General features: G+C 40.7%; 1 protein-coding gene across 3 annotated transcripts; it reads left to right on the top strand.

Annotated features, from left to right (window-relative positions):
- The first annotated feature begins 26,124 nt into the window (after window positions 1–26,124).
- DENND5A (DENN domain containing 5A) lies at window positions 26,125–134,413 on the top strand. 3 transcript variants are annotated; one of them, XM_082845234.1, is made up of 23 exons: window positions 26,125–26,436; window positions 65,855–65,926; window positions 66,688–66,797; window positions 68,504–69,161; window positions 79,335–79,522; window positions 89,035–89,352; window positions 90,536–90,751; window positions 91,251–91,485; window positions 106,835–106,985; window positions 108,580–108,673; window positions 110,892–111,023; window positions 115,484–115,636; window positions 120,411–120,495; window positions 122,052–122,136; window positions 122,929–123,057; window positions 126,689–126,810; window positions 127,978–128,123; window positions 128,702–128,820; window positions 129,213–129,394; window positions 130,007–130,089; window positions 130,587–130,710; window positions 131,689–131,823; window positions 133,356–134,413. In XM_082845234.1, the coding sequence occupies exons 1-23, from the start codon at window positions 26,325–26,327 to the stop codon at window positions 133,433–133,435; spliced, it is 3,729 nt and encodes a 1,242-aa protein (XP_082701360.1). In that variant the 5' UTR covers window positions 26,125–26,324; the 3' UTR covers window positions 133,436–134,413. The 3 variants fall into 3 exon arrangements, with proteins under 3 accessions (XP_082701360.1, XP_082701358.1, XP_082701359.1); XM_082845232.1 differs by having other exon boundaries at window positions 131,689–131,857; XM_082845233.1 differs by lacking the exons at window positions 106,835–106,985; window positions 108,580–108,673; window positions 110,892–111,023; ... (10 more) ...; window positions 131,689–131,823; window positions 133,356–134,413 and adding an exon at window positions 98,400–99,854.
- Window positions 134,414–144,179: the final 9,766 nt, after the last annotated feature.

The following is a 144,179-nucleotide window of genomic DNA, read 5'->3' as shown; positions in this document are numbered from 1 at the left end:
TGTACCACTAGGGAAGCCCTGTTTAGATGTTTTAAGGTGGATCTTATTGCAGTTTCAATACTCTACTGATTATTGCTCTTTCTCTTTTTTCTTCCTTACCTGGGGAAAACTTGCTAAGCTGGGTGACTTTGGAGGATGTTGTTTAAGCTCTAGGCCTCATTTTTCTCATCTGGACTAAGTGAGCTCTAAGGTTCAGGTTCCTTACAGCTCAGACATGATAGGATTCTCTGAAATTAATGAGATACATTAATAGACCCTTCTAACTAAAAATATTAAATTAAGCAGCCTTTACTTTGTCTAGCTTGTTTTTTTGTTTTAAAAATTTATTATTTTTGGCTGCGTTGGGTCTTCGTTGCTGTGTGAGGGCTTTCTCTAGTTGTGATTGGGGGCTACTCTTCATTGCAGTGTGCGGGCTTCTCATTGCAGTGACTTCTCTTGTGGAGCACGGGCTCTAGATGCGCAGGCTCAGTAGTTGTTGCTCGCGGGCTCTAGAGTGCAGGCTCAGTAGTTGCGGTGCACGGGCCCAGTTGCTCCGCGGCATGTGGGATCTTCCTGGACTAGGGCTCGAACCCATGTCACCTGCATTGGTGGGCAGATTCTTAACCACTGTGCCACCAGGGAAGTCCTGTCTAGCTTGTTTTGTAGCTTACAGTGCCAGATGTAGATTTCACATACACTATCTCATTTAAATAAATTAACCATTTTATTTGCAATGAAAGACTTGAGAAAACAGAACAAGGGCTAGTCCCATTTGGTTACTTTGCTAGTAATATGAGGTAGGGTAAAATGGAAATTATTTAGGGGGCTAAAAGGACTCTTCTGAAGAGACTTTTCATCCTAGAAATACTTGGTATGAAAAACAGAAGTCATAATATCAAGTCTGATGACCACTTCGAGTTATCAGGGATGGTACTTTGAGAATAGAAGGTGGGGGAACTCACTAACTCCTATATTATATTATGGGGGCCTGCCTGGGCTCCTTAATCTAAGGTTTACTATCATGTAACATCTGGAGCTGTGCCAAGTGGGTACTCTTGTCATGATGACTGAACTGTTAGATAAAGACTGCCAGGAAGGACTTCCCTGGTGGCGGTCCAGTGGTTAAGACTCCACGCTTCCACGGCAGGAGGTGCAGGTTCAATCCCTGGTTGGGAAATTAAGATCCTGCATGCTGCGTGGGCATGCTCAAAAAAAAAAAAGGAGTGATAGGGAGTAGAAATTGACCCAGTGTTAGCCACTGATAGTTCTGGAGTACCACTTGAAAGTCTAAGGGGACTTCTGAAAACCACTCTGAAATCGTAAAACTATGGAAGCTGAGAGATGGAATTACGCTGTTCAGGTCTGTGTATTTTAAATGGAAAACTAGTCACATTTTAGCATTGTCTTAACCCTGTAGAGTGAATCTATAAGAATCTTCATCCTGAAATTATAGTCTGGAAGATGGTCTTTTGTGCAGCATCACCTACACTTCCTTAAGAAAATGGATTCTTTCCTGGAAAGCTAACAGGCCCAAGGTAGACATAGTGTGCTGAGTCAAGACCCCTACCTCCTTTAACCTTTGAGACGGTTTCCTGGTGACTAGATCAGCACTCTGGGGCTTGCTTTGGAATTCATGTTAGAACACCAGTCAAGGTTTGTGATGGATAATCTAATGTGTCAACTTCACTGGGCCATGAGATGCCCCAATAGCTGGTTAAACATTATTTCTGAGTGTGTCTTTGAGGGTGTTTCCAGAAGAGATTAGCATTTGAATTGGTGGTCTGAGTAAAGCAGATTACCCTCCTGCATGTGGGTGGGCATCATCCACATGGAACAAAAAGGTAGAGGAAAGTTGAATTCACTCTGCCTGATGGTTGAACTGGAACATTGATCTGCCCATGGTAGTCCTAGTTCTCAGGCCTTCTGACCTGGACTAGAATCAACATCATTGGCTCTCAGGCCTTCGAACTATACCACCGACTCTCCTGGGTCTCCAGCTTGCAGACAGTAGATTGTGGGATTTCTCAGTCTCTGTAATCACATGAGCTGATACCTTAATAAGAAATCTCTTTATATAAATATATATAATATATATCAATGTTTCCTATTGACTCTGTTACTCTGGAGAGCCCTAAGGTCATAGGCTACTATTAACTAGAGAAATATTGAAAGGAAATAGTGATAGATATTGCAGAGGAAAATTGGAATTCCTGGTGAAGTCTGGAAATGATGAAGGGATAGTGATTGATACAAAAAAATTAGAATTATACGTCGTCATCAAGAATTATACGTGGTCTCAAAGGTGCAGATGTCCATGTCAGTGTAGTGGTAAGCATGAGTCCTTATATAAGGTATTTGGTAATGTGGATAACTGTCAGAATTTATAGTTTATGGCTACACAAAAAATAGGAAAAATAAAATAATCTCTACCTATATGAAGACTTGGGAGATTTCTCATCAAGTCATGTGATAAGGGTGCTATCAAATACATTTTGGAACATCAGGTCTAGCTGGAGTCAAACATTATAGAAGCAATTTTTAGTGATGTTTAAGTGTAGAAACTAAGATCCCACCTAAGGCCTGAGAGACTCTTGAATCATCTTTCTTAGGTCAAATTTGGGTGGAGAAGCAGGATGACACACTGGTTATCTTTAGATAACAATTCTAGCCAGGCTTGTTGGGAAGAGAGGCATCAGTTCAAACAAGCTGGAACTGAGTTCAGAGGCCCAATGAGTAAAGTTCTGGGCAATGGAAAGAAATACATTCCTTACCTTTTGATCGAAGTGCTGCCTAAAGCAGGCCCTAGACATCAATTTGCTTCAGCTGTGAATGTGTGGAAAGGCTTGGTTACAAACAAAACAAGCCTAGCAGGTTTTGGAATATTTGGGAGAGGTTCTGAGAAAACAAAGGGCTGCTTGATTCGGGGAGTGGAGGAGGAGAGTGGGTGGGGCTGAAACACTAACCCATTTGTTACTGTTGTAGAAGCTGGGCATTTGGGGAAGACTGCACTCATGTCCTGATTATTAGTTATTAGTTATTAGTCAGGGTTCATTGATGGCAAACAACAAAACTCAACTCTGGCTTGAGCAAAAGGATATTCATTGGTACCTTTGGAGGCTAGGAACCAGAAGCACTGGAATGGCCTCATAAAAGGATAGAGGTCGGGCTACTGCCAATGGAATGAATAAAGTACAACTGTCTGCGTCTTGTAGGCATTTGCTCAGCATTCACATTCCAGGGGTTACCACTGGAATGGTAACCATTCCACTCAGCCACCAGACTAAAGAAATTGGAATGCTGATAGGAAGGGGAAATGAATTTAAGTTAACCAAAAAGCCACAAATGGAAAACGGGAAATGAGAGGAGCTGGAATGATTGATCCCTGTGAGCAGAAAGCTTGAAGGTCATATATACACATCCTCTCCCTTAACAGTGATAGAGACCCTGAAATGAGACACTGAAGTAGTCAGGAAGCCCATCTGATGATGTACATTCTCAGGGCATGGGACAGAGACAAAAGAAACCCGATTCTGAGGGTGCGGAGAGTAGCAGAAGATCCTGCCTGGGAACTCGCCTAGTTTGGGGGTTTATGCTGTTTTATCCAATAAGAATGTGCTGAATGTCTAAAATTGAGAGCTCCCAGTTTTGCTCTTCTGTCGGTCTTCCTCCTAAAAATGGCTCCATTAAAAAAAAAAAAAAGTCTCCATTCATACATCTAGTTTTTTATGCCAAACACTTAGTAGCCAGTCTTTATTCTTCACCCTGAATTCGATTCATCAGCACAACTTATTAATTATGCCTCCAGCACTTAAAAAAAATATAAATTTATTTATTTATGGTTGCATTGGGTCTTCATTGCTGTGTATGGGCTTTCTCTGGTTGCGGTGAGCGGGGGCTACTCTTGGTTGTGGTGCACTGGTTCCTCATTGCAGTGGCCTCTCTTGTTGCAGAGCACGGGCTCTAGGCTTCAGTAGTTGTGGTTCGCAGGCTCAGTAGTTGTGGCTTGTGGGCCCTAGAGCGCAGGCTCAGTAGTTGTGGAGCCTGGGCTTAGTTGCTCTGCGGCATGTGGGTTCTTCCTGGACCAGGGCTCAAACCCGTGTCCCCTGCATTGGCAGGTGGACTCTTAACCACTGCATCACCAGGGAAGCCGTACTTCCAGAACTCTTGAATCCAACTACTTCTTCCATCTTTATTGCTAGCATTGTAGTTTGTCCAAGTCCATTTACCTTTGACCTGGAGTACTTCAATAACCTAATTTGTCTGCCTTTTGCCAGGCTTGCTCCTCTAAATTCCATTTTCTACACAGCAGCCAACATGATCTCTTAAAAACTTAAGTTACCTATCAAGATTGTGGACTACCATAGCCTGCTGGCTTCGTGTCCAAAATCAGCCCTAGAGGAACAAGGGAAGCAAGAGAGAAGCACAAACATCATGAGAAACCTCTGGGGAGAATGAAAGCTTTAGAGACTCTCTGTGGGTGTTTGCACATGTATGCTCACTACTGCTAGTAGCTAGAACCATGGGGGAGGACTGGAGACAAATGAAAGTATGGGTTGAATGTTTCGAAGTTACATTTTTTTCTCTTCCTGCATTAAATAATAGCCCAGACTCCCTGTATCACCGGGATAACAACAGGATAGTGCGAAAGTGCTGCTGGGGTGAAGAACTGATGAACACAGGGCCTAGCAGCCCTCAACATTCACTTCTCTCCACCCCTGCCCCTGACCCCACCCCAATCCAAGACTTAGGAATCATAAACTAAAGAGACTACGTCCTACATTGGGGTTTCTTTCCAAGAGTTTATAGGTAAATCCCTGACCTGAGGAGTGGCCTAATAAAGTGGCAGTCAAAGGAACCTAGTATCTGAGGCTTTCTGCCCTGGAACTTACTCCATCCTCTCTCTTTAAATTCACTGGGAGAGACACTGAGACTTGGCCTTCAGTCCCTGCTTGATAGATATTAACAGAAAGAGTAACTAATACCAGGAGAACATACGATCATTAACCAAGACAACTAGACACCTAAGAAGAACAATCACTATGAAAGAAAGACAGCAAATTGAACAACGTATAATACTTAAAGCAGAATTGGATGAGATAAATGTTAATAAATATATTCAAAATAATAAAGATATTAATATGCTATGAGAACAAGAAATCATAAAGAACTAGGTAAAATATTAAATATGATATGTATAATCATTGAAATAAAGAATATAATAGATGAATATTTAAACAAAAATTTTAAGTGAGAGGATTGAAAGGTATACCAGGTAATTCTAAATCAAAAGAAAGCTGGAGCACTTGACAAAATAGACTTAAAGACAAAAATATCATAGGTGATAAACATATACTGAGAAAAAAGTATAGAGTGGAAGATACAATGATTATAAGTATAAATGCATTAAAAACATAGCTTCAAAACGTAAAAAGCAACAACCTATAGAACTGTGGGGAAAATGGATAAATTGATTGCGGTTGGAGATTTTAACACATCCCTCTCAGAAACTAAGAAGCAGACAAAAATGAGCAAATACTGAATATATGAAAACTAAATTAATTAAAGCATATATATGTATGATATATATGTAGAATTATGCACCCAAAAAAGAATACATATTCCTTCTGAACACATGCAAAATCTTTACAAAAACAGATCACAGAGAAATCCTCAATAAATTGCAAAAGATTGATATCAGACAATTTTTTTTAATAAATCTATTTTATTTATTTATTTGTGGCTGCGTTGAGTCTTCGTTGCTGCATTCAGGCTTCCTCTAGTTGAGCCAAGCTAAGACTACTCTTCATTGCAGTGCGTGGGCTTCTCATTGCAGTGGCTTCTCTTGTTGTGGAGCACGGCTCCAGGCACATGGGCTTTAGTAGTTGTGGCACGTGGGCTCAGTAGTTGTGGCTCACGGGCTCTAGAGCACAGGCTCAGTAGTTGTGGCCCATGGACTTAGCTGCTCCATGGCATGTGGGATCTTCCCGGACCAGGGATCGAACCTGTGTTCCCTGCATTGGCAGGTGGATTCTTAACCACTGCGAAGGGAAGTGGTTAAGAATTCCCACACCAGGGAAGCCCCTAGACAATCTTTATACTGCAATGAAGTTAGAAATTAATAACAAAAAGGTAGCTTAAAAATCCAATTTGTGGGACTTCCCTGGTGTTCCAGTGGTAAAGAATCCGCCTTACAAAGCAGGGGATGCGGGTTCAAACTCTGGTCAGGTAACTAAGATCCCACATACTGTGGTGGACAACTGAGCTCGCGCACCTCAACTAGATCCTGAGTGCTGCAAACTACAGAGCCCACGCGCTCTGGAGACTGCACGCCACAACTGGAGAGAGAAAACCTGCCCGCCACAACTAGAGAGAAGGCTGTGTGCCACAACAAAGAGCCCGTGCCACAGTGGAAGATCCAGCATGCCTCAACGAAGATCCCACATACCACAACTAAGACCTGATGCAGGCAAAAAAATAAAAATAAATAATAAAAAAATTCCAATTTGTGTAGTAAAGGAAAACATAAAGGATATTATGAAATATTTGAAATTCAATGATAATGAATATCTTATATGTTAAAATTTATGGGACACAACTAGCACAGTAGTTAAAGTGAGATGGACTAAACACACTTAAAATATTTTAATTACATCAAAAAACAAAAAACATTAAAATTTGAAAATCAATCGATGTAATCCACTATATTAACACACTGAAGAAGAAAGTTCATTTATCATTTCAATAGATGCAGAAAAAGCATTTGGCAAAATTCAACAGCCACTCATGATAAAAACATTCAGAAAAAGGGATAGAGAGGAACTTCTTTAACTTGATAGAAAACAACAGCTAACTAAAGGAGAAATAGTTATTATTACACTTAATGGTGAAAGATTGAATGTTTTCCCTTAGATCAGGAACAAGGCAAGAATATCCACTCTCACCAATTTATATAACACAGTGTTGCAAGTTTTAGCTAGTAAAATGAGGCAGAAAAAGGGATAAACAGCATATAGGAACTTACCTAGTGGCACAGTGGTTAAGAATCTGCCTGCCAATGCAGGGTACACAGATTCTGGCCCTGGTCCTGGAAGATCCCACATGCCGTGGAGCAACTAAGCCCATGAACCACAACTACTAAGCCTGCGTGCCTAGAGTCTGTGTTCCACAACAAGAGAAGCCACAGCAATGAGAAACCCGTGCACTGCAGCAAAGAGCAGCCACCGCTGGTCACAACTAGAGAAAGCCCACGCACAGCAACAGAGACCCAACATAGCCAAAAATAAATAAATAAATTTATATGAAAAGAAGCATACAGATTAGAAAGGAAGAAATAAAATTGTCCCTATTTGCATATGACATGATAATTTCCATAGAAAATACCATGGAATTGACCAAAAAAATGCCTAGAACTAATAAGTGAGTTCAGTAAGGTTGAATTTCTATATACAACGATGAACACATAGAAATTGAAATTAAAAATATAATACCATTTATAGCCACTCAAAACAAAATGAAATACTTAAGTATAAATCTAACAAAGTATATATAGGACTTGTATGCTTAAAACTAGATGAGAAAGAAGAGACATACTGGACTTCCCTGGTGGCTCATTGGTTAAGAATCCACCTGCCAATGCAGGGGGACAAGGGTTCAAGCCCTGGTCCAGGAAGATCCCACATGCTGCAGAGCAACTAAGCCCGTGCACCACAACTACTGAGCCTGCGTGCCACAACTACTGAAGCTTGTGTGCCTAGAGCCTGTGCTCCACAACAAGAGAAGTCACCACAATGAGAAACCTGCGCACTGCAACGAAGAGTAGCCCCACGCACTGCAACAAAGAGTACCCCTTGCTCACTGCAAGTAGAGAAAGCCCGCATGCAGCAACGAAGACCCAACACAGCCAAAAATAAATAAATTAAATTAATTTATTAAAAAAAAAAAAAGAGAGAAGAGACCTACCATCTTCATGGACTGGGAGACTCAACATTGTAAAGATGTCAGGTCTCCCCAAATTGATCTATAGGTTTAATCAATATCTCAGCAAGATATTTTGTAGATATAGATAAGATTATTTTAAAATTTATATGGAAAGGCAAAGGAACCAGAATAGATAACACTAGAATAGGTAAAAAGTAGAATAAAGTAGGAGGAATCACTCTTCCCCATTTCAAAACTTATTATATAGCTACAGTAATCAAGACAGTGTGGTACTGGCAGAGGGACAGATATATAGATCAATGGAACAGAACAGAGAACACAGAAAGAGAACCACACAAATATGCCCAATTGATTTTTGACAAAGGTGCAAAATCAGTTCAATGGAAAAAATATAGCCTTTTTAACAAATAGTGCTGGAGCAATTTGGACATTCATGGGAAAAAAAATTTTACCTCTACAAAAACCTCAAAACATATATCAATTAACTCAAAATTAATAATAAAACTCAAATGTAAAATATAAAATTAAAACTTTTAGAAAGAAATATAAGAGAAAGTCTTTGTTATCTAGAGCTAGGTAGGGTTCTTAAGACTTGTCATCAGAAACATGATCCATAAAATGAAAAATTGATAATTGTGCTTCAGATTTTAAAATGTTTACAAAAGATCTTGTTAAGAGGATGACAAGACAAGCTACGGAATGCGAGAAAATATTTGCACACCACATATCCAATACAGGCCTGGTATCTAGAATGGATGAAGAGCTCTCAAAATTCAACAGTAAAAAAAACCCAACAATGCAATTAGAAAATGGGTGAAAGGTATGAACAAATATTTCACCAGAAACAATATACAGATGACAAACAAGCACATGAAAAGATGTTCAACATCATTAATCATTAGACAACTGCAAATTAAAACAACAAGATATTCCTACACACCTGAGTGGCTAAATAAAAAATAGAGACAATATTAAATGTTGATAAGGATGTGGAGAAACTAGACCATTCATTCATACATTGCTGGTGGAAATGTTAAATAGTATAGCTAATCTGGAAAACAATTTTGCAGTTTCTTAAAAAAAAGTAAACGTGCAGCTATCATATGACCCAGCAATTGCGCTACTGGGCATTTATCCCAGAGAAATGAAGACTGTTCACATAGAAACCTGCATATGAATGTTTATAACAGTTTCATTCATAATAGCCCCAAACTGGAAACAATACAGATGTCCTTCAATGGGTGAACCATTAAACTGTGGCACCTTCATACCAGGGAATACGGCTCAGCAATAAAAAAGAATGAATTATTTATTCATACAACAACTTGAATGAATCTCCAGAGAATTATACTAAGTGAGAAAAGCCAGTCATAATATGTTATATATGATTCATTTCTATAACATTCTAGAAGTGACAAAATTATAGACATGGAGTAGATATTAGAGGTTGCCAGAGACTAAAGAAAGGGTGGGTGTAGGACAGAAATGGGTGTGGCTATAAAAGGACCACTTTAGGGATCGTTGTATTAATAGAAGTGTTCTGTATCTTGACAGTAACAATGTCAATATCCTGGTTGTGGTATTGGACTATAGCTTTCCCAGATATTGCCTTTGGAGGAAATTGGGTAAAAAGTAAATGAGATCTTTCCATGTTATTTCTCAAGGCAACATATAAATCTACAATTATCTCAAAATAAAAAGAGTAATTTAAAAACAAATGAAATGATGGGACTTCCCTGGTGGTCCAGTGGTTAGGACTCCACACTTTCACTGCCAAGAGCATGGATTCAGTCCCTGTTCTGGGAACTAAGAACCCGCAAGCCGCTCAGTGTGGCCGAAAAAAAAAAAAAGAAGAAGAAGAAGAAGAAGAAGAAACAAATTACATAAATGTGTTGGAAATAGAGCAAAAAATCAAAGCCCCAAAACAAAAAAAAACAAGAAAGAATAAGATAACAGTAGAAATTAATGAACTAAAGAACAAAAAGCCAATAGAGAAGATTAGCAAAATAAAAGTTAGTACTTTGAAAAGATTGTCAGTCATGTTTGACAAGTCTGATCAAGGCAAAAAGGGAAAATGTGCAAATAAATAAAATACAAACAGAAGAAGAGGAAATGGCTATATGCACAATAGAAAATTTTTTATATTTCTGAAATAAATATATATTGGAAAATCTAGATGAAATGGATAAATTCTTAGAAAAACATTAAAAAAATACAATGCCACAATTGGCAGAAGAAAAAACAGAAAACTTATACAGACCAAAATGTATTAAAAGAAATTGCAAAGGTAATCAGGCACATCACTTTCAAAATCCAGGTGTTTCTCAGGTAAGTTCTAACAAACTTTCAAGGAACAGTTTATTCCTGTCTTATACAAGCTTTTCCAGAGAGTAGAAAAAGACAGAAAGCCTTCCAGTTCAAAGTGCAAGTATAGTGGTATAATTTTGATTCCAAAACCTGGTGAGAATAATTCAGTAAAAAAATTAGACTCATTTCTTTTATGAACACTGATGCAAAAATTCTAAATATTGTATATCTAAATCCAACTCTTATATTTAAAAAAAACATCAAGAATAAGTAAAATTTATTCCCAGACCATAGTGATAGTTCAACATAAGAAAAATTTATCAGTGTAATTTGCCACATGAAGAGGAGAAAAAAATACATTATCTTGGTAGATGCAGGAAAATTTCTGATAAAGTTCAATATCTATATAATATATAGTAAAAATTGTAATTATTACAAGTCAGTAATAAAAGGTTATTTCTTTAATCTGATAAATTGTTTACCAAACCTATAGCAAATGTCATTCTTTTTTTTAATATATAAATTTATTTATTTATTTATTTATTTATGGCTGCATTGGGTCTTCATTGCCGTGCGTGGGCTTTCTCTAGTTGCGGCGAGCGGGGGCTACTCTTCGTTGTGGTGCACAAGCTTCTCACTATGGTGGCTTCTCTTGTTGCGGAGCACGAGCTCTAGGAGCACGGGCTTCAGTAGTTGTGGCACAGGTTCAGTAGTTGTGGCTCACGGGCTCTAGAGCGCAGGCTCAGTAGTTGTGGCGCACAGGCCCAGTTGTTCCGCGGCATGTGGGATCTTCCTGGACCAGGGCTCGAACCCATGTCCCCTGCCCGGCAGGCGGATTCTTAACCACTGCACCACCAGGGAAGTCCCCCAAATGTCATTTTTTTTTTTTTTTTTTTTTGCAGTACGCGGGTCTCTCACTGTTGTGGCCTCTCCCGTTGTGGAGCACAGGCTCAGCGGCCATGGCTCACGGGCCCAGCTGCTCCGCGGCATGTGGGATCTTCCCGGACCGGGGCACGAACCCGTGTCCCCTGCATCAGCAGGCGGACTCTCAACCACTGCGCCACCAGGGAAGCCCCAAATGTCATTCTTAATGGAAAATTTTAGATGCAATCTCTTTAAGATTGGGAACCAAATAAAGATTCCCACTGCGATTGCTACAGTTTGACATGATACTGAAGGTCTTGGCCAAATGCTGTAAAGAAAGACAAAGAAATATTAGGTGTAAACATTGGAGGGGAAAGATATAACTGTCATTATTTGAAATTGCTACAATCATCTACTTAAAACAGCAGAATAAACAAACAAATTGAAACTAAAACAAGGCGTTAGCCCGGTTGCCGGACACAAATAAATGGCATACCGGTTAATAGGATCTACCATCTTAAAAGATAATCTTTTGGGGCTTCCCTGGTGGTGCAGTGGCTGAGTCCGCCTGCCGATGCAGGGGACATGGGTTCGTGCCCCGGTCTGGGAAGATCCAACATTCCGCGGAGCGGCTGGGTCTGTGAGCCATGGCCGCTGAGCCTGCGCGTCTGGAGCCTGTGCTCCGCAACGGGAGAGGACACAACAGTGAGAGGCCCGCATACCGCAAAGAAAAAAAGATAATCTTTTGGAATCTCAGCGGTAAACTACAAGGCAATCTCCTCCATGAGGAATTTTTGTACAGCTGTTAAAGGACTAAGTGTTCTCAAAGTAGTTAGATCTATTTGCTCTTAACTAACCATGAGCTCTTTGAGTACAGGACCTCTGTTGATGAGAGGGAAGGTTGATGCAGTCCCAACCAACTGGTATTACTTCAAGAATGGAGACATAAACTTCCAGTTACAAAATAAATGAGTCACGCACCCGGAGGAAATGTATAGCATGGGGAACACAGTCAACAAAAATGCATAGCCCTTTGTTCAAAAAGCAGAAAAAAAATTAGTGCCATTAAAAATACTTAAATGTGGGACTTCCCTGGTGGCGCAGTGGTTAAGAATCCGCCTGTCAATGAGGATTCCCACGTGCCTAGAGCCCATGCTCCACAACAAGAGAAGCCACCCCAATGAGAAGCCCGTGCACTGCAACCAAGAGTAGCCACTGCTTGTTGCAACTAGGGAAGGCCTGAGCGCAGCAACAAAGACCCAGTGCAGCCAAAAAAAAAAAAAAAAGTCCTTGAAAGTAAACATTTTTCTTTGTTTCCAGGGTCTTCTTGATTTGTCCTGGTGTTTGTGTTTACTGTTAGTCTAGGCAAAGAAAAATTAAAATTGTAAATTATTAGCTTGAATTTTATATTTATCTTTATATTGCGCAGTGGCAGTTTTAAATGCAAATAGAAGAACATTTAACTGAATATAGAATCACCGAAATTATACAGTTCTACTGTGACGCTCATACATGCATATTCACTTTATTCTTACACGAACATTGGAAATACTGCAAAAAGTAACTCAACCGTTTTTGTTTCACTTCGTGATGAGCACTCATTCTACCAGCATTCTTGGACTTACTGATGAATGAAAAAGACCTGAAAGGAAAAGGAACTATGGGTTGCCCTGTTTTTCCCCTTCCTTCTATGTCACCATTTTTAGCAAGTCATTGGCTACTACAAGGAAGTCACATAAATAAGAATGTGCTAGGGTTCCTCAGTCGTTTGCATTTCTCAGAGTGCCGATGCCTTCTTTCTGTGTTAGAAGCAAGTTCTGGTTTGAATAGAAAGCACACCCTGGCAGGGTAGTCAGCACCCCTACTTATGCAGTTGTAGACATAACATACTTGCCCTGTACTAGCTTTAAGTCTCGCTGAATTCCCAAGCATCACAGGTCCACCAGAATTCACCAGCCATGGAATATTGCAGACACTGTATGGGAATCAGGCAGCAAGGAACAGCGGACATGCATTTGCTCATACAACATCTGCTCATGGGCCTGTTCCTTCATTCCATCAGACTTCACTTATAAAACACAAGTTCAAAGATAAAGTTACTAAGAATTTTAAGGGAATTCTCTGGTGGTCCAGTGGTTAGGGCTTGGTGCTCTTACTTCTGAGGCCCCGGTTGGATCCCTGTCAGGGAATTAAGGCAAGCCCCTCCAGGCAACCAAAAGAAAAAAAAAAAAATTAAAGCCGCAACAGCCCAGAATTAAACCAAGTTCTGAATACAGAGTCCTGTGCATAGGTAGAAAGCCCATGGATGTCGCCCTGGGTGTAATAGAAGGAGGTAAGAATCGATGTTGACTCCAACTATTATTATATATCCAGTATAGACATTTGTAAACAGATGAGTGAGGAGTGAGGATGGAAAGGGAGGGAGAAGAAGGAGCAGAAGGACTAAAAGAAGCCATGGTGGGGGGGGGGGGGAGAGAGAGAGAACAACTAATGTTGACTTGACTTTCTAGTTCTGTGAGGTCCAGTTCTACTTCCTGTGTCTTGCTGTTGACCATCACCATGTTGGGCAATGCAGAGAAAATGCAGCCCCACTGGTAGTTCATACTGTGATTTGGGGTGAACTAGAAAAAGATGCCTCTTTCTTAAGATACTTTACTGCCATCTGTTGGAAAACTGTCGTAATAACTATGTGAATGAATAGTGACCACAATGAATGGTCTCTCTGGGGCAATGCTCTGTCTGTATAGTGAATGGCAGCCCTGCCTGTTACCCTCAGGGTCCCCAGAAGTCAGAGGCACAAATGGGGATAACTTACAACCTGAGCTTAGCAAACTTAGTGGGCGGCAGACAGGAGTTGAGGCAGCAGGCCAAGGGGTGGCCCAGGCACACCTCCGAATCATAGAGGCGTTCAGCTGAGAATCAAAACCAGTAGTTCCTCACTTTTAATATTTATTTATTACTTATTTATTTATTTTATTATTTATTTTATCGGGTCTTAGTTGCGGCACGCGGGATCTTCGTTGAGGCACTCGAGATCTTCTGTTACAGCATGAGGGCTTTTCCCTAGTTGTGGTGTGTGGGTGTGGGTTTTTTCTCCTCTAGTTGTGGCACACAGGCTCTCTAGTTGAGACGTGTGAGCTCCGTATTTGTGGCGCGCGGCATAGTTGCCCTTCGGCATGTGGGATCTTAGTTCCCTGACCAGGGATGGAACCTGGGTCCCCTGCATTGAAAGGCGGATTCTTTACCACTGGACCACCAGGGAAGTCCCCCAGGGATGTCTTTCTAATTATAGAGTCCCTGAGGTGGGAAAGCAGTAAAAGAACTCTCAATGATGCAGCTATTGGAAACTGTACTCAGGGCCAAGACCTTCTCTGTAGAACTGGGTAAGCGGAAGACTTGAGAGAATGAGGGACCTACCAAGGTCACATCATCTGAGTGCATTGCAGAGTTAGGATTTTAACTCGGGTTTCCTGGCTCCTGAGCCAGGCTCCTTTACAGTCCCTAGGAGTGGCATCTGCTTTTTTCTTCCTTCTCCTCCTTGTCTTGAAATTTCATGAACTTTTATTCAGACTCAGAAAAAACCCAAACCATTTCACATATATTGTGAGTATACTGCATTTAATAACAATCATTAATAATTCTTTTGCAAGCTCTACAGTTACCAGCAACCCAGTAATATCTCTTCCTTGCCCACAGAGTACATTAAACTGTACTCTTTTTTTTTTTTTTAAACTGTACTCTTAAAAGAACTTCTTGGGAATTCCCTGGTGGTCCAGTGGTTAGGACTTGGCACTTCCACTGCCAGGGCCTGGGTTCAATCCCGGGTTGGGGAACTAATACCCCGCAAGACGCAAGGCGCAGCTAAAAAAGAAAAAAAAAAGAACATTAAAAAAAAAGAGAACATCTCCCTATGTATGAATAAAGACAAAGTGTTCCCCAAATATAAACTAGGACATAATGCTCTGAACTTTTTTAGAAATTCAGTTTATTTTGATTATAGTTAATTCTTGATGTGTTAAAAGTCTTGTGCTGTTTTAATTCTGTCAATTCATTACTATAAATTTAATCATTTCAGTAATTAAATATTCTTAATTTTTCTATATGTAATTATTCTTACGTTTTTTGCCTATCATACTAAAGGCAAATTGATATAACCTAGAAAACTGATAGTGTGACACTATGTTTTTGTTTATAGTCAGCTGAAAAAAATACTAACATTCAATTGTCAATTGTATAGACTTTTCCATATTTTTTATTAAGGTATCATTTACAGAAGAATTCACTCTTTTTTTAAAAAATTAAGTTATTTATTTATTTATTTTTGGCTGTGTTGGGTCTTCACTGCTGTGCGAATACTTTCTCTAGTTGCGGTGAGCAGGGGCTACTCTTCGTTGCGATGCGCAGGCTTCTCATTGCGGTGGCTTCTCTTGTTGTAGAGCACGGGCTCTAGGCATACGGGTTTCAGTAGCTGTGGCATTTGGGCTCAGTAGTTGTAGCTCACGGGCTCTAGAGCGCAGGCTCTGTAGCTGCGGCGTGTGGGCTTAATTGCTCCACAGCATGTGGGATCTTCCTAGCCCATGGCTCGAACCCAGGTCCCCTGCATTGGCAGGCGGATTCTTAACCATTGCGCCACCAGGGAAGTCCTAGGAGTCACTCTTCCTAGTGTACAATTCTGTAAGTTTTGACAAACATATACAATTATGGAACCACCATCACAATTAAGATATATAACGATTCCATCACTCCTCCAAAAACTTTTGAGAGCCCAGCCACAGTTAAATATATCTTCCTTTTGGGATCTGGTCCAAGGGCCTTTCACTTCCCCTCAGGAGACCATCTGGCCTTTCCTAGAAAGCTCTTGCTCTCAAGTTGATGGGAATAGCAAGGGTCTGTGTTCACAGTCTAAGGCAGAGGGCCGGATGCAACACATATAAGGCCATCCACCCAGACTCTCAAAATGCTCTCAACCCAGGAGGACAGAAGGGAGGAGGGGACAGAGGGACCACAAGTGAGTCACTCCTAGGTTTGTCAAGAGCCAAAGGTACCCCTTTGCTTATCTGGTCTAGCAACTCTGCCCTGTCTCAGCCTCCTCAGATACATACAACACACACAAACATACACACAGTACCCACAACACAATTGTTTACACATGCAAGTACACAGACACACATCTAATATATGTGAGTGCCTACATATACATTATCGACTCTATACAAATGTTCATTCACATACAAATAAACAGACATGTATATAGATAAACACATGCACATGCTCATGCACAACTTTTGGGAAAGTTGCATCACACGTGAACATTATCAGCAATTTGCTCTTCCTGTTGCTCCACTTCATACTTCCCCAGGCCATGGGGCAGCAGATGCTGCTTGATTGCTGACTCTTCTTTGGGGCTTCTTTGTTGCTGTGAGTTATGGTGGCTGAAGGTGATGTCTGATTTTCAACTGATCTAGGGAGCTTGTGTGGTTGAGAGACATGAGGAGCCTGATACTGGTTATGAATGAGGTATTGGGGGCTGGTGGGACAGCAGGACATGGATCAGTGTGCAGAGAGAGCTGACTGCCAGAGATGGCTGTGGGTGTGTCACTCTACTCAGATGTATTTGTGTTTCTTGTCTTAAGAAAGCCCATACTGTGAAGCTTATGTTTTTCTGTATGATCAGTGGGATTCATTTCAGTTTGCACATGGTGAACTCTTCACTGAGCATTGGAGAGGAAGGGTTTTGAGAACCTCTGGGTTCACCAGCTGGCCTTTCTTGAATGCTATGCTGTGAGCTGGGAGTGGGCAGGGTCTCGCTGGGTGGGGTCAGCCCTGTTAGTACAGATATGGACTGTCTCTGAAAGGATAAACAAGGCATTGCTGACATAGACTGCTTTGGGGGAGGGAAACTGAGTGGTGGTATCAAGACCCTGTGTGGTGAGATGCAGAGGGCTCTAGGAGTCCCCAGTTGTGGACTCTTAGAAGAGGTGCTGCATTAGCTGGGCCCCGAGGGAGGTCAGCAGGTGAAGGAGGGCAATTAATCTAATGTTAGCTTGGAGTCCAGCCTTGGCCCTATCTTCTCTTCAGAGGCTCTACCTGAGGCCAAGGCAAGAATGTACAGGTGGGAGGGTAAGGGGGGCTGTCCCAGCCTCCTCGCCTATATGGTGTGTCAGGCCAAGGTCCTCCCATCTGCCTAACCACTTTTCCCTTTCACCTCAGAGCAGGCTTAGTTTGGAAGGAGGAGGTAGGGAAGTTCCTGCTCCTGAGGTTTTCTTAGTGGAAGAGGCCATTGGCCCAGGGACTTTGGGATCCAAAAAGTTCTTTCTCCCTTTCAGAGGTACAGGTCTAAATTGGGTTAGCAGGGTCCCAATCTAAGGCCTGAACTTCTAGGTCGTTATCAGGCTCAGGTAGGGGCAGGGAGGTTTTGTATGTGTTTACTGACACAAATCAGAGAAAACGGGTGAGATGGGAGGTGTGGAGGTGAGACGGGCTAGGACCTGGGGCCTTGGACCCTTTGCTGCAGTGGTTGCACAAGGGACTAAAAATAACTGCATACATGGGCAGTTGGGGCAAATTATGTACAACAGGATACAAAAAACCCAAAAGCCCAACTGTCACTTCTGAGGTGTCAGGAGCAAAAGCAGGGTATGGCACATGATCCCTGCACACAGCACCACCAAGGGGGTGGGCAGATCATCCAAGCCACCCCTCCAGCTTGACCCCTGGACCCGCCCCTACCCTCAACCCATTTAAGGGATCAACTCATTCCCCTCAGGGAGTGAGCAAGGGCACTTGTTACTTGTTTTCACTCCCTTGTGCTGCAGCACGAGTCCCAATAAAGATTTGCCTGAATTTCTCATCTGGCTTCTTATCAATTTCTATTGATGAAAGAGTCCAAGAACCCGGTTGGGTAACAGAGGAGGAGCCACAAATAAGTGATTAACTTTGGGCTTTCCAAATGCCAAGGTGAGGATGGGTTATGCGTACTATGGTCCCAAACAGGGTGACTGCTGGGAAAGTAGTTGAGTGAGTAGTAAGGCTTGACTGGAGACAGACTGTGTGAAGGGGGATGTTGGAAGAATAATAGGATGGGTGCGTTGAGCCTGGATCATATAAAGCCTTAGCAGTCACACTAGGAAAAGTTTGTGCCCTACTGAGGATTCTGACTGGCAGGGTGTAGCATGACCAGAGCTGTGTGTCTGGCAGATTAATCTTGCTGTGTGAGTAGGGGAGACTAAAGGAAGGGGATGGCATTTCAAAAAGTTTTAATAATACTTATTTTTTGAGTAGATAATACATTCTTATGGTTCAAAACCCAAAAAGTACAAAACAATGTAAAATGAAACACTTCCCTTCTGTTCCCAATCCCTGTCATTCAGTTTCTGTCCCTAGAAGCAGTAAAGTTTAACAGAATAATTTATTCTTCCAAAAATAGTATATACATATACAAGAAAGAATAAAGTACATATTTCTTTTATCTTTTTTACACAGATGACAGCATATTACACACACCTGTTTTTTACATGTATCACTTTAATTCACACAACAAACATATGAGGCAAGTAATATCATTATCTCCATTTTACAGATGAAAAAATTAAGGCACAGAGAGGTTAAGAAATTTACCTAAAATTACAGATTTTGTAAATGGTAAAGTTGAGATTTGAACCTTGGGTGTCTGACTTCAGAGATCCATTCAGAGTTCCACTCAGAGCTGTTCTTTAATAAGTGACTTTGTTTCTTCTACATTTAATTTATTTATTTTTAATTTTATTTTTTTGAAGTATAGTTGATGTACAACATTATATAAATTACAGGTGTACGATGTAGTGATTCACAGTTTTTAAAGGTTATAGTTCACTTATACTTAGTATAAAATATTGGCTATATTCCTTGTGTTGTACACTATATCCTTGTAGCTTATTTTCTACCTAATATTTTGTATCTCTTAATCCCCTACCCCTATATTGCTTTCTCCTACATTTTACTTGTATTTTCAGCTCAGATCTACTTTTTCATTTTTAAAAGCCAGCGTCCAAGAAGTAAATTCAGAACAAACAAAGAATGATGACTTACCTTGAAACTTTATTTTATTTTTACTGTGGATTTTTTTCTCAATTTGAAAAGTTGTGGTAAAATACACATAACATAAAAGTTACCATTTTCATCACGTTTATGTGTACATTCAGAGGCGTTAGGTACATTCATAATGTTCTGCAGCCACCACCACCATCCATCTCCAGAACTCTTTTTATTTTGCAAAATAGACACTCTATACCAATTAAACAATAACTCCTCATTCCTCTCCTCCCATCCCCAGCTCCTGGCAACCGCTTTTCTCTTTCTGTCTCTATGACTTTGACTATTCTAGGTACCATATGTAAGTAGAATCACACAGTATTAGTCTTTTTGTGACTGGCTTGTGTCACAAAAAGACGTCGCATGATGTCCTCAAGCCTCATCCATGTTGTAGCATATGTCAAAATTTCCTTCCTTTTTCAGGCTGAATACTATCCCATTGTATCTATATACTACGTTTTACTTATTCATTCACCTATCGATGGACACTTGGGTTACTTCCATGTTTGAACTGTTACACACACAGTTTTGCACTTGCTTTTTATATTAGCGATATATCTTGGATTTTTTTCTGTATCAGTACCTAATGAGTCTCTTTTATTTTTTTCCTTGTCTTTTCTTCTTTCCTTGTCTTCCTGTTTTGTTTTGCAGATGCATAATATTTCAATATTTACAAGCTGTAGTTTCTTTAACCCGTTCCCTAAAGCTGGATATTTAGATTGTTTCCAGTTTTTTTTTGGGGGGGGGGGAGAAGGGGGTTTCTCTTACAAACAACACTGCAATACAAATATATATAATTTTGCAGTTAGTGTTGATTGAAGATACGCCATGACCTCATTCCAGCTTTCAAAGCAAGGTTTGGCTCTGTGAGTAGATCTGTGTGGACCTTTCCTAGGGGCTCATTTGCTCTGCTCTTGGGCTGATCTATTGTGATCATAACCTCCCTCCCTTTACTTTGGTGTTGCTTTTGTAAGGTACAGACTTGCAAGGTTAGCCCTGCTGTTCCTGCATTTCTCCAGGGAAGAACTAACACCCAAGGGAGTAATAAGGCAGGTAATCTGGTATCTTTCAAAATGATATTTTAAAAATATTTGTTGAATATATATTAAGCAAAGGGAAAGAAACTGATTTATTAATAAAAATTATATACTTTTTCTTTTATATTAAAAATAAAGGATTATTACATGCACTGTATATATCATTGTATTTTATATAATATGAATTTGTCTTTTTTCCCAGTTTTTCCATTATTAATATCATTATCCAGCAACACTCACTAAAGGTAGGGGTAACTTATAAGATACAGTTACAAAGTATTTTTCAAAACATGCTTAGTGATTTTCTGGATTTCGTGTAACCAGGATGTTTCACACTTTCAGTAACCTGTTCTTTTTCCAGCTTCCTTTTATAACTTTCTGAACCAAACAAGGGTTAAAAGTAGACAGAACTGTGCTATGCTTTACTCATTGTTAAAATTTTCAGAACCAATAGAATTTTCTAATGGATATTACGTGGACTGTGTGTGTGTTTGTGTGTGTGTGTGTGTGTGTGTGTGTGTGGTGTAGGTGTGGGGAGGGAGGGAAAGAGAGAGAGAGAGAGAAGAATGAGTGTAAGGTTTTTGGCATGAACTGAAAGCATGAAGTGCTTTCACTTACTGAGATGGGGAAAGCATGTGGAAGTGGCAGCATATTACGGGTGTAAATTAGAAATTTGATTTGGAATATGTTAACTTTGAGATGCCTCTTAGACCTCCAGATTGAGATGATAAGAAGTCAGTTGGATATACAAATCTGAGTTCAGGACAAGTTCAAGGCAGAGTTAATATATATGAAGTGCTTAAAATGGTACCTTACATATCCTTTTAAACAAGGCAGATCATGACACTCCTTTGTTCAAAATTCTACAGTGACTTTTCCTTTTATTCAGAGACAAAGACAAAATCTTTACAGTGCGGCTACAAGGCTCTCCGTGATCTGCTTCCCCTACCCCAACATATTCTACTTGGGTGATGGTAATGCTAGCTGCTATAACAAATAAACCCCACAGTACCAGTGGCTTCACACAATTGAAGTCTGTTTCTTGTTCACCAAAGAGCCCAGTGCGGGTATTCTTGGTCAGCTGGAGACTTTCCTCCATGTAGTTGATTCAAAGATCCAGGCTCCTCTGTCTTCTGTTTTGCCATTCCTTAGAACCTCATAATTCTCTACTTTTAGCTGGTGGAAGGCAAAAAAGAGAGAGGGAAGAAGCCTCATTTGTTTCTTAAAATTTTAATTAATTAATTAATCTCATTTGCTTATTTTTTAATTTTTTTTTTTTAAATTGAAGTATAGTTGATTTACAATGCTGTGCCAATCTCTGCTGTACGGCAAAGTGACTCAGTTATACACATACGGACATTCTTTTCTTAATATTCTTTTACGTTATGGTTTATCACAGGATATTGAATACAGTTCCCTGGGCTATACAGTAGGAACTTGTTGTTTATCCATCCTATATATAATAGTTTACATCTGCTAATCCCCAACTCCTGGTCCTTCTCTCCCCCAATCCCCTCCCCCTTGGCAGCCACAAGTTTGTTCTCTATGTCTGTGAGTCTGTTTCTGTTTTTTTTTTTTTTTAAAACCCACATTTGTTTATTTATTTATTTTTGGCTGTGTTGGGTCTTCGTTTCTGTGCGAGGGCTTTCTCTAGTTGTGGCAAGTGGGGGGCCACTCTTCATCGCGGTGCGCGGGCCTCTCACTATCGCGGCCTCTCTTGTTGTGGAGCACAGGCTCCAGACGCGCAGGCTCAGTAGTTGTGGCTCACAGGCCTAGTTGCTCCGCGGCATGTGGGATCTTCCCAGACGAGGGCTCGAACCCGTGTCCCCTGCATTACCAAGCAGACGCTCAACCACTGCGCCACCAGGGAAGCCCTTCCTGTTTCTGTTTTATAGATAGGTTCATTTGTTCCATATTTTAGATTCCACATGTAAGTGATATCATATGGTATTTGTCTTTCTCTTTATGACTTACTTCACTTAGTATGATAATCTCTAGTTGCATCCATGTTGCTGCAAATGGCAATAGTTCTTTCTTTTTTTATGGCTGTGTAGTATTCCACTGTATATATATCACATGTTCTTTATGCATGCATCTCTTGATGGACATTTAGGTTGTTTCCATGTCTTGGCTATTGTGAATAGTGCTGCTATGAACATAAGGGTGCATGTATCTTTTTGAATTATAGTTTTGTCTGGGTATATGCCCAGGAGTGGGATTACTGGATCACATGGTAATTCTATTTTTAGTTTTCTGAGGAAGCTCTATACTGTTTTTCATAGTGGCTACACCAACTTACATTCCCACCAACAGTGTAGAAAGGGTTCCCTTTTCTCTCATTTGCTTCTTCTTTTATTTATTTTTTAAAATTTTGGCTGCACTGGGTCTTCGTTGTGGTGCGTGGGCTTCTCTCTAGTTGTGGTGCGCTGGCTGCAGAGCTCGTGGGCTCCAGAGCACAGGCTCAGTAGTTGCAGTGTGTGGGCTTAGTTGCCCTGCAGCATGTGGGATCTTAGTTCCCTGACCAGGGATCGAACCCACGTCCCCTGCATTGGAAGGTGGATTCTTAAGCACTGGACCACCAGGGAAGTCCCTTCACTTGCTTCTTCTTTTTTTTTAATCATTTATTTGGTTTTGCTGGGTCTTAGTTGCGGCCGGCAGACTCCTTAGTTGCAGCTCGCAGCCTCCTTAGTTGTGGCATGTGAACTTTTAGTTGCAGCATGCACGTGGGATCTAGTTCCCTGACCAGGAATCAAACCTGGCCCCCTGCATTGGGAGCACGGAAGTCCACTGAGCCACCAGGAAGTCCCCCCTCATTTGCTTCTTAAATACACTAATCTAGCAATGACACACATAAAGTCCTTCACATATTCTATTGGTGAGAACCAGTCACATGACCAACATGTGAATGCAAGTGGGGTGGGAAACGTTGTCCCTGACCAGGCAGCTGCTTCCTAGGGACAACTCCACACACTGTGGAAGGGGAAACATGATTATTTGGTGAACTACAAGCCAACATCATCACACCTACCATCTTCTCCCACTCCTCCCACCCCCAACACTTCCCAGCCATCCTAACCTTCTTATTGCTCCTTGACCACTCCAGGCACACTTTTGCCTCATGCCCTTTCCTGGATTTATCTTCCCTCAGATGTCGACTTGCTCTCTCTCAGATCCTTCATTCTGAAGTGGGTGCCCCAGGTTGCCGCTTATTAAGAGTATATTATGTTCCAGATATTTAAAATTCCTTTCTTCATTCATTAAAAAAATTAATTTATGAATCTTAAAAGCAATCTTGTGGGGGGAAAGGTTGATTATTCTCATTCCAGAGAAGTTAACTGATGTGCCTCAGCTCATACAGCTAGTAGGAGTGGGAGTGAGGATTTAAACTGAAACTTAAAAGCATTCAGCTCTTTTTTTTTTCTCTGACTCTGGCAGAAGCAATCACTCTGCCAAACATATTTCCTACTGGGAAGGAGATCACTTTACAGTTGAGTATTCTGGGTCTCTGAGCAGTTACATTTCCCAGGGCAAATTAATACAGTCTTTCGTTTCTAACTTGTTTTATGAGTTGAGTTAGTGTGAGAGGTCTCCTAGCACCTGATCACCCTGGACACATTGGATAAAAAGTTTCTCGGCTTCAAACTGAGGATAATTAAGACTTTTTGAAGCCTCTTCTTCCACATGACTCCCAGAGTGATCATTCTAAGATGTGAGTCAGATCTTGTCACTCCTCAGCTTTATTTTGTTTATTTTTTAAAAAATTAAGTCTCTATTTTTTAAAAAAATTTATTTATTTTTAAATTCTTGGCTGTGTTGGGTCTTCATTGTTGTGCGTGGGCTTTCTCTAGTTGCAGAGTGCAGGGGCTACTCTTCTTTGCGGTGTGTGGGCTTCTCATTGCAGTGCCTTGCACAGGCTTCAGTAGTTGTGGCACGCGGGCTTAGTTGCTCCACAGCATTTCGGATTTTCCTGGACCAGGGCTTGAACCCGTGTAGCCTGCATTGGCAGGCGGATTCTTAACCACTGTGTCACCAGGGAAGTCCCTCCTCAGCTTTAATTCCTGCAGTTTACCATTCCTCTAACACAGGGTAAATTTACAGGGTAAATTCTTTAGCCTGGCATTGGAAGCCTTTCCTGCTCTGTCCCCCTCCTCTCTCCCTGGTTTTATCTCCTTTTAATTCTCTGTCTCCCAGAGAAATGAATTACTTGTTGTTGCCTGTATGTAACCATTTTAATCTGTCACTCCCTGTTGTTGCACACGCTGCCTGAAACATCCTTTCCTCCCCCTTTTACTTGAGAAATTCTTTTTGATCCTTTGGAACTCAGGTCAGATTATATCTCCTTCTGGAAGCTTTCCCTGACCATCCCCCAACCTGGAAAGATGCCCCTCTTCTGTGCCTTGTAACCATTTAGCTCTCTAAACCTCCTCTACTGTCTCTGCAACCCCAGCATGCAAGATAGGGTGACGCATCACCCTAAATGCACTTTGTGAAGCTACCTTTTCTACACTTTTCTCTTACTAGTTCAGGCAGGTTACATACAAAGAGGAGCAGGTACTATGGTTCCAAGTGACATTGGCTGTGACCTCCAAGCCACCTCCCCCCCAACCAATACTTAAGAGAGGTACCCAGGAGAAAACGCAGGAGATAGCCCAGGGTCAGCCCTTGGGGAAGCCAGCTGCCTTCTAGGGCCTTTAGCAGCAGCCTGCTAGAGCAAACCCTAGGCACACCTCTTGCTGGAATAATAATATAATCTCTAATATTTATTGAGTGCCTTTTACTTCCAGGCACTATTCTGACTACTTAACCTGTATGCGTATTTATCTCATGTAATCTTCACAGAAAACATGACTGCTGGCTCCTGGAGATTGCCCAAGGTCACACAGTAAATGATAAAGTCCAGATTCAAATCTAAGCATTGTTTCTAGAGCCCATTTTAGTAACCACTCTACATATTACCTTCTTGTTTTCTGATCTCCAGTTTCCTGCTTAGCTTCTGTAGGAAACCAAATCGCGGGGTCCCAACACAAGTAACAGGAGGCAAGTTTTTCTCCTCCTCATCCCCCACTTCTCTCAGGAGGACCGACTCAAGGATGGAACTGAGAATTCTCAGAAGCAGAAGGGGAGCTCCCAAGTGGCATGGGTCTCTGGAGACTCTAGGAGAGAAAAAGGGACAGCCTGGTGCATGGGAAAAGGCCTGGCTGGACTGGGGGGGAGGGAGCGGGGACTAAGCACGAGCCCAAGATTCTGGTCCAGGCTTTGTCTCTTAGACTCTATGTAACCTTGGGGAAAGCCCTTGCTTCTTTCTGAGCCTTAGTTTCCCCATTTGTAAGCCAAGGGTAAATATAGGGCGGGCAGATCCACCTCGGGCAAAAGAGGGGGAATCCTCAGCTCTACTCGGGAAAGGGCTGGGCGTGGACGTTAGGGGGCGGGGTCAGGGAGAAGGCGCTATCTGGGATCTAGGCTGGTGGGCTTCCTGCAGTTAGGATGAGGTGAGCTTCCGAGCTCAATCCTGCGACCCTATTGCTGTGACAGGGCCGGTCTAAACAGGAGATCGCCGGACCTCCAGTGGGAGGCGGAGCGTGGGCCAGGGTCCCGGCTCTGCGGGATGCGTCCATCCATCCCGCACCTCCTCTGCCTTCCCTAAAGGAGTCGCAGCCCCGAGGGGGTGGAGGTTGCGGGCGGCCCAGTAGTTGCCCGCCGCGCTGCGGAGACTGCCTGGGAAGCTGCGGCCAGCCTGCCCGAAGAGCATCACGTCATCTTTTCCGCGAGGCGCCCGCCCCCTCCCCGAAGGCGCCTGCGCAGGCGCGGCGGGAGGGGGCCGCGGTGGGGGTTCTCCTCAGCGCTTTACGCCCTTTTCCAGGCTAGCTCCGTCCGCGGCGCTCTCGTCTGGCGGCGGCGGCGGCGGCGGCGCGGAGGGGAAGGCGTCCAGGATGCGGCGCGGGGCGGCCCGGTGCCCCCCTGCCCCGTCACGGCAGCCGCGGCGGCCGCGGGGACCGGGCCAAGGCCGGGGGCGGCGGCCGGAGCCGCGGTAGCGTCGGCGCCGGCGGGAGGGGCGGCCTGAGGGCGGGCGGGCGCCCGGTGCGGGGGCTCCGCGCTCCGCACGGCCCGGCCCGGCTCGGCCCCGGCGCCATGAGCGGCGGCGGCGGCGGTGGAGGGGGCTCGGCGCCCAGTCGCTTCGCCGACTACTTTGTCATCTGCGGGCTGGACACTGAGACCGGGCTGGAGCCGGACGAGCTGTCGGGTGAGTGCTTGCTGAGCCCGGGGCTTCTTCCCCGCGGCCGCCGGGGACCCCTGAGGAAACCACCCCACCTCCGCTTTGTCCCGGGAGCAGGGCGAGGGTCGGTCGGAAGGACCCAGGGCGGGCGCGGGGTAGGGGGCGTCACTCTGGAGGAGGGGAAACGGGCGAGGGGCTCTGAGCCTTGAGGGTTCCGAACGGCCCCTGCTCCCCGCTGAGCTGTGGCCAGGTCCTCCCGGATGAGGAGAGAAGGGTTGTCTTCACAGTCTGGTGAAGGTTGAGTGACTTAGTATAAAATAAAGGGAAGCTTGTCCTCGAACACCCATTAGGGAGGGAAGAAGATATCCCACGTCCTGGTGAAAGTAAGTTCCACCCAGACTTTAAAAAAAAAACAAAAAACCAAAAACTTGGTGAGTTTATCTGGCCTCTTCCCAAGAAGCCTGTGATTGCAGTTCCTCAAAACCGTTCTAACCCAGCGCTGGGCTGGGCCCCCTGGGTTGATGGGACGTGAAGTAATAAAGTGAACTTGGGCCACACCAAGGAGGGTGAGAACTCCCTTACATCTAGAAAGGGCTTGTACTCCGGGGCCGTGCCATATTTTATTGAAAATAATTTATGTCCTTTATGAGGCCAGCGTCATTTCTGAATAAAAGGGCAGCAGCCTAGTTGGAGAGCCTGGGTTGCGTAGTGATGCTTCTCAAGTCATCTTTCAAAGGGAAGTGGTGGAGAAGTGAAGATAGGGCCCAGATCAGATTTGGCACTAATTGCCCAAGAGTGTCAGAATTGTAAAATCCCATGAATTCCACTGCACCGGTGTCAGAGTTGTAAAATCCCCGCGAACTCCACTGCACCGTCATTGGAGCCTTTGAATCTCAAGGTTTGGAAAAGTTTTTGTCTGGAGTGTCCAGTTTGCACGTTTCATGTGGGTGGCGGTTTGTTGTGTCATCCTGATTTGATGAGAGATACTCCTTTCTACTGTTGTGTCATGATGTGTTTACTGTAAAGTTTCTCTCCTGAAGGTGATTATCCTGTTGACTAATTTTACTTTGCTTCGGAGGTGACAGGACAGGTTTTGTGTGGTTTTTTTTCCCCCCATCAGAAAAATTTCAGTGTTTCTTATGAAAAAAAAAAAAAAAGGTGCATACTTCGAAATGGACTTTTTTTTTTTAAGTGTGTTGTATCACATTTATTGATTTGCATATGTTGAACCTTTCTTAAATCCCAGGGATAAATCCTACTTGGTCATGGTGTATGATCCTTTTAATGTGTTATCGAATTTGGTTTGTTAATATTTTACTGAGAATTTTTACACCTATATTCATCAGGGATACTGGCCTATAGTTTTTTTTCCTTGTAGTGTCCTTACCTGGCTTTGGTATCAGAGTGGCCTCGTAAAATGAGTTTGGAAGTGTTCTGACCTCTTCAGTTTTTTGGAAGAGTTTGACAAAGATTGATGTTAATTCTTCTTTAAATGTTTGGTAGAATTCACTAGGGATACCATCTGGTCCTTGGTTTTTCTTTGTTGGGAGGTTTTTGATTACTGATTCAATTTCCTTACTTATTATTGGTTTGCTCAGATTTTCTATTTTCTCATGATTCCGTCTGGTAGGTTGTACGTTTCTAGAAATTTATCCATTTCTTTTAGATTGTCCTATTTGTCAAAATGGACTTCTAAAAAAGTGATAAATTGATGACCTTTAGCAAGGTCAGAGCAAATACACTATTTCCTCAAATCAATAGCAGAACAGGTGGAGAAAAAATCATGAATCAGTAATACAGTTAATACTAGGCCTCTTGTTGGAGTAGTTTTTCACTTTTTCAGGTCTTCAAATTTTATAATACTGATGTTAATTTTTCATCTGTGTTTCCTATTTGTTAAATTTGTGACTTTGCGATGTGTCAATAGTTGTTGGAATTCAGTTCATGGTACTGGAACTAGAAGGGACCTCAGAGAGGAAAATGAGGCCCAGGAAGGACAGTAGGGCCTATGTCCTGCTAGTTAATTACTTGACTTTGATCCAGTGCTCCTCTCGTGACACTAAACTGCATCTCATTGCTTGGCTGGGTCTTTAGAAAACACTAACATGTTGAGAAAGACTAAAAATGACACAGTTCTCCCCAGTAAAAGAAACTTTATAAACTGGTGGAATAAACCAGTGTGATTTTTATGTTGTGCTTTTAAGTGTCTATTAAATTTTATAGACATTCGATTTTCAAAAATAAAGAGAATGTTTTGCAAATGATAAAGCTTAGGAGTGGAGCTGGGAAGTGATTTGTCAGTGAGAGCATGGGTTTTGGGGTTAAACATTCTTGCTCTGCTGTTGACTAATTCTGTGACTGGGGGCCAAGTTAGATAACTCTGCTGGGATCCTCATCTATGAAAAAGAGAATGTAAATAAAAAGTGTCTCATCAAGTAGATTCTCAAAAGGTTAATTCTCTTTTAGTGAATATCTGTTAATTATGTGGCTTTTCAGCAAGCTCAGATTGTATACCTGTGAAAGCTTATTGAGAGAATAAAGAAGGGGGGGGATGAGCTGTATAAAATGTGTAAGGAAGGGTATTTTTCTATCTTTTTAAGTGTGGTTGCAGTAGTGGAATGCCAAGACTATTTATTCAATAGGTGGCCTTTGTTAGAATAAGCACTGATCAAAGGATTTCTTCTTTTCCTTCATTTCATTTCTGGTGGGTTGATAGGGGAATCTGGACTACCCAGAGGGAATCTTTGAGGAAAACAAAACAGAATACAAATAGCTCTTTGCGGGTCAGTCTTGAGACTCTCCAGGGTGCATTTTCTCTCTGCCTTATAGCTCCTAAACTGATGATGTCATAGTAAATGAAACTACAGGAAATTGTGAATTGCACCCAGGTTCTCTAGGGAGGTACCAAGGAGTCTATGTTCTCTCCAAGCAAATTAAGTTATATACATCAGATAGCTTCTATACTCTAGGAGTGAATCCAGAACAAGCAGATCAGAGATGCTCAGTGTTCCTTCTGGCTTTATGGAGAAAGTTTAAGATTCATTTTTTTCTGTTTGCAGCAATAAACATAGAGCTTGCTGTGTTGAATATAGACTCTGATCATTGAATTTATAGGAGTCTCTCCATGTCACCTCTCCCCTTTCCTCTAGACTTAAGCATTTAGGCAAGTCATGTAGTTATTTGTTGTGCAAGGAACAGAGGAAGATATGAAAATTAATTTTGTTTTCTCTTCTGGTTAGTTGAGGGAGTACTTTGGGTTGAAGGAGAGAAAGGTAATCTATTGGTGAAGCAGAAGTCTAGCCAACTTTAAGAAATGGTATCTGCTTGTTAGCTTTGTGAGTTTGTCAAGGAGATAAGCAAATCTGGAAGAAACATTTTTGATTTTGTTTTTTCATTATTGTTGGCCCATTCTAAGTGGGGCAGATGGTAGTAGAGTCCAGTCCCTTTTTCTGCCTCTTTGATGGATGGGTGTTTTGGGCATCTTCATTTTCCATTTTTCTTCTTATGGTCACCACCAGGTAACTGCAGGAGAAGGTTTACCATGACATGGGACTCCTGAGTTTACGTTCCCTATCTCTGCCTGAGAGTTAAGTTTCCAGAATGCTAGTAACCTATTTCTTACTATGGAATCTTTACGTTCCTCTGCACTGACCTGCACCCAGCATTGAGATATAAGTATCCTAGGTTTATGCATCCACTACTGCAGTTTCCCAGGCTCTGAGTGGTGGGTCTTACCAAGAATTGAAGAGAGGGCTTAGGAATGTAGATAGTTGGGAAACTGGCCAGTGTCCTGTATGAACCTGCTTAGAACATTGACATACCCTGAAATCATCTCTTAATGTCACCATTAGAAGAGAGAAAAAATGCTCCCTGTCCAGGAAAGCCAGAGGACTGGTCAGATCATACTTCTCCTTAACTATATTGGGCAATGAAATTAGAACAACAGAATCATGGAATGTCAAACATGGAAGCTCTCTTAGAGACTATATAACCTTCTGACTTTACAGATGAGGAAACTGAGGCTCTGAGAAAGTTGGAGAATATTTGTCTCCCTTGCCACGTTTTATCCTTCTTTTCTGCTACTGGAGTGCTGCTTTGCATGCTTTGCAGTAGTTTGATGAGTGTGGGGGAGACAAGTAAAATACTTGTCTGGCAGGGGTGGGAGCAGACATGGCAGTTTTGTCTAGTGCAGGTTTCCGTTTCATGTTAAGCAAGAATACTGTGCATGATTATCAAGAGAGAGATCTTAATTTTTTTTTTTTTTGCGGTATGCGGTCCTCTCACTGTTGGGGCCTCTCCTGTTGCGGAGCACAGACTCCGGACGTGCAGGCTCAGTGGCCATGGCTCATGGGCCCAGCTGCTCCACGCCATTTGGGATCTTCCCGGACCGGGGCACGAACCCATGTCCCCTGCATCGGCAGGTGGACTCTCAACCACTGCGGCACCAGGGAAGCCCGAGATCTTAATTTTTTTTAGCTTTTTCTTTTTTAATATATTTTTTAAAAATAGTTTTATTTATTTTTGGCTGCTTTGGGTCTTTGTTGCTGCACGCAGGCTCTTCTCTTGTTGCAGTGAGTGGGGGTTACTCTTCGTTGCGGTGCGCGGGCTTCTCATTGTGGTGGCTTCTCTTGTTGAGGAGCACGGGCTCTAGGTGCATGGGCTTCAGTAGTTGTGGCGCACTGGCTCAGTAGTTGTGGCTCACGGGCCTATTTGCTCCGTGGCATGTGGGATCTTCCCAGACCAGGGTTCGAACCTGTGTCCCCTGCGTTGACAGGCGGATTCCCAACCACTGCGCCACCAGGGAAGCCTAGCTTTTTCTTTTAATGTAATTTCACACCAAACATTGACATGAATGGTACAAAGAACTTCAGTACATCCTTTTTCCAGATTCACTGTTAACATTTTGCTCCAGTTGCTTTATCACTTATATATGTGTCTTATCTTTCTCTCTCTAATATATAAAAAATCTTTATTGAGATTTAATTCTATTTAAAGTACACAATTCAGTGTTTTTTAGTATATTCACAGAGTTGCGAAATCATGACTAAAGTCAATTTTAGAATATTTTCATCACTCTCCCCCCAAAACCTATACCGTTTAGCAGTTACTTCCCATATCCTTCCAACTCCCTAACATCCCAACTTTAAGCCACCACTAATCTACTTTTTTTTTTCCTCCTTGGGTGAAAAAACTTTTATTTTCTTATCACCAAATCAGTACTAGTTCACATCATTATTCTTCACATCCATGATAATAAGAAAAACTTAATCTCTTCATAGTAGTTAACATTTTAATATAGATCCTTCTAGACCTTTTATTAAAATGAAAGTTATTTTTGTTATTGTACTTATAATTTCGTAAAAACAGGTGCTGATGAGTTGGAGAAAGAAGAGAGTTTGAGGGCAGTAGGTTGATTGGGAACCACTAATCTACCTTTGATCTTTATGGATTTGTCTATTCTGGACATTACATATAAATGGAATCACAATATATGGTCTTTTGTGATTGGCTTCTTTCACCTAGCATGTTTTCAAGGTTCATCTATGTTGTAGCATGTATCAGTATATCATTTCTTTTTATGGCTGAATGATATGGTATAAATATACCACATTTTACTTATCGTAAGTTGATGGACATTGGGTTATTTATATACTTTTTGGTTATTATAAATAATGCTACTGTAAACATTTGTGTACATATTTTTGTGTGGACATATGTTTTCATATCTCTTAGGTATATACCTAGGAGTGGAATAGCTGAGTCATGTGGCAATTGTATGTTTAACCTTTTGAGAAATTGCAGACTCTTTTCCAAAACAGCTGCACTGGTTTACATTTCCACTAGCAGTGTTTGAGGGTTCCACACTCTATATCCTCACCAACACTTATTATCTTTTTGATCATGGGCATCCTAGTGGGTGTAAAGTGGGTATCTCAGTGTGATTTTGATTTGCATATTCTTGGTGACTAAGAAGGATATCTTATTTAAAAGAAAAAAAAAGTTATCTCTTCTCAGAGATGAAATGGGTATAAAAAGTTTGATGAGCCAGTTTCAAACAGGGAGTCAATTTGAAATAACCTTAATTTTTATTTTCCTCTACCAGTCTGGTCAATTCAGCACAGATTCTCTCATGATCATTTTATAAAGGCATCCCTGCTCTGAAGCTCAGACTCCTAGCTGAAGCAAAACTCAAATCCTGGTAGCTTACCTCAGGCATCTGTGGATACTTCCAGAGTTCAGGGTAGAAGGGGGAGATTTCCTAAGTTAGGTCATGTGTTTCCTTTTATAAGGTAGAGCAAATAAGAAGTCAAGAGGAGACACTACTAGCACACAGAAAACAATTGCAGAGCAGCCCCAAGGTGATTTAAAACTATATGCTAAATTTAGTTGGAGAGGCTATTTTTTAACATAAGAGCACCCTACTTCACACTCTCTCAGGTAGGGAGGATCACATTGAAGGTAAGTGGATTTTACTTTAATAACAATGGGGCTCTGCTCCTCTCTTCTTATGAGGAAATCCCGAGTCACAGTGTTTCATGCTTAAACCAAATTCTTAGACTCTGTTCCGCCCTTCCTTCCTTCTGTACTAGATTATAAATAGTTTTCTTTGCCTAGGGCCTCCTTCGGCAATACCCATTTCCAGTCCTATATCCTTTTATAAGCTTGTTGTTTTTTGCTAACTCTGGTGGAAGGTGTACTTGTACTTGGCTTGGCTTCTCAATTCCTGTTGGCATCTCAATTCCTGTTGCCAAATTCTGGATTTGAATTACTGTCAGGTGGTCTTAGAGGTCTCTTAGGAACCTAGGTACACATGAGGGAACCTATGTTGATATGTTTTAGGTTACTGCTGATACGGCATAGGACCTAGTAAAAGAGAGAAAGCCTTGCCCTTTAGAAGCTGGTGACTTCTTATGGAATTCAGTGATTACACAGAGACTATCGTTGCCAGATTTTTAGGTTTAGTTCTCAAAAGTTATTAGGTGAGGCAGTTACTGGTCAAATGTCTATGTTCCAGATGTTTTGTAATGACTGATTTTAGTTTAGAGTATACAGAACCCTGGACTGGGTTTGTGAGTGTCAGAGTCCTGTCGTGGTGGAAAACGAGGGCATGTGCTAGCTTTCAAGCTGTTTTCTTCCAAGTGTGCTTCCAAGGGGTCGGGTATGGCTCCAGGAAGTTAGATGGGAACAGCTATGGTTTAGACCATCAAGTTTCTCAAATGTTATACTTAGGATATTTGCTTGATGGTCATCCACGGGATCTATCATAGTTTCTTGTTAAAGAGAACCAGGTTAGTAATTCTTGTTTGTTTCTTTTGTTCATTAGTGTGATGGGCAATTCAGGTCAAAATTTTGCTAGGCCATCTGTGGTCTACTGAATGGGCTGAACTAGCTGCGTTAGTCTAAAATGTTTTCATGGAGTGCTGAGAGGCTGTGAGCAGGGAGAAGATGTGTGGAGGTTCCTCTTATTAAGCTTCATCTGTCTGTGAGTGTGGGATTTCTTGTTTTCTAAACTACTTCTAGGTGGCAAAACATAATATAAGTGTGCGTTTATTTATATTGGTCACAGAATCAAAAACTGTCAGAGCTAGGTCTGAGATAGTCCAGCCACCACTTTTGTCAGATGGTAATGATTAATATTTGTAAATGATTTAATAGTTTTTGGGCTTCCCTGGTGGCGCAGTGGTTGAGAATCTGCCTGCCAGTGCAGCAGACACGGGTTCAAGCCCTGGTCTGGGAAGATCCCACATGCCGCGGAGCAACTAAGCCCTTGAGCCACAACTATTGAGCCTGCGCGTCTGGAGCTTGTGCTCCGCAACAAGAGAGGCCGCGACAGTGAGAGGTCCGTGCACCGCGATGAAGACTGGCCCCTGCTCGCCACAACTAGAGAAAGCCCACACACAGAAGCGAAGACCCAACACAGCCAAAATTAAATAAATAAATAAATAAAATTAAAAAAAAAATAAGATGTAATAGTTTTAAAACAGTTTTTAATATTTTCAGTCCCATTTGAAAATATAATTTTTTGTCCACTGTTACCCAGAAAGTTAGAAAGAACTGTTAGAATCCAGGTCTTCTGTCTGCTGTCTCACCAGTGATGAGATTATTCTTTTTTTTTTTTTTTGGCTGCGTCATATGGCTTTTGGGATCTTAGTTCCCTGACCAGGGATTGAACCTGAGCCCTCGACAATGAAAGCCCAGAGTCCTAACCACTGGACTGCCAGGGAATTCCCGAGATTATTCTTTTAAAATGATAGATTTGGGTATATTGAAGCAATGGCTTAATCATTGAGTGGCAGAGCTGTGGCCTGGCCTCTTTGATCAGTCCCCAACCCACAATGCAGTAGAGGAACTCTGTCAGGGGAGGAGTCAGGTCACTCGTTTTTTGAATTGTAGTTAAGGCTGGTTGTTATTTTTTATATATATATTTTCCTGTCTCCCCATTCTTATCAGTTCTGGAAATGTTTTTCTTAGACCAAATAGTTACTGGGGCTTTGTTTCTAAGAAGTTCTGTTTTTTGTGTGGCTGTTTCAGGATGTTTTATGCTGTTTGTCTGAGGTCTGTTTTCTTTGAAAAGAAAAAAAAGAGGTTTGCACCTACTAACCTCAGAAATCCCTCAGTGTAACCTGCAGGTTGCATCTTTTTGTGGTTATTGTTGGGTGCTGGCTATGACTTCTGATTTACCATATTCTTTATAATGAAAGGTAATGAGAAGCAACTAAGAAACTTTCAGGATTTTTTGTATTTTATTTAATTTATTTTTTTATACAGCAGGTTCTTATTACTTATCTATTTTATACATATTAGTGTATACATGTCAATCCCAATCTCCCAATCCATCCCACCACCACCACCTCCCCTGCCACTTTCTTCCCTTGGTGTCCATACGTTTGTTCTCTACATCTGTGTCTCTATTTCTACCCTGCAAACCGGTTCATCTGTACCATTTTTCTAGGTTCCACATATATGCATTAATATACGATATTTGTTTTTCTCTTTCTGACTTACTTCACTCTGTATGACAGTCTCTAGATCCATCCACGTCTCTACAAGTGACCCAATTTCGTTCCTTTTTATGGCTGAGTAATATTCCATTGCATATACATACTACATCTTCTTTATCCATTCGTCTGTCAATGGGCATTTAGGTTGCTTCCATGACCTGGCTATTGTAAAGAAACTTTCAGGATTTTTAAAGTCAGGAAGACAGAGAAGGAAATGATTTAGAAATAATAATCATAAGCTATGATTTATAAGTGGATAAACCCAATTTATAACAAATTACATTCATTAAAAGCAGTAATACATTAGAATTACTCTCCAGGAATGTCAAAAGAATTGGTTCCTTTCTCAGTTGTGTCATCTCTGGTGTCCTTTTTTTCTTTATTTTTGTAGTTTTAGAATAATGGCTTTCTAACAATGTCATGAAGATAGGTATTAATTATTGTTATATTGTTGAAGAAAACCAGAGGTTTTATTTTGAGTAAGTTAAATGTCTCTTTTCTAGTTTTCCCCATAGTCTTTTTTTTTTTAATTTAAAAAAGTTTTATTTATTTAGTTTTTGGCTGCATCAGGTCTTAGTTGTGGCACGCGGGATCTTTTGTTGCAGCGCGTGGGCCCTTTGTTGCAGTGTGTGGGCTTCTCTCTAGTTGTGGCACACAGGTTCATTAGTTGTGGTGTGCGAGCTCATTAGTTGTGGAGCATGGGCTTAGTTGCCCCATGGCATGTGGGATCTTAGTTCCCTGACCAGGGATCAAACAGACGTCCCCTGCATTGCAAGATGGATTCTTAACCACTGGACCACTAGGGAAGTCCCTTCCCTGGAGTCTTTATTTGACAATGACCATTACATTAAAATTTTTTTTCCTGATTATAAAAACCGTAGGTCATTATACAAATTAAAAAATTACAGAACTATGTTATAACTTCTCTTGTCCCAGAGTCAGGTAGACAAATTTCTGAGCTTTGCTAGAAGAAATGCTTTACATAGTAGGTATTTGATAAAGATTTGTATTAATTATGAAAAGGTAAAGGCTGCTTATTCAGATTTTCAAAGAATTGTATGTAATCATATATATATATTTTTCTGATATAAGGCATAGTACTTAACTTTTTAGAACTTAAAGAAGCCAGACTTCCACAACTTTTCTAAGTGCTGAGTAATAAAGAAGGTGGGGTCTGTAGAGGAGGAGAGTAGCAATGATTGTTTACCCATACTCAAAAAGCTGAGGGCCAACGTCAGATTTAGAGGTAAGATGGTGATGTGAGAGGCATTTTGTATTGCACTGTGATTATTTTGTAATTTTTAATGTATAAAGCTAAATTTTATAATAGTTCAGATGAACCTTTTTTTTTTTTTTAAATGACTCTAGTTTTAGTTTATTTAACCAGTCCCATGGACTTAGGATCACAATCTCTTATTGGGAAAAATAAAACGAATACGTAGACGTATCACCTGCTAAACTGACATCCATCCAGTTTTGCTTAGCTCTGAGGTTCTGTATGTTCAAATGGTATTTAATCCCTTTCTTTGCTAAGTAAGTAAGCTAGCATTCTTCTTTTACCCCCATTTTCTCACATCTCTGTGAAACACATTCTTTCCACTGCACTTTTATTGTGTGGAAAGTTGGTATTTAAGCATCTGTAGTTTTATCTTCTAGAAGAATGTTTAGTGTTTTGTGGAGGATTGTTGGTCTCCTGGTCTAGCTCTGTTGGCTGCTTAGCTCAGTTGGTTATGAGTGTGATGAATTTAATAAGGCCAGGGTCATTGAGTCAGTCTTCGTAAGGACCAGTTAGCTTTGTTCTACCCACTTTTGTACTAGCCTCTGCTGACCATCCCACTCACAAGTACACTGTAGTTAATGGGGAACACAGGCAAGGAAATGAGGCTAGAGTAAACTGTTCAATCCCTGATAACTAAATTAATAGCTATTTATTGTTTAGTGAATACATTTCAATTCTAGGTACCAAATGAGATTATCCTCGCTTTACGGATTAGGAAACTAAAGTGCAGGGAATTTAAATAACGTGCTTGAGTTCCCATAGCAAGAATTAGGAACCTTTTTTCCCTGTCTCTAAAGTCCTCTACCATATACCTTTCTGTTATTGAAAGACCAACTTAGTGATGGGACAATTGTTTGCATACATGTGTGAGATAGAGTTGCTGTTCTTGTGGAGCTCATAGTCTTCTGACAAGTCAGGCATACATAAACCAATAGCTGTGGAAGAGGATCAGTTCCTTAAGTGAGGAGCAGATAATGAGGTGTTGCTGGGGTTCAGGAGAGGGAAAGAGTATTCTGTTCTCTAGCTTTGTAGTTTATGTCTTGCAAAATTTGCTGTAGAGGGCTTAGCTCTGGCTGTGACCCTGAACAAAAACATGGTCTCTCATGTATTCATTGATTAGTTCAATGCTCATTTAATATGTACAAAAACACCTTTGGCCTATACATAAGTTACAGACTCTGAGGTTTGGAAAAAACATATTTGAAGGTCAACCATGTAAGGAGTGGTATTTTCTCTCTCTAAAACTAAAACTTTAAATTATAAAGTACATTTCTTATAGGGAACTTAGAAATTATAGAAAGGTACAGAAATAAGTCACTCACGAGTGACTATTCAGAATTAAGCTTGTAGCATTTTGATGTCTTTTTGTAGTTCCTTCCAATTCTTAAAAGTTCGTATTGCAGTCTGCCTTAAGCACAAGTCCTAAGTATATAGCTTGATGTATTTTTACATATGTTTACATGTGTATAGTCATCACCAATACTCTTTCCAGTTTTTACTATATGTGGGTGTATGTGTGTATACTTTTACATACTGTGATAAGGCAAAATGCAAACATTTTATGTTTTGATTTTTTTTTCACTTAATGTCCTGTCATGAGTATTTTTCAATATCAGCAAGTATTCTCCTGAAATTTTATTGTGCCTAGTTAAGAGTTAATTAATTACAAGTAATAGAAACTCATTCAAACAAGCTGAAGTAAAAAGGGGATTTATTTCAAATTATAACATTCTATATATTTATAAATAACATCTTAAAAAATATCCCACATCAGTACAAAGATCTTTCTGGTGAATATATTCAAATTTTTATTTTATCAAATACCCTTGTACAAGTATTTTTACACTTGTGGGAGTCATTGTATGGGATTAATTGATAAAACTAGACTCTGTGAGTCCAAGGAATAATGTATATTTTAAGTTTTAATAGATATTGCCTAATTGCCCTCTTCAAAAGGTTAGCCTCTCACCAACAATAAGATTCTACCAATTTTTTCTCTATATCTGCAACGAAATATTAACTGCTTTTCTAAAATGTTTTCAATCTGCTGGGAAGAAAATGTGTGTTTTAATCTAAATTTAACTATTTGTGCGGCTGAGTATCTTTTCATATATTTCATGTACACTTGTGTATTTCATGTTTCACTCCTTCAATGAATTACCTGTTCAGTCCTTTTGTTCATATTTCTGTTGTGTTGTTTATATTTTTCTCATTGATTTGCAGAAACTTTATCTCTTAGGAATATTTTGATTCTCAGGAAATACCTCAGAAACACTTGCAGTGAAAAACAATATATGTCCACTAATATAGAGTTATAAAATTGAGATCATAAGAGAAGAAAATGTTGTATCCTGCTTTTTAAATTTACTGTTATATGTTGATCATTTTCCCATGTTTTTAAATATGTCTTGAATAGTTTTCTCATGCCATTAAGTATTCTTCATAAACATGATTTTAATTGTTATTTGATTCCAAAGTATGAGTGAATTGTAAAATTTTAATGATTACTTGGCACTTGGGTGGTTTGTTTATACTTTTTTATGATAAATAATTTTACAACGTGTATACTTTATACAAATCTGTGAGTGTCTGTTGCTTTAGTATATATAACAGTAAGACAGTTATTAAGTCAAATTAGATGAACCTTTAAGCACATTTCATGTGTAATGATGAATTTCTTCTTGGAAGTGCTATACCAATTTATGCTCACTTCTAGCTTGCCATCATTTATGTATATATATATATATATTTTTTTTTTTGTGGGGGGGGTTGGTAGATTACACATAACAAAATCTACCATTTTAACCATTTAACATAGTTCAGTGGCATTTAGTACATTTCACAATATTGTGCAGTCATCACCATTATGGTATATATAACATGTTCATCACCCCAGAAGGAAACCTGTACTCATTGAACAGTCACTCCCTATTCCTCCCTCCCCCAAGCCCCCGGCAACCTCTAATCTGCTCTCCGTTTCTTTGAATTTGCCTATTCTGGATATTTAATATAAATGGAATCATACAATATATGGCCTTTTGTGACTGGGTTCTTTCACTTAGCATAATGTTTCCAAGGTTTATCCATGTTGTAGCATAAATTAGTACCTCATTCCTTCCATTATATGGTTATTATTGTATGTGTGAATGTTTATTCATTCACTTGATGGACATTTGGGTTGTTTCCACTTTTTGGCTATTATGAATAGTGCTGCTATGAGCATTTGTGTTCAAGGTTCTGTAGGAACACCTGTTTGAGTATACACCCAGGAGTGGAATTGTTGGGTCATATGGTAACTCTGTGTTTAATCTTTTGAAGAACTGCCAAACGGTTTTCCACAGTGACTGCACCATTTTACATTCAGACTGTCAACACACGAGGGCTCTACTTTCTCCACATCCTCACTAATTCTCATTGTTTTCCTTTTTTGGGATATCATTATGTTTTAATCTGTATTTCTTTGACTACTACTAAGGTATATTTTTAAAAAAGCTATTTATTAATCCTTTGTGTTCTTATCGTGAATTGTCTGTGTATGCTTTTTATAATTTCTTTTATTGCTCTTTTTTTGTGGGGGATGGGGAGGGTTGAGGTTAGGCTGCTTTTGAAGGATAATTATGGATTTCTTTTGCTTAGGAAAGCTGGTGAGTTAGCTACAGAAGTAAGGGGTAAAAAAATGCGGTTTGGAGGGTGTATTAGTTTCCTATGACTGCTGCAATAGATTACCATAAACTGGGCGGCTTAAAACAATAGTGATTTTTTTTTTCCTCCTCTGTTCTGGAGGCCAGAAGTCCAAATTCAAGGTGTCAGCAGGCTGCATTCCCTCAGAGGGCCTTTGGGGAGAATAATTCTTTGCCTCTCCCAGCTTCTGGTGGCTGCATTTCTTGGCTTCTGGCCACATCACTCACATCTTCACATCACCATCACCTTTGTGTCTTCTCTGTGTGTCTATCTTATAAGGATACTTCTCTTTGGATTTAGAGCTCACTCAGCTAATTCAGGATGATCTTCTCATCTCAAGATCTTTGATAACCTCTGTAAAGATCTTTTCAAATAAGATAATATTCACAGGTTCTGGGGAGTACGATGTGGACATATCTTTTTTGGGGCCAGCAATCCACCCACTACAGAGGGGCTAAAGGGTAGGTTTTGAATTTCTCTAAGTGTGAGCAAGAAGCAGAGAGGAGTAAAAAGGAGAGCCTAGGAAGAATACTTAGGGAAGAAGAAACTAATATCACCATTGCTCTGTACTGTTACTACACTTGGCATTCAGAAATACCATTGGACTGTTTTTTGGCTGTGCTGCGCAGCTTGTGGGATCTTAGTTCCCTGACCGGGAATTGAACCTGGGGCATGGCAATGAAAGTGCTGAGTCCTAACCCCTGGACTGCCAGGGAACTCTCTAGGACTGTTTTTTTAAATTACAGTATAGTTGATTTACAGTGTTATACCATAGGATTTTAGGATAAAAATGACTTAGGTCCAGTTATATTTGACAGAAGCCATGTAACTCCAACAAAAATCAAACTTCTGTTTTGGTAGAACATTCTTATCTATAATAAAGTATTTCTTTAGCACAGTGATGTTGGAACCAGTCAGATATGTTGTCATTGTCATCAGTAATCACTGTCTTATCTAGGCCTTGTATTTGTGCTATATTCTTTTAATATAGGCAACAAAGGCTCATAAAAGAGAAGCAAGAGCTGGTTAGACTTTCCAAACCTCTCATTTTACAGAGGAAGAACATGTGGCTGGGAGGGTTTTGAATAATTTGTCTGGGTTCCCGCAGCTGGTTAGTTAACTTAGCACTGAAACTTGAATTTGGGGTCTCTTAATTCTTAGGTGAGTGTTTTTTCCCATGATGTGGTATACAAACTGTGCAAACTGTTAAAGAAGTAAATATTTGTGAATCTATATATGTATCTATATTGGTCTCCTCTCCTTAAAGCTGAGGTTCTCTGCTGGGATAGTAAAGGATATAGTGTAGCCTAAAAGTTACATCTGTCACCTGGATCAGAATCCTCCATTTACTGTTTGTGTGACCTTGGGTGATTTACTTCTCTGTTTTAATTACTTCATTTTTTTGGTAAGTTTATTTATTTTATTTATTTTTGGCTGCGTTGGGTCTTTGTTGCTGCACGTGGGTTTCTCTAGTTGTGGCAAGTGGGGGCCACTCTTCATCGCGGTGCACAGGCTTCTCATTGTGGTGGCTTCTCGTTGCAGAGCACGGGCTCCAGGTGCGTGGGCTTCAGTAGTTGTGGCACGTGGGCTCAGTGGTTGTGGCTCGTGTGCTCTAGAGTGCAGGTTCAGTAGTTGTGGCACATGGGCTTAGTTGCTCCGCAGCATGTGAGATCTTCCAGGACCAGGGCTGGAACCTGTGTCCCCTGCATTGGCAGGCGGACTCTCAACCACTGTGCCACCAGGGAAGCCTTAGTTACTTCGTTTTTAAAGTGGAAATAAAACCTATCTCTTAGGGATTTTGTAGGATTAAATAAGTTAATACATTAAATGGCTTGGAATAGTGCCTGGCACATGATGAGTATCCATTAAATGTTTGCTATTGCTAACATTTTTATTCTTTGCATCACTTAATTTTCTATATAATTTTGACATTGTTGGGAAGTGGAAATGGGGTAATAGTACTACATACATTATCTCATTTGGGCCTGTTAGCAACCATATGAGAGAAGTTTTATTTTTCCCATTTTATGGACGAGGAAACTGAGGCACAACACAATTTGCCTGAGGTTATACAGCTAATATACAGAAAGGCTGGGGTTCGAACTCAAATCTGTCAGAATCTGGAGTTTATGCTTTAAAAAAAAAGTAAAACTTTACTAAGGAAACAAACACAGTAAAGTACACGTCAAAGTGTACACTGTGATATATTTTCACAAACTGAGCACACCCATGTTGCCAGAACCCCAGAATCCTTCCTTGTGCTTCTTCCAGTCCGTAATTGCCCTTCCACCCACCAAAGGTAACCACTGTTCTGACTTCTAACAGCATCAATTAGTTTTGCCTGTCTTTGTACTTTATATAAATGTAACCATACACTATGTGCTCTTTTGTGTCTGGATTTTTTTTTGCACAACATTATGTCTGAGAGGTTCATTCATACTGTTATATGCAGTTTTAGATTGATCATTCTCACTGCTGTGTTTCCTTTTGTGTTAACTACTCAATAATTTCTCTCTCAATTCCACTGTTGTTGACACTTGGATAGTGTCTAGATTTTGAATGTTAACAATAGTGATAAGTTATGAACATTTCCTGTATGTGCCCTTTTTGTGAACGTGCACTTTGTCTTGTTGAGTATATACCTAGGAGTGGAGTTGCTGGGTCATAGGTTTATGTTCAGCTTTAGTAGATACTGCTGTGCTGTTTTCCACAGTAGCTGGATCAATTTACATTCTCAATTGCAGTGCATGAGAGTGTAGGTTGCTCCCTATCCTTACCAACACTCAGCATTTTCCTTCCTTTTCATTTTAGCTATTCTAGCGGTTATGTAGTGGTATTGCATTACTTAAATTTGCATTTTCTGGATGACTGATGAAGTTGAGTACCTCTCAAAGGTTTATCCGTTATTTGTATATCCTCTTTATGGAAGTATCCAAGTCTTTTGCCATTTTTCTTTTAGGTGGTCTTTTTTTTCCTTATTGATTTAATGGAATCTTTATATGTTTCTAGGTATGTTTCTTGTTTCAGTTATATGTATTGCAAGTTATCTTCTTGTGATCTGTGTATTTCCTTTTCATTCTCTTCACGGTGACTTTTAAAGAACAGAAATTTTTAGTTATAATATAATCCATTTTATCAGTTTTCTCTCTTTATGTTTCATGCATCTTGTATTCTGTTTAAGATATCTTTGCTATTGCAGGGTCACAAAGATGTTCTGTTTCCTTCTAAAGCTTTTATTGTTTTACCTTTCACATTTAGATCTGAAATCCCAGAGCTAACTCTCTTAAGCACTATGCTATAACACAATTCTGTACTGCCTGAAAAAGCTCCCCCATCTCTGTGTGTGTGTGTGTGTGTGTGTGTGTGTGTCTGCGTGCACAGGCGCACACCATTTATCAGCATTCTGTAGAGTGAAAGAGAAACATGTCCATTGCTCTCACAGCTGGGCCTAAAGTACAACAAGGCTTTGAAATGACCAATAACAGTGCTTTTAATACACATTTAGTAAAACAAATGTTAGTCATTGTTCTTTTTTAAAAAAAATTATTTATTTAATTTATTTTTGGCTGCATTGGGTCTTTGTTGCTGTGCACGGGCTTTCTCTAGTTGTGGCGAGTGGGGGCTACTCTTCGTTGCGGCACGCAGGCTTCTCATTGCAGTGGCTTCTCTTGTTGCGGAGCACGGGCTCTAGGCACGCAGGCTTCGGTAGTTGTAGCTCATGGGCTCTAGAGCGCAGGCTCAGTAGTTGTGGAGCACTGACTTACTTGTTCCACAGCATGTGGGATCTTCCTGGACCAGGACTTGAACCTGTGTCCCCTGCATTGGCAGGTGGATTCTTTTTTTTTTTTTTTCTTTCAGGTGGATTCTTAACCAGTGCGCCACAAGGGAAGCCCAGTCATTGTTCTTTGATTTAGTACCAATTGGTAAAATTTTAGTAGTTTACGAAACTCTGTAAAAAAAAAAAAAGGTTGTTAGTATAAAAGGCCTTAAGGGTGAAGATAATTCTCTTCTGTTATTAAGGGTAACCTGACAGGAGGTTCCCAGATTCTTAAATCTTGGCACTCTGGCAAAGAAGACTGTTGGGTGCTTCCTTGTGAGCTGTGGTTTGAAATTTGAATTTAGGGACATTTTAATGTTTTTGGTACAGCCACGTTTCCTGCTCTGGGTTCTGCTTTGGTACTTATTCTGTGAAGCAGATAAATGCTGTCACTTTCATGCAGTAGAGGCTTCCTTTTGGGGAAGCATTTGGGAATTTCCAGGGCATTTCTGTGTCTTGTTTTCATGGTTGAAGATTTAGATGTGATTCTTGCATGTATGGCTATTTTTTTGCCTCTTGTGCTCCATACAAGTATGTCCCATATGCTTTACACATATTTACACACTCAGTCCTCTCAATACGCCTATGAAATAGGTATTATTATCCCTGCATTACAGGTGAGGAAACTGAGATTTATAGAAGAGAGACCTTAGGCAGATTACTTAAAATTCAACAAGACATGGAACTAGTATTTGAATTTAGATTTGCTGTCATTAAAGTCCTGTTTCTTCCACTATTATAGTATCTATATCACAGGATATACAGCAGTACCTTCCTAGCTTCATCTGGATGAGAGGCCCATTCAGATTTCTGAGGCCTGTCTGCCTGGAGGACGAAATACAAGTTTACTCAAGTGTGTTCATGAATTCCAGGAGGGGTTGGTTTTGAATGATAATTTTTAAAAATTAATTAATTAACTTTTGGCTGTGTTGGGTCTTTGTTGCTGTGCATGGGCTTTCTCTCGTTGTGGTGAGTGGGCTTCTCATTGCGGTGGCTTCTCTTGTTGGGAGCACGGGCTCTAGGGTGTGCAGGCTTCAGTGGTTGTGGCACATGGGCTCAGTAGTTGTGGCTCGCGGGCTCTAGAACGCAGGCTCAGTAGTTGTGGTGCACGGGCTTAGTTGCTTCGCAACATGTGAGATCTTCCTGGACCAGGGCTCGAACCTGTGTCCCCTGCATTGGCAGGCGGATTCTTAACCACTGCGCCATCAAGAAAGTCCCTTGAATGATAAATTTTTATGTCTCTTTAGCACTTAGCGGCATAGAGTTGTGTGCTACACAGTAGGAACTCAATGAAGATTAATGGATAAATTGCTTGAGTATGGAATAATGTAGTAATGTCACAGAATGGGTGAATGTGGGGTAGACAGGGTCTCTATCTGGTGGCTGAGTGGAGAAAACATCAGTCTGTGCTTATATTTATAGCTTGGATTTGTTGAGAGGGTGTGATTATGATGTTAGGTTTTTTTTTTTTCTTTTTTTTTTTTTTTGCGGTATGCGGGCCTCTCACTGTTGTGGCCTCTCCCGTTGCGGAGCACAGGCTCCGGACGCGCAGGCTCAGCGGCCATGGCTCATGGGCCCAGCCGCTCCGCGGCATGTGGGATCCTCCCGGACCGGGGCGCGAACCCGTGTCCCCTGCATTGGCAGGCGGACTCTCAACCACTGCACCACCAGGGAAGCCCATGATGTTAGGTTTTGGATGAATTGTTTTGATTAAATGTCTTGCACAATGCGTAAATATCTGTGGGTTGATATGTTGATGAATTTTGGGGATATTTTCACCTTGGGAGACAATTAAAATTTTTGGCTCGACACATTTTCTTCCCTCTCTGTGGTAGCAGAAGTGTATTCATTTTCAAAATTCTTCTTTAGCGTCATTTGGAATAGGTTGGCTGGTTTGGTTTTTGCTGCTGTGGTAAGAAGAACTGTGTTATAATTACCATCTCTGCTTCCTCTAACAGTTTTATGGATTTGCTTTGAAGAACCCTAAAAAAGAAGAAACCTTTATTGTGATAAATAGTTCTTCCAGAAGGATGTTTTATACTGGGTGATACTCTAAATGTGAAATCCCAAATAACCACATTTGAAAAAAATATCTCCAAGACTGAAATGGCCCCAGAAGCTCCCCCCCTCCATTGTCATGGTAAATTATCAATAGATTGGCAAGGATAGAACTGAATTGGTGAGAGACTGAAACCTGAGATCATTAAGCATTTACATAGGAGCATTTAATTCCTCTGAATGAATTCAAGTCTCCTGACCCAGACAAATTACACCCCAGAGTTCTGAAAGAATTTTGGTATGATTATCATTTAGTCACTGTCAATAACCTGTAAGGAATCATAGAATTACCACAAAAGACATATTTTCAAGTCTGAGAAGAAGGTAAGAGCTCGACATATTCAGAATCTAGAATGGTTTATTAAGGATGTAGTATGAGGATTTAGAAGAGGAAACTGTGATTATTAGGAGCCAACACGGGCCCGCTAGGAATATGTTAGTGACTTAACTAACCACATTTTCTTTATTAAGGGAGTAGACTAGTAGAAAAGGGGAATACTGTCAGCTACCATTTTTTTTTTTTACTTTTAATTTTATATTGGAGTATAGCTGATTAACAATGTTGTGATAATTTCAGGTGCACAGCTAAGTGACTCAGCCGTACATATACATGTATCCATTCTCCCCCAGACTCCCCTCCCATCCAGGCTGCCACGCACTTCCCTTGTGGTCCATTGGTTAAGAATCTGCCTTCCAGTGCAGGGGACGCGGGTTCGAACGCTGGTTGGAGAACTAAGATTCCCATGTGCTGCAGTGCAACTAAGCCTTCGTGCTGCAGCTAAGACCCGAAACAGCCAAAAATAATAAATAAGTAAATATTAAAAAAAAAAAAGAGTAAGGTAGCTTAACTCTTTAAAAAAACCCCAAAAAACATTGAGCAGAGTTCCCTGTGCTGTACAGTAAGTCCTTGTTGGTTATCCTTTTTAAATATAGTTGTTCATGTCAATCCCAACCTCCCTAACTATCCTTTCTCTCCACCCTTGGCCTCCCCCACCCCCCATAACCATAAATTCATTCTCTTAAGTCTGTGAATCTGTTTCTGTTTTGTAAGTACGTTCATTTGTATCATTTCTTTTTAGATTCTGCATATAAACTATATCATACGATATTTCTCTTTGTCTGACTTTCACTCAGTATGACAATCTCAGTATGACAGTTTCATGAATATGGTAGCTCATGTTGGTAAATGAGCTACCATTTTTTGATTCAAGAATGTTTTGAAGGGAATGATTAGGATATAGTTGGGAATAAGAGATTTGAGCTGTATGATGAAACAGGTGATGCAGGGAGTTCCCTGGCAGTCCAGTGGTTAGGACTTGGCGCTTTCACTGCCATGGCCCTGGGTTCAGTCCCTGGTCGGGGAAGTAAGATCCCGCAAGCTGCGTAGCGTGGCAAAAAAAAAACCCAAGGGGGGAAAAGAAGAAACAGGTAATGTATAAGTGTAGAAGGGAGGTATGACTTAATAGCAACACAAAAATGTAAGGCTTGTAGTTGGCTGCAAGTTGGATTTATGGCAAAAGTGTGGTTTGGTTGACAAAAAGTTGTGGTTTTAGCTTTCATTAATAGATATTGTTGAAAGAGCGAGTGGATAGTGCTTTTTTTTTGTTTGTTTGTTTGTTTGTTTTTGATAGTGCTATTTTAAACGATATTAGACCACACCTAGGTAGAGTACTGATTTCAGTTCTAGGATCTAGGGTAGTGAGGGACCTGAAAATATCATATGAACTACATTCAAAGGAGCAGATTTGTTTTTTGACCAGTATATAGCTCTGACAGTAGCTCCCACAGAAGAGCTCCAGAAAAACTTGGAGATGGAGAAACAGCAGCATTGTTGGACTGCCATAGATTTTGATAGCACTCACTTGAATAAATGTAAATTTTGGCTAAGCAGGCAAAGAAGGGTATGAAGGTCATTCTAGGCAGAGAATAGCATCTACAAAAAGAGTAAACGCATGAAAAAGCATGCCATATTTGAGGAACTACAAGTGAGTTAGTACAGATAGTGTGTAAAGGGGAAGAGGAGGGTGGTAGGAGGTGAGACTGGGGAAATTGGCAGGTGCCTTATATGAAGGTGGAGAAACTGGAATCCGGGTGGATAAAAGTGAATGGCATAAGTCTTGATTGTATATTGAACCAGGCCTAGAATTCCAGGCTTTCTTGTGTCATTTCAAGAGCTCTCTCCCTCTTCCTTTTCTTTAGGTATGTTGTTTTACATTTACTTTAAAATAATCAGGGCATGACCTATGGTTATGAAAGGATTCTAAATAATCATACAAGACTATCTTTTACATTCTATAGCAAGCTAAAAAAACTGAAGAAAAGCTGTGACCTACAAGCAGTAGGTTCAGCTGTTAACTTTCCTAGTTATCAGTGCCAGATAATCGTTTTAACTTTTAGAGACAGACAGCTTATATTCTAGGTCATGCTAAAATCAAGAACTCTTTCTGCTTTTCCATGCTATTTGCTTAAAAGAGGGTTCTTTCTTTGCCTAGTTCAAATGATAGTTGGTTGAATGAACAGTTGCAGTTGTAGTGATCCAGCAGTTAACAGCTGTGCCAAATAGAAAATATGTTTATCAAGACCTTGTGGTAACTTTGCGTGTGACTGCGGTGTTTGTAGCTTATTGTTCCACTGACGGCAGGGTTGAATTTCAGCATGGGAAGCAGGTTTCTGAGGCCTTTCTGCTTGTTCCTTAGTCAGGGCTCTCTCTATCCAGGGTTGATATCCAGTCTGTATACTATATGTGTATGGCTAGCATTTGTCCTGATTGGTTGGTGCCCACATTGTACTGATTGTTAAATAATTTGAGAATCATGTCTAACTCTAACCATCCCTCTTTCCTGATCTTATGCCAGACCTGAAGTTTCTGTAATTTGTTTGTGGTTTATTCATACAGAGAAATTGCCTCTTTTTCTCCTCATGCTCTTAAACAATTTTATTAAAAAAATTCCTGGAAACAATTTTTTTTTTAATTATTAAAGGCCGTTATGTAGTATTTTCCTTTAAGTCCACTCATTGATTGGAAAGCTAGGTTCAAACATTAGGAGACAATTAAGGAAATTTGAACACTGACTAAGGATTCTTTTGGTCAAATTTTTCTAGGTGTATTAATAGTATTACGGTTATGTTAAAAGAAAAAAAAGGTCTTGTTTTTTAGAGACACATGCCGAAATATTGTAGATAAAATATGTCAAGATTTGCTTTAAAATAATTTGGTATGGGGGTGTACAGATATAAAGTAACATTGGACATGCTTTGATATTTGTTGAAACTGGATGATGGATACACGGTAATTCATTGTACTTTTCATAATAAAGAGTTAGAAAAAGCTTATGTATTTTAACCACCCCCACATTTATAAAATTATAATTGGATTTTAAAAAATTCTCAAAGGTACATTATTGGCAATTATAACTTCTGATTGCCTTGCAATAATTAGAAGTACAACTTGGGGTTAATATGGGTATACCTGATTTTATTGCACTTCCTTTTATTGGGCTTCACAGATATTGCATTTTTACAGGTTGAAGGTTTGTGGCCACCTTGCATGGAGCAAGTCTGTCAGCTCCATTTTCCCAACAGCATTTACTCACTTCATATCTCTGTGTCACATTTTGGTAATTCTGGCAATATTTTAAACTTTTTCATTATTATTGTATTTGCTCTGGTGATCTGTAATTAATGATCTTTGATGTTATTATTGCAAAAAAGATTGACTTGCTGAAGGCTTCAATGATGGTTAGCATTTTTTAGAATGAAGTATTTTTAATTAAGATATGTTGGAGACTTCCCTGGTGGTCTAATGGTTAAGACTCTGCACTCCCAGTTCAGGGGGCCCAGGTTCGATCCCTGATCAGGGAACTAGATCCCACATGCCGCAACTAAGAGCCTGCATGCCACAACTAAAAGATCCCACACATGGCAAGGAAGGTCCCTTGTGCCGCAGCTAAGACCCTGCACAGCCAAATAAATAAATAAATCAAGAAAAAAAGATATGTACATTGTTTTTTTTAGAAATAATACTATTGCACACTTACTAGACTACAGTGTAGTGTAAACATAACTTTTATATGCATAGGGAAACCAAAAAATTTGTGTGACTCACTCTTGCTGTATTGTGATATTTGCTTTATTGCGGTGGTCTGGAACCAAACCCATGATATCTCTCAGGTATGTCTGTACTTCCAGCCAAAGGCAAAGAAATTTGACCTTTTAGTTTATATAATATTTTTATATAGTATAGCTTTTTGAAGTATTAAAAATGATGCCCCCCGGCTTCCCTGGTGGTGCAGTGGTTGAGAGTCTGCCTGCCAGTGCAGGGTACACGGGTTTGAGCCCTGGCCCGGTAGGATCCCGCATGCTGCGGAACAACTAAGCCCATGCACCACAACTACTTAGCCTGCGCTCTAGAGCCCGCAAGCCACAGCTACTGAAGGCCGCGTGCCTAGAGCCCTTGCTTTGCAACAGGAAAGGCCACCACGATGAGAAGCCCGTGTGCCGCAACGAGGAGCAGCCTCCACTCGCCGCAATTAGAGAGGGCCCGTGTGCAGCAACAAAGACCCAACTCAGCCATAAAGGAAGAAAGGCTTTATGGGCTTCTAGTTGGGAGCTATTGGCTCTAAAAATTTTGATCAACCTTTTTTGTATTTACACTTCTTAACCCAATTGTAATTAATATTGTAATTGGGAATTTTTTCTTTTCCTATGTATGTTGCTTTAATGGTTAGATTGTATTCCAGTGTCTTAATATACCAAACTATTTCTTGTTGTTAAGCATTTGCTTTTCTTCTTTTTCTTGCAGTTGTTAATAGCTCTACTATGAGAAATAGCTTTTTAAAAAAATGCTATTTGAGTGCTATTTTAGTGGGTCCTTTTTTTTTTTTCCCCCTGGTGCCTTTTGGGTGGTATTTTAGCGGATTTAGCAGGTCAAAGGGTATGGATATTTTTTTCTTTTTACAGCTTTTGTGATGTCGTGCTAGTTTGGTTGAGCTTCTTTCAAAGGTGTCACTTAGTGTGTTGGAACCATTTCAGTGTTTAATTCTCTGACTGCTATACCAAAGTTTTAAGGCAAATTAACAGTCTGGAAAAAAGGATAAATTTGGTTCTATTCAGAAGAACTGAGCTTTCATTGGGAACAGGGGGAAGGATGGGAATGTATTAACTAAATTTTGCCTTCAGTGAAGTCAGTTTAAGATACTGCCATTTAGCTCAATTAGAGAGTTAGCTGCATAATAAAGGTGGCATTTGAATGAAGTCTTGAAGGATAGGAACAACTTAGACTTGATGTGAGTGGGGCAGGTAAAAGATAGATGAGCAGGGAGCTATGGGGAATGTTTAGGCAATGTCGAGTCATCCTGTTTGGCCATAACATATGCTATTTACAGCATGGTAGTGGAAGCTAGGATTAAAGAGTTAGAGGAACAAGTAAAATAAACAAGAATATGCCAGACAGACTGTGTGAAAAATAATAGTGGGGGGAAAAAAAGAGAAATGATGGTATTTGACTGTAATAGCTTGAAGACTATCAGCTGCCACTATTGCTTCTATAAATAACTTGCAGGAAAATTGCTACCCTGTTAGTCATTCTGCTAGGGTCCTCATTTTAGCAGACCTATGATTTTCTAGGAAAAGTAGGATCAGTGTTTGTAGGGTTGTTGATCTAAATGGAACTGATTAATTTTCATAGTCTATCCAGATAAGAGAATATGAGAGATGTAGAAGACAATGGACATTGAGAAGGTGGATAGAAAAAAACTGACATAGCGTTTACTCCTTGGGCTTTTTCTAAGAAGCTTTTCATCTAAAGCTTTGGCAACAGTGGTGGCTTTTAGTCTTGGTTTTCTTCCCGGGGCTGATAGAAAGCCCTAGCCTCATGAGTTCATGTTCCTCTTACTAAGCTCAGTTACTGGCAGGTTGGGCCCCCAGTTTAACCTCATTTTTTACTCTCTGTGGATCCCTAGTACCAAGAGAAGGCTCTGAGGGGCCGTCTTTGTCCTAACTGCTAAAGGGTATGGCAACTTGGAGATTGATGGTGCTTGGTGCAGTGAAAGGATCCAGGAGATTTGGGTTGCTTTAGTTGGGGAGGAACCCCTATTATGACCTGTGGCTTGAGGATACTATTTTGTATCACAGTAGAGAACTTGGGGTTTTATGGCTTTTTAGCCTTCTGATGAAGATTACTTACTCTTACACCAAGATTTTACTTCTTGACTGCTCTAAATTTTTAAGTTCTAAGAGACATGCACTCTAGTGTACTATGTGTAAAGAACATTGGATGGGGTGTCTGGAGGGGTTTCTAATCCCATTTTGCCTTATACCCATTGGTGACTTATTATCTCTGAGCCAGTTTCCTTATCTGTAAAATCCCTCTGAGGGTTGTGGTGAAGCTTAATAAAATAATATACTATGTGAAAATGTTTTCAGTGAATTTCAGATAGTATATATATTTTTTCATTTTTTGCATTCAAGGTTTCTTATCCTATATAATGCCAAGAGTAGAGGAAATGTGCAAGAGTAATGTGTGGATAATTGTGGAAAGTTTGGATTCATGAAATTGACCTTTTGAGGAGGAATGCTTTTCATTTTCTAAGACTTAAAGAAGATATAGAGAAAACTCTGACAGTGAGGGCTTTAAGGAAAAGATCTGTATTTTCCTCTTTGGAAATCTTTGCAAAAACACAGAGAAAGTGGGTATTGGGTGAGCAGAAATCTGAGAAGGAGGAAATTATCTTGAAATTTTATTTGTGAGGAGATAAATAAAATTTATCTTTAAATTTGTGCTTTACTCACTTGTGGCAATCTGGGAAGGGAGAACAATGCTGACTCAAGTTGGAAACTAAATCTAGAGCCTTGGTAGATTTTTCACTATAAGGTAGTACTGGATTATGAATTTCAAATACTTTTTCCTCCCAAGAGGGCTTTTAGTAACAAGGCAGGGAGTGATGGTTATTCTCCTTTTTGCTATCAATGAATAATGTAGCTATGCAAATCCCTCTGTAGGTGATGAGTCAGGACTCCTACAGTTGTTTTGGCTTTGAGTTAAAGTTTTGTTCATTTCAGTTTTCAAGTACTGTGTTAATATTTTATAACTATTTTAATACATGTTTCTTTGGTTTAAAAGAACTATGTGATTAATATTAGTCTTCTAGTATTCACCTTTAAATTGGTGCATATAAATAGGAAGAGTTTTTTTTTAGTCCTTGTACTTTAATATTGTTAAGATATCTAAATTTTGCAGTATAGAAATTAGGAATTAAATTAGTATTCTAAATCCTAGTTTAAAAAAAAATCTCTACTAGCTTGAGAGAATTGTGCCATTAAGTTATGCATATTTTTTAGTGTAATCTCTTTATCTTGAGATCATACGTGCTCAAGGTAGGCAATATAGAAAGTAGATAAAAGCATAAAGAAAAAAATAGCAATCACCCATAGTCCAGCCTTCTAGAAGTAACATAACCATGTTTAATATTTTGTGTATTTCTTTCCATAATTTTTTCTGTGTTGAATTACTTAAAAATATATTGTAATGCACCCCAGTGTTCATAGCAGCACTGTTTACAATAGCCAAGACATGGAGGCAATGTAAATGTCCATTGACAGAAAAATGGTTAAAAAAGATGTGGTATATACACACAATGGAATCATAGCCATAAAAAAGAATGAAACAATGCCATTTGCAGCAACATGGATGGACATAGAGATTATCATACTAGGTGAAGTCAGTCAGACAAGGAAAGACATAGTCATACAATGGGCTTCCCTGGTGGCACAGTGGTTAAGAATCTGCCTGCCAATGCAGGGGATATGGGTTTGAGTCCTGGTCTGGGAAGATCTTACATGCTGCAGAGCAACGAAGCCCAAGTGCCACAACAACTGAGCCTGCGCTCTAGAGCCCGCAAGACACAACTACTAAGCCCACGTGCCTAGAGCCCATGCTCCACAACAAGAGGAGCCACTGCAATGAGAAGCCCGCACACTGCAACGAAGAGTAGCCTGTGCTCGCTGCAACTAGAGAAAGCCTGCATGCAGCAACAAAGCCCCAATGCAGCCAAAAATAAATAAATAAAAATTTTAAAAAAGAAATACCATGATATCACTTATATGTGGAATCTTAAAAAATGATACAAATGAACTTAATTACAAAACAGAAATGGACTCCTAGACATAGAAAACAAACTTATGGTTACCAAAGGGGAAAAGGTGGGGGTGGGGGGAGGGATAAATTGGGAATTTGGGATTAACAGATACACACTACTATGTATAAAATAAACAACAAAGACTTACTGTATAGCACAGGGAACTATATTCAATATCTTGTAATAACCTATAATGGAAAAGAATCTGAAAAAGTATGTATATGTGTAGATATACATAACAGTCACTTTGCTGTATACCTGAAACATTGTAAATCAACTATACTTCAGTAAAAAATATATATTATAAGCAAACTATCATTTTTTTGCAATTTATGGGAAATCTATGTTATAGGTACTTATCTATATTTTTTGCTTCTTTTAATGTTCTTCTGATTTAAAATTTTTATATGATTTTTCTTATCATGTCATTTTATTTTTTGAGGTAGGTAGGACAGAAATCACAAAATTAAATAAAATACCATTATCTTCAGTATGTCTTAAGCTCTGTAGGGTAAGGTATCAAGTTTCATCTGAAATCACATTCACAAGGCTTCTTGAGGGCTTTAACTGTGCCTCTGTTTCCTTTCCTTTTATTTGTACATGATCATATCTAGTTAGGAAAACTGTGTTAATCTTCATTACTCTCTATATTTCTTCTCTGAGATTTGCAACATCTGAGAGATTCTTTTTGTTATAGGAGTATGTTGTGGTTTGACCCTTGGGTGAAACCTGTAATGGATACTTTGAAGCAGTGGCTTATGGTAGTTTTTGGTTCACAGATCCCTTTGAGAATCTTACACAAACTATGGATCCTTGCTCTAGCTCAATCTGGATCATTTGAAATCTTGGCTTGCTAGGCCTATTGCACAGCTAGTACCTTAGGTTGTCCCTTTATCTTGGAGTTATACTTTGTGATACTTCTCTTGTGATAGATCCAGTTTGCTGCACATCCCATATATACATCTTTCTTGGTTAATTTTAGTTTTGGCAGAGACCTTTTAAATTTCCACAAGCTTGTTGTTGTTTGTCTTTTTATTTTTTTTTAAAACAACTTTATTGAGATATAATTTACATACCATGAAGTCCATATCCCCCCACTGTAGGCAACTACAAATGTATTTTCTGTCTTTGATTTGCTTATTCTGGACATTTTGTTTAAATGGGATATAATTTTAAAAATCTTTTAAATAAACTGTTTTAGAATAGATTTACATTTATAGAAAAGTTGTGAAGATAGTGCAGGAAGTTCCTATATACCCCACATGCAGTTTCCCCAATAGTAGTATCTTAACATTCAATATGGTACATTTGTCACAATTAGTGAGCCAATATTGATACATTATTATAATTAAAGTGTGGGTCTGTTTTCATCCACTGTGCTGGATTGTTGGAGTGTACTTGCGAATTTGGGAATTCATGCCCTTCATTTCTGGGAAATTTTATTGAATTATTTTGTTGATAAGAACTTCCCCTTTATTTTCTCTGTTCTCTCTTTATGGGATTCTATTATTTGGATATTAGACTTAGTGGACTGACTCCATACTTCATTCATATTTTCTTAGTTTTTGCATAACTCTCTTTCTGTCCAGTATTCCCCATTCAGGATACCATATTATAAATAGTCGTTATGTTTGTTTAGGCTTCTTTTAGCTGTAATCTTTTCTCAGGCTTGTTTTCTTTTTGATGACTTCGGCAGTTTTGAAGAATATTGGTCAGCTGTTTTGTAGAATGTCCCTCAATCGGGATGTGTGTGATGTTTTTCTTCATGATTAGACCGGGGTTATGGTTTTTTGAGAGGAAGACTACAGAGGTAAAGTGTCATTTTCATCATATTATATCAGGAATACATACATACTCTCAACATGACTTATCATTGTTCATGTTTATCTTGATCTCCTGATAGTGTTTGTCAGATTTTTCCAATGTTTGTCAGATTTGGTAGCGTTTGTCAGATTTTTCCTATGAGCAGCCCATCCTTAAGGAGTGGGGAGTTATTTTCCACCTCATGATCTCTGGCTATGCATTACATCTAAGAATAATGCACCAAGGGGCTTCCCTGGTGGCGCAGTGGTTAAGAGTCTGCCTGCCAATGCAGGGGACACGGGTTCAAGCCCTGGTCTGGGAAGATCCCACATGCTGCAGAGCAACCAAGCCCGTGGGCCACAACTACTGAGCCCACGTGCCACAGCTACTGAAGCCTGCGCACCTAGAGCCGGTGCTCTGCAACAAGAGAAGCCATGACAATGAGAAGCCCGCGCACCGCAACGAAGACCCAACACAGCCATAAATAAATAAATTAGTTAATTAAAAAAATAAATTAAAAAAAAATAATGCACCAAGAAGCTGATTGGGATCTCTGTGTTCATAGGTGGGATTTGGTTACTGAGAGGTTCACTATGGAATGATTTGGCTATGTAGTTTTTCCCCTGTACCATCAGTATCTCTAGGTCTTTTTTCTTGTGCTGGTCGGGTTTACATAAAATGCTCCTTCAGGTCTCTGCCTTGAGGGCATAATCCTAGCTGCTAACTTTCTGAGAGCCAAGTAGTGGAAGAGCACTGAGGGTCTCAATGTTCAGTATGTAAATCTTCTCTTATTTCCCTATTTTTAGAATGATACCCTTGCTCTCAGCTATGTCTGTGGCTTCTCAGCTGTTAATGCTTGATAACTGTACAATCCCAAGTATAGACACCCATTCTTATTATTATTATTTTTAATTTATTTTTTTTGGCTGCAGTGTGCGGCATGTGGGATCTTAGTTCCCCAACCAGGGATTGAACCCATGCCCTCTGCAATGGGAGCGTGGAGTCTTAACCACTGGACTGCTAGGGAAGTCCCTTCTTTTTTTATTTTTAATTGAGATATAATTGACATATAGCAATGTATTGTTTTAGGTGTACAACAATGATATATGTATATATTGTGAAATGATTACATAATGTCTAGTTAATATCTATCACCATAGCTATAAGTTTTTTTTTTTCTTGTGATGAGAACTTTTAAGATTTACTCTCTTAGCAGCTTTTAGATATACAATACAGTATTGTTAACTATAGTCACCATGCTGTACATTACAGCCCCAAGACTTATTTATCTTATAACTGGAAGTTTGTAGCTTTTGACCACCATCACCCATTTGCCCTCCCCACTCATTCTTTTATTTATCCATTGTAAAGAATAAACTTTGTTTTCTTCTTGAATGGAGGAGGCCAGATGGAGTGAAAAATGTATGGGGTGGGGTGGGGTGGGCTGGGTGGTCCAGCTGGTTCAAAATTGAGATATAATTCATGTAACATAAATGTGGCATTTTGAAGTGTACACTTCAGTGGTTTTTAGTGTATTCACTGTGTTGTGCAGCCATCACACTATCTAGTTCCAGAACATTTCCATCATCCCAAAAGGAAACTGCATACCTATTAGCAGTTAGTCCCCTGGCAACCACTTTTTGTTTCTGTAAATATGCCTATTCTGGGCATTTCATATACATGAAATTATACAGCATGTGGCCTTTTGTGTCTGGCTTCTTTAACTTAGCATAATGTCTTCAAGGTTCATTTGTGTTGCGGGATGTAACAGTACTTCATTTCTTTTTATGGCTGAATAATGTTCCATTGTGTAGTTACACAACATTTTGTTTATTCATGAGCTGATGCCAGCTGGTTCTTAAATAGACTTTCAATCAATTCTTCTGTTTTTAGCCCCATCATAATCCCTACTTCATAAGTACCTGATGCTACAAGTTCCTGAGCTTTTTGGAGGTTATGTTGTATCTCAGTTTTCTCAAGTCTACTGTCAGTAATGATTCATCCAACTGCTTCCCAGCTTCTAAAATTTTGTTGCTATTATCTTCACTTTCATTCTATAGGTTTATGCTTCCCCACCCCTACTACTGTTTTAGTGGGATTTTGGGAAGAGACAGGCAGTAGAGGGAGAACTAATGCATGCCTAGAGCTCACAATTTGAAAGGTAGAATTTCCACGCTTGGTCAGACTGTAGGCCCAGCAGTCATTAAGTCATGGAATGATCGAGCTGGAAAAACCTTTACGGATCACCAACTAGTTCTCTGCTTCTTAATCTTTCAGTTGAGGAAAGTGAGACCCACAAAACTCAGTAAGTTGTTTAGGATCATACAATTAGTAGCCAAGGTGGGACCTTGACCCTCTCTCCTCCCTTCCAGGCTAGTTGTTTACACTTAATTTAGGCTGCTTATTTTAAAATTTGGTATTGAGGAGAGCATGGGGACCATCGCTCATATTTGTCCTCTGCTATTTCTTACTTAGAGATTCCAGTCCAGTGGGTTTGCCTAAGCCCAGTTTTCCGGAGGGCCCAGCTTATAGAGAAAAGTGCCTGTGTATACACACGTAAAGCCTCTGGGAGCCCTCACTCTATTTAGAACAGTATGTGTTTTTCCATCTCACAGGACTAGGGTCGTTAAACTGGTCTGATAGACCGTGAATTTGAGAGCTTTTTGCTTTCCCCACTAAACACAGCAAATTACATATCTTAGTTCAAGATGTTAGCTCAACAAATGTGTGCCCTGCAGGGTATTCAGCTGGGCTGAAAGGGAGGCAGTGTCTACACTTGATGTCTTGCTACCAAAGTTCTGTCTTAGCTATGGTTTGGAGCAGTCATCTCTGGATAGGTTCTCAAATCTCAGTCTCTTGTTAAAATCAGGTACATGAGAAGTTCAGCCATTTTAGGAATACTAAGTTCATGAGTTGGACTAGGTGTAGTGCCTGGATGATATCAAGCAGGAGGCAAAGCATCAATAAAAGTAGTGGCTGTATACACAAATCTAAAGTTATCTGACAAAGAAAATATGTTGAGAAAGAAAGTGAACAAATCTTCCTCAGGGGAACACATAGGAGTAACAGATGGTTTCTATTGCTCTTTCATTGAAAAGCCTGGTAAATAGCTTTCCTGGGTTAGATAGTGCCTTAGAAGAGGCCTTGTGGCTTGTCCAAGGTGGGGGCAGCTCACTATCTACATTCTGGATATTTGTTTGTAAGTGTCTGACTCCTGAGCACCACAGTCATCTTGGTGATGTGGGCCAAGGTATAGGCTGTCTCTTCAAGGAGCAGTTTACCTTCTTCACTTTATGCTGCAGGAGCTGTGAATTTACCTCGATTGTATGTGTACAAGAGAGGAAGAAGACAGTGATGAGGGCAGTGTAAGATGGCTTTCTTTAGCTACCAGAACTCTGCTTGCTAGTCTTACTGTGTGTTTTAAAGCTGTCTCTATTTAAAAAGTGCTGATATTAATGAAGTAGTCATCTAAAAGTAATAACAAGGTTAATTTAGTTAAAAATTTGCATTCCCTTCTCTTACTACATTGTGCCCTCTTAGTCAAAGATGGCAGAAGATGATCTCTGACTTGTACAGGGGATCAGAAATTATCTAGAAGACAAGCAGAATTGAAATGCTGGGGCAACAAATGAATTGAAGATAAAACCAGCTGGTTTTCAATGTGAACTGAAAACCCAAGTATGAGTTGGTAGTAATACTATTCTGATGTGCAGTCAGTTTCGGAAACGTTTGTAACAGGAGAAATACAGTGATGTCTTTTAATGCAGGAAGGAAATTGATTATAGCATGAGTAGCACTGAATTGATGGCCAGTGACACTAACGGGATCAATTGTAGGACATCCCAGGATGCCAGTATGCAAAGGATAGCATAATAACCTGGTTATATCCATTCCCAGAGGAAAAAATTTCATCATTCTTGCTGTAGATAATGTGAACTAGACCTTGTAGGATTGCTGTTGATGTGGTGAGGTGAGGCAGTTTATGTGACACTTCTGTCTTGGGCCTGGAGAGAGGGATAGTTAAGCTGCCTTCAGAGAGCTCTGTCCAAGGTATAGCTTTGAATGCTTCAATTGTGTTGCCTGCAGCCTCTGCTTTAAAACTTTGGCAGGTTGTTAAAAACATTAAAACACTTTTTAAAAATTAAAAATATACTTTTTAAATACATTAAACTTTTTATTTGACATAATTGTAGTTTCATAAGCTGTTGTAAGAAATAATACAGGGAGATTACCCTGTACTCTTTACCCAATGGTAACATCTTAAAAAACTATAGTATACTGTCACAACCAGGATACTGACATTGATATAGTCAAGATACAGAATAGTTCCATCACCACAAGAATTCTTAGGGTTGCCTTTTTATAGCCACCCTCCCCCCATCCCTGACCTTTGGCAACCACTAACCTGTTCGTTTCTATAATTTTGTCATTTCAAGAATGTTATATAAATGGAATCATACAGCATGTAACCTATTGGGATGGGCTCTTCTTACTCTTGTAGTGCAGGTCTGCAGCAATGAATTCTCTTAGTTTTGCTTTACTTGCAGTTGTTTTAATTTTGCCTTCATTTTTGAAGGATTTTTGTTTGTTTATAGAATTCTAGGTTGACAAGGCCTTCTTTTTTCTTTTTTTTTAGTGCTTGTAAGGTGTTGTTCCGTGTCTTCTAATCTCCATTGTTTCTGTTAAAAAGGCAGTAGTAATTTCAATAATTTTTTCTTCTTTAATGTATTTTTTTTTCCTCTGGCTCCATTCAAGATTTTCTCCTTAAAATTTTTTCTCTCTTTTTTTTCAAAAATTTGACTGCATATGATTTTCTTGGTATTTATCCTGCTTGGGATTCAGCTGAGCTTCTTGACTCTGTAAATTTATATCTTTTACCAGATTGGGAAAATTTTGATCATTATTTCTTCAAATATTCTTTTTTGCCTCATTTGCTCTCCTTTCCTTTGGGGCTCCAATTATATGTATGTTAGACTTGCTGCCCCACATAACTTTGGGTCCCCCCCACCCCTGACTCCCTTTCTCTCACTAATCTTTTTTCTCTCTGTTCTTCAGATTGGTTATTTTTTGGTTGACCTGTTTTTAAGTTCATTAACTCTTCTGCATCTCCAATCTGCTGTTAAGCCCATCCACTTAATTATAGTGTCTATTTCGTTGTTCTGTCTTTTCATTCATTATGAACATTGCTGTTTTAAATCCTTGTCTGCTAATCCCAATATTTGGATCAATGCAAAGTCGTTTACTTTTGATTGACTCTTCTCTTGAGAATGGGTCATGTTTTTCTGTTTTTTTATATGCTGAACAATTTTAGATTGTGTCCTTGACATTATGTACGATATGTTGTAGAGACTCTGGATTCTGTCACCTTCCTCCAAAAACATTGAATTTTGTTTGTTCTGTTTCCCAGCAGTGAGCGGCCGCTTAAATCTCAGTTCAGTTCTGTTAGCCCTAACCTAGCTGCTTGGGATCTGTTCCATGCACGCATGGTTCAGGGATCAGCCAGAGATTTGAGCAGCGTTTATACACAGAGTTAGGGGCACCCCCTCTCTGGCTCTCTCTGGAATTTCCTTCCCTTGCTTCCCAGCTGTTGTGGTTGCCTTTAAATTCTGTCCTCCGGTTCCTTAAACTAGTATAACTATGGATTTTTATCCGAATTTTAGCCACCTCTCATGGCATAGACTGGGACCTGCCTAGCCAAAAGCCATGAAAAGGGGACATTTATCCAGTGTTGTTACCTTTTTCTAAGAGTTGACCCTCCATCTGCGTTCATAATCTGCCTGCTTTTCATTTCTAGTACCTTCAGGTAGTTGTTTTTTATATTTTGTCCGGAGTTCATAGTTATCTGCCAGAGAGTTGGTCTCGCTGGAAGCAGAACTTCCATCAAACTAGATATAAATTATTCTGTTGACAAAGTCAGTTTTTGTTGTTTTTTGTGTGTTTTGTTTCAGTTTCACAGATATTTATATTATCCTCCCTATCTCCTCCAAGGGACCAGATATAAAAAATGTCCTTAGCTCTTTTTTTCTTTAATATTTATTTAATTTATTTATTTGGTTGTGCAGGCCCTTAGTTGCAGCATGTGTGCTCCTTAGTTGTGGCTGGCGGGCTCCTTAGTTGTGGCATGCGAGCTCTTAGTTGCGGCATGCATGTGGGATCTAGTTCCCTGACCAGGGATTGAACTCAGGCCCCCTGCATTGAGAGCGTGGAATCTTAACCACTGCGCCACCAGGGAAGTCCGTTTTTTTTTTTTTTAACTTCAAATTTTATGTAAAACTCCTTTAGTGTATCCAAACTCTGATTACTGATAGGTTTAGAAATTGAAATATTCATTTTATTTGGTATATCTAACCCAAGATGTAGATATAACAGATGTGTCCCATAAACAGTTTCCCAGGAAATGATGGTTACTTTTATTGTGCTTGAATCTAAGCTAGCACTGTGATCTGGAGAAGCTTTGTGTGGTTCAACATAAACCAGGTTGAGATTTAACCATATTGGGTCTTTCTCAGGTAGCTCTTTGGGTACCTACCTTTTCATATCTGCTCTACCATTTAAAAACACAGATGTAATAAATTTAATATAAATGTACAACTTGGAGATCTTGTTGAACATTTTCTGATGACCTTACAGAGGACTTCAGACAGAAGTTTTGAGGATATGTTTTTTCTTTTTTAACTTGTTGACATGTATGTATGAAACAATCAACATAGGTGTCTCATGATAAGAAAGGAGAAAATAATGGTTTTAATTTGGGTCATCATCAACCTAGAAAGCAGTTATTTAGTAGTATGTGTATTTTATTTTAGATTGTATGAAAACCTGCCCATTTAGGTTAACCTTTAAGTGGTCAAAATATTTCTGCCCAAATTAGGATAAACATTTGGAGCTGTGGTTTTTAACTTTTTCGAGTCATGAGATCCTTTGAGATCTGATAGGAATTGTGTTCTCTCCCCAGAAAAATGCAAATGTCTTCATACAAAAATTTGTAAATTATTTCAGAGAGTTTAGGGGTTCCTTTGAAGCTTCTCAGCATAAGCATCCCTCATTCAGGGTTATTCAAATCAAGCTAGTACCAACAGGCTAATAGCAATACAAATATCAGTTTGTTTCTGGCCTGGCCAGAGCAGAACAAGTAAACAAAGAACCTATTAGAAGTCCTTATAAGGCATGCAGGCTTTAAAAAAAATCTGTCGTGATTTTATCTGAACTGTACTTTCCAGGGAGCAAATTCACAAAGACAGACTGATACCTAGTTGACTAATTTTTAAGTTGCCGTTAGAAATGGGCCTTAGTTTTGATATTCAGACCTGCTGACATTTGTGTTGGGCAAATAATTAGTTGTTGTTTCTAGGACAATAGGACAGTAGTTGTTGTGATGTCATATTCCTGATATTGTCTGAATTTCCAAAGGTCTAAATAATTGAGGATTTATGGGACCTGTGACACATGTGTAGGTTTCAGGAGGTGGGGCTATGTAGATGTTCCTGAGGCAATAAGTCTCCATTGCTTATTCTCAAAAAACTCAGCCCTCAGTAAATGATGAGAGATTGAATTGTTTTAACAAAAAGATTTTAGGTTTGTGATCTCCTTCCTCTATTACTTTCTGACACTTCATAGGGTGATTATAATGAACAACGATTATTCTCAGGGCCTTCATACCTCTTCTTTATACATCTTCTTTCCCCTTGCAGTGAAAAGACTATGTTCCTGCTACTGGTCCAGTCTAATACACAGAAGGACTTTTGTCTGAGATTGGCACTCTCTTCTGTGCCTTTACTCAGAACCTGACTCTTTAACAAGACTTCTTTACTCAGCTTGTTTAAAGAAGGAGCAGGAGGTGGAGAGGTAGTGGTGGGGACAGAGGATCTGAAGGCCAGTTCTCCCTGTGATTCATAGCTTCCCCCACCTCTTTGTCTACACTCCAGGTCAGCTCATCATGTTCACTTCTGGCTCCATTCTACATCTCACTGGTTGTTTAAAATTCTCCCCCTAAATAGTCCCCTGTTCCATCCTTTGAATGCTCTTCATGTCTTAGGGGGCACCTTGTAGCCATCTTAGGAAAACATCTTACTCTAAAGACTTCCATATAGGACATTGCTAACTGCCGTGATTCCTGTATATGTTCAAATATTTCGTGGTTTTTACTGAGGGGATTTTCTAGCCTACTAAGGAAGAAATGAGCAAACTGACAATTAAAAATAAAGAAGCTTAGGAGGAAGAAATAGTTATCTTCTCTCAGAACTGAATGCAGTTTAAAAATACATTCTGAGAATGTCAGACTGTAGACAAGATCTTATGTCAGCAGCTTGTTGTTTAATTACTTTCTACAGTGAGTGCAGGCTTGCCATGGGTGGGCTCTTTGCACTCTTTGCAGGTGTTAGTGAAAACTCTGAGACTAGCTCAACGTAGCTGTAGGGCTTTGTTGCTACTGGTATTACCAGCTGCTGGCTGATTTTGCCAGTTTTATTTAGTGAAGATTATGAAATGTATTTTGAGAGATGAAATTTGCTAGAAAAGAGTTTCAGAAAAATCAATTTGGAAGAAGGGATTAGAAATTAGAGGAATTGAGTTGTGGAACTTGCTTTACTAACAGAAAGAAGGTTGGGTCAGAAGTTGAAAATTATGAATGAGTGGGCTTCTGATAATGATGGTGGACAAAACCTGAGATAAAATGGAAGTGAAGGTTTTAATTGTTAAAAGCAATAACTCTCTGACTGGAATCATTATTAGTTTCTGGAACAGGTGCCTTAGAAGTAATATAATATAAACTCTGTTTTAAACTTTCAAGGTGCCTCTGGGATGATTTAGAGTGAAGGACTATCTGACTTTAGGTTCATCCCAGTCTTGTGTTGGTGAGGAGTGCATCTTCCTTAATAATCACCAGCCCCTTTGGGTTCTAAGCCAACTTATAAAAACTTTAGTTGGAACAGAATGTATTCTATCAACTAGAGCCTGTGAACAGGATCCTGTGCAAGTGTGCTCTGAATGGATAGACCACATAAGCTTGAGCCTCCCAGATAATAACCTTCCTGGGAAATTGTTATTTGTGTATGTTATTTTTCCTATACGTTTAACGGAAAGGTCTTTGAGGATAGGTGTTTCATCTGGTTCATCTCTATCCTCCACAGTACCTAAGGCCCTTGTATAACATGATTACTCAGTAAATAGATATAGAATTCAATTGAATTGTCCTTGATCATGCTTCCCACATATTTTTCCATGATGCCTACTAAATTTATTTGTTCAAAATATTTAGGTGCATTTAATTTGTTCCCTTCTCCCTAATCCCTTGGGAAAAGCAATATTTGGGTGGTATACTTTTAGAAAAAGCACTAGTGGCTTTATAGTAATTTAATACCTGTTGAGTTCTTCATCCCATTATACTATTTTGTAGTGTTTTTCAAACTGTGAATCGTGACCATTAGTAGGTCTGCAGTTAGCCTTTTTGGTTTTAATGATATAGAGTAGAAATTATGAGAACACATTCCATATAGTAAGGGTATTTTTTTGGTGAAATTTTTGTTTTAAGTAAATTTATATATATTAATATATATCATGTGTGTGTTTAATGCTTCATGATATAAACTTTGTTTCATACTGGGGTCATGGTCAAAAAAATTTGAATAACATTGCTTTATTGTAATACTATGTTATTTCATTTATCATATAGCATTATGCCAGTACATACAGGCTTCTAAAGCCAGGGATGGTGCCAGCTCTTTCATTTCAAGTACAACTGAAGGTAAAAACAAAACAAAACTGAGAACACCCAAAGCATTCTGGTGGCTCTTATATAAGTCTCTCCAGTGGCATTTTGTACCCTTTCACCTAACTTTCTTATGCCTTTTTCGACCGATAGATTTTTTCATATTTGTATCCCTCTAGGTGGTGGGTTCTTTGATTCTTCCTCTTTTCTCTTCAGTGTTCTTATTTGAGTATGCTCTGATGTTTTTAGGAGGAGGAAGGGGGAAACAAAGGAGAATTTCAGAAATTTCAAATGATTCTCAATTGACAAAATAGCTCATTGGATTTATCCTGAAATCTGCTTTCTTAATGTTCTTGAATTTTTTAATCCCCTTTGTATTTTTTCAGAGATCATAGAAATGCATACTTTATTTTGAATTTAAAATAATTTATGCTTTTATGATGTTATTAGTTGACTTTAAGCAAAGGAAATGTAGCTTTTAGGGAAAAAAAAATGATGGATATAATCCTTCATCTTTCCTTGTGCTTTCTCCCCTCTCCTCCCAAGAAGATTGTAGTAATGATTTCATTTTAGAGAAAAGCCAGGGTAGCTAACAGTGTCCAATATTAACCGTGCTAAACTTTTCCAGCTTCTTACTGATCTAATAACTATAATACCTTTCCTGTTCTTAGATGGTTGGCATACTAACCCTTTTGCCTTCATTTCTGTACCTTGCTGGACTACCAAGCTCAGATATTCATAACCTGTGGTTTCAGGGGACTTTGTGGAGATGACTTGCTTCATTCTTTTTCTTGCAGGAGAAAATTTTGAGCAGACACCATTGAGACGAACATTCAAGTCTAAGGTCCTTGCACGATATCCTGAGAATGTGGACTGGAATCCCTTTGACCAAGATGCAGTGGGAATGGTTAGTATTTGTTAGCTATAAGTGTCAGATAATTTACAGGGTAATTCACAGTAGGATTGTGAGTTCAGACTATGGTAGCAGTGGTTCCACCAAGTATCAGTAACTTTTTACATGCATATTGTTTGTGATTCTGCATTTTGATCACTATATCAAATATTTGGAATATATCAGATATACCAAAAGTCACAAGGTGCTTCTGTTGAGTCAGACAAATACATAGTATTGGGTCACTGAACTTTTTTTTGTGAGATTGAGCTGTTGGTTGCTTATAGCATTGATTTTACACAATAAGTGAGGTTTAAAGCAGTTTTCATCTGTATTGTATATATCTGAGTAATATGATAGAAATGGGTGTTTTTGTTTTATTATAATTTTAGATAGGGCAGCATTTTAAATTTGTAGACGAATACTACCATGAATAAGCTAACGTTTGTTGAGTATTCACCTTGTGCTAGGCACTGTGATAAGTATTATACATGAATTAACTCATTTAATCTTCACAATACCCCTTATGTAGATAATATTAAGTAAACACACACAGACACAGACACATATTTTATGGGTGAGGAAACTAAGATCCAGAGAGGTTAAGTAATGTGTTCAAGGTCATATGGCTAAGGAGCAGTTGAGCAAGCTTAAATACCATAGTCTGTTTCCAGAACTCTGCTCTTAACCATATCTTTGTACTGCCTCTGTTACTTTTTAATAGCTTTTTGAGGATGATCTTGTTTGATGCATGCAATAACCCTGTGAAGTATGCAGAGTAAACTGTATTATCTTCATTGCAGAGTAAACTGTATTATCTTCATTTCACAGGGGAGGAAACTGAATCGTAGAGAGCCTCAAGTTTTTTGACTCCTAGTCCAGTGCTTATTTCCTTTTAACATACTATATTCTAGAAACACTTAGGCTTTGAGAAGTCAAGTTCAAGGGTAATGGATATACCATAATGTAGCTCCTTGTACTTGTTAACCCAGGCTCCTCTTAGTTCCTTAGCCAGGTTTGTGGAAAAGTGGAAAATGGAAACTGATTGATTCAGGTCAGTTAGATTAGCTACCCAAGTTTCTTTATATAACCCATCTGAGTTAAAGTGAAAAAAGTGCATCTTTATCCTAATTATGTCATCTCCTTGCATTACATGAAATGAACACCCTTTTTTTTTTTCTATGAAAAGAGAAGATTTTATTGATGACAGAATCTTGTGAGCTGATAGAATCTAAAACTTTGTTTATTTTTAGGTATGAAGTTGCATCTGTCTGGTTTTTAGATATATTTCTAGCATCATCTCCTAATACATGCTGTCATGCTTAACCACCTACCTAAATTCTCCAAGCTTTCTTTTACCTCCTTTGTGCATTTTCTTCATGCCCCCGAAATACCCTTCTTTTTCTTATCTACCTGATGAATCCTAGCATAAGCTCATCTCTGAAGCCTTTTCTGATGAAGGCTGAGACTGAGTTGTTTGTTCTTTGTTCCTCTAGCACTTTGTGTATATTTCTGTATAGCCTTGATAAATGCATTATAATTTTAGTTACTTGTGTGTCTTAGAATGGGAGGTCTTTAGGGCAGATATTTTGCTGTGTTGGTCTTATATCCCAGGCACCCAGCACAGTAGGTGTTCTTTAAGTAAATAAGTAGTGATGGTGTTCTGAGAAGAGGATAAGCAGTGAGTGTTCTCACCAGTTGTTTCCTTGTGTCTTTTGCAGCTATGCATGCCCAAAGGGCTGGCATTCAAGACCCAGGCTGATCCCAGGGAGCCTCAGTTCCATGCCTTTATTATCACAAGGGAGGATGGCTCTCGGACATTTGGGTTTTCCCTCACATTTTATGAGGAGGTGACTAGCAAGCAGATCTGCAGTGCAATGCAGACCCTCTACCACATGCATAATGCTGAGTATGATGTCCTCCATGCTCCCCTTGCTTATGGCCGAGACCACAGTGACATGGAGGATGGTGAAGGCACTCCTGGGACCAAGCTGCAGCGCTTCAACTCCTACGACATTAGCCGGGATACGCTCTACGTCTCTAAGTGCATTTGCCTCATCACGCCCATGTCCTTCATGAAAGCATGTCGGAGTGTGCTGGAACAACTTCACCAGGCAGTCACTTCACCTCAGCCCCCTCCACTGCCCCTAGAGAGCTACATATACAATGTACTCTACGAGGTGCCACTCCCACCTCCTGGCCGGTCCTTGAAGTTTTCTGGGGTCTATGGGCCAATTGTCTGCCAGAGACCAAGTACCAATGAGCTTCCCTTATTCGACTTTCCTGTCAAAGAGGTCTTTGAACTGCTTGGGGTGGAGAATGTGTTTCAACTTTTTACTTGTGCCCTTCTGGAGTTTCAAATCCTGCTCTACTCACAGCGTAAGTCAGTGCTTACTAGAGCTCTCTCCGTTCAGAGGGCCTCTCTTCTTTCCATATCAGATACAGTAGGGCTGACTGTAAAGGACAAGGGCTGTTACAGTTTGAGCAAAACTCAGATCTTTTGCAGGTAGGTGCTGGATGGCAAATTAATGGAACATGAGAGGTCTACCATTTCTAATTGGCTATCATCGTGGCCTTTTGCTGGGCACTCCAGTCTGGGAGGGGAACCCTGCCTCCTGACGTCTGATAGATGCTGAAAAGAGGAGGCAGGAGTTGATGGTCATGGGAAATTGACTTTCCATCAGTTTTGTTCTATCACTCTGCAGAGTTATTTCTGCCCCTTCCTCAGCCTGACAATAACGATGATCCTTCCTATATTTGAGAAAATATATTTGAGAAAATGAGGATGTGTTGCTTTTTTCTGTTGTTTGTTTGTTATAACTGAATTGTTTTTATAAATGAGAGGTTAAGTGATGGTGAGCAGGAGATTTGGACAAAACAGTAAAATAGAGCAGAAGGAAACAAATGTTTATTAAAGGAGCCAGATAAATAACGTAAAATTCATTCATTCAGTACATGTTTATTCAGAATCTGCTGTGTGCCAGGAGTTATTCTAGGGGCTAGAGATTCAGGGTGGACAAAATAGATAAAAATCCCTGCTATAATAGAACTTATATTTCAGTGGGGAAAGAGAGGTGATTTTTTTTTTTTTTTGGCCTCATGGCTTGCAGGATCTTAGTTCCCCGAGCAAGGATTGAACCTGGGCCCTGGCAGTGAAAGCGCCGAGTCTTAACCACTGGACTGCCAGGGAATTTCCCCCCCCAACCTTTTTTTTTTTTGAGAGGTGATTAAATAAATAAATAAAATATGTAGTATGTAAGGTGGTAATAAGGTCTGTGGAGAAAAATAAAACAGGAAGGAAGATAGTATTGGGAGAAGGGAAATTCCAATATTTAATAGAGTGATTATGTTAGGCCTCTGTGAGTAACTCATGTTAATGTCTAGGAAAAGTATTCCAGGCAAAGGGCACAGGAAGTAGAAAGGTTCTGAGACAAAAATGTGATTGGTATGTTCAAGAACATTGAGGAAGCCTGGTAGATATCATGGTGTGAGAGAGCAGGAGTGTAGTAGCAGATAGTGTTAGAGACTTAACAGGAGGCCAAATTGTACAGAGTCCTGTAGGCCATTGTAAGGACTTTGTTGCTCTGAGATGCTTAGTCATTGGAGTTTTTAAGAGTTTTGACTTTTTGTTTTGAAATAATTCCCAGCTTATAGAAGAGTTGTAAGAAATGTTCAAAGGACTCTTGTACACTCTCCCACAATACACCAGTTATTAACATTTAGCCACATTTGTTTTATCATTCCCACTGTATCTCTGTGTGTGTGTGAACATAACTGAACCATTGAGAGTCATTGTAGACTCCATGTTCCTTGACTCCTCAATACTTCAGCTTTTATTTCATAAGAACAAGAACATATTTTTTACATAACCATAGTATGATTAATAAATTTAGGAAATCTTAACATTGATAAAATAACAATACTGTATTCAGGTTTTACCATTGTCCAATAATGTCTGTTATGATAAATTTTTAAAAATTGAGGTATGGTTGATACACAATATTATATGTTTCAGGTGTGCAACATAGTGATTCACAATTTTTAAAGGTTATATTCCATTTATAGTTATTATAAAATATTGGCTGCCCTGTGTTGTACAGTAAATCCTCGTAGCTTATTTATTTATTTTAAACTTATTTATTTTTGGCTGTGTCGGGTCTTCATTGTTGCGCGCGGGCTTTCTCTGGTTGCGGCGAGCAGGGGCTACTCTTCGTTGTGGTGCGCGGACCTCTCACTGTGGTGGCTTCTCTCGCTGCGGAGCACAGGCTCCCGGCACACGGGCTTCAGCAACCATGGCCTGTGGGCTCCAGAGCGCAGGCCTAGCAGTTGTGGCGCACGGGCCCAGCCACTCCGCAGCATGTGGGATCCTCCTGGACCAGGGCCCGAACCCGTGTCCCCTGCACTGGCAGGCATATTCCCAACCACTGTGCCACCAGGGAAGTCCCCCTTGTAGCGTATTTTATACATAATAGTTTTTGCCTCTTAATCCTCTACCCCCCTATATTGCCTCTCCCCCTCTTCCTTCTCCCCTCTGGTAACCAGTTGTTTCTTCTCTATATCTGTGAGTCTCTTCCTTTTTTTTTTTAACATCTTTATTGGGGTATAATTGCTTTACAATGGTGTGTTAGTTTCTGCTTTATAACAAAGTGAATCAGTTATACATATACATATGTTCCCATATCTCTTCCCTCTTGCGTCTCCCTCCCTCCCACCCTCCCTATCCCACCCCTCCAGGCTGTCACAAAGCACCGAGCCAATATCCCTGTGCCATGCGGCTGCTTCCCACTAGCTATCTATCTTACTACGTTTGTTAGTGTGTATATGTCCATGACTCTCTCTCGCCCCGTCACTGTTCACCCTTCCCCCTCCCCATAACCTCAAGTCCGTTCTCTAGGAGGTCTGCGTCTTTATTCCTGCCTTACCCCTAGGTTCTACATGACATTTTTTTTTGTTAAATTCCATATATATGTGTTAGCATACGGTATTTGTCTTTTTCTTTCTGACTTACTTCACTCTGTATGACAGACTCTAGGTCTATCCGCCTCATTACAAATAGCTCAATTTCGTTTCTTTTTATGGCTGAGTAATATTCCATTGTATATATGTGCCACATCTTCTTTATCCATTCATCCGATGTTGGGCACTTAGGTTGTTTCCATCTCCGGGCTATTGTAAATAGAGCTGCAATGAACATTTTGGTACATGACTCTTTTTGAATTTCGGTTTTCTCAGGGTATATGCCCAGTAGTGGGATTGCTGGGTCATATGGTAGTTCTATTTGTAGTTTTTTAAGGAACCTCCATACTGTTCTCCATAGTGGCTGAACCAATTCACATTCCCACCAGCAGTGCAAGAGGGTTCCCTTCTCTTCCTTTTTTAAAATAATCTCTAGTTTGTTTTATTTTTTAGATTTCACATAAAAGTGAATGATAATTTTTTAAAAAAATTCCTGGTCCAGGATTTAGTCCAGTAACATGCATTGCTTTTAGTAGTAAATTCCTCATGTCTTTAATGACTGACATTTTTGAAGAGTACAGGCAAGGTATTTTGTAGAATGTCCCTCAATTTCAGTTTGTCTGATGTTTCCTCATGACTAGATTCAGGTTATAAATTTTTGGCTGCAATATCACAGAAGTGATGTTGTGGTTCTCTCAGTGCATTGTATCTAGAGGCACATAATGTCTGTTTATCATCATAGGAGGCACATGGTGTTCATTTGTCCCATTTTTGGTAATGTTAATTTGATCACTTGGTTAAGACGATGTCTGCTGAGCTTCTTAACTGGAAAGTTATCATTTTTCCCTTTGTAATTAAGAAGTAATTTGTGGGAGAAACCCTGTAAATATACTGTTTCTCTTCAAAATTTTGCCTAATAGCTTTAACATCCATTGATGATTCTAGTCTGAACCAGTTACCAGGATGGTTGCATTTTACTGTGAGGAAGAACATTTCATTCTCCCTTGTTTGTTTATTATCGTATGGACTCACAGATTTTTATTTTATTCAGTAGGTTATATAGGCCATTACTATGATTAATTATTTTGATGGTCAGATGTCCCAGATTTGGTCCATGGGCAGAGTCTGAATAATGTTAGTTAGGAGGCCATTTTAACAATCTAAGTGAGAGATTATGTTGTCTCTGACTAAGGAGGTAACAGCGAAGTGGTGTGATATGGTTGGATTCTGAAGGTGAAGTAATGGAGACTATGTTGAATTGAAGAGCATGTACCCCATCTAAAGTGGACAGCCACTAGTTAGCTCCAATTAATTCCTTGTGGAAATGCTGGCCTAATGTTACTAGGTCTTCCAATTTTTCATGAGGACCCAGATTTTTTACGTGAAATTTTTGATTTTTAAACGTTGGTAACAACGTTCTTGTTGAACACTGCAGACTGAACAAAAGCATCTGTTGACTAAAATGTGGTTCCTGAGGTTTTACTTTGCAACTTGTTTAAAATAATGATGTTTCAGATTTCTGTCTCTGGGTGAAGTATAGAGTTGTACAATTCTTGTTGCTTTTTTAGTTACTGTTTCTTGACTGGAGCTGGGCAAAACAGTTGACCCTTGAACAACATGGGTTTGAACTGCACGGATCTACTTATATGTGGATCTTTTTCAATAAATATGTGCTATAGGACTACATGATCCATGGTTAGTTGAATCCTTGGATGTGGAACCGTGGATACAGAGGGCCGCCTGTAAAGTTATATGCGGGTGTTCAACTGTGTGGGTGGTAGGCACCCCTAACCCCCCTGTTGTTCAAAGGTCAACTGTACTTTGAAACAGAGAATTGGTTGAGTAGTGAAGACTGTCTGGTTTAGACCAGAACAGAGGAGAAACCAAACCAGATAGGGTATTAAAATGTGCAGTGACATTTTAATACCTATGATGCAGTTGGGGATGTTTAAAGGTGAGAAAAGGAGGATTAAAACCAGAAATATGGTAGGTAACATTTTTTCCTTCAGTGCTCCTTCTTATATTTCCCAGAATATGGGTTATTGTATACATAATAATTTTAAGAGATTTGAAGGCAGTTGAAAAGGTGTGTGTGTAGAATCAAATTGAACTCAGGACCTAAAAGTCATGCTTAGCACAGTTAAAAAAAACTTTTTCCGAAAACTTCCTGGGTATTGCTGAGCATGGCTGAGGCTAAAATGGAGTGGATTGCCTTTTATTGGATGTAGATTGTGCTCTGTATTGTTAATAGAGTACTTGAAACAGTTCAGGTTGATTTTCTTGAAGTAATTTTTATTTATGATTCAGAGGACTCATGTGGATGGAAATCTCTCTGGCCCTCGAAAAACATGCCATCAGCACTCAGATTTGGTGTTGCCCACTACATGTCCTGCCTTCTGAATAGAAAAGAGGTGTTATTTAGGGAAAATCTTTTTTTTAAGATATGTGTAGATCATTTTATTTACTACTGGATAATATTTGTTCTTTGGTCCCTATAGAGATAGTTTTTCTTTAATAGCATATATTTTAGTGGTTGTTTTAAAATTATACAGAGAGCAGAAGTTCTTTATCTGAAGTGATTTAGTAGCGTAGTGAATTCGATAATTGAAAAAGTCACATAAGTTTGGGAATCCTAAAAGGATATATACATCCCTTAAACATTTTAATTTAAACCATATGACTGTATAATCACCAATCTTTTGATGAAGTGTCTGTGCATTTTCTTTGATTATGGATCCACTAATCAGGGGTCTGCATTGTTTCTCTTGCATAAATCTCACCCATAATTCATTCACTGAGTTTTCCAGTTTTTAAAGTGGAGCGAGAACTTTTAAAGGACCTTGCAAAAGAACCATAGTAGATGCTAGTTTTCCCAAGATCTTTGCACTTAAGTGATATGCCTAATTCAATTGCTGTATTTTTAGTGACTTTGCTTTGCTGAGTCTTTTTAAAGCACTTAATTTTGTTTTCAGAGAAACAGTTCTTTTTTTTTGTCCTCGTATCTTACCATTTATTTACATAATATTTGTTTAAATTATACAACCCAGTAATAAGTTCAACTAGTGCAGACAAGCTTGGAAACAAATGCATAATTAGTATTTTTTAATTAATTTTTTAATTGAAGTATAGTTGATGTACAATAGTATATAAGTTACAGGTGTACAATATAGTGACTCACAATTTTTAAAGGTTATACCCCATTTATACATATTATAAAATATTGGCTATATTCCCCATGTTGTACAATGTATCCTTGTAGCTTATTTTATATATAACCTTGCATTAGTTTTTGTTTTTTTTGCAAAAGTAATGCAAACTCAAGGCATGCAATCAAAACAATTTTAAAGGGAATAAAATGAAATCTCCTTCCTCTCTCCTTCCTGTGGTAGCCGGAGATCAAGTTTCTTGTGCATCCCTAATGAAATAATAGTTTTTTAAAACAAATAAATAATGTGTGGACAAACAGTGCAGAGAGAATTGAATGTTTCCCTTATGTTTTTTTTTTTTGGCTGTGCGGGCTTTCTCTAGTTGTGGTGAGCAGAGGCTACTCTTCGTTGCGATGTGTGGGCTTCTCATTGCGGTGGCTTCTCTTGTTGCGGAGCACGGGCTCTAGGCATGCGGGCTTCAGTAGTTGTGGCGCACGGGCTTAGTTGCTCCGCGGCATGTGGGGTCTTCCCGGACCAGGGATCGAACCCATGTCCCCTGCATTGGCAGGCGGATTCTTAACCACTGCACTACCAGGGAAGTCCCTGTTTCCCTTTCTTTTTTTTTTTTTGATCTAAAATCCTACCCTTGTGAAATAATCTCTTGATTTCTTTTCATGCCCTCCTCCTAAATACTTTTATATAATGCACTATTTTTAATGTTGTGTTGCACATGTATTAATTATAATATTCTTTAAATTATATACATTTTGATATACATATGGTATATTAAAGTAAAACTTGGAAAAAAGCATTTCAGTCATGGTAGAAATTTAAAATATTACAAAAGGGTGTATGTACAGTGACGTGTTAAGACTTATCACTGTTTCCTGTTTCCTTGCATATACAGCATGTATACCTTTTAAAAACAACACAGATGGGAGCATACTAATCATTGTTTTATACCTTCTTTCATTTAACAGTTTATCTTGGAGATATCAGGACATAGATTAGGTTGTTTCCTAAGAACAAAGATTGCATGAGAAACATCCTTGTTCATACAATTTTCACAGAAGTGTGAGTATGCAAGGACAGTTTCTAATTCAATTTCTGATTTGCAGGAACTTCCCTGTAGTTTGTTTTAGGAGTGAACTTATCTGTAAAGTGATCCCAAGTCTAATGTCTTTCTCTGCACAGAGAGAAGTCATAAGAATGTGCTGATTATTCTCTCTTCGCCACTCAGAAGTGGTCGTAATCCCAGTATGCTTTGCATTGTCTCCTTTTGTTAAAAGTAATTGCTCATTACAGCATTATGGGAGCTGTGAGAAAACCCAGAGAGTTGCCTCGAGCTGAAGTGTTTCCAGTTGATTTTGATTGGCTAAAACTCTTTGGATGCAGATGACCTTCATCTGTTTCCTATTTATTAGTTTCACCTTCTTGGAATGATGAGCACAGAGACAGGCAATGGCAAAGGAGGTACTGATTTTATCGTTTGTACTGGTGTATAGAAATGGATTTTGTGCTGTTGCTTACAGCTCTGGGAGGTCAGCATCCTAGTGTGGGTACCACGGGTTGATGGATCCCGGAGGCATGGTTTATTAGGCCATCCTTCAAGATGAGTTGTTGCTTTTTTAAAATACAAAAATGTAGGGAAAACGAAACCCACAACTCAGACCAGAGAGGCCATAAAATTCCAAGTTTCTAGTATCTGTAAAACCAAACCATATAAATGGAAAGCAGTTTAGCCTTGAAAGAGGAGATGATTTCTCATCCCCTAAAGTGTTTTGTTTCTAAGAATAGCACACTTTCAAGTGCATCACAGGGAATTCTTCAGGGATTTCAATCTGAGGCGAATAAGGTTACCCACTCTAGCAGAAATAAGTGGGCTGAGTTTCAGATACTGGATTAGACTCATCCTGAAGAGTAGGGAAAAACCAGAACTAGATGTCTGTGCTATTGAAAAGCCTGCTTTTATGGAGCAGAGGAAGCCCCTTCCTTCAGACTTCAGCATGCCCTGTTTCATGATTAGAGAGTAGATAGATGTTCCCTGACACTGTAACTAGGTACACTATAAGGAGCAAGCCGTCCAGTGTCCAGGAAGCCTCATGAGGAAGGCATTTCAGGGACTCCTTTACTCAGTGTCTGTTGGACCCCTATGAGATGTTCTTGTCTCTGAGCAGACCTGTCAGGAATGCCAGCCACGTAAAGGAGTAGCACCTGCTTTATTGACTTTCGGTAAAAGAAGCAGCTTTTTGGTTTTCACATGATTGGAAAGGCCTTGCTCCTTCCTGCCTTTTTAAAAAAAACCCAGAAATGGTGTGTGTCTATATGTGTGTGTACACTGAAACGGGGGAGAAATTATTCAGTGTAATATTTATTCAAAATGTGTGTTTAAGTGCCAGTGTTGGGACACAGTAAGACTGGACCTTCAGCTTTAAATATCTCTTGGAGGTTTTCTCCCACACCTTTACATTCTTTTGATCATCTTAAGTTTGAATTTTAAAGTATATTCTTATCATGTCTGAGATTCTCAAGATTATTGCTCTTAGTAGATTATTTACAGGCATTCATATCTAGAAAAGAGAGGTGAAAGATACAAAAACTGAGGCCTCGCCTAGAGAATCATTAGAATTCTTAATAATAATTGTTAGAATAATCATAGAGCAGGAAGATTTCAACAGAAAGATAACAAGCCAAGTTGTACAGGTGCCCCATGGAACTGAGATATCTCAGAAGAGGCTGAAGATAGAACTTGCAGTGGCCTAAATTTTGCTCCTCAGTTGTTGCTTACTCTCACGTTGGAGTAAATACTTTTTCTGAAAGGCTATATAGATTATCTATTTAATCCTTGAAAGAGTTTTTATTTTTTTATTTTCTTTTGTAATTTGGGAAATATTTTTGTTGTTGCTTCAATTGGGAGAGGGTCCTCACCAAATAGTCTTTAATATGGGAATGGCAGTGCTTTGTGGGGCACAGTGAAAAATGAGATCGACTTTCTTCTTGAACTCTTATCAGTCTGTTCCTGATTTTAGTGAATATGAAAAGCTTGCGCTCTTTTGTCCTTCTGCTAAATCAGTTGTATTTTTTTAAAAATCATTATTGATGACCAAATCTCTGAGCTCAGTTTTACCCACCGATTGTTTTACATCACTTATCTATTATCTATCAAATGCCTTAGCTTTCCCCGAAGAAGTGTGAGGCACTTCCTTAGAGTGTACTCAAAATGTTTGAGATGATGAAGTTTTACTCATCAATTTTTATTTATTTGCATTACTAGTTAAAAAAAAAACTATTTCCAGGTCATGCTTCGCCAGGAGCAAGGTGGTAGGCTGCTCCAAAGTTTTACTGGTGAGCACAAAGGCTGCTTTGCTAAAACCTAGTTGATATATATCAGCTTCTGCTCACTTCCTACTCATTCTTCTTCATTCTCTGGAAAGCTTTTTGTTATTTATTACTCATTTATGAACCAAGCTGGGATTTGCTTAAATGGTGGGCTGAGTTTTTAGTGCATAAAACTGTTTAGCTCCTGTGAAAACTCATTTGAAATCAGCCATTCCAGGAGGATATTACTCATATGATTTTAAAATTGATGTTCCTACTTTGTCTTTAAGTGTCTGAAGCCATCATACCATTTGTAAATAGTAATGTGTTAAATCTCAATCTATTGTATTGGCTTTGCTGATGTATTTTCTACTCATTTTAAAAATAAAACAAGTCTAGAAATTGCATTCTGAAGAAAAGCTAAGCTTTGAGCACAAGCTTCTCTTCCAAGATATGCTCTCTGACCTAGAATAAGAGTTTTGAGTAATGAAAGTCAATCTTCTGGGTCTTTCAGGTTCTAGGGGAGCTTTTTATCAAAGTGTTAAAATGACACTTTCATGCTGTTACAATTCAAGAAAGGTTGCCAGGTGGAAGGCAGACTTGGCTAGTGTGGAAAACCAGCCTCTGCATGCTTGAAGGTTCTTTGGGCTTGATCTTGAAGGCAAAGTTCACATCAGCTCCTTATAGAATGCAGACATGTGAGTGGTAAATGAGGTGTTTTGACATTCATGCTGAACAGAGACTAGACCACTGTTCCTTTTCTTTTTCTTCCACTTCCCCATTCTCCTTCTACTGAAGAGAATCTACTTAACATTCTGGTTTAGTATTTGGAGCAAGGTACTATTTATGATACCTATTGTATTTCTTTTTTTCTAAATTGTATTTCTATATTAAATTTTATTACTAGCATGGACCTGTGTGTGTGGGGGGGTATACTTCAGCTTGTGGTCCATTGAGGTCTCTGGGTTGTCTCTCTGATACCCACAAGGGAATCATACTCTGAGCATACCCTTGCTGAAGTTTATCCTGTTCCTTTCTAAATGTGAAATTGTGTTGAAGATTTTAACTTACTATTTGAGAAGCAAGTACCTTGTTTTTGACTGGTTTTGTGTGTGTTTTGTTTTTGACCTAGATTACCAGAGACTGATGACTGTGGCGGAGACAATTACAGCTCTCATGTTTCCTTTCCAGTGGCAGCATGTCTATGTTCCTATTCTCCCAGCTTCTCTCCTACATTTCTTAGATGCTCCTGTGCCATACCTGATGGGCTTGCATTCCAATGGCCTGGATGACCGGTCAAAACTGGAGCTGCCTCAAGAGGTAAGAAAAACGTGGAGCTTGGGTGCTGGTGCCTGTGGCCCTGATACAGGATTTGGGAGAGAAGGGCTTTGGGATGAGCCCAGGGTGGTATCACCAAGTTTATTTTCTTTTATTTTGGGGAACACAAACAACTTTCCAGGAAAAAAGTAAAAACAATGAACATTTAGCTCAATTTATATAATTCCAGAAACACCTGTTTCCTCTATCACCTGACATACTTTTATAATAATCTGTTTATACTATTGTGAACTGCCTTTTTCAAACATGATATTTTACATATTTTTAAGAAAATCTTTTTATTATGTAAAAGTTTAAACTTACACAGAAGAGTAGCATAGTGAATCTCAGTGTTTTCAATACTTAGCTTTAACAGTTATCATACATTTAAATTGTATTTTACTTCTGTACTTTCTACCCCCTATTTTTTAAAGAAATTCCACATAATATAGTTTTATAACTGCTTTAGTAGCCAGACATGTATTAATAAATCAGTGGTTTTGTTTTATAGGCCACAGTTACTCTGTAAAAGTTGACCTGATCATAGTGATTCTTGTAGTACTGAATGTAGCTTTGAAAACTTTCCTTGCTCAAGATAAGGAAGGCCTTGAGAGGATGCTTCTCCTCCCTTGCTGTGAGGATGGCCTGCTCCTCTTTCCTATTGTTTCAAATACTAAAATAATTGATTAAAAAAATATATTTGTTTATTTACTACTCCATTCTAAAATAGATTTAAAGCATCATTAGACATAAGATTGTCTTGGTTTTTATCTTCCTAGAATTACCAAGAGGACTGGTCTACCTCTTTTGGTCATTTTGTGGCTTGTATGAAACTAGACATAAGATTGTCTTGGTTTTTATCTTCCTAGAATTACCAAGAGGACTGGTCTACCTCTTTTGGTCATTTTGTGGCTTGTATGAAACTAGCTGGGGGAAGGCCTTTCCTACTCTGAATTTCGTAGTCAACAGCAAGGCCTGGGAAGAAGACTTTGGACTATGCACACACTGGTATCAACATGACTCTGTCTCATCCTTCCACCAATGATTTTTGGGGGGAAGATTTTTATGTATAGCTGAGGAATATGAGTAAGAGGACCTCCAAAGAAGAGACCGTTCTCATAGAATTGGATCTAAGCAGCATTCACATTGTTGGGCATGTCTGGGCAGCCATCTTGATGAACATGCCTGATAATTAGATCATACCCGTAATGTTTAAGCTATAGTCAATTGCATCTCTTTTTCTCTCTCCTTTGGTTTTATTTTTATTTATTTATTTGTTTGGCTGCTTTGGGTCTTAGTTGCGGTGCGTGGGCTCAGTAGTTGCAACACGTGGGCTTTCTAGTTGTGGCGCACGGGCTCTGGAGCGTGTGGGCTCAGTAGTTGCAGCGCGCGGGCTTAGTTGCCCCGCAGCATGTAGGATCTTAGTTCCCCGACCAGGGATCGAACCCACGTCCCTTGCATTGGAAGGTGGATTCTTTTGTTCTTCTTAAAATTTATTTATTTCATTTATTTATTTTTGGCTGCATTGTGTCCTCGTTGCTGCACGCAGGCTCCCCCCAGCTGTGGTGAGGGAGGCCACCTCTCGCCACGGTACGCGGTCTTCCCATTGTGGTGGCTTCTCCTGTTGCGAAGCACGGGCTCTAGGTGCACGGGCCTCAGTAGTTGTGGCACATGGGCTCAGTAGTTGTGGCTCGTGAGCTCTAGAGCACAGGCTCAGTAGCTGTTGTGCACGGGCTTAGTTGCTCTGCAGCATGTGGGATCTTCCCGGACCAGGGTTTGAACCCGTGTCCCTTGCATTGGCAGGTGGATTCTTAACCACTGGACCACCATGGAAGTCCCTTGCCTTTGGTTTTAGAATCATAATGTCTTCCTTGTAGTATTTTCCGTTTCTGCCTCCTTTGAATCTATAGAGCTTTGTGCTATTTGGGGTGGGACAAGATTAATTAAGGAAGAAAAGATCTAAATAATGTCAACGAAAAAAAATACAGGAGGCTGCAAAAAGAACAGAGTTTATTTGGGGACTTAAGAATTGCAACTGGGGAGACACAGATTCAGTTAACCCTGAAAGAGTATTCTGAGGAAGAGAAAGAGTCAGGGGCTTATAAAGACAAAAACCACAAGGTTGTTAAAAGTTGCCCTGGTGAGAGTTGTGATCGACTCTGATGCGAGTCAAATTATTTGTCCTTAAGAAATTACAGGTTATTTTAGGGTAGGGGTCTTGTTAGTATATAGACTGTCACGAATTGTTTTAGGGTAAGGGTCTGATTAGTATCTTGAGTTTCTGGCAGGTGTTCTGGTGTTCTGTTCTTCATCAGGTCAAAAGGTCAGCTTCCATCCAGGCTGAGTCATGCAAACATCGTACTTCCTTAATGGCTTCCCGGCTCCATTTTAGAGATCTCTCTTAGAAATACTGACTCCATTTTGACTTTCCTTTCACAATGATGGAGAAAACCATTGAGTTTTGGGGTACTGGGTTTTTATATTTATTTGTCTACTGATAAATATGCATAAAGAGTAGATATCAAAGATTGGAGAGTGGGGAGCTTTTTGTTGTTGCTTTAAATGATTGCATATTTAATATTGACACCTTCTTCTGGTAAACATAATTATCATTTTGTAAAAGTCAAAATAATAACAGTGAAAATGTTCATTGCAGCTCTATTGACAATAGTCTGGACATGGAAGCAACCTAAGTGTCCATTGACAGATGAATGGATAAAGAAGATGTGGCACATATACACAATGGAATATTACTCAGCAATAAAAAGAAATGAAATTGAGATATTTGTAGTGAGGTGGATGGACCTAGAGTCTGTCATACAGAGTGAAGTAAGTCAGAAAGAGAAAAACAAATACCGTATGCTGACACATATATATGGAATCTAAAAAACAAACAAAAAAATGTCATGAAGAACCTAGGGGCAAGATGGGAATAAAGACACAGACCTAGTAGAGAATGGACTTGAGGATATGGGGAGGGGGAAGGGTAAGCTGGGACGAAGTGAGAGAGTGGCATGGACATATATATACTACCAAATGTAAAACAGATAGCTAGTGGGAGGCAGCCACATAGCACAGGGAGATCAGCTTGGTACATTATGATCACCTAGAGGGGTGGGATAGGGAGGGTGGGAGGGAGACGCAAGAGGGAAGAGATATGGGAACATATGTATATGTATAACTGATTCACTTTGTTATAAAGCAGAAACCATCACACCATTGTAAAGCAATTATACTCCAATATAGATGTTAAAAAAAAAAGAAAGAATAACAGTAGAAAATGATTGAACGTAGAAAGCCGAAGAGGCATGCATAATCTGATAAATAGGTCACTAGGCCAGAAGCCAGATTTCTGTTTTATTTTCATCTTTGGCATCAGCTTGTTGTATACTTGGGGCAAGTTCTATTTCCTGTAGGCTCTCTCTGCATTATTTTGTGTGTGCTTCATGTATGTGGGTGTGTGAAGAGGCTTCTGGGAGACCAGCAGTTTTCTTAACAGGACTGAGAAACTGTGGGTTGTTTGAGAAACCCAAAATTTCACTGTTCTGGGATATTGGATTCTCCACTTTTGCAGCCTCCGCCATTGCTGCATCTTTTGTACTCTGCTTCTCCTTGTGGTCTACTTGAGAAGGAGTGGTGACAGTGGGATTGTGGAATACCTTTGTGTATTTCATAAGCAGTTCTAGGGTTTCAGAGTTCCACTTCATCCAGCCTGTTCCTCTGAAGTTCACGTATTTGTGCAGACAGTTACGTAGCTGGATATTTTCTAACTTGATTTTTAGCAGATAACCTCTGGGATATCTGAGTCTGTGCAGTCCCTATGGAAAACTTTAGGCTGGTGAGAAAAGACTGGCTTTTTCAAGGAGTAAAGCACCATGAAACGTACACATAATGAATGGAGCGTGATAATATCTCTGAAAGACAGCTTTGGAATATCTCAGAAATGATACATTTATAGTTAAAAATTCTAACAACGCACAAAAGTATAATGTAAAAATTACCTCAGATTTTACCACCCAGAGATAACTACTTTCAACATTTTGGTGGCCATCCTGTGGTATCTTTACGATGCTAGAAGGGAGCCTTGAGGCTGGGAAATACACTTGGGCCTTTGCAGGTGGGCACCATCAGGGTAGTGGGGTGGGGGCACATTAGACTTATAAAAGGGACTTTGTCCAGAGACATGGAGAGTGTACATTCTCTAACCCCCCAAGTCAGAATTCATCAGTTGCTGCCCTATCTTTGGGCATCAGAAGTCTGTGAAAAGCCCTTTGTTTCTTTTTACACCAGCACATGAGCTCAGCTGGCCCTGAGCAAGTGAGAGTGCTGAGCTGCCTTTGTGAGGCATTCTTTGTCTTGTGCTTCTCTTTTGGGTTTCATTGTCTGAGCACAGGAAGGAGGCAGTTCTTCCACAGCTATGTCAGGGGAAAGGGGTGTTACTTCTTTCTATCTTGGGCCTCTCTTTCTTTCCTACTTTTTTTTTCTCCTTTCTCAGGATACTTTTTCAATAGCTTTTCCCCAGTTATCTGTTGAGCTCCCCTTCAGTGAATAACTTGAAGATAGACTAGCCAGTGAGGCTGTCTGTGATTTGGTGGTGGAAACTCAGGCCTGGGAAGGGCCATTGTGACCTTTTGCAGGAAAGGATTTGGGAAACTTTTTGTGGTTTGGGATATCCATGTGATCACTACCCCAGAGTAGCAAAGTCTTCCCATGGCCTCTCCCAGCGAGACAGGAGGTTAACTGAGGAAGACTGATCACTTGGGTTCAGTGCCCCTTCCAGGTTGCTTCTTGTCTCCCAAGCTGTTTTGCAGGAGTTGGCCTCTTTTCAGGTGAGGAAGGGGGAGCATGAGGGGTTTGAGGTAGGTTTGTAAGTTACTTCTGTTTGCCAGAGCCCTCTGAGTACTGAGAGGAGAAAGCGTGAGGCTGTTGTATGAGTCTAGTAATTGAATGGCCCCCTTTTCATTTTGCCTTCTTATCCCTACCTGCTTCGGCCCAACTCTGCAAAGAATGGCTAGTAGTGTCTCAGAGGCTCCTATCTTAATATCTGAAGTGTGCCTGAGCTGCTTTCTTTCCTCTGGCCACCTCTATCTAGGAGTATCTACAATATGTGGATACAGCATTTGGAGTTTATAAAGTTCTTTACAGACATTCTGTGTTTGGTCAATAGCAGTGGAAGAAAAGCCAGCCAAGCATTGTCGAGTGGTTATAGTTGTATTTAGCTGCCTTTATGTTTCCTATTGGACAAACTGGTTTTTTCCTCGAAAGAGAGGAGGACCAAGAGGATAAATGATTATTGCACTATGTGCTTCTGGTGGGTCACAGTGCTTTTCTTCTGTTAGCTATATGGACAGGCTCATGAAGCAGGTGAGCTTCATGACTAGATGATTTAATTCTGTCTTTACTATATTCTTTAATTGCTTGGCCTGAAGGCACTTATAATTTTAAAATCTTAGAGGAATAAACAAAAAATAGGTGTTATTTTTAGGTGTTCAACATTTATCGTCTCTTTAACAAGGACGGGTTTAAAGTTGTTATCTAGTGGAGGAACTCTAGAAGGTGAAATTTAAAGTGATTCTTCTAATTTTTGAATCTTGGATATGGGAAAGTTCTCTTTATTATAGATTTGTAAATGGAGTAATTTATGCACTCAGCAAATGTGTATTGAATGAATGCATACATGGACATGTTAAAACATGCAGTTTCAATAGATTGAGAGTTTGTGGAATAGTTATATTAATCTGGATTTACTATATGGTCCTCCTGCCTCTTAGAATACAAGACTTATTGGTACAGGGATAAACAGCAGGATCAGTGGAACAGTATTTTGATATATAATAAACATACCATGCCAAAGAACTTTTTAATAACAGAGCTGGAAAAATTGCTTGTCCATAGGGAGAAAAAGTAAAGAAGGATTCCTACCCAATGCCATAACAAAATCAACTTGAGACGGATTAAGCAGTTAAATGTCAAAAAGAAAAATTTAAATCTTCTCGAAGAAAATATTAATAAATACCTTTTTGACCTCTGGGTAGGTAGGGACTTTGTAAACAAGATGAAGAAAGCACTTTCCATAAAATAAAAGATTGATAACTTTGATTTTTTTAATTAAGAAAAAGACATCTTAAAATGAAAAAATAAAAACTAGGAGAAGATATGTGTAGGACACATATAGCCTATGAAGAGTTAGCATCAGGAGGTTATAAAGAACTCCTACAAATCAGTCAGAAGATAAGCATCCCAATAGAAAAATGGGCTAAAGACATGAAGAGGGATTGTACAAAAAATACACATTTCTTCACTAGCAATCAGGGAAGTGTAAATAAATGTACCCACTAAAGTAGTAATATTAAGAAATCTGATGATACCAAGTTTTGGAAATATTTGGATCAGTAGGATCACTTTAGATTGTTGGTAAAAATGTAAATTGTTATAACCACTTTGGAACACAGCTAGGCCTTATAAAATTGAACATTTGCATACCTCACAACGTAGCAGTTCTACTCCTAGGATATACCCAAGAGAAGATCTTGCACACGTGTCCAAGAAAACATGTATAACAATGTAAAAACAATAAACAGGAAGCAAGTCAAATGCCTTTTGATGGGAAAATTGATGAATAAATTGTAGTATATCCACATAGTGTAATATTATACAAGAGTGAAAATGAATAATGTGTAGCTACATACAACAAAATGGCTGAGTCTTAGTAACTTAATGTTCAGTGAAGAAAAATAGTACCACAAGACTGTGTAAAGAACAATAATCCTTTTATAAAATTCAAAAACAAGCAAAATTTTAAAGGCATGTACTATACATACGTGATAAATTAAAAAACAAAAGGCAAAAAGATAATAAACAGAATTCAGGATAGTGATTACAGGGGTGGGACTGTGTAGGTTGAGGGATGGGATTGGGGAGTACATAAGTAGATAAAAATATTGGTAATTTCTAGTTCTTGGGTTGGACTGGTTAAAAAAAAAAAAAAGAATTTCTTTAAGATTGTTCCCCGAAAGTTGTCAGTTCACATTCCCAATAACAGTGTATGAGTTGTTTGTTTCCTAGTAACTTTGCCAGCATTGGACATTATAAATCTTTTAAATCTTTGCTAATCCAGGAGGTAAAAAATATTTTGTTTGCATTTCTTGGTTTATTAGTGAAATTGAACATCTTTTCATATATTTGAAGTTAATTAAGCGAAACATCTTCTGTGTTTGCCTTTTATAACCTGTTTCCATTTTTCAGCTGGGTAAATTATCTTTATCTCAATAATTTCTTTGGATGTTAACCTTTTACATGTTATGTATGACAATTATTGTTTCCCAGATTATCTTTAATTATTTTTATGGCAGTAATTACCTTTATGTTTTTTAGCCTTGTATAAAGTTTAGAAAGTCCAACTCTACCCTAAGGCATAATAGTAATCTTTTATATTTTCTTTTAATATTTTTGTGGGGGTATTTATTTTTTCACTTTTTGTTATAGAAAATGTTGAACACATGTGAGAGTAAAGAGACTAGCATCCATCATTACACAGTAATCATCAACTCATGGCCACTCTTCTTTCTATGTCCTCCACTCTTTTCCCATTTACCCTACTGGATTATTTTGAAGCAAATCTCACACAGCATTATTATGTCATCATATATTTAGTATGTATCTCTAAAAGATAGAGATTCTTTTTTAAAACATAAAGTGGCTTTATTTTTTATATTTAAATCTTCAGTCTATCTCAAAGTTATTTTTGAGTATGGTATTATACTTTAACATTTCTAAATGTACAGTCATTTGTCCCCCAAACATTTATTGAATAATTCATCCACAATAAATGGGTCTGTTCAAGACTGTTCTTTTCCAATAGATTATTGTTTTATATTTGTTTTCTTTTAAAAAACACTTTATTTATTTTTAAATATTATTTATCTATTTGGCTGTGCCGGGTCTTAGTTGTGGTACGTGGGATCTTCGTTGAGGCATGTGGGATCTTCAGTTGCAGCATGTGGGATTTTAAGTTGCAGCATGCGAACTCTTAGTTGTGGCATGCAGGATCTAGTTCCCTGACCAGGGATTGAACCTGGGCCCCCTGCATTGGGAGCGCAGAGTCTTAGCCACTGGACCACCAGGGAAGTCCCATTGTTTTATATTTGTAATAGAACCCAGCAAGGCAAGTCTCCCCTCAGAATTTTCTTGGCTATTCTTTTCCTTTATTTTTTTAGGTAAGATTCAGAATCAATTCATCAGATACTCCCTTGAAAAAAATTAAAATCTTTCTGGGATTTTAAAAAAATTTACATTAAATTTACAAATAAATGTGGGGATTATTAGCATCTTTTCATTATGGAATTTTCCTGTTTAGTAATACAATATATATATTGTGTGTGTGTGTGTTCATTTATTGGAGTTTTATATTCCACAGTGATAATAGCAATGTTAATTGACATTTATTGTATACTAACACTGTCCTAAATCCTTGAAATTAATTGTCTCATAATCCTCAAAACAAACTTATGACATAGGTAATATTATTATCCTTGCTATAACAAACACTTAAGCATTTAATAATGCTCTGCAGTGAAGGAAATGACAGTTGTCTTGGCTAGAACAGGTTCATGGTTATAAAATAAATACACAAAAATAAAAAGCTTTTCTAATTAATAGCTGCACTGCAAGAAAATTCCAACAGGGATGAGAACTATAAAATATTTAAGTTAAATTGAACAAGAAATTTGTAAGACCTCTAAGGAGAAGAATGTATGGTTAAGAGCTTGAGGGTATGACTGAAGTCAGGCTAGCTGAGTTCAAATCCCAGCTCTCCTACTTACTAGCTGTGTGACTTTGGACAAGTTACTTAACCTCCCTGTGTCAGTTGTGTCTATAAAATAAGGATAGATATTGCCAGGTTATTTTTTGTTAATCCAGATTACCTGCCTCCTCAGCAATGTATGAAAGTACTGTCTCTCTACATCCTCTCAGAAGCAATCTTAAAGCCAGAAGGAAGCACAAAAATCAAGACCAGCCATCAAATCTTACAAATCAGAAATGAGGCTCAGAAAGGGATACTGGTATGCTCAGGGTCATATAGGGAGGTAGTGACAGATTCAGGTCTGGAACCTAGACTTTCTGACACCCTCCTAGCATTCTTTTTACTCTTGTAAGAATTTGTGAACTCAACAAATATTCTATGAGCACTTACTATATATGAGAATTTTGTGCTAGATGCTAAACCTCTATGTCATTATGTAATCCTTATCAGTCTCTAAGATAAGTTGTTTTTATCCCCATTTTATAGCTGAGGAAACAGAGTTATGTAACTTTCCCAAGATCCCACAACTAGAAAGCATCAGGGGAAGACTGGAACTCAGGTCTACCTCCTTCCACCCCATCTTCTTTAACCATACCTAAGTTATGCCCATTGCAGACGTTTGCTCTTTCCTTTCTTGTTCATTATCCCCTCTAAAGCTTCTTCCTTAATACTTTGGAGTTGTTCACACTCCTCATCATGTTTTGACTGCCAGGCTAACCTCTGCTTTGTGGACATTGACAACCACTTCATTGAGCTGCCGGAGGACTTGCCTCAGTTTCCCAACAAATTGGAGTTTGTCCAGGAAGTCTCTGAGATTCTCATGGCATTTGGCATTCCCCCTGAAGGGAACCTTCACTGTAGCGAGAGTGCCTCCAAGCTGAAGAGGCTCCGGGCCTCTGAGCTCGTCTCCGACAAGAGGAATGGGAACATCGCAGGCTCCCCTTTACATTCCTACGAGTTCCTCAAGGAGAATGAAACTATCGCCCGCCTGCAGGCCTTGGTCAAGAGGACTGGGGTGAGCCTGGAGAAGGTATGATGCTGTATATGGGTCTGTGCTAAGGTGCTGTCCTGGTGAAATAAAGTGTGGAATGAGAAGGCACCCAGTTCAGGGCAAGGCATATCTGTGAGTACTGAGAGGATGCTCTGTGTGGGAGACTCTGGATTTAGCTCTGGCAAACATTTAGCTCTGCTACTTGAATCTAAATCTCGGTAGTTTCTCACTTCAACATCAAGGAGAAGCTGCTGTCATTCTCTGTAAACACTACTGCAGAGAGTCTTGGAGGGATGGTGGTGGCAATCTTTGTGTTCAGACTTCTTTCAGATCCATTGCCTTGTGAATTTCACAGCATCCTAAAGCACATAGAGCAGGAATTGTTGACTTAGAGATCCTGAGTGTTTTACCTAAGATTAAATGCTTCTATGTGGCTGACTTGCGGCTAGAACCTGGTCCTCTTGAATTCTAGTCCTCTGCTCTTCCCAGGGATGTACTTAACTTTGCATTTCCTGACTTTGATGAGACTGTCCGCTTTGTGTAGTTGTTTACCCATCTCTTCACCCTACCCATTCTCACTATTAAATTACTTTCTTAAATTACATATAAAATGGGGTAATGTAATCATTTCGTTGGGCTATTTTTTAGTGAAGTGTGAAACGTTTCATTTTCCTGATTTGTTTAGTTAGTAGAGCAGATATTAAAAAAGAAAAATCATGGCCAGTTAAAGAAGAGCAGAGAAATATTTAGAGAGATTAAAAAAGTTAAGAAAACCAGTAAGGAAACATTTTTAGGGAGAAAGATAGGGAAAGTGATATGGGGGAGAAAAATCAAAGAGATGAAGGGAAAACCAGAGTCTGACCTTGTTGCTTTGCATTATCATTTTCTTGTTGACTTCCCAGACTCCTTCCTTTCCCTGACCCTTGAGATAACTGGTGTCTTTTCCTCTGTTGCTGAATCTCTCTCTGCCTGTAATGAGTTCCTCTCCACTTTCATTGGGTTGCTGGGTACCTGCAAGTGGAACACCCTGATTTATCTCTTCTCCATGTCAGAATTCCTTTCTTTTTCTTTTCTTCCCATTTTTTTCTCTTTTGTTTATTTTCTCCATTTGCTGCAAAAGTAAATGACCATTGGTGGGGGGCGGGGCAAAGGATGAGTTGCATTTCTTTGGGATAAAAGGAAAAGCTTGCATGTTCTCAACTGTTTTGTTTTGTTTTTGTAGCTGGAAGTACGTGAAGACCCCAGCAGCAATAAGGATCTCAAAGTTCAGTGTGATGAAGAAGAACTAAGGATTTACCAGCTAAATATTCAGATCCGGGAAGTTTTTGCAAATCGTTTCACTCAGATGTTTGCAGATTATGAGGTGTTTGTCATTCAGCCCAGCCAGGATAAGGAGTCCTGGTTTACCAACAGGGAGCAGATGCAAAACTTTGACAAAGTGAGTATAATCCCACTGGGGAGGTGGTAAGAAATGAGAACATGCCAGACTCTCTTAAAGATGTGACTGAAGATGAGTTTTTCTTTCATAATATGTGCTGGAAACAAGTTCATGGTCCTTCTGATGTTGATAAAATATAAGGTCTGCTTGCTTTAGAGCAGAGTGCTGGTTATTGCTATCAGGTGGTTTACCTTCAGTCAAAGAGCTCTCTTAGGCAAAGATGTGCATGCAGGTTGAACATCAGGATTCTGGGAACATTGGTTGCCACAGTAGGTTACCTGAGTAAGTTAAACGGGCCAGTGTGTCAAAGTTTCAGGATATCTGAAATTATATGAATTTTTGAAAAGGATGGAGAGGTTTTATTGTTTGCAATTTATAAAGACCTAGGAAGCTTCAGAGAAGAGTTAACCTACTGAATCCCTTGGGTATGTAGCCATGGTTGATTAAGGCTGATATGCCCTCTTCCCTGTTGATGACTTTTTCCTTTTGGTCCCACCAGGCATCTTTTCTGTCAGATCAGCCTGAGCCCTACCTGCCTTTCCTCTCAAGATTCTTGGAGACCCAGATGTTTGCATCCTTCATTGACAACAAAATCATGTGTCATGACGATGATGATAAAGATCCTGTGCTCCGGGTGTTTGATTCCCGAGTAGACAAGATCAGGCTGTTGAATGTTCGGACACCTACTCTGCGCACATCCATGTACCAGAAGTGTACCACTGTGGATGAAGCAAGTGAGGCCTCCTTGTTGTACTTTCTAGCCTCTTGGATTATGTCACTAACATGTCCGGGTTCCTAAACATGCCAGCTTCTTTCCCTGTTTTCTGTTTTTGCGTAAGTTGTTCCCATTGCCTGAAATGCTTTCCCCTGTCTTTTTTGCCTGGCAGACTTCTTCTCATCCTTTAACACTGTGTCAGTTAGGAATGGGTCCTGCTGTAAGTACTAGAGAATCTAATCAGCAGTGCATGAGATAAATGGGGGTTATTTTTCTTAAATTATCAAGAAGTGCAGAATTGGTGGTTGCTCAGCTGCTCAGCAGTGTAATCAAAATTAGAGTCTATCATTTCACTCAGCTGTCCTTAGCATGTTGACTTTTATATTCATACTTGTTGCCTCTTTGTTACAAGAGGCCTTTTATGTTCACATTCAGAGCAAAGGGGAAAGTTGATGCCAGCTGTATTTTCCCTCTTACATCATAAAGCAAAAGCTTTCCCAGAAATTCCCAACAACTTCTGTTGTCTCATAGGCCAGAACCATGACCACCCTTAAGTGCAAGGGAGGCTGTGAAAGTGAGTATTGACCTGGGTGTAATGTTACCCTGAACTGTATTGATTCTATTAACAAGAAAGAAGGGGCGAGTGAGTTATGGGTAAGCAGCTTATAGAAATCCAGCTGATATGTCTCCTCCTCTGTGAAGCCTTCTCTGATGTCCTCAGGCTGAGTTGATCCTCCGCTAAGCTCCTGTTTTGCTTTGTTCTTGCCTCCCCTTTATAATCTCTGTTGTTTTGAGCCATGATTATCAGGGAGCAATTTAAGAGCAGAGACTGTATTTAATCATTGTCCTACCCCCAGTCCTCTAACATTGTGCCTAGAACATATAGATGTTAAAAGTTGTTTGCTACTTGCATGATGGAATACACCTTTTTGTTCACAGAGTCCCCGTCTAGGTCAGTTTCTCCAGAGAATAGTCTCAGCTTGAGGTGTCAGATTAAGTAGTGTGTTCTCTTCCTTGTGCAATATTCAGTGTCCTTGTTGTAGCCTTTTTGTATATTTTGTTTATTCATTTACCAAATATAAACACCCACTACATGCCCAGTATATGGGAAGTGCTCACCAAGTATTTACTGAATGAATGAATGTGCCAGGCATTTTTTTTAGGTTTTGAAGATACAAGTGGTGACAGTTTGGACAAAATCCTGGGTTCCTCAGCCTTATGCTCGATAGCCTTCTGACTTTATCTTTCAGCTCTTGCTCCAAGCCTTTCATTAAGGTGACAGTCCTCTTGGCCAAGACTTGAGGACGTGTTGCCCATGCAAGTGGAATACTCTAACACAGTCCTCCTTGCCTCCTGGAACACACACATCAAGTTTCAGGTCCTGAACCCTGCCTAAGGCGTTGGTCCTGGAGAGTTTGATGGAGACTTTTTTACAAAATTGTGGGTTTAGAGAAGCATCTCCTAAACCATCACTTTAAATCAGGACTTCTCAATCTTTTCATGTTGTGTTACACTTGAAAAATGACAATATTTATGTATTGCTTGTGGGAATAAAGGGAGGAGTCTGTTTATAGCTGGAGACTGTAAAATGAGACACTCTGGTCACTTGAAACCTTGCCCTTCTGCCCAAAGGGTTGAGGCAGTCAGTTCTCAGCCCATCTGTAATCCAACTGTTGAACACCAAATACTGATATGAGTTACTCTGGTCTCATTTGTGGCCAGGACATGAATTCTTGTGGTCCCATTAGAATGTGGAGTTTGGGATATGGAAGGAGGGTTAACTAACCCTCATTTCTATGACTCATTTCAGAAAAATGGGTATCACAGAGACCCTCCAGGCAACTACATGCTCTGTCCCCAGGAATCATGCCCTTGGTATAGCCCTTCGGTATTTCCCTGAGATATGTACTCCAAATATGCTAGTTCAGAGTTCTTGCCACTGGCTTCAGATTTCTAGCCTAGAGGAGTAGTTCAGCTACCTCACGCCATTCCTCATGGACATCTTAGCTTCTTGAATCAGTCTGATTGGAAAATGGTCAAAATATAACTAAAGGGGTCTTTCTGGAGATTCTTTAAAATTTACATTTAGAAGGGATCTTGATGGCAATTAACTCTACTCATTCACTAATTTTACAGGTAAAGATTTTCCTTTGGCCTGCCATTGTATCTGGGGACCTAGAATAGTGCCTAGCACTTTTTGAGAGACTAAATAAGTTCTGATGAAGGAGGGTAAGGGTGGGAGGAAGTAAGGTAGGCCCAGAGAGAGAAGGCCACTTGACCTAGGACACTCAGCAAGGCCCAAAGGTGAGATGTTTTTATATGTATCTAGGCAATACCAGGAGAATTACCAGCTTTTTGGTTCTTACCCTTTAAAATTTTTGAGATACTATTGACATACAGTAAACTGCACACATTTAAAGTTTTGTTACACGTTATATTATATTCACTGACATCGGGAACATACCCATTACCCTCAAAGGTTTTCTCATGCCCTTTTGTAATACCTCCATCCTGTCCTCTCTGCGTTCTCTCCCCCAGTCTCCAGGCAACCACTGATACGATTTCTGTTACTATAGAGTTTGAATTTTCTAGGTTTTTATATAAATGGAATCATGCAGTATGTATTCTTTTTTTTTTTTTTTTGCGGTATGCGGGCCTCTCACTGTTGTGGCCTCTCCCGTTGCAGAGCACAGGCTCCGGACGCACAGGCTCAGCGGCCATGGCTCACGGGCCTAGCCGCTCCGTGGCATGTGGGATCCTCCCGGACCGGGGCACGAACCCGTGTCCCCTGCATCGGCAGGCGGACTCTCAACCACTGCGCCACCAGGGAAGCCCTGTATTCCTTTTTTCTTTTTCTTTTTTTGGCTGTGTTGGGTCTTCGTTGCTGCGCACGGGCTTTCTTTAGTTGCGGCGAGGGGGCCTACTCTTTGTTGTGGTGCACGGGCTTCTCATTGCTGTGGCTTCTCTTGTTGTGGAGCACGGGCTCTAGGCGTGTGGGCTTCAGTAGTTGTGGTGCGCAGGCTCAGTAGTTGTGGCTCACAGGCTCTAAAGCACAGACTCTGTAGTTGCTTCGCGGCATGTGGGATCTTCCCGGACCAGGGCTCGAACCCGTGTCCCCTGCATTGGCAGGCAGATTCTTAACCACTGCGCCACCAGGGAAGCCCCAGTATGCATTCTTTATTTTAGTCTGTCTTCTTTTACTCAGCATAATTATATTGAGATTCATTCATGTTTCTTTTATTGCTGAGTAGTATTCCACTGTATGGATATTACTACAATTTGTTTGTTTACCTGTTGGTGGGCATTAGAGCTATGAACATTTGTATGTAAGTTTTTGTACAGACATATGTTTTCTTTTCCCTTGCATACATACCTAGGAGTAGAATGACTGCACCATATGATATTCGTATGTTGACTTTTTAAAGAAATTGCCAAATTGTCTTTTAAAGTAGGTGTGTATTTTACATTCTCACTAGCAGTGTATGAGAGTTATAGTTCTTCCACATTGTTGTTAACATTTACTATGCTCAGTCTTTTCAGTTTTAGCCATCTAATAGCTATGTAGTGGTATCTCATTGTGGTTTTGATTTGCATGTGCTTGATGACTAGTAATGTTGAACATTTTTTCATTTGCTTATTTGCCATCCACAGGTCTTCTATGATGAAGTGCCTGTTTAAATCTTTTGCCCATTTTTTTTTATTGTGTTGTTTTGTTATTACTGAGTTTTGGAAGTTCTTCATATATTCTGGATACAGGTCCTTTATCAGATATATGATTTGCAGATATTTCCCTGTTCTGTGGCTTGTCTTTTTGCTCTCTTAATGGTGTCCTTCAAAGAACAGTTCTTAATTTTGATGAAGTCTGTTTATCAGGGTTTTTTTTAATGGATTATGCTTTTAGTGTTGTATTTAAGAAAATTTTGCCTAACCAAGGTAACATAGTTTTTTTTTTCTATACATATCCTTCTAGAAGTTTTTAGTCTTAGGCTTTACATTTAAGTCAATGATCCATTTCAAGTTGATTTTGGTAAATGGTGTAAGCTAAGCGTCCAGGTTTATTTTTTCCGGATGGATATCCAGTTGTTCCAGAATCATATGTTGAAAAGATTATCCTCTCTCTGATAAATTGTCTTTTCACCTTTGTCAAAATATCAGTGATCTGTATATGTGTGAGTCTGTTTCTGGATTCTTTGTTCTGTTTCATTGATGTGTTAGTCTACATTTACACCAATACCACACTGTCTTGATTACTGTAGCTTTATATTAAATCTTGAAGTCAGGTAGTGTTAGTCTTTCAACTTTGTTCTTATTTTCAAAGTTGTTTTGGCTATTGTAGGTCCTTTTTATTTCATATGTATTTAGAATGAGCTTGCCAATCTACAAATAACCTGAAATTTTCATTTGGATTGCCTTGAATCTATAGCCCAATTTAGGGAGAATTGACATTTTAACATTATTCAGTCTTCTGATACATGAACATGGCATATCTCTCCATTTATTCAGGTCTTTAATTTCTCTCAGCAGTGTTATATAGTTTTCAGTGAACAGGTTTTACATATCTTTTGTCAGATTTATTCCTAAGTATTTCATATGTTTAGTGCTATTGTAAATGGTATTTTAAAATTTCAATTTCTGATTGTTCATTGCTAATATATAGAAATATAATAGAGTTTTGTATATTGATCTGTGTCCTACAACCCTCCTAAACTAGTAGCTTTTTGTATATTCCTTCAAATTTTTTATGTAGACAGTCTTATTGCCTGCAAATAATGATAGTTTTACTTTTTCCTTTCCAGTCTTGATTTCTTTTTCTTGCCTTATTGCCTTATTGCACTGGCTAGAACCTCTAGTGCAATGTCAAATAGAATATGGCATGCTTGTCTTATTTCTGATCTTAAGGGGAAAGCATTCACCAATAAGTATGGTGTTATTACTATGTTTTTTTCTTTTAATTAATTAATTAATTTTTGGCTGAGTTGAGTCTTTGTTGCTGCGCGTGGGCTTTTTCTAGTTGCAGCGAGAGGGGGCTACTCTTTATTGAGGTGCATGGGCTTCTCATTACGGTGGCTTCTCTTGTCGTGGAGCACGGGCTCTAGGCGTACGGGCTTCAGTAGTTGTGGCTCGCGGGCTCTAGAGTGCAGGCTCAGTAGTTGTGGCGCATGGGCTTAGTTGCTCCGCGGCAAGTGGGATCCTCCCGGAGCAGGGCTCGAACCCGTGTCCCCTGCATTGGCAGGCGGATTTTTAACCACTGCACCACCACGAAGCCCATCACATGGTTTTTCATGGATATTTTTCTATCAGTTGAGAATGTTGGTTTCTGTTAGTAGCTTGCTGACAGTTTTTATCAGAAGTGGTGGTTGTATTTTGCCAAATGCTTTTTTGCATCTATTGAGGTAATTATATGGTTTTTAGCTTTAGTTTTATCAATGAATTATATTCATTGATTTTTGAATGTGTAAACCAGTCTTGCAGTCCTGAGATAAACTCTCTTTGGTCATGATGTATTATCCTTTTGTTTATTATTGGATTCGCTTTACTAAAAATTTGTTTAGAATTTTTGCATCTGTGTTCATGAGGGATTTGGTTCCTAGTTTCCATTTAATGTCTTGGTCTGATTTGGTATCAGGATAATGCTGGCCTCATAGAATAAGTTGGGAAATACTCCCTTTAGTTTTTTGGAGGAGCTTGTGTAAGTGATACTATTTCTTCTTTAAATGTTTAGCAGAATTCATCAGTGGAGCCATCAGGGCCTGGAGTTTTCTTTGTAGGAAGGTTTTAGACTACAGATTCAATTTAAAAAATAGATATAGAGCTATTCAGGTTATGTTTTCTTGAGTGAGCTTTAACAGTTTGTGTGTTTCATCTGTTGTCAAATTTGTTGGCATTGAGTTGTTTGTAATATTCACGGCCTAAGATAGGCTGTAAATCTTTCAAGTAATATTTTAATGACATTCCACAAATTTTGATATTTTGTGTTTTCATTTTTATTCAGCTCAAAATACTTTATTTCCTTTTTTTTTCTTAGAAATTCTGGAATTCCTTTAATGTTCTCTGACATATATTTAATTCTGTACAATTATTATCAAAATAATCTTTTTTCTTTAAACATCTTTATTGGAGTATGATTGCTTTACAATGGTGTGTTAGTTTCTGCTTTATAACAAAGTGAATCAGTTATACATATACATATATCCCCATATCTCTTCCCTCTTGCGTCTACCTCCCTCCCACCCTCCCTATCCCACCCCTCTAGGGGATCACAAAGCACCGAGCTGATCTCCCTGTGCTATGCGGCTGCTTCCCACTAGCTATCTGTTTTACGTTTGGTAGTGTATATATGTCCATGCCACTCTCTCACTTCGTCCCAGCTTACCCTTCCCTCTCCCCATGTCCTCAAGTCCATTCTCTAGTAGGTCTGCGTCTTTATTCCCGTCTTGCCCCTACGTTCTTCATGACATATTTTTGGTTTGTTTTTTAGATTCCATATATATGTGTCAGCATACGGTATTTGTTTTTCTCTTTCTGACTTACTTCACTCTGTATGACAGACTCTAGGTCCATCCACCTCACTATAAATATCTCAATTTCGTTTCTTTTTATTGCTGAGTAATATTCCATTGTATATATGTGCCACATCTTCTTTATCCATTCATCTGTCAATGGACACTTAGGTTGCTTCCATGTCCAGACTATTGTCAATAGAGCTGCAATGAACATTTTCACTGTTATTCTTATTTTGACTTTTACAAAATGATAATTACGTTTACCAGAAGGAGGTGTCAGTATTAAATATGCAATCATTTAAAGCAACAACAAAAAGCTCCCCACTCTCCAATCTTTGATATCTACTCTTTATGCATATTTATCAGTAGACAAATAAATATAAAAACCCAGTACCCCAAAACTCAATGGTTTTCTCCATCATTGTGAAAGGAAAGTCAAAATGGAGTCAGTATTTCTAAGAGAGATCTCTAAAATGGAGCCGGGAAGCCATTAAGGAAGTACGATGTTTGCATGACTCAGCCTGGATGGAAGCTGACCTTTTGACCTGATGAAGAACAGAACACCAGAACACCTGCCAGAAACTCAAGATACTAATCAGACCCTTACCCTAAAACAATTCGTGACAGTCTATATACTAACAAGACCCCTACCCTAAAATAACCTGTAATTTCTTAAGGAGAAATAATTTGACTCACATCAGAGTCAATCACAACTCTCACCAGGGCAACTTTTAACAACCTCATGGTTTTTGTCTTTATAAGCCCCTGACTCTTTCTCTTCCTCGGAATACTCTTTCAGGGTTAACTGAATCTGTGTCTCCCCAATTGCAATTCTTAAGTCCCCAAATAAACTCTGTTCTTTTTGCAGCCTCCTGCATTTTTTCAGTTGACATTATTTAGATCTTTTCTTCCTTAATTAATCTTGTCCCACCCCAAATAGCACAAAGCTCTATAGATTCAAAGGAGGCAGAAACGGAAAAAACTACAAGGAAGACACTCTGATTCTAAAACCAAAGGCGAGGGACTTCCTTGGTGGTCCGGTGGTTAAGAATCCACCTGCCAATGCAAGGGACATGGGTTCGAGCCCTGGTCCGGGAAGATCCCACATGCTGCAGAGCAACTAAGCCCGTGCACAACAGCTACTGAGCCTGTGCTCTAGAGCTCACGAGCCACAACTACTGAGCCCATGTGCCACAACTACTGAGGCCCGCGCACCTAGAGCCCGTGCTTCGCAACAGGAGAAGCCACCACAATGGGAAGACCGCGTACCGTGGCGAGAGGTGGCCTCCCTCACCACAGCTGGGGGGAGCCTGCGTGCAGCAACGAGGACACAATGCAGCCAAAAATAAATAAATGAAATAAATAAATTTTAAGAAGAACAAAAGAATCCACCTTCCAATGCAAGGGACGTGGGTTCGATCCCTGGTCGGGGAACTAAGATCCTACATGCTGCGGGGCAACTAAGCCCGCGCGCTGCAACTACTGAGCCCACACGCTCCAGAGCCCGTGCGCCACAACTAGAAAGCCCACGTGTTGCAACTACTGAGCCCACGCACCGCAACTAAGACCCAAAGCAGCCAAACAAATAAATAAATAAAAATAAAACCAAAGGAGAGAGAAAAAGAGATGCAATTGACTATAGCTTAAACATTACGGGTATGATCTAATTATCAGGCATGTTCATCAAGATGGCTGCCCAGACATGCCCAACAATGTGAATGCTGCTTAGATCCAATTCTATGAGAACGGTCTCTTCTTTGGAGGTCCTCTTACTCATATTCCTCAGCTATACATAAAAATCTTCCCCCCAAAAATCATTGGTGGAAGGATGAGACAGAGTCATGTTGATACCAGTGTGTGCATAGTCCAAAGTCTTCTTCCCAGGCCTTGCTGTTGACTACGAAATTCAGAGTAGGAAAGGCCTTCCCCCAGCTAGTTTCATACAAGCCACAAAATGACCAAAAGAGGTAGACCAGTCCTCTTGGTAATTCTAGGAAGATAAAAACCAAGACAATCTTATGTCTAGTTTCATACAAGCCACAAAATGACCAAAAGAGGTAGACCAGTCCTCTTGGTAATTCTAGGAAGATAAAAACCAAGACAATCTTATGTCTAATGATGCTTTAAATCTATTTTAGAATGGAGTAGTAAATAAACAAATATATTTTTTTAATCAATTATTTTAGTATTTGAAACAATAGGAAAGAGGAGCAGGCCATCCTCACAGCAAGGGAGGAGAAGCATCCTCTCAAGGCCTTCCTTATCTTGAGCAAGGAAAGTTTTCAAAGCTACATTCAGTACTACAAGAATCACTATGATCAGGTCAACTTTTACAGAGTAACTGTGGCCTATAAAACAAAACCACTGATTTATTAATACATGTCTGGCTACTAAAGCAGTTATAAAACTATATTATGTGGAATTTCTTTAAAAAATAGGGGGTAGAAAGTACAGAAGTAAAATACAATTTAAATGTATGATAACTGTTAAAGCTAAGTATTGAAAACACTGAGATTCACTATGCTACTCTTCTGTGTAAGTTTAAACTTTTACATAATAAAAAGATTTTCTTAAAAATATGTAAAATATCATGTTTGAAAAAGGCAGTTCACAATAGTATAAACAGATTATTATAAAAGTATGTCAGGTGATAGAGGAAACAGGTGTTTCTGGAATTATATAAATTGAGCTAAATGTTCATTGTTTTTACTTTTTTCCTGGAAAGTTGTTTGTGTTCCCCAAAATAAAAGAAAATAAACTTGGTGATACCACCCTGGGCTCATCCCAAAGCCCTTCTCTCCCAAATCCTGTATCAGGGCCACAGGCACCAGCACCCAAGCTCCACGTTTTTCTTACCTCTTGAGGCAGCTCCAGTTTTGACCGGTCATCCAGGCCATTGGAATGCAAGCCCATCAGGTATGGCACAGGAGCATCTAAGAAATGTAGGAGAGAAGCTGGGAGAATAGGAACATAGACATGCTGCCACTGGAAAGGAAACATGAGAGCTGTAATTGTCTCCGCCACAGTCATCAGTCTCTGGTAATCTAGGTCAAAAACAAAACACACACAAAACCAGTCAAAAACAAGGTACTTGCTTCTCAAATAGTAAGTTAAAATCTTCAACACAATTTCACATTTAGAAAGGAACAGGATAAACTTCAGCAAGGGTATGCTCAGAGTATGATTCCCTTGTGGGTATCAGAGAGACAACCCAGAGACCTCAATGGACCACAAGCTGAAGTATACCCCCCCACACACACAGGTCCATGCTAGTAATAAAATTTAATATAGAAATACAATTTAGAAAAAAAGAAATACAATAGGTATCATAAATAGTACCTTGCTCCAAATACTAAACCAGAATGTTAAGTAGATTCTCTTCAGTAGAAGGAGAATGGGGAAGTGGAAGAAAAAGAAAAGGAACAGTGGTCTAGTCTCTGTTCAGCATGAATGTCAAAACACCTCATTTACCACTCACATGTCTGCATTCTATAAGGAGCTGATGTGAACTTTGCCTTCAAGATCAAGCCCAAAGAACCTTCAAGCATGCAGAGGCTGGTTTTCCACACTAGCCAAGTCTGCCTTCCACCTGGCAACCTTTCTTGAATTGTAACAGCATGAAAGTGTCATTTTAACACTTTGATAAAAAGCTCCCCTAGAACCTGAAAGACCCAGAAGATTGACTTTCATTACTCAAAACTCTTATTCTAGGTCAGAGAGCATATCTTGGAAGAGAAGCTTGTGCTCAAAGCTTAGCTTTTCTTCAGAATGCAATTTCTAGACTTGTTTTATTTTTAAAATGAGTAGAAAATACATCAGCAAAGCCAATACAATAGATTGAGATTTAACACATTACTATTTACAAATGGTATGATGGCTTCAGACACTTAAAGACAAAGTAGGAACATCAATTTTAAAATCATATGAGTAATATCCTCCTGGAATGGCTGATTTCAAATGAGTTTTCACAGGAGCTAAACAGTTTTATGCACTAAAAACTCAGCCCACCATTTAAGCAAATCCCAGCTTGGTTCATAAATGAGTAATAAATAACAAAAAGCTTTCCAGAGAATGAAGAAGAATGAGTAGGAAGTGAGCAGAAGCTGATATATATCAACTAGGTTTTAGCAAAGCAGCCTTTGTGCTCACCAGTAAAACTTTGGAGCAGCCTACCACCTTGCTCCTGGCGAAGCATGACCTGGAAATAGTTTTTTTTTTAACTAGTAATGCAAATAAATAAAAATTGATGAGTAAAACTTCATCATCTCAAACATTTTGAGTACACTCTAAGGAAGTGCCTCACACTTCTTCGGGGAAAGCTAAGGCATTTGATAGATAATAGATAAGTGATGTAAAACAATCGGTGGGTAAAACTGAGCTCAGAGATTTGGTCATCAATAATGATTTTTAAAAAAATACAACTGATTTAGCAGAAGGACAAAAGAGCGCAAGCTTTTCATATTCACTAAAATCAGGAACAGACTGATAAGAGTTCAAGAAGAAAGTCGATCTCATTTTTCACTGTGCCCCACAAAGCACTGCCATTCCCATATTAAAGACTATTTGGTGAGGACCCTCTCCCAATTGAAGCAACAACAAAAATATTTCCCAAATTACAAAAGAAAATAAAAAAAATAAAAACTCTTTCAAGGATTAAATAGATAATCTATATAGCCTTTCAGAAAAAGTATTTACTCCAACGTGAGAGTAAGCAGCAACTGAGGAGCAAAATTTAGGCCACTGCAAGTTCTATCTTCAGCCTCTTCTGAGATATCTCAGTTCCATGGGGCACCTGTACAACTTGGCTTGTTATCTTTCTGTTGAAATCTTCCTGCTCTATGATTATTCTAACAATTATTATTAAGAATTCTAATGATTCTCTAGGCGAGGCCTCAGTTTTTGTATCTTTCACCTCTCTTTTCTAGATATGAATGCCTGTAAATAATCTACTAAGAGCAATAATCTTGAGAATCTCAGACATGATAAGAATATACTTTAAAATTCAAACTTAAGATGATCAAAAGAATGTAAAGGTGTGGGAGAAAACCTCCAAGAGATATTTAAAGCTGAAGGTCCAGTCTTACTGTGTCCCAACACTGGCACTTAAACACACATTTTGAATAAATATTACACTGAATAATTTCTCCCCCGTTTCAGTGTACACACACATATAGACACACACCATTTCTGGGTTTTTTTTAAAAAGGCAGGAAGGAGCAAGGCCTTTCCAATCATGTGAAAACCAAAAAGCTGCTTCTTTTACCGAAAGTCAATAAAGCAGGTGCTACTCCTTTACGTGGCTGGCATTCCTGACAGGTCTGCTCAGAGACAAGAACATCTCATAGGGGTCCAACAGACACTGAGTAAAGGAGTCCCTGAAATGCCTTCCTCATGAGGCTTCCTGGACACTGGACGGCTTGCTCCTTATAGTGTACCTAGTTACAGTGTCAGGGAACATCTATCTACTCTCTAATCATGAAACAGGGCATGCTGAAGTCTGAAGGAAGGGGCTTCCTCTGCTCCATAAAAGCAGGCTTTTCAATAGCACAGACATCTAGTTCTGGTTTTTCCCTACTCTTCAGGATGAGTCTAATCCAGTATCTGAAACTCAGCCCACTTATTTCTGCTAGAGTGGGTAACCTTATTCGCCTCAGATTGAAATCCCTGAAGAATTCCCTGTGATGCACTTGAAAGTGTGCTATTCTTAGAAACAAAACACTTTAGGGGATGAGAAATCATCTCCTCTTTCAAGGCTAAACTGCTTTCCATTTATATGGTTTGGTTTTACAGATACTAGAAACTTGGAATTTTATGGCCTCTCTGGTCTGAGTTGTGGGTTTCGTTTTCCCTACATTTTTGTATTTTAAAAAAGCAACAACTCATCTTGAAGGATGGCCTAATAAACCATGCCTCCGGGATCCATCAACCCGTGGTACCCACACTAGGATGCTGACCTCCCAGAGCTGTAAGCAACAGCACAAAATCCATTTCTATACACCAGTACAAACGATAAAATCAGTACCTCCTTTGCCATTGCCTGTCTCTGTGCTCATCATTCCAAGAAGGTGAAACTAATAAATAGGAAACAGATGAAGGTCATCTGCATCCAAAGAGTTTTAGCCAATCAAAATCAACTGGAAACACTTCAGCTCGAGGCAACTCTCTGGGTTTTCTCACAGCTCCCATAATGCTGTAATGAGCAATTACTTTTAACAAAAGGAGACAATGCAAAGCATACTGGGATTACGACCACTTCTGAGTGGCGAAGAGAGAATAATCAGCACATTCTTATGACTTCTCTCTGTGCAGAGAAAGACATTAGACTTGGGATCACTTTACAGATAAGTTCACTCCTAAAACAAACTACAGGGAAGTTCCTGCAAATCAGAAATTGAATTAGAAACTGTCCTTGCATACTCACACTTCTGTGAAAATTGTATGAACAAGGATGTTTCTCATGCAATCTTTGTTCTTAGGAAACAACCTAATCTATGTCCTGATATCTCCAAGATAAACTGTTAAATGAAAGAAGGTATAAAACAATGATTAGTATGCTCCCATCTGTGTTGTTTTTAAAAGGTATACATGCTGTATATGCAAGGAAACAGGAAACAGTGATAAGTCTTAACACGTCACTGTACATACACCCTTTTGTAATATTTTAAATTTCTACCATATGACTGAAATGCTTTTTTCCAAGTTTTACTTTAATATACCATATGTATATCAAAATGTATATAATTTAAAGAATATTATAATTAATACATGTGCAACACAACATTAAAAATAGTGCATTATATAAAAGTATTTAGGAGGAGGGCATGAAAAGAAATCAAGAGATTATTTCACAAGGGTAGGATTTTAGATCAAAAAAAAAAAAAGAAAGGGAAACAGGGACTTCCCTGGTAGTGCAGTGGTTAAGAATCCGCCTGCCAATGCAGGGGACATGGGTTCGATCCCTGGTCCGGGAAGACCCCACATGCCGCGGAGCAACTAAGCCCGTGCGCCACAACTACTGAAGCCCGCATGCCTAGAGCCCGTGCTCCGCAACAAGAGAAGCCACCGCAATGAGAAGCCCACACATCGCAACGAAGAGTAGCCTCTGCTCACCACAACTAGAGAAAGCCCGCACAGCCGAAAAAAAAAACATAAGGGAAACATTCAATTCTCTCTGCACTGTTTGTCCACACATTATTTATTTGTTTTAAAAAACTATTATTTCATTAGGGATGCACAAGAAACTTGATCTCCGGCTACCACAGGAAGGAGAGAGGAAGGAGATTTCATTTTATTCCCTTTAAAATTGTTTTGATTGCATGCCTTGAATTTGCATTACTTTTGCAAAAAAAACAAAAACAAAAACTAATGCAAGGTTATGTATAAAATAAGCTACAAGGATACATTGTACAACATGGGGAATATAGCCAATATTTTATAATATGTATAAATGGGGTATAACCTTTAAAAATTGTGAGTCACTATATTGTACACCTGTAACTTATATACTATTGTACATCAACTATACTTCAATTAAAAAATTAATTAAAAAATACTAATTATGCATTTGTTTCCAAGCTTGTCTGCACTAGTTGAACTTATTACTGGGTTGTATAATTTAAACAAATATTATGTAAATAAATGGTAAGATACGAGGACAAAAAAAAAGAACTGTTTCTCTGAAAACAAAATTAAGTGCTTTAAAAAGACTCAGCAAAGCAAAGTCACTAAAAATACAGCAATTGAATTAGGCATATCACTTAAGTGCAAAGATCTTGGGAAAACTAGCATCTACTATGGTTCTTTTGCAAGGTCCTTTAAAAGTTCTCGCTCCACTTTAAAAACTGGAAAACTCAGTGAATGAATTATGGGTGAGATTTATGCAAGAGAAACAATGCAGACCCCTGATTAGTGGATCCATAATCAAAGAAAATGCACAGACACTTCATCAAAAGATTGGTGATTATACAGTCATATGGTTTAAATTAAAATGTTTAAGGGATGTATATATCCTTTTAGGATTCCCAAACTTACGTGACTTTTTCAATTATCGAATTCACTATGCTACTAAATCACTTCAGATAAAGAACTTCTGCTCTCTGTATAATTTTAAAACAACCACTAAAATATATGCTATTAAAGAAAAACTCTCTCTATAGGGACCAAAGAACAAATATTATGCAGTAGTAAATGATCTACACATATCTTAAAAAAAAGATTTTCGGGGCTTACCTGGTGGCGCAGTGGTTGAGAGTCCGCCTGCCGATGCAGCGGACATGGATTCGTGCCCCGGTCCGGGAAGATCCCACATGCCGCGGAGCGGCTCTGCTTGTGAGCCATGGCCGCTGAGCCTGTGCATCCGGAGCCTGTGTTCCGCAACGGGAGAGGCCAGGGCAGTGAGAGGCCCGCGAACAGCAAAAAAAAAAAAAAAAAAAAAAATTTCCCTAAATAACACGTCTTTTCTATTCAGAAGGCAGGACATGTAGTGGGCAACACCGAGTCTGAGTGCTGATGGCATGTTTTTCGAGGGCCAGAGAGATTTCCATCCACATGAGTTCTCTGAATCATAAATAAAAATTACTTCAAGAAAACCAACTTGAATTGTTTCAAGTACTCTTAACAATAGACAGCACAATCTACATCCAATAAAAGGCAATCCATTCCATTTTAACCTCAACCATGCTGATTTCCTTTTTGACCCCTTGGTTATTTTGAAGTGTGTTTTTTAGTTTTAAGGTATTATTGATTATTGTTGGTCACAAGACATACTTTGTATGATTCAAGTTATTTTAAATTTATTGAGACTTGTTTTATGGCCCAGAATATGGTATGTTTTTTAAAATATTGGACTTTTTCATTCTCATCCAGAGAAAGCAATTGAGCTGCGACTGGCAAAAATCGATCATACTGCGGTTCACCCCCATTTACTTGACATGAAGATTGGACAAGGGAAGTATGAACCAGGCTTCTTCCCTAAGCTGCAGTCTGATGTGCTTTCCACCGGGCCAGCCAGCAACAAGTGAGTCAACCCCAGGGATTCCCTGATTCAGCTCCCTAGCCACAGTGGTGAGGGTTATACGGTATCTGGACCTAGACTGTTATCTCCAGGAGACCTTGACATTTGTAAAGCAAATATGGAGAAAACACACACTATCCACGTTGTTCACTTGTTTTAACAAGGAAACAGGTGACAGAGTATCATCGGCTCCTGTCTCCACTGTGCAAATTGGGATAGCTCCATGTGTCAGGGCCTGTAAAAGGCCGGACTGCAGATGGGTTGAAATCATCTCATTATTGAATCCATACAACACCTAGCACTGTATTGTTAGTGCTGTGTTGTGGTGGTTGAAATAACTGAACTGAAAGTAGATAGCTTAACAGGATTGCTCTTCTTCATTACTTTTGAAGATGAGTGTATCAATGCCCAGGCAGAGTTGAATGAGTATAGTTTTGGATCTGCAAGTGAAGTTTTTGTAGGTGTTTCAAGAGAGATATGTCTCTTGGGACTTCCCTGGTGGCGCAGTGGTTAAGAATCTGCATGCCAATGCAGGGGACATGGGTTCGAGCCCTGGTCTGGGAAGATCCCACGTGCCACGGAGCAACTAGGCCCGTGAGCCATGGCTGCTGAGCCCGCTCGCCTAGAGCCGGTGCTCCACAACAGAAGCCACCACAGTGAGAAGCCCACGCACAGCAATGCAACTAGAGAAAGCCCATGCACAGCAACGAAGACCCAACGCAGCCAAAAATAAATAAATTTATTTTTTAAAAAAAGATATGTCGGGCTTCCCTGGTGGCGCAGTGGTTGAGAGTCCGCCTGCCGATGTGAGGGACACGGGTTCGTGCCCCGGTCCGGGAGGATCCCATATGCCGCGGAGTGGCTGGGCCCGTGAGCCATGGCCACTGGGCCTGCGCGTCCGGAGCCTGTGCTCCGCAACGGGAGAGGCCACAGCAGTGAGAGGCCCGCGTACCGCAAAAAAAAAAAAAAAAAAAAAAAAAGATATGTCTCTGTCCCTGGGGAGTCCTCTCTTTCTTGCCCAGTAAGTGATCTTTAAGCTACCCTTCTCAAGGTTTCTGAGCTATCTCTGGTGATTTCTTGGTGGTTTCCCATGGCCACCATTTGTCCCTAGATGTTTAAGTTTTCTCCCGTCAGTTGACCTTACTTTCTTAGCAGAATATTCTTTCTTTCTTCCCTTCTTTCTTTCCTCCCTCTCTCCCTCCCTCCCTTCATTCCTTCCTTTCTTCATTTATTTTTGGCTGTGTTGGGTCTTCGTTGCTGTGCACGGGCTTTCTCAAGTTGTGGCGAGTGGGAGCTACTCTTCGTTGTGGTGCGCAGGCTTCTCATTGTGGTGGCTTCTTTTGTTGAGCTCGGGCTCTAGGCGTGCGGGCTTCAGTAGTTGTGGCACACGGGCTCAGTAGTTGTGGCTTGCGGGCTGTAGAGTGCAAGCTCAGTAGTTGTGGTGCACAATCTTAGTTGCTCTGTGGCATGTGGGATCTTCCTGGCCCAGGGCTCAAACCCGTGTCCTCTGCATTGGCAGGCGGATTCTTAACCACTGCGCCACCAGGGAAGTCCCTCTTAGCGGAATATTCTTAATTGTCTGCTTTGATTCTGTCAGGTGGACAAAAAGGAATGCCCCTGCCCAGTGGAGGCGTAAAGACCGGCAGAAGCAGCATACAGAACACCTGCGTTTAGACAATGACCAGAGAGAGGTAAGACACCTTGAGAATGACAAGGAATGACCCCGTTATCATGCTACACCCTCCTTCTCCTTCTCATTTCCTTGGCCTCTGTTTTGATTCAAATATCCTACTCATAAAGAAGGGTTAATAATAAGTTAGTTCCTGATCCCTGATATGGGCCTCGGTTGTGACAAATCCAGGATGTACAGTGTTTCACAAGGGGCAGCAGGGCCACTAGCCATGTGCGTCCTCTCCCTGAACCAGATTTGTACCTCTGTTCAGGAATGATAACCAGTGCTTGGAAGAGAGCCTTTCACTGTCCTTTCAGTAGTCACTCATGCATGATACTCACTTCCTCCCAGGGGTTGGGAGAGTGAGAGGGCTGACAGGAACCTCAGAAGATAAGATTCTAAAATTTGGGAAAAATCCCTTTAAAATTTTTGAGGCTTTTGTGTGTGTGTGTGTGGTATGGTGGTAAAGAAGTTAATTTTGTTAGAGTGAGAAAGAGGAAAAGCTGAACTTGGGTTAATGCTGTGACTCTCTGAACCTGGGGAGGAGGAGCCTTTTTTCCTATTTTTTTCTTTATCTTAATTTAAAACAGGTAATCTTGACTTTTTTTTCTTAGAGGAGCAAAAGAATATTATTATCAGGTGCGTGCGGATTGAGGATTCTTGAATTGATTCTTGAATTGAATTGAATTGATTCTTATTGCTTGTAAGCTGAGTTTCTCAGCTCCACTGTAACTTGTTCCCAGTAAAGTTTCTATTATAAACTTCAGGTTGGAGACCCTGCCTTACTGAGTTGCAGAGAACTTGTGAAAATGGAGCTTCACCTTCAGAAACCTATTTCAGAAACTTCTCTTTGAGAAAAGACCCTGCAGTTTGCATTTTATACGATGAAATCCAGTAAAGCATGTTGTTTTCATATATGTCTGGCATCTCAATGAATGGGAAAATATTTTGCCTTTGCTGTTTTTTAAAGGAATAAATTAATATTGCAAAATATGGTTATGAATTTTTAACTGCTGGTTTATAGGGTACAATTGTACTTGGCGTTTTTGTGAGGGTGGCCTAATGGGTGTTGGGTGTAGGCGTTACTTTAAAAGTCTCCCCTGGGTCTTCCACCTCACCTCCATATTATTTCTTTCAGCAGTGTTTATTGAGTACGTTTTCTTGGTCAAAATCACTATAGTAAACACTTTGAAATATAAAGATGATTAGGAGGTAGCCTTGTCCTCAGGGAATACCAGTTTATTAAGGGAGCAAAGGCCATATGAAAGGGCCATATGAGAGGCACGCCAGTGTTTGATCACTGATTAGAGAAAGCAGAGGTCAGCTCTGTCTGGGGTAAGCTCAAACAAGACTGTTTGAAGGAACCAGCATCTGTTTAAGTCTTGAGGATGATAGAATTGTTAGGGACAAAGATGAGTATTGCAAATAAAGGAGATGGCAGGATCCAAAGTTTGGTGGTGGTTGTGTGAAGGAGGCTGTGGGCAGAATATTTGGGAGGCAAGAGGTACTGGAGGTAGCTAGCAAGTTAGGAGCAGGGAGCAGTAGTGCAGGTGATAGTAATTGAAGCCTAATCTTAGGGGCTGGTAGTAGGGGCAGATTGAGGGGCCAGAAGATAGAATGGACAGAATTGTACTACTGGAATAAATATGGGGAAAGAAAGAAGTTGGGAGTAAAAATGTTGGTTGTGAACCTGGGATACTGAGAGGATGTCAGTGTGCAATTTACTGCATTGATTTGGTTATATGTTAAAACAGACAGCATATGGGGAATCACCAGCAAACTGTAGAAAATCAGAAAATGCAGTTGTTTTGAGTGTACACACATGTTCTTCAGGCCCTAATTTAGCAAGGATGGATATCTTTGATACGAGCAGAGGAATTAAATTCCTCCAAACTTGGTGGGGAAAATGATTTTCCTCAATAGTACTCTGAGATTTGAGTTGGTTTGCCTACTCATAGGAGTTTGCACACTCATACATGTTGCAGCCATATGTTTTTTACCTCTTGTATCATTAAAGCCAAGAGCGCTTTACATTAGAAAAAACAGAATTAATTCATCATATTTTCTCAGTTTTCCCTATGATACAAGCACTGCATTTTAAACTTTGCCCTGAGCCTAGGAAAGAGGCAGTAAGAAAGTGCGGGGTGATAGTGCCCTCTTCAGGCCCCATCAGTACTGGTTGCCTGTGGTCTGTGTGCATGGGCACTAAGAGTCTTTGATTTTTCCTTTTGCTTTAGAAGTACATCCAGGAAGCCAGGAATATGGGCAGCACCATCCGCCAGCCCAAACTGTCCAACCTTTCCCCGTCAGTGATTGCCCAAACCAACTGGAAGTTTGTGGAGGGTCTGCTGAAGGAATGCCGCAACAAGGTGAGCTGTGGACACTTCTGAATGTGTATTTTCCTTGGCAGCCAAGACGAGACCAAGGCCTAGCTCTGACCACTCTTTTCTTGATTTTGAAAACATTGTTAATATAATGGGATAGTACTAATGTTAAGATCCTTTTAACTTGGAATTAGGTGTATTTGTTTTAAATAAATTATACCATTAATTGAGAGCAAGCACACTTTGCTTGATAAAAACTTAATATGTATTCTTTAAAACTGAGAAACAGATGTAGTTTTTAATTTTAGACATCTTATGTTACTTAAAATCATTAATTTTAAGTAAGTAGTGTCTTAAGTAAGTAATGTAGTTGTATTGTCTTCAACAGATTAGTCTTACACGTATGCAAATGTTTTTGCCTCTCTGATTTAATCTGATAGCACTGATCTCGTGTCTAGAAACAAGAATTCGCTGCGTGCCTACTGTGTGCCAGATGAAGGTGTATTATTCAGTTTAAGCTTGCTGTTGGCATGTTTTTTTTCCATTCTACAAGAAGAGTAATTTTTTAAAGCTTTATTAAGGTATAATTGATATACAAAAAATTGCACACATATAATGTATACATCTTGATGAGTTTGGACATATGCATACACTGGTGATACTGTTACCACCAATCAAGGTAGACATATCTGTCACTTCCAAAAATTTCCTTATATTCTTTTGCGTTTTTTGTTTGTTTTGGGGGTAAGAGCACAACATGAGATCTGTCCTCTTAACATTTTAAATGGCACAATATTGTATTATTATAGGTGCTATGTTGTACAGCAGATCTCCAGAGCTTATTCTTCTTACCTATGAATACCGAAACTTCATACCCCTTGAGCAACAATTCTATTTTTCCCTCCCCACAGCCCCTAGCAACCACCATTCTATTCTCTGCTTCTATGAATTTGTTTGACTATTTCAGATACCTTATATAAGTGGAATCATGTAGTATTTGTCCTGTTTGGCTTATTTCACTTAACATAATGTCGTCCAGGTTCATCCACGTTGCTGCAAATGGCAGGATTTCCTTCTTTTTTAAGGCTTTTTAAAGGCTGAATAATACTCCATCATATGTTATGTATATACCACGTATTGTTTAGCCATTCATCTATTGGTAGATACTTGGGTAGTTTCTATATCTAGGCTTTCATGAATAATGCTGCAATGAACATGGGGATGCAGATATTTCTTTGAGATCCTAATTTCAGTTCTTTCGGATATATACTCAGAAGTGGGATTGCTGGATCAAAAGACAGTCATTCTTTTTTTTTTTTAATAACAGATTTGTAGAGATCTGCTTTCTTTTATTTTTAAAATTATTATTTTTATTTTTGGTTGCCTTGGGTCTTCGTTGCTGCGATGAGCTTTCTCTGGTTGCAGTGAGTGGGGGCTACTCTTTGTTGCAGTGTACGGGCTTCTCATTGCGGTGGCTTCTCTTGTTGCAGAGCACGGGCTCTAGGTGCGCAGGCTTCAGTAGTTGTGGCGCGTGGGCTCAGTAGTTGTGGCTAGCGGGCTTTAGAGCGCAGGCTCAGTAGTTGTGGCGCACAGGCTTAGTTGCTCTGCGGCATGTGGGATCTTCTGGGACCAGGGATCAAACCTATGTCCCCTGCATTGGCAGAGGGATTCTTAACCACTGTGCCGCCAGGGAAGTCCCAAGATAGTCATTCTTAACTTTTAATATTTTAGTTCAGAACTTAAATTTCTAATAAAAATATAGCCTTTCAACCAAGTCAGTACACTGTGCTTTTTAGGACAGTTGAACTAACTTGGCCCCTACTACATCCTGTTTATTCATCAATGGAAAAAAAAGATTTTCCTGCATTTCAGTTTCTAAGTGATGCTCATTTATGGGATGAAATCAAATATACTTTCTCTTGAAGAAAAAATTATTACTGTTACAAGTTAGGTTGATATACCAGTACTGATATTTTGAATTCAGGCATCTTAAAAACTTCATCAGTTCATTCTAAGTCGTTGATATCCATGATTTTTCCCAATAATGTTGTCTTTTCTCCCATCAAGAACATTGGTGATGCTGCCTTTTTTGAAAGAGGGCTTGTCTCTTGTCTCTGGGATTTGTTTTCCATGCCCCTTGCATTCATTTTCAAGTTTTGAGATGCATGCTCTGGCAGTGACAACTTTCTTATGTCTACTGCCTGGTCAACAATGATGGTGAAATATAGCCTAATTTCAGATTTTTTGTTATGTGGAAAAGTGTACATGTTAGAATTGAAGAATAGCCTAACGCTATCAACTGTTGGCTAGCATGTGGAGCAACAGGGAACTCTGATACTGTTGGAAATGTAAATTGGTATGATTGCTTTGCAAAACAGCATAGCATTTATTATCCAGTATTCTTCTCCTAGGTATACTCCCTAGAGAAACCTTTGCAGCATGACCCAGGAGATATGTACGAGACGTTTACAGCAGAATTCTTTGTAATAGTCCCAAACCGGAAACAACCCAAATGCCAATCAGTAGGAGAATAAATAATAAATTGCAGTATATTTATACAGTGGAATGCTATACAGCGTGGAAATAGACAACAGATATATTGATCAGTGTGTATGAATTTCACAAACATAAAGTTAAGTGAAAAAGAAAATAACAAAAGGGGCTTCCCTGGTGGCGCAGTGGTTAAGAATCTGCCTGCCAATGCAGGGGACACGGGTTCGAGCCCCGGTCCGGGGAGATCCCACATGCTGTGGAGCAACTAAGCCCATGCACCACAATTACTGTGCCTGCGCTCTAGAGCCCACGAGCCACAACTGCTGAGCCCGTGTGCCACAACTGCTGAAGCCCGAGAGCCTAGAGCCCGTGCTCCGCAACAAGAAAAGCCAGTGCAATGAGAAGCCTGCACACTGCAACGAAGAGTGGCCCCCGCTTGCCACAACTAGGAAAGCCTGCACACAGCAACAAAGACCCAATGCAGCCAAAAATAAATAAAATAAATAAATTTTAAAAAGAAAATAACAACAAAAAAACCATACTGGCAAAACTAAACTACATTGTTTAGGGATACAAATATAGGTGTTAATCATTTCCTTGCATTTCTGTAGTTTTACTGTGTAAGTCAGAACAGTGATCACTTCTAGAGTGGGAAAGGTGATTGGAGAAGGCACATGGGATTCTTCAAAGGTATAGATGGGCAATATTTTTTTTTTTAATTTCGTTGATGGTTATGATAGTCTAATAGTATACACTCACATACACACATATATGTGTCTGTATATGAGATATATTTCACAATAAAAAATTAAAAATAGTAACACTGGAAAGAAATATGCCAAAGTGTTAAGAGTTGTTGCTTCTGCAGGGTAGGGTATGGGGTGATATTTTTCCTTGCTCTTTAGATTCTTTTTTTTTTTATAAATTTATTTTATTGATTTTTATTTTTGGCTGTGTTGGGTCTTCGTTGCTGCGCGCGGGCTTTCTCTAGTTGCGGCGAGTGGGAGCTGCTCATCGTCGCGGTGCGTAGGCTTCTCATTGTGGTAGCTTCTCTTGTTGCGGAGCACGGGCTCTAGGCACACGGGCTTCGGTAGTTGTGTCACGTGGGCTCAGTAGTTGTGGCTTGTGGGCTCTTGAGCGCAGGCTCAGTAGTTGTGGCGCACAGGCTTATTTTCTCCATGACATGTGGGATCTTCTCAGACTGGGGCTGGAATCCGTGTCCCCTGCACTGGCAGGCGGATTCTTAACCACTGCGCCACCAGGGAAGCCCCTAGATTTTTATATGTCACAAATTTATAACATGATTAAATCTTCCTTAAGAACTTGGATTCAATATTCAGGCAGCTTTAGGTTCAAAGACCAGATTTGCTGCTTCTTTGCTGTGTGAATTTGGGCAAGTTACTTAAGTTCTCTGACCTCAATTTCCTTATCAGTAAATTGTGAAAAATAGTAATACTTTTCATAGAGTTATTAGGCTTAAATGAGATAATGTAATACTTAGTACAGTGCCTGGCACAAAGCTGCAATTATCATTATTTAGTGTGGTTTTTTGTTTTTGTTTTACAATGAGCACGTGAAAAATTTTACCTAAAAGTAAATTATTCCTCCTCAACTTTTTATTCCCTTGATGGATACTTTAGATATATTTCTAGGATTAAATGCTGAAAGGTTTGTTTAATAGGGTCAGTTAAGCAGTCAGAATCAGAGAATATCAGAGATGAGCATGACCAAAGGGTTTTATTCAACTCTTTTCATCTCATAAATGTAAAAACTGAATCTAGAGTGATGAAATCACTTGCCCAGGGTCAAATAGTGATTTCTGTGTTTTTATCTTCTTTGAAGAAGGCCCTCTACTATAACCTGACCTCAGTGGTGGAGAATAAATACACTCTTTATCTGTGGGTCTTACTCCCAGCCTAGCAGATATGCTGGGCAGTTGGCCACAACCCTCTCTAGTTGAATGTGATCTGGCTAACTGTGGGTGTCTAATCTTACCGACTGATTTCTTATAGACCAAGAGGATGCTGGTGGAGAAGATGGGCCGAGAAGCTGTGGAGCTAGGGCACGGGGAGGTGAACATCACAGGGGTGGAAGAGAACACCTTGATTGCCAGCCTTTGTGACCTCCTGGAAAGGATTTGGAGTCATGGGCTACAAGTGAAACAGGTAATGAATGTCTGGCCTCTCCCTGTTGAGCAGACTGTCTTCCTGTTTTTACTTACTAGCTTTCCCACACTTTTCCAGCTGACTGGCTTTGAAGAATGGTGCATGGTGCTTTTGGAGTGAGACTTGAAAAGTTCAACAAATAAGTAAATAAATGTGACCCAAGCTATCTTCTTTAAAAATAAGCTTTATAAATCTGTGTATTTGTCAGACATTTTAAAAGTGGCATCTTTTTTCCTGCAAACAGAGCTGAAGGCCAAACTGATAGATCCTGGTTGGTAACTGGTCCTAGTCTGGAGATAGAACACAAAAGAAAGAGAACTTGGAGCTCAGGAAGTACCAAATGTATTTTAAGGGTCCTTCACTATTTGTATTCCCAGTGGGAAAAGGTCTGTCATTAACATTTCTTTTATAAGCAGATAGCTTAACCTTCTAAAGATTTCAGAGAATACCAAAAAAGTTGAGTAAGTTTGACTTTTACTGCTCAATACCAAGAGAATCTCCTTATTTCAAAATACTGTACTTTGAATAACTAGGCAAGATGGACAGCTTATATTTTCATGCATTTTTAAATTTGAAAAGAACTTGAAAAGTTTTCAAAAGCAGTTTTATTATGGAAAAATTAGGAAATATATGTAAGTATCCAGCAAATATTTATTTAGGGCCTGCAGTGTGCCAGGCACTGTTGTAGGTACTTGAGATACCTCAGTGAACAAAGCAGACCAAGATCTCTGCCCTCCTGGAGTTTTCATTCTCATGGGCATAGAGACAATCTACCTCATCTGTCCTTCAGAGCATTTTTCTGTACACGTATGCTCATGTACAGCTGTATATTTAAAAATCCAACAGAACTGCAATGAGATACCTTTTCACATCTACTAGGATAGGTAAAATAAAGAAGACAGACAATAACAAGAGTTAGTAAGGATGCAGAGAAATTGGAACCTTCAGATATTGCTGATGGGAATGTAAAGTGGTGCAGCCTCTTTGGAAAACAATCTGGCAATTCCTTGAAATGTTAGAGTTATCATATGACCCAGCAAGTCCACTTCTAGCTATGTACTCAAGAGAAAGGGAAACATGTCTATGTAAATATGTGTATGAAAATGTTCATATTCCTAGCAGCATTATTCCTAATAACCAAAAGTTGGAACAACCCAAATGTCTATAAGCTGGTGAATGGATAAACTGAATGTGGCGTATTCATACAGTGGAATATTTTTCAGCAATAAAAGGAATGAAGTGTGGATACATGGTACAATATAGATGAAATTTGAAAACATACTAAGAGGAAGAAGTCAGTCACAGAAGACCACATAGTATATGATCTCATTTCTATAAAATGTCCAAAACAGGCAAATCCATAGATAGAAAGTAGGTTAGGGGTTGCCACAGGCTAGGGAGGGATAAGGAGTGACTGCTAATGGGTTTTTTGGGGTGGTAAAAATCACCTAAAATTAGGTAGTGGTGATGGTTGCACAACTCTGTGACTATACTGAAACAGATTTTTTTTTGGTACAGAACTTTGTACACTTTATAAGTATGAATTTTATGGTAATGTGAAGTATGTCTCAATAAAGCTGTTTTTAAAAAAAATCCAAATGGGATCATACTGTACGTAATGTTTTGGAACTTGTTTTTTCTTGCCTCAGAATATCTTTTCCATGTCCTTAACTAATTAGGTGATAGTATAGTAAGTGTTTAAGAGCTGAGACTATAAATCAGATAGTCCTGGGTTTAATTCCTGCTTTAAGTTTACGAAACTGAGCATGGTACCTAGCTTCTCTAAGCTTCTGTTTCCTCATGTGTATGATGGAATTTTAAAAGAACCACCTCTGTAGGATTCTTGTGAGGATTTGATAAGATAATTTGTGTAAAGCACTAAGCTCACAGCCTGGTATCTGGGAGTTTCTTTGTAAATGTTTGTGGTTATTCCTCTAAAATCTCAGTTTTAATTGTTTCCATTGTATAGATGTGCAGTACTTGAATCAATCCTTTATTATTGGTTGTTTGAGTGATTTCTGATTTTTCAGTATTACAAACAGCACTGTGATTATAGATTTTTTAAAATGTTAATTGTGTATCACATCCCTAAAATGTTGAGAGTCTTATAGTATAGTAGCAACACTGTGAGCTAAAACCTAACTTTCAGGATTGTTATGATAATTAGATGTAGTAAAAAAAAGTACCTGGCATGCGGTGGGTATGCAGCATATGACAGCTCTTATTATGCTGGGTTCTACATGAAGGATTTCTGTTTCTTTCCTTTTCTCTGTAATAAATGAGTAGAATATACATAATCATTTTATCATTTTCTTTGAAGTTTAGCAAGCCTGGCAATATAGTTGAGCTCCTTCGGTTTTTTGGTAAAACATATGCCTCTCAAAACTTCTTGATATTCTCCATAAAAGTCTTCAGGGAGTTAGTGAGGCATTAAAAAAATGATAATACCATATCATCATAGGTGTTTTAAACCTTGAGGCTTTGCAGCTATATCCTTAAAGATTCCCATAGCTTGAGGAATTTCTTTTGGAGCCCATTTGATCCCCCTCTCAGTTTGGATAGACAGAGGCTACTTACTGGTGAGAAACCAGTAGAGAAATAGTGGGGGCTTTTCAATTGAGGTTACATTTTGTTCTTAGTCCTGCTTTTGGAGCTCTAAAAGTGAACCACTGACAGTGTCACAGAAGGAAGTGAGGGTCTGTGCCTGCTGGTAGGGATTGTTCAGTTGGGGATTGAAATCCCTGACTGTCTTTGTGGGGTTCCTACAGCATGTTCTCCTTAGGCCTCCATTTTGTTAGCCTGTGTTTAGACTACTTTTCTCCTGCTGAGACATTCTTCAGTTATGTTGCAGTCCAGGGATTATAACCTGGCTCCCTGGTCTCTTCCATTGTGTACCCGATTGCGATCAAATTCACTCTCAGAGGGTGATCTTATCACCCCCCTCTGAATCAATCCTTTATTATTGGTTGTTTGAGTTATTTGATTTTTCTGATTTTTTGGCCACGTCACTGAGCAACTACCCATTTTCTGATTTTGGGGCACGTTACTGAGCAACTACCCATAGTATCTGCTTATAAAGTAGAGAGAACCCAAACCGCAGTTTTTGCTGCTGGCCTCCTAGGTTTTGTTATTAGCTGCCTGCAGGGCTGCCTGCCGCAAGTCCTCATCAAAACCTCTGTTATCCTCACCATTCTCTTTGGCTTTCGGTGACATTTTCTGAGGACATGGACTTTCTCCTTTAGTATATTTTCTGACAATTAAAGGTGAGGTTTGTTTTTTTCATACTGTTTTTGTAACTGCTGCCATTTGAGGACTGGTAAATGAAAAGGGGTTGTTTCTCATCTTTCATGCATGTAACATTCTTGGAGAATCTGGTGCTATATACTGTGTGGCCACGTTCCCAAATGGGTAGTGGGACTGTATTGAATCTTGCAATCCCAATCAGCCAGATCCTCAATATCCTCAGGGGGAAAATCTTGAGACCTTAAATCCTCACATTCATTCCAGAGAATAAAATTTTCTTCAGAAAATATAACTTCAGAAGTTAAATGCTCTCTTCCAGAAGCAGCCATATAGCATCATTATTAACAGCAATGGTTCTAATGTTAGATATACTTAAGCTTGCCCAACACTCTACTTCCTAGCTGTGTGATCTTTTACAAGTTACTTAGTCTTTCTGATCCTCAATTTGCTCTTTTCTAAAGAAAATGGGGATAGAGGTACCTACCTTTTAGGACTGTTGAAAGCATTAAACAGAGTATTGTATTTTAAACATATAACATAGTGCTTAGTTCATAGAAAAATTCAAGACATGGTAGCTTCTGTGCTTATTATTACTCTTTTATGAAATACAGAAACTAAGTGACTTATAAAATGATCATAATAAATCCTACTATTAAAACAAACTTATACTACATTTATATTATATCAACTATATAGGAACATTTACCATGAATCTGAAATAAAGTTTTTAATCCCATAACAAGGGTCACTGTGTACTGAAGGATGACTAGAAAGAGACAAAGCAGTTGCTGGGTGACCAGCTAGGCTTATTCACTATGTAGGCAAATTGCTTCCTTATGTCAGGCTTGAGAATGCTGTTCAGATTTGTGCCTTGGTAAAATGACAAGTCACTGTGTGTCTCCAGCAGTTTAAACTGCAGCTTTTATATTTTCAAATGCCAAGGTTCTGCTGTGTCGACTATAGTATATCTCAGATTTGCAGTTAAGTACTGGCCTCCTTTCCTGCAGGCTTCTTCAAAGTACCTTCCACAGTAAATCCCCATCCTTGTGATGACTTACCCTCCCTAGGCTGCACTAAGGGCAGGAATGCCTTTAAATATTTTAGGAAATTCGGGAGCTGTCACAGAATCTTGTAGGCTCGGTATCCATTCCTCTGTGCAAAAGCCATCATGCACTACCCAAGCTGACCTTCAACCAACAGACCATTTAGAGATTGATAGGTTATTTGCTTTTTTCTTTCTTATCCACTGGTCCATTCCCAGGCTCTTTTTTGGCCACGTCCTTCCTATTCCCAGTGGGGGATCATTTCTTTTTCTGTTCCCTTCCATTCTTTATATTTCTCCTGGATTTTAGTAAGGGGATATATATTTGTATACATTGCATCTGGGTGTACATCGAGATAACAAATAGGACAGATACTTTTTAGCAAAAGCGCATATCTATATGTTCAAATTATCTCTGACTCTGCTCACTAGATGCCTTGCCCTTAGAAATCTAAACTGATAGATATTTCTCCCTTGCATTGGTTCCAGGGGAAATCAGCCTTGTGGTCCCACCTGTTACATTATCAGGAAAACCGGCAGAGAAAACTCACATCAGGAAACCTCAGTACCTCAGGTAAGATGGTCTCTGCACCATTGGCCAAACTCCCTCTACTTACTTTCCCATCCCCCACTGAAGTGATCATCTGTAGCAGACTGTTCCAGGTCAATGAAGTCTTTACTCTGTAATGTTTAAGCCACAGGGCTCTCTGAACCACAGAGCATGCCAAAACCATGGGGTTTGCTTTTATTATGTGTTTCTATATACTTGATCAGTGAAATAGAAGATTTATATCAGCAAGAGGCCAGTCTTAGAATAAATTTGGGTTTTAAATGAATTTGGATTGATACTGATGTCCTGTGTTTAGAGTGTTTTCAGAGTCTTTTGTTTTATTTCTCTGAGATGAACATTGAGATGATCTATCCTATCAGTTAAGAGAGCCTGTTTGTCAGTGTCCTGCCTTGGAACTGCTCAAAGTCAAGGCCTGGTGTGCATGATCCCTTCCATTTGCTTTCTGTTTATATTTAATAAAAATATCAGAGTTGGCAGGGACCCCAGAAATCATCTAGTCCAGCCCCCTTTTTTTACAAGAGGAGGAAACTGGGATCCAGTGAGGAATTTAATTTACTCAAGATCACACAGTGAATTGATAGAAGAGGCCAGATTAGGAGCCAGGCCTCTTGTCTCCTGGTCTACTGTTCTTTATAACATCCTGCAGTGTCCCTTCCAGGACAGTCTCCCTCCTTCCTTTTCTTCTTGGCAGCATCTCCCCTTCATACCATCCTTCATTCTCCTCTCTCTGCCAGGGAGTTTGTTTAACTTTCTTAGATGTTTTTGTCCTAATGGTAAAGATAAGTTTAAGTGGGGGCGAAAAGATAGGCATATACTCAGTGTTGTCTTTGGCCTTGAATTAGTTGATCTCAGCTAGCACTGAACATGGGGAAAACAGTGGGCAAAAAACTAGGTACAAAAGCTCCCAAAGTAGCCTCATAAGGAGTTTTTTGTCCACTTTCTGAGTATGAGAGCAGAGTCTTCTCAGGAAAGCTGTAGAATTTATTGCCAAGGGATAAACTGTAGCCAAAAATTATCAGCAGCTGAATGATGAAGATACTAATTTTAAATGTTGGGCCAAACATGAGGATATAAAGGTGTTGTATCTAGAGGTCCTAAGCATTCTGGATCATGTTCTTTACATATTCCCTTGGCTCTTTTGTAGTCCATTTTGAGGCAAGAGCAGGACATGCGTAGTAGCTCCTAGTGGAAGCACTGCTTCCATGGATTATGATGAGAACACACTGGATTAGGAGCCAGAGGATCTGTGTTCCTTCCAGTCCTGACTTTGCCACTTGGTGATTGGGGCAAAGCAGCTAACCTCTCTGAATTTCAGTTTCCTCCTCTGTGATACCGTCCATGGCTATCTTATAAGTTGTTAGAGAATTAAGTGAGATAATATGCATAAAAGTATAAAATTTGATACCTGGTAGGTACTTAATATTCATGAAATGATTGATCAAAGTGTTACCAAAGTAACCCCAGCTTTTTTCTGTAGATATTTGTGATTTGAGATAAGAAGGGTAGTCAGCTATTTGGGTATACAGATCTCTTTGGACTTAACCAACTTTTTGTTCTAGGAATATTTCTTGATTCAGAACGGAGGAAGTCTGATGCCAGCTCAGTCATGCCTCCCCTGAGAATCTCCCTCATTCAGGATATGAGGTCAGTCTGGGCTCATTTGTAATAAGCCACTAAAATCCTGTTTTCAGTTGCTGCTTAGGTGTCCACTTTATTTATTTATTTATTTTTGGCTACGTTGGGTCTTCGTTGCTGTGCGCAGGCTTTCTCTAGTTGTGGCGAGCGGGGGCTACTCTTCGTTTTGGTGCGCGGGCTTCTCATTATGGTAGATTCTTTTGTTGCAGAGCACGGGCTCTAGGTGCATGGGCTTCCATAGTTGTGGCATGCAGGCTGAGTAGTTGTGGCGCACGGGCTTAGTTGCTCCACAGCATGTGGGACCTTCCCGGACCAGGGCTTGAACCTGTGTCCCCTGCATTGGCAGGTGGATTCTTAACCACTGCGCCACCAGGGAAGTCTGAGGTGTCCACTTTAAATAGCAGGGTCTCAGTGACCTGGGCTTCTACAGTGTCTCATTTAACCAGGAATCCCTCCTCATTGGTCCTGTGCTTCATGATGCATTTGTAGAGCTGTACAAGCAATTGTGTTTCCTGACATTTTTGGAGAATTACACCAGAGTATTTCAAGGCCTGAGACCTCTGGGGTTAGCCTTGCTTTTTAAGAGCTGTACTGGCTTCCTCCCAAGCCCCCCCAAATTATGCTGAGTCTATCTGGCAAAGTTACATGGAAGCTCAGGATTTAGAGAACAAGAGAGATGGACTCTCTCAGGATGCAGTAGGGCTTCCTGGCCAGGCTTCCTTTGGTGTTACAGGGGAGGTATTGATAGTGAGTTCATCTCCCACCCTATCCTCCGCTCCCCTTTTCCCATTCCCCCTTCAGGCACATCCAGAACATTGGGGAAATCAAGACTGATGTGGGAAAAGCCAGAGCATGGGTGCGACTGTCCATGGAAAAAAAGTTACTTTCCAGACACCTGAAGCAGCTTCTCTCAGACCATGAGCTCACCAAGTAAGGCCACTCCACTTGGAGTATAACCAGCTCCTGGGAATGGCGGGAGGGATTGGAAACCCCCGTGGGAAGGGAAGGGTATTCAGTATATCATTACTGCTGAATTCAGCTAAACTCAAATTGCATATGAAGGTTTTGCAGCATTTCTTCTTTTTTTCTTTTCTTTGTAGAACACTGTTGTACACTTACACTGCAATATTTTTTATATTTTCCTGTAGATGAATTAACTCTTTTGGCGCTGCTTAACACAGCACATTTGTTTTAGTAGGAACATTCAGACATAATCAGTTGACTTCATGCTCTCTAACTTAGTTCTTTTTTTTTTTTATTTTTTCCTAACTTAGTTCTAAAGGCCTGGATTCTTCGGGCCTCTAGCCACAACCACTCCAGGAAGCAGTGGTCCTCCCTTTTGGCTGTTGGTTTCTCTTCTGGGACTTACTATGGTTTATCCAGGCTCTTTCAGCCATTGGTCAACCAATGAGCTCTTGCTGTGCTCTACCTTGGATCAGTTCCCGTAAAGAAGATGGGAGGACTTTTCTTGTTTTGGTGATATATTCTTCCTGAAGTTTTTGGTGATGTAACATTTCTTCTTCTCTTTCTTTATCTGTAGAAGAATAATTCTGTTATATCTGTTCTCCCTACCTTCTTGATCTATATCCCCGCCCCCCCCAAATAGCTTTCTTACAGACGTAGTGAGAAGGATGGAATCCTCATTGGATACCTCAGAGTTTTGGGGGGTCCTTCTCTCCTTGTGGCACTCAAGTGATCTGTATACCTGTTGGGCATAGGGCATTTTCTTGGTCTCTTTCCTGTCTTGAGGAGGAAAGGATTGGAGAATTAAAAAGAAACTTCTAAGATATACCCTATATCTTTTGTTCTCTCCTGAGCCTAGGCCAGCCCAGAGTAACCAGGTCCTTGCTCTTCCTCACTCCTAGGAACCACTAAATCTACAGTTCCCTTCTCTTGATTTTATATCCTTTGCATTCATTCCATACCCTAGTTACTAGAGCAGGAGTGGGGAGGAAGGCTGTCTACCTTCTCTGCCTCTCAATTACCACCTCTCTGTCTTTTCCTATATATAATATGTTTGGTTCTTTCTTCATTGGCAAGCCTATTGGGCATTTTTCTTTTTGGCATTTCCTTGGGCATCTTTTCATGGTATCCTTTATTATGTGACTTCCCTGTGGACAATAAAGCAGAGAAGTGGACCTTGGGGAAATTTTGTGTAAGTGAATTGATTAAACCTGAAGAATCTGATTTTATTTAAAGTGAAAATGTAATTTTTTAGACTTTATTGTGTGTTTAAACCACAGCAAGAAACCAGTTTCAAAATCTTGATAGATTAGAGAGCTCACTTTGAGAGGTTACAAAATAACAACTCTTAAAGTGCTTACATTTGATTCCCTTTAGTGGTGAAAAGGTTTAGGAATAATATTTGAAGATTGGAAGGACAACTAAAAGAGAACAAGTGAACATTTAAGCCTGGAGTTTGGAAGGGAATTGTTTGTATACCAGATTCTAGAGGACAGTTGTGTGTCCTGGGAAAATCTGTGGCTGTGTGGGCACTAGGGGCTGACAGGGCAGAAGTGATTCCTGTTGGCCGGTGTGGGCATCGTCTGTCAGGAGATGCTGCAAGTTGGCAGGAGGACATGGCAGAGAGGTAGCCAAGAGGGAGTCAAGCCCAGGATCTTTATGAAGGTCTAGGGCAGTGGATAGGTCTAGGGCCTGTGAACTTAAGGGCCTAGGCAGGAGCAAACAGGGCACAGACTTTGGTGAGGAGACTAATTTTGGTTTCTTTAAACTGTAGCCCTGATAGAGGACAAAAGCTTAGAATTTACTCCAGTGAGTATAAAATGAGAGTTTTGCTGCCACAGATTGCGTTTTGGGTGGGATATAGGGAGAGAGAAAGGTGTACTTCATCAAAACCTACCTACTACTCCATCCTACCCTCTCTCACCTTTCTCCTAAGTTTGCTTAAAGCTCTAGCCACATCAAACCCCTCACACTTCTCAGGATGTGTTCAGCCCTTTCAGGGCCTAGTCAGAAGTCTTCTTTGCCAGAGTTTGCCTAGACTACCCAGAGACTTAGTCCATTCCTCCTCCAGGCACCCATAGCATTTGTTACAGTATTTGTTCATTCCTTTTTTTTTTTTTACCACTGGTGGTCTGTGTTATCATTATCCATTTGTTTTCCACTTATTAAAATTTGCTTTCATTGGAGGCATGAACCATGTACCTCTCCCAATACTCCTTCTCCCTACCTTGGTTCACACTTTGGAGTTCGTGTGACTCCTTGCTTAACTTTACCTCCCACATATACATTTCAGGTCCTTAGCCACTGTTCCATCTGTCTCCTTATTTACTTCCACTCCCTAGGTTTCATCCTCATGCCCCTTTCACCCTTCAGCTGTACTAAATTCAAATTTCTTGAAGTTGGTTATGGCTTTCCCTTTACTTCTAAGAAACATATTACTTGTAGGGCAGATTACAAACTCTTTAGCCTGAATATTTAGGGCCTGCCTTCGTTTTACCCTAGCCATACTTTTCAGTCTCATTGCTAACTGATCACTTCTCTGAGCCCTCAACTCTAGCCAAACTGGCTTTTATACCCTGTCCTTCTCCTTCTTCTACAACCCCTGTCTAAATTTGTGCCGTCCTTCAGGCCCTCCTGTTCTAGGACCATCGAAACTTCTGGGTCTTTAAATTCCCAGAGAGTGCCTTTCATTTGGCAACTCATTATGTCTTATACTGTGGCCTTTATCAGATTTATTCATCTAGACTGTATGTGAGGATAGGTGCTTCCCTCTCCAGCACCTGCACAGAGTAGTTTTGGTTGGTGAATTTTCCTACCTTATAAACTGTCTAGGTAGAACCTCACAGGTCTACTGAATCCCATACCTCTCTGGCATGGTGACTGCAGTCTGGGCAGGCAGGACAGGGACCTTCCTTTGTTCTCTGTGTGTTTCTTGTGCTGGGGGCCTGTGCGTTTGGCTCTCTGTGTCCCTGCTACTTGGGGAAGGTACCATTGCTGTGCAGGCCCAGAGGCCTGCAGTGTCAGGCAGAGGGGTTGGCCTTTGATGAGTGAGCAGTGGATGAGGGGTGGGGATGGGAGGAAATTTGAAAAGAGGGGAAGGACATCGTCTACACAGCTCTTCGTTGCCTATGACCTGGATCATTCCATTCCTTGCCTCTGAAGCTGTCCTCAGCTTACATTCATGTTCAGAGCAGTGTTCTGACTTGTGGATCTCAGGTCTGCTGAGGGTCAGAGACTAGCTCTGGTAACAACCTCCTGCTGTTACTACTCCTACACCATACACTGGGGTGTATGGGCCCTATAGAAGCCCTCAGGTTAGGAAAGAAGATCCCATGACGTCTGACACTTTACATTATAGTAACGTCAACTCTTGGACACAGGTGGAGTTTGGTTTTTGTTGTTCCTGCTGTAGCTAAAGCCACTTTCCCTCTAGCCTTCAGTTGGAGTAGCTGGCTTTGTTCCTTTTTTCGGTGGCCCTAAAGAGCTTGAGGCTTGACTCACATTCTTCCCTTAGCTGTGTCCTTCCAGAACTGAATAATTCTAGCCTCTTATCCCTCCTTTTGTCTGGGAGACTGATGTATTGCCTCTTCTCCGACAGAAAGTTGTACAAGCGCTATGCCTTCCTGCGCAGTGATGATGAGAAGGAGCAGTTCCTCTATCACCTCCTCTCTTTCAATGCCGTCGATTACTTCTGCTTCACCAATGTCTTCACAACTATCCGTGAGTAGCCCTGTGCTCCCCACTAGCCTTCCCAATGCCAGTCTTCATGAGCCTGTCTGAGGCTAACTTACTGTCCCCTTTTTAAAGAAAGATTATCACTTGTACTTTCTTCTGTGGGGAGAGGTGTACTTGCCCTCCTTGGAGGTTGTATTTTCTCTCAGGCTTCTTACTCTTGTTCTGAACTAGGGAGCTGAGCGCTTTTGGCCATTGTGTTGTTACTGTGGTCCTGGGTGCTGGGGGCCTAAGGTGGAGTGGGGTGTGGGGGGTGAAGTTCACTGCCCTCCCTGCACACCTGTAAAGAAACCTCCCTCTTGTTTTGGGCTGAGAGAGTCATTCAGCATTACAGAAAGTTTCAGAGTAGCCCCCAGGGAACAACAACTCTTCCTGAAGTAGCAGAAAAAACTCCAGATGGCAGTGGGAGGTTTGGGTCCAGGCCCTGTTCTGCCCTAACTCATTATGGATCTGTGAGCAGTGTCTACTCCTGCAGTGGGGCTTGGTCTCCCTATTTGCAGAGCGAGGAAGAGGGTTTAAAATGATCTAAGGAAGGCCCTTGGAGCCTCAACTTTCTTTGGTGCTAGGATGCTTTGTTTGGTGGGGGGTGGTCTGAATTTGCCCCATGACTAGTTGTTTGGCCAGTGACTCAGCATCTTCAGCAGTGGTGGACTCTTGTTCTATATGACACCCATCCTCCCTCTCAGACAAAAGGGTTGTAGGCTTCAGTGGAAGCAGCACTGGACTGGAATATAGGAGACCTGGGGGAAACTATTTCCCTCTCAGTTCCTCAGAAAAGGCATTGTGATACCTGCCTGGCCTCTCTGGAGATTGTTATTAGAGTCCTTGAGATGATAGATAGAAAAGTGCTCTGAAAAGCAATTCAGTGCAGTGTTGAGTTAGTGATATTGTTTAAGGAACAGGTTTACTTAGCTCTGAGCTTGCAGATGGGCTTGGATTTGGATGTTTGGGTGATAACCCTGGGAGGAGTGAGATTGAGGGGAAGATTGGCTAATATTCTAAGCCAGCCAGAGACTGGGTCCTCAGGACCTGCTGCTCCAGGCTATGTACCAGGAACCCCAATCATGCCAGCACACCTGGGGCAGGTCAGGGCCCTCTCAGGTATGGGAGGGATTCCCGATCCCCTCCAATGCCTTTGTGGCTTCCCCTAAACAGTGATTCCTTACCACATCCTGATCGTACCGAGCAAGAAGCTGGGGGGCTCCATGTTCACCGCCAACCCATGGATCTGCATCTCGGGAGAACTGGGTGAGACACAGATCCTGCAGATTCCCAGGAATGTGTTAGAGATGACCTTCGAGGTACGTGTTATCTGGTGACCACAGCCCCAGGTTCTATGGGGATCTGAGTTTCAACAGCTACTTTGGGAAGCTTTCTCCAGCGTTTTAGAGGCCTTGCTCTATGCAGTGTTACGCTTCAGCACAGCTGACCTGTCTCAAGATGATCAGAGGCCAGAGCCAAGGGTTGACCGGAGGACGGGGGAACCTGCCCTGTCTAAGTGGTTTCTGGCTGGAAGGCACCCATCTGGACTTGCATACCTCCTTGTCCATGGTGTATTGAAAAACCCCCAAGAATTCTTTCAGCTGCTGAGCCCAAATGTTCACAGAGAGCTCAGACTGCTCTGCCATTTCCAGAGCCTTCTGCTCCCAGGCCCTAGTCTTCCTCCAGGTAGTGTCTCTTTCTTTCTTGGCATCGTGCCTCATGAGGTAGTACTATACTGCCAGCTTTGGCAGTAGGTGGAGCCATGAGCTCTGCCCCTGCAGACACTGGGGGGCCACGTTGCAGGGAGCCAGTCAGATGTGTGCCTCTGAGGAGTGTGGCGCTTTTCTTCTGTTTTCTTGACCTACCCCATCTTCTTTGTTTGGCTGTTCTCTCACAGTACCAGAACTTGGGGAAGCTCACTACGGTGCAGATAGGCCATGATAACTCTGGGCTGTATGCCAAATGGCTTGTTGAGTATGTGATGGTCAGGAATGAGATCACCGGACATACCTACAAGTAAGTGTTCCCTCAGCTGTGCCCAGAGACAGTGGGGCTAGGTGTACCACCAGGGGCTGTGTTTGATGCTTGGGTATGTGGGGTTCTCAGGGAGACCTTTTAGGTTGTGATAGGCGGAGGCAACTTCCTGTTTGGCTCTGCCTCATGCCCTGAAAAGAAATAGAAGGAGGGCTTTACAAGTGAAGGTGTATGACATCGCTGTGCACAGGTTCCAGGCCACCTGTCACTCGGGTGGCTTCCCTGATGCCGCACGGTGGGATGAGGAGCAGGGCCTTGAGGATCCCCAGCCCGGTTTCAGAGCCTGTCCTCAGGGATTGGCTTTTTGATGGCCTTTGCTGATCAGGGACGCTGAAGGAGCTGGCAGTTCTGACAGGCTATTGCCTGACCCTCAGGTTCCCGTGTGGCCGGTGGTTGGGGAAGGGCATGGATGACGGAAGCCTGGAGCGGGTCCTAGTCGGGGACCTGCTCACATCCCAGCCTGAGGTGGACGAGAGGCCATGCCGGACCCCGCCCCTGCAGCAGTCTCCCAGCGTCATCCGGAGGCTCGTTACCATCTCACCCAACAGCAAGCCCAGTAAGTGGGAGATGGGGCCGGGCCCTCATGTTGCCCTGCCTGGGGAATGGGCAGATTTCTGGAAGTACTGATAAGGGAGCCCAGATTCCCCGCAGCCTGTGCAGCTGCCTCAGGAACCACCTCTGCCGACAAAGACAAAGCAGCCCCAGGCATTTGTCACCCTCCTCTCATGAATCAGTTGTGGGGGGTTGGCACTCTTGTTAGAGGACTGGAAGGAGAGGGGAGAGCTCCTGGATCCTGGCCTGGGTCCTCTGTGCTATTTGTATGTGCCCCTATAGAGGAGACGGGTTTACTTTCTGCCCTTCCCCTTCCTGGTTCCTGAGCTTTACTGTCAAGTCTTGGCACTCTTTTGGTTGCCAAAAGTTCCAGAGCAAAGTGGAGAAGAAACTTGACCAGCATCTTCTGGAGACAGAACTCTAAGATCCTAGCTTTTGCTTTTTGTCCCAAGATTTTAGGAAGAGCTAGCTCAGCAAAGTTGGGTGGGCAAGAGCCACTCTTCCCAGGGTCCAAGCTGCCCTACCTCTCCCGTGGGTCTTCTTATGTCCTCAGTCTTTTGCTCAGTCAACTAAGTACTGTTAACCTGAGACTGGATATCTGCTTGATTTTTATCAGAGCTGAACACTGGGCAGATCCAGGAGTCCATCGGTGAGGCAGTCAATGGCATCGTGAAGCACTTCCATAAGCCTGAGAAAGAGGTGAGCCTCCCTGCCCTCCAACCCAGGGCCTTATATTGAGTAAGAGAGAATAATCTTGTTCCAGGCCCATGTGCTGTGGACAGCCCAGCACGCGGAGTGTGTGCCTCCGTTAGTTTGAGATTCAGCAGATTCCTTTCTCTGGGGGCCTGTGCCTAGGGTTGCCCTGTTTTCCTTACTCACTGACAACCCAGCAGAGTCCCTGGGTCTCCAATGGACAGTGTATTTCTGTCCTCTTCTGAAATTGTCTGGGTCTCCCTGAACATTGGCCACATGGGCTTTGTCCCCTGCTGGGGGCCCAGAACCATCATCTGTTCATTCAATAGCTATTTACTGAGAACTGCTCTAAGTCAGGCCCTGCCAGGTGCTGGGGAGACTAGACAAGGTCCCTGCATGTCTTTTGCTGCTCTCCCAGGTGTGGGCAGTGGGCTGGGGATGCAGTGGTGGGAGGGCATCTTGGCTGAGGCAAGCCTGGCATTCTCTCCTGTTTCCTTATATAGCGAGGTAGTCTTACGCTGTTGCTTTGTGGAGAATGTGGCCTTGTCTCGGCCCTGGAACAGGCTTTCCAGCATGGATTTAAATCACCGCGGCTCTTCAAAAATGTCTTCATTTGGGATTTCTTGGGTGAGTTGGGCTAGGGTGTGAGGGTGGGAAAAGCATGCAGAGACATGGGGGAATCATCAGCATAATGTGGGTGCTGACCACTGGGGTCTGAGGTACAGAAGCCAAATCAGGTGACTCTCAGGTTAGATGTGTTTGTTTGCCCTGGCTTTTCTCGGAGGTAATAACAGAAGCCCTCCCACCCTTCGCCCCTCATCTCCTGAGAATTGGACAGGAAGGGTTCTTTCCAGGCATCTGTCATATATAATACAGGCTTAGTCATGACTCCTCACACTTCCTGCTCGTAGGTCCAAAAGACCAGTTGCATTGGAGTCCAAGCCCTGTGTTACACCCCCTTGGAGAATTTGATGCAAGAAGCTTCTCCCTCAAGAGTTTTGTTGAGAAAGGACCATCTTTATATCAAGGGCCACATAAAGAAATTTAAAATACAGAGATAGGGAACATAAGGATCATTTTTTTTTTTTTAAAGTACCAATTGTTTTAATTTATTCAAAGTGAAAATAAATATCCATATGGAACATTTTATAAAGTAAATGGTTTCAAAATAAAACATAAAGACAAAATGGCCAGTTAAACCATACTATCAAAGTGAATGAAACACAAATTTTCAAAAATTTTCAAATTTTTCAAACTAAATATACATAGTCTCTCTCATTTTCAGTTGAAGATGCAGTGTTGAACGTTGGTCAGTCAGTGATTTTTAGGATGCCTTTAGAATTGAAGTCTGAGACCACAACTAACAAAAAGCAAGCACTTGGCTGCTTCACAGCAGGATGCAGCTTCCTCTTTCTCAGCAGAATTCCAGACATTCATAAGGATCATTTTGAAATGTGACCAGTGGCCTCAGAGCACTCATGTTATTCCTACTAAGTTACTTGTGTTGACACGGAGGTAGGCCTGTGGCAAGTGGCCTACAGGACAGTCAGGGACAGGTCGGTTTTGAGAGCCTTTGTCACTGGCAGGCTTGTCTCCTCTTCACAGAAAAAGCACAAACCTATTACGAGACTTTGGAGCAGAATGAACTTGTTCCTGAAGAAAACTGGCATACGAGGGCCCGGAACTTCTGCCGTTTTGTCACTGCGATCAACAATAATCCCCGGAACATTGGCAAGGATGGCAAGTTTCAGATGCTGGTGTGCTTGGGAGCCAGGTACTGCAGCCTCATGGCCCAGTGTGCACACAGCCAGCCCTGAAGGTGGTGCTGGAGGCCCAGTGTGGTGCGGGGGTGGGGAGTGGCTAATGGCCAGGTGCCCTTGGGCAGGTGAGGCCTTGGTAGAGGCCCTTACTTTTCTTCATGCGCCACGCGTGTGTGTGTGTGTGTGTGCGTGTGAGAGAGAGGGGTAGGGTGGGGATGAAAGTGTGTGTGTAACTGGGGAGGAGGGGCCATATTTTGATGCGAAGGAATAAAACTGTCTCCCTGACAAAATTTGAAGTAGAGGGTATATATCTAGTAATTTCTTTAACAAACATTTGAATGTGCCAGGCCTCATGGAAGGTGTGGGAATAGAGCTGAATAAAATACGGTCTCTACCATTTAGAAGTTCACCTGTCCTGATTATTTAGTACAAGGCAGAAGTTTGGGAGAGTTCAAAAAAGTACGCATTCGTAACGTTTGCTGAAAATGTGGAGGAGAAGGATCAGAGGAGGCTCAGGGAGTAGGTGGTATTTGAGGTGAGCCTTAACGGGAGGGTAGGTGTGAGGAGGGAGCTTGAAGCAGACAGAACTAACAGAGAGGCCCTAAAGGAAGCAAAGCATGTGGGGTCAGGAAATAACAGGTGGAATGTGGGAAGGAAACACTTTAAGGGATAGGGGCCATGAGGAGCTGGGACAGAGTTGATTTTTAATCAGGGGACTGAAATGATAGTGATTTGATATCATGGATGGTATTCATGGGCAAAATTGTTAGGGGTTATTCCAGTGGGTCAGGTGAGAGCACGAAGCCCAGATAAACAAGGCAGTTTTTATTTAGGCCGTGCAAGGGAGGGAGTTAGCATAGTGGTTAAAAACAGATTCAGGAACCAGATTCACCAGGTTCACATCACAGATCAGCCACTTACTAGCTGTGTGCTCTTGGACAAGCTGCTTAACCTCCATCAACCTCACTTTCTTCATCTGTAAAGTGGGGATAATAACAGCACCGATAGCACCTACCTCACATCATGGGGTTGTCATGAAGGTTAAATCTCTTATAATGGTGGCTGGCACATGCTGAGTGCTATGTGGATGTCAGCTTGCAGTGTTATTCCTGGTGGTGGTCGCTGTGGGGAGGAGCGACGATCTAGGAGAGATTGGCTGTTGAGATGGAGGAAGTGCTGCTGACAGGACATGGTGTCTTGTTGGTGGGGTTGTCTGGGGGGCTAGAGGGGGAGGCGGAGCAGGCCTTCTGGCAGATGACAGGGCCTGTTTGGGTCAGGTTGGGTTGGCATCCCTAGGGCTCGGTAGCCCACAGTGGGGGCCTTTTAAAGCTGTGTAAGACATCTTCGCCAAGTGCTCTTAGGGGAGGGAAAGGGGGCTGCGGGGAGATATCTGCTTCTCCAGCTTCAGACTTTGTTCAGGGTGTGATGGAGCAGGTTTCTCCCTTGGGCTTTCGCTAACCGTGTCCCTTCCCTTTCCCTTCTGACGCATCTGGACTGATCCTTCCCTGCCAGAGATCACCTCCTGCACCACTGGATCGCCCTGCTGGCTGACTGCCCCATCACCGCACACATGTATGAGGATGTGGCGCTGATCAAAGACCACACACTTGTCAATTCCTTGATCCGCGTGTTGCAGACACTGCAGGAGTTCAACATCACGCTGGAGACATCCCTGGTCAAGGGCATCGACATCTGACTTCCCAGCACCAGCTAGCAGCAGGACCCAGAGACTCGCCTGTAGCTCTCCCCCCTTCTTCCCAAAGGGACCTACGCGAGTTGTGCAGGAGATGAGAGGAGATGTACACTCACTGTAAAAAGAAAAGTAGAGGATTTTTGGAATAAATAATCTATTTTAGAGTTTATTTGCTGATTTGCTTTTTACACACTTTCATGTGAAAGAGTGATAGGGAGAGGGAGACGAGGTTGGTGCCGCTTATTTTGAAGCTGGTGCCCTCCCTCGCCGTGGCCACGCGCTGGAGCCTGCGGCCTCCCTGGACTGAGCCTGCGGCACGTGCGGGGCAGTTCTGCTTCCTCGTCCCCGCCGCGTTAATGAGGCCATTCCACATTGTTTTTAAACTGATGTTTTCTATATTAACATTATTATGGATATTTGGCTTTCACGGGCCACATACAGGTGTGCTGAGCAGGAAGCCCCAAGCTCCAATCAAAGGGATTTTTAGTAGTGCCTCTACAAGCACTGATGAGTCAGCTCCATGTCTTTTCTTTTTTTTGTCAGTATTATTTGGGAAGGAGACATGCCAGGATGTATCGTCGTGCAGAAAATCAGTTTCCTCTTGGCACACAGTTGCACAGAAGTAAACATAAGCACGTTTTAACAGGTTTTCCTTTTCTTTCTTTTATGTATTATTTATTTAACCCTCCATTGTGTGTTTTAAGTCTTTTTCTTTTTTCTAAGGAAAGAAAAAGCTGTCACAGTCTAACTGGCTATGTTATCATTGTTAAATTTATGTTATTTTGCGACTAAGAAACCAGCTGCAGTATGGCCCACTTAATAAAACACCTGAAACAGAACTGTGTGGGTCCCTGACTTTCATGGGGTATTGCGAGGAGTGGGTAGTAGAGGGTGCAGCTGGGTCTGTCTGAGAGAACCAGGCTGTAGCGTCGCCTCCCAGGCCAGGACTGCCCAGAGGGCCTTGTGTGTCCTGGGTCCTACCCACTGCAGCACCAGGAGCTTTCCTGGCTGTTTGAGAGGGATGCATCCCAGGGTTAATTTCCCACTACCCAGAGGAGGAGGCTGAGGCAGAGAGGGGAAAAGACCTGGCCAAGGTTGCAAAAGTTGTCACTTGACCGAGACGGGATGGGCCATTTCTTGAAGGGTAAGAAAGACCAGGTGTGGGAACACGGCACAGGAGACCCTGTCTGCCCTCGGGAAGGAAAGCTTTTTCTTGAGAGAAGATTTGCTTTTTCCCAGGATGGCAGGTGATAGAGCTTTATAAGGGTCCTGGGAATCAGCTTCCTTTGGTTTTATTCTTCAACCAAGCTGCTTTGGCAGGAAGCTCCAGAAGTGTAGCACAGTCAAGTACAGCACCTCAAGCCAATCAGTGTCCTCTTTTATGCTTCCCTGACTTTGCATGTTCTGTTCTCTGCGTGGAATGCCTCCCCTCTTGTCCACTTATGTTCATTGTTCAGGGTTTCCTTTACCACCCCCCACCCCCCACCCCGGGCACGGTTAATCATTCCCTCATTGTGCTCCTGTAGTTTCTTAGATGCTGGGACTTCCTCTCTGGGTTGTTATTACCTGCTTTCATGTTGGGCCCACTCCCTAGACTGAGCTCCTAGAGGGCGGGGAGGGTCTCTTGTTCATCTCCTTCCCTGATGACTGACAGTGCTCAGGTGAGGCTTTTTAAAGAGGTGAGGAAAGCAACTGGAGGCTTCCGGGACAGCTGCAGTGCGCCGTCCTGCCGGCAGGGGGTGTGAGCGGGTGGTGGGAGTCTTCAGGTTCTTTTGGAAGTGGGGCAGGTAGGCAGTGCCTCTGGAGCATGTGTATGTTGTGGGCCGAGATCAGAGATGACCTTAAGCCAGGTGCTTTACACATACCTCTCCCTTTTACTCATAACTCTGCAAGGCAAGTTTAGATTATTCCCAGTTTATAGGTGAGGAAATCGAAGTTCGGAGAAGGTTAGTCACTTGCCCGAGGCCACACATCATGTAAGTAGTTTGCAGTTACCAGACCGTTTCACTCCAAGCTTGTGGCTTTTCCATTGACAACTACTCCCTTATTGGATTCAGGTTTCTGCTCAGATGTCCTTAGAGAGACTTATTCTGACCACTCTAAAATACCAACGGTCACTTTTTTCCCCTATTCTGCTTTATTTTTCTTCCTAACATCGGCAACCATTATACTAATTATTTGGTAATTCTAAATGTAAGTTTTATGAGGGAGGAACCCAATCCACTTTGTTCATGAAGTAGTAGCTGGCACAGGTTATGTACCTAGTAGGTGTCTGTGGAATACATGAATTCATTGGCACTGGTTAACATCACAGGCTATGGGCCAAAGTCCTTTGGTTGAATTCTTGCTCTGCTACTGGGACTTAGAGCAAGCTATGTAACTTTTCCGAACTTCAGTTTACTTACCATCAATGAAATGGGAATGGTAATAGTGGCTGCCTCATAGGTTTGTTGTGAGGACTAAATGACTCTGCATATATGCCTGGAATAGGTCAGCTGTGTGTAAATGTTGGTCGTTGTTACTACCCCATTGTATCAAGCCCTGTCCTGGTTCCTGACTGAGACCCAGACTCTCTGTCCTTGAGGAGCTCAGAGGCAAGTGCTGCAGGAGAATATGACATCAGGGAAGATACTGACCACAGTGAGTTGTGCTTACGGTGGAGGATTGTCCCAAGAGTGGACATTGCATGTAGAGTGAACAGCATGTGCAAAGGCATGGCGATGTGAAGGTGCCTGCCGTACTGTGAAGCTTGGGGAAGTCTAGTTCTAGAGTCAAGTCCGAGACAGGGAGGAGAGCGTATGTGTGGGCTCTGCATCCGCAAAGTGCGAGACAAGGAAAAGGCTGACAGGTATCCCAGGGCTTTGAACATTGCTGGTGCTCAGTAGACGTGGACTGAATGAAAGAATGAACCCATGCTGCAGGCACAAAAACCAAAGCCATACCACCAGTATGTGGCATTCCTTGTGCACATTTACACCTGTGAAGAATGTTATTGATGCTCTGGCCCCTCCTTCTCTGACATGAGAAACGGAAACCTGTGGTCAGAGCATAACTGCTGGGCTGAGACATGACAACTGTGTGGCCTGAACAGGTCACTGGCAACATAGGCTCATAACCAACGTGTATGGTCTACTGCCTGGCAGATTCACCCATGACCGGACCACGTCTCAGAGGAGCAAGGGGAGGATACTGTTTAGGTAACCTGGGAGTATTTCTCCTCTGCCTTCAGCCACCGGTCGAGCCGGTTAGAGTTAAATGACCTTCCTGGATGTGGTCATGGGTCTAACTTGTAAAGTGGTCCAGTGGGTCCTGGCTCTGTGTGATGTGCGCACAGCATCCAGCACTTGATTATGTGCTTTGACGGAGGATGCTGGTGGCCTCAGTCAGCCAAAAGCAGTAGAGAAGCAACACCCTTTCCAGCAGACGCTGCTGAGAAGGTAAGTGTGAATCATGTTTTATAAATCAGGGCTCTCCTGGAACCATCTGTGTTCTGCTCCTTCTAACAGCCGATTGTGCTATGAATATGAATGTCTCACTTTCTACTGCGTTTTGTTTTATAATCTGCAGCAAACCCTTTTCTGAATGATGCGTGATATAAGAGAACAGACATGTTCAGTAGCTCAATGTTTCAAGGACACTCGAGTCAACTGCCTCTCAAGCAGCTCCGGGTAGATCAAGTGCAGTCAGTGTGCTCAGTAAGCAGCGCTTCCTGCCTCGACTTCTGCACCCGCTCTAACTCAGTGCTTCTCAGACTCAGATGTCAGGGACTGGTCAATAAACAAGCAGATGAACTCAGTGAATTGTTACGAAGTGAGCACCCTTGTAACCACTACCCTGGCCAGGAATAGAGCTTTACCAGTCTCCCCAGCGTCCTCCAAGCTCCCCATTCCTGTCCCAGCCGCCTCCCTCCTTCCAACTTCTTGACCTTTACAGTAATGACTTCCTTGAGTTTCTTTTATTGTTTTATCACCCAAGTGTGCATCCCTACACACTATAGTTTCGTTTTACTGTTTTGTTTCTTTTTTAGACTTGATACATCTCTCTTAATCTAACGCGTTTCCTCTACCCCTTTCTTTTCTTTTCTTTACAGTTTATCTGTTGAGGAACCTGGGCAGTTTGACCTGTAGTTTTTCCACAGCCTGGATTTTGCTAGTTTCACCCTGGGGGTGCAGTTCAATGTGCTCCTTTACTCTCTGTACTTCCTGCAAATCAGCAGCTAGATCCAGAGACCCGATTTGCCTCAGGTTGGATCCCTCTGATGATGAGACTCTAGGCAGTGTGTGCTCATTTACCAGGAGGCACCTCATGACTGGTGTTCACTTTTATTGGTGTTGGCAGTCACTGATGCTCAACACCTACATCCGGTAAGTAATTCACTGGGGGTTGCAACATGGGGATATTCTAATCTATCATTTTGTTTTCATTTATTAGATGGAATAATTTTATAAGGAGATGCTGCCTCCTCATCTATTTGATTTCTCAGTAGAGTTTGTATAGGAAAGGCAGGATAAGTGCTTAATTCTTTCCTTTTATTTACTCAACTTTTAAGACAATTAATTGGACTGGTTCCCTGCTATCCTCAGAAGGTGGCTATTTAAAAAAATTACTATGAACTTATGAATAAACATATCTGATGGGTTTCATTTCATTGCAATTATTGTCTTTATTGTCCCGTCTTGGCTGTTGGGAGCCTCTTCAAGTTGGTTGGCTCCTGAGTTGTTTGACAAGACTCTGGTGGTTGCTTTCTGGCATTTCAAGATGTCCCAAGCTCCTCTTGTACATTTTCTGTCCTAAACTTGGAATCAGCTATTTCTCTAAGAAGCCCTGGGTTTCACGTGTGTTTTACCCATCCCCTATGTATAAAGGCAGCCCTACCACCTCCTGCTCTTCAGGCTCAATTATCTCTGCCAAGATGGTGACTCCTTTCTTGTCTGCTGGTCCTCAGACACATGGAATGCAAAGTGCCCTGGTGGCAGCTGGAGCCTATAGTTCAATGCACCGGGACCTAAAGAATGTAGTTCTGTGTCCCCTGGAAAGAGTGTGCTCCCTTTGGAGATCAGTGCTTCCAACCCCACAGAACCCAGAGCTGCAGAAACAGGAAGCACAGTGTCCCACAGTGGGCCCTTGGAAGTGATGGTAAGTGTGGCCACTCCTTCTTCTGCCCCTTGGTTCCTGGAACCATGTATTCTTCCTTAGGGGCGCAGTAGCACATGAAAGTCTCTGATTTAATGAATATACTGGATCCTGAAGGATGGCACCCCACCCTTGACGATTATTGCCTCAGGTTATTGAAGCTAGTGCTTCAGTTGTGCCTTTAGTAGGCCATGTCAGGGCTCTTTGAGGTTGGTAGCGTCTGGATGGTGCAATTAAAAAAAATCTATCTATCTATCTATCGGTCTGTCTCAATCACCAGTGGATCCTAACGTCACGGGCCCACTCCCTAACTTGCCTCACTGTGAAGTGGTGCGCTGGTTGAATGATATGCTGGATGTAATTCCATACCTGAGGATCAGGTACTCTCTAAGCTTCTGGATATTGGTGCTAGCTGAGGTTCTGTGGGCAGGAAAGGCCAACATTTTCAGAATAGATCTCTATCCTTGTGAGGATGAACTGCAGGCTCTCCCAGGATGGAAGGGGCCTGACATAGCTGATTTGCCACCAAGTGGCTGGTTGGTCTCCTCAAGGAATAATGCCATATCTGGGGCTCAGCTTTGGTCTCTTTCGCTGGCAGATTGGACACTCAGAGGCAGCAGTAGCTAGATTAGCTTTGGTACATGGGCGTCCGTGCTGGTGGGCCTATGCATAGCCTCCATATCTATCTTGTGACCAACTCCATTCATGTGCTTATTGTGCCAGTTCCAGGGTGGCCAGTGACAAAGTGGCTGAGTCATTTAATCTACTTAGTTCACTTCTCTTCTGTGGTGGATGCTGTCTGGTGGGTGGTGATGTGTGACATACTGGCTGTCTACTTCTAAGAGTCCAACCACACCCCTCTACCCCAAACCTTCTTGTTGCTAGTCTTCCAGACCCTTTCCTTCCAGTCCCCTGACTAGCCAGCTAGGCCACGGGCCACTGCCCAGGAATGTGTGTCCAGCCTCTTGTATACAGCTCTCCTTCCATAACCAGGGTCACAGTCTGCAGCTCACTGGGAAAATTTTCCCTTGCCTCCCACTGTCTTTCAAGGCAACTCCTGAATGTGACTGTCATGCAGCCACTGTCCTTTTTGGCTTCCACCCACATACCAAGCTGACCTACCAGCAAACCAAGGTTACCATTTCCATCTTACAATGATCTACTGCTGGCTGCACCTGACTTTATGACTTGGCCAGCTTGACAGAACCCAGTTCATAACCGGAAGTTCTTGATGTCTTTTCACTTGAGCTCATGGATAAGCATTTCATCTAAACCAGGGCCCAGGGCCAGGAGCTGCTTCTCAAAAGGTGTGTAATTCTCTGCTGTAGATGGCATGACTTTGATCCAGAATCCCAGGGGCCTACTTTGTGATTCTTTCCCTGGGGCTTGCAATGAGCTCTAGATTGCATCTTTACCCATCATTGACACTTCCAACACTATAGAGTCTGCTGGATCGTATGACCCAAATGACAGGCTATTTGCTTAGCAGCTTGGACTTGTTGTAGAGCCCTCTTCTGCTCCAGGCCCCACTCAAAGCTGGCACTTCCTGTGTCACCAGAGAAGAATTCCTAGTTGTGGAATGTGGGACCTCCAGAGACCAAAGAGGCCTTCCAGGTGCTGAGCTTCCTTCTTTGTGGCAGAGGATGAAAGAGGCATCAATCGGCCTTTTAATTTGAAGGGGATATTCTGGCACACCCACGACCACTGGACACCTAAAAACTTCAGTGAGGTAGCAGGTCCCTGAGTCTTCATAGGGTTTATTTACCCACCTACTGGAGCACGTGTCTTAAAGTCTCCAATAAACTAGCCACCTCTTGTTTTTCCCACTCAGTCACTATTTATTTATTCTTTAATAAATTCCTTAGGGACGACTCATAGGAATATTATTTCCAGAGTTCTTACATGTTTTACTTAAGGTCAGTTTTGCTAGATATTAAATCTTGGCTCACATTTTCTCTCCTTGGATATCTGAAATACATTATTCTGTCTCTGGCATGAGTTATTACTGTCAAAAAGTCCGGTGATCACTTTATTTCTTTTTAAAATCACATGCTTTTTTTTTTTTTTTTTTTTGGCTAAATGCTCAAAATGCTTTTTCTTTAAAGTTATGTAATTTTACTAAAATATAACTTGGTGTTGGTTGTCCTAGGTCAATAATCTCAGGTACATGGTATGCTCTTCCAAATGTGAGGGGCCTTGGGTGATTTTCCTTTCACTGTGAACAGAACACCCATCTTGGAGGAAATAAGTGCTCTGACCCAGGTCATGCTTTTTGTGGTTTGACTCCAACTTAAAGTTTTAGATACCATCTTGGCATCTTCTCTGCTGATGAGATACTCCCTTAGCTCCATCTGGGCCTGCTGCCACTCTGCACACTGAGAGAATGACCTTGTTCACAGGTGGTCCAGTAGGTCAGTCTTCTGGCCTGACCCTTAAAACACCAAGAGTATTTTCATTCATTTTTTCATTCATTTATCCAACAAATTTATGAGTCCCAGTTATGTGCCAGCCACTGTTCTAGGCACTTAAGCAATTGTGAGCAAATACTAACTATTAGAACTAATAAACGAAAGATTGTCAAGGTTTCAGAATACAAGATCAATATACAAAAATAAATTGTATTTCTCTATAGGAGCAATAAACAAGCTGAAGTTAAATTAATAAAACAATTTATAATAGTATCAAAAAAACAAAATACTTAGGAACCTATAACAAAAGTGTAACACCTATGTATACTCTGAAAACTACCAAACATCACTGAAGGAAATTAAAGGAGATGTAAATAAACAGATATGCATGTTCATGGATCAGAAGACAATACTGGTGAGACGGCAATACTCCCTAGATTGATCTAGAGTTGAATGCAATTCCTACCAAAATTCCATGTGACTTCACAGAAATTGATAAATTAATCCTGAAATTCATGTGGAAGTTCAAGGGACCCAGAATAGCCAAATCAAGCTTGAAAAATAAGAACAAAGTTGGAGGACTCACATTTCCTGATTTCAAAGCTTACTGCAAAGCTACAGTAATCAAGACAGTGTTGTACTGGCATAAGGATAGACATATAGATCACTGGAATAGAATTTAATTCAGAAATAAATTCTCACATTTACACTCAACTGGTTCTTTTAAAAAATATTTATTTATTTATTTATTTATTTATTTGGCTGTGCCAGGTTAGTTGCGTCATGCGGGATCTTCTTGTTGCGGCATGTGGGCTCTTAGTTGCGGCATGCATGTGGGATCTAGTTCCTTGACCAGGGATCAAATCTGGGCCCCCTGCACTAGGAGTGTGGAGTCTTAACCACTGGACCACCAGGGAAGTCCCCAGGCAATTGATTTTTGACAGGGTGCCAAAATAAGTCAGTGGGGAAAGAATAGTCGTTTTCAACAGATGTGCTGGGATGACTAGATATCCACATGCAAAAGAATAAAGTTCGACTCCTACCTAGTACCACATACAAAAATGAACTCAAAACGGGTTTCAGGGCAGGTAATGCTCATGTGTGGTTTCTTAGCTGGGCTGTTTCTTCTCTCCAAAGTTTTAATCAAGTAGGCATTGAGCATGAGTTCCATGTTGGTACCTTTGCTGGCTGTGATGAGAACAGAGATAAATCATGCCAGGCTCTCCCCCAGGCAGCCTCCCACACATGTCCATGTGCTGTCTTTGTCAAGGGCAAAGTCCATGGACACGGTGACAAGAATAGCGATGACCATGATGGTGATGATCGCTAACGTTATGGAGTACTAACTCTGAGCCAAGCACCATTCCGACCACTTTACAAGTATTTCTCATTTGATTCTTTTTTTTTTTAAAGTTAATTAATTAATTAATTATATTTTTGGCTGCGTTGGGTCTTTGTTGTTGCGCGCGGGCTTTCTCTGGCTGCAGCGAACGGGGGCTACTCTTCGTTGCGGTGCGTGGGATTCTCATTGCGATGGTTTCTCTTGTTGCGGAGCACAGGCTCTAGGCTCGCGGGCTTCAGTAGTTGCAGCACACAGGCTCAGTAGTTGTGGCTTGTGGGCTCTAGAGCGCAGCCTCAGTAGTTGTGGCGCCCGGGCTTAGTTGCTCTGCGGCATGTGGGATCTTCCCGGGCCAGTGCTACGAACCTGCGTCCCCTGCATTGGTAGGCGGATTCTTGACCACTGAACCACCAGGGAAGTCCCTCTCATTTGATTCTTACAAATATTATTATCCCTGTTTCACAGGTGAGGAAACTGAGGCACAAGGGAGGTGGACTAACTTGCCACACAGCTGATAAGTAGCAGAGCTTCTGAGAGAGGGGCTCTCAGGGAAGGCTTCCAGGGGAAGGGGCTGCACCTGTGCCAGGCCTGGGCTGATGACATTGATAGAGAGGAAAGGGGCAGGCGTCATGGTCAGCTGGGGCAAGGTCCTCACCTTGACTGCACTGACCACATGTCTCCTTGGAGTCCTGTTGCTGACCTGACCACACTGGGCTCAGCAGCCCCGTGGAACTCTGGGCCTGCCGTGGCCTCCACAACCCACACTGCCCTAATGAGCATCTCCTCAGCCTGGCACAGAGCAGGAGCTTGCGGGTAGTTGCTGGGGTCCTAAGACTTGACATTTACACTTGCTTATGGCCTGAACTCCTAACTTCCATGGCACTGCTCTTACTGAAAATAATTTAATTACGAAAGCAATACAGAGTCATTATAGAAAATGCACAGCCATTACACATGTAATGGAAAGACAAAATGGAAGAACTGGCTCTGGCTACTAATTCAAGCTGGAGGAGGTGACTATTTAAAGGGTTCTTGATGGTCTTTTGGATATGAAAGGTCAAGACATTCCTGCTGGAAAAAGCATGTTCCACAAGGAAGACCTCACACTCTGCATAAGAAAATGAAGGGCTTGAAGGATTTGGTGGTTCGGTGGAAGGTAAGGACCCAGAGTGGGGTCCTGGGCCAGAAGTGAGGGTATCCTGAAGGGACCCAGCCGCTCTGTGAGAGGCAGGGGTCAGAGAAGAAGAATGTCCGGTGAGAATCCCCCAGAAGCAGCGTCAGCCAGGACACACTGGAACAGAGATGCTCCCGCTGATTTTAAGTTGTCTACCACACCATGCAGAGCTGTAGTCCTTCAGCAGTGCGTCATGTAAGACATTCTTTGGAGAAATCAAGGAAAAAGGACAATGTTCCATGTTTGTGTTAACTAAGGATAGAGAGAAGGAAACAGCTGTAGAAAGTGGGATGCCAGGGAAACCGAGGGCGGCAGGAAGAGGAAATCAGAGTAAACATGAGAACTAGGCATCTGGAAATTTGCACCAGTGTTGGGGGAGAGCATTGGAATTTGCATATATATATATATATATATATATATATATATATATACTTGCTTACGTACATTTGCTATATACTTTCCTTAGTATATAAGATGAAGGTTTCAGCCATTTTTATTTAAATGTTAAAAGAAAGGGTGATCCTGCAAGGCTGGAAGACTGGGGGATACAGAGATGGCTTGGGCTACAAGATAAACAAATGGAGGAAAA

Source organism: Leucopleurus acutus, assembly GCF_964270905.1.
Source record: "Leucopleurus acutus genome assembly, chromosome: 8".
NCBI classification, from domain to species: domain Eukaryota; kingdom Metazoa; phylum Chordata; class Mammalia; order Artiodactyla; family Delphinidae; genus Leucopleurus; species Leucopleurus acutus.
This window is presented reverse-complemented; position numbering and strand designations above follow the sequence as displayed.

What these genes read in the sequence shown, in the direction of transcription:
- DENND5A (XM_082845232.1), top strand. Translation starts at nt 26,325, where the DNA reads ATGAGCGGCGGCGGCGGCGGTGGAGGGGGCTCGGCGCCCAGTCGCTTC. An exon ending in AGGAAACCTCAGTACCTCAG is followed by an intron (nt 120,496 to 122,051) that starts GTAAGATGGTCT and finishes TTTTTGTTCTAG; the next exon opens with GAATATTTCTTGATTCAGAA. An exon ending in TCCATAAGCCTGAGAAAGAG is followed by an intron (nt 130,090 to 130,586) that starts GTGAGCCTCCCT and finishes TTCCTTATATAG; the next exon opens with CGAGGTAGTCTTACGCTGTT.